The following is a 132,741-nucleotide window of genomic DNA, read 5'->3' on the forward strand; positions in this document are numbered from 1 at the left end:
CAAGACCCCACCCCACCCTCCGATGGTCACCCTCCACCCCACCCCCGCCCGGTCCCTTCCCGGACACCACTATCACCACGTGCAGGCCTGAAAAGGCAAAAGAGGTGCAGCAACCCTCGCCAGGGACTTTATTTTCTTTTTTGCTGGTTTCAGGCTTTTTTCTGCCTGAGTGAAAATGAAACAAACACCACCCCCTCCCCAGCAGGCAGCCTCACGCACTCGCCCTCGCGCACTGGCGGCCGGCCTCCAGCTGCTGGTGTCCGGGGCGGGGACTGGTCGGGCACCGCCAGCTGGGGCCGGCCGGGCGGGGAGCGCGCTCTCTGTCCAGCGCACGCCGGCTCCTCGCGCCCCTGCCCGCTGCCCGCGGCCCGCTGCCCGCCCGCCAGGAGGAGGCGCCCGGCCCGCCACCGGCCCACGCGGGAGGGCGGCGCGCACCCCGCCCTGGCACGCCCGGCCGCCTCCGGCCCAGGCGGCGCGGCGACAGTTCGGTCAGCGGAGGGCGCCGCCGGGGCCACCAGCCGAGGCGCGGTCCAGCCCCGAGCGCCCCCGGCCGCGCGCGGACCCTGGCGCCGGGGTTCCGAGGATCAGGTGGGTCCCGCGAGGCGCCGCCCCATCCCCGAAACTGCGAGCGGCGCGTGGGGAGCCGGCGCTGGGTGGCCTGGGCCCCGGCTCCGCGCGTGGGTGGCGGAGGTGGCGCGGGGAGCGGGGCGGCCACCGCTCCAGCCCTGGCCGGTGCCTGTCCTGCTTCTGGCCCTGCTTTTGTTCTGATGGTTTCCTCTGGTGTCCAGATCTGACCGAGGCTGTCGCCAGCCTGTGCCTGTCGCTGCCTCTGTCCAGCCTTGGAGATTCCGGCCTGCAAGACTGCGGACCCAGGGCTGCCGCTCCTGGTGTTCGCAAGGTAGGGATGGGCACGAGAGGAGGTTTTGGGATCACAGGTTATGACCAACCCACGAAGTCCTGAAAGGCAGGAGGTGTCTGTCTCGGCAGGACAGAGGAACGGCTCTGACCCATGACAAGATGGGAAGGGGGCGCCTCTGAGAAAGGGGAGCCCGGGTGGGTGAGCGGTGCCCGAATCCGGAGAATAGGAGGCTCGAAGAGCCAAGCGAGGGCCAAGCCAAAACCCAGGCTGGGGAAAGTTTCAGACACTGTAACTGGGGCGGCCAAAGTGCTTGCAGCGCGGGGGCGATGGGAGGCAAAGGGTCCCTTCAACTTTTCAAACTACCTCGTTCCCACTCAAGAGGGACACCACCCCGCGTTTGGAAATGTCAGGAAAACAGCTAAACAGAATGATTGCACAAACTCTTGAAAAGCATCCAAGAAACAGTAAAGGGGGAAAAAATGTTAGCGCGCAGAGAGAGAAAGCAGAGCAACTTGAGATTCCCCGATTTTCCCTCTGGCGGGTGGGGGCGGGGCGGAGGGCGTCAGTGCTGCTCCTCCCCCCAGGAAGGAACTGAGTGAGACCCAGGCTTTGTGACTTTGCTTGTTGTTTGCACCCACTCCTGGCTCCTGAGCAGGCCTGGCTGCCTCCTTCATTTACCTGGAAATAGGTGTGTCTCTGGAGACAGGAGGGAATAGGTGTGTCTCAGGAGGCAGGAGATGCAGGTTGGAGGCCTGGCCTTGCTGCTTTTGCTGGCAGACACTTCCCCGGGCAGGCCCCCAGGTTTCTCCACTGAGAAATAAAGATTCTGCTGGAGATCTCTAAGCAAATGCAAAGTGTATTGCCAAAGGCCAGGACCTGAAGGGGAGTGGAATAAAGGACATGATAAACTTTTCTGTTTTTCTGACTATACTGAGCACTTTTTCTACCTTCTCTGGGGGAAGTACTTTGCCTCCCCTGCCAGATGGGGCAGGATGCAGGTCTAACAGGTCTCTGTTACAGGTAACAGATGCTCCATGGCTGAATAAGGCAGTGCTGAAAGGGTCCCTAGGGATTTCTTGCTCCAGGAGATTTCAAATTGTGTCCCAGGAGGCCTAGCATCAGCATGGGGGAAGGGCACCTAGAGGGCAGGGCTCTGCACCCAACCCCACCATTCTTATTTCAGACAGAACCAGTTCAGGTCCACGTTTATCTCCTCTTTGTTTGGGGAAGTCCCAGAGGATGTTCAGGATGGTCCTCATATACCTTCTGGTCTGGTCATTTCCTGTGGAGTACCTGAAGTCAAGGGTCTGCAAAGCAATTAGGGGAAGGGCTTCCAGTGGGTGAACTTGTGGGAAACCTGTCCCCTGATTCCGAGGCCACTAGTGGCCTTTCCCTGGCCATGATGACCCAGAGCAGACGCTTCCCCAGCTTTTGGCACCAGCTCATCTAGATTCAAACCCCAGGACTCCGAGGGTTACCTTCTTAACCTTCTGGGAGAAGAAATGACTCTAAATCTCTGAGTACTTCCAGGCCTTTAGTGGGACTTTAAAATATGGGTTGGTGTCACAAGTTCCCCGTCCTAACAGGGTAGGTTAGGCATCACTAATAGAGGAGATGAAGGTTCAAGGGAAACCAAGTCACTCACTCACGGGCCCTCAGCTGTTAAATCGCAGCTGGGATTTGAATACATTTCCATCTGGCTGTAAAGCTTATGTTCTTCCGTGCATCTCTCACGGTGACTATGAAATGGTTAATGGACAGATGTCATCCAGGTCCGGGTAGGGGTGGGGGAGAATGGTGGGTGGGGAAATGTAACTAACTAGGCATTTAATATACAGGTGCTTTCATAGCAGAAATCGTATTTTGTTTGAAATGAATGTTTTCTGCCCTGTCCTGTTTATTTTAGTGCTTATTCATAGATGCTTATTTTTAAATTTTTAATTAAAGTATAATTCGCTCGCACTAAAATCCACCAAACTTATTTATTTATTTATTTATTTTTTATGGGATTGAACCCAGGGCCTTGTGCTTTCGAGGCAAGCACTCTACCAGCTGAGCTATATTCCCAGCCCTAAATCCACGGATCTGGAGTGTTTTGTTCCAAGAGTTTTGAAGTTGTTTCCATCTATGCAGCCACTGCACAAAATGAGACATAAAGTGTTTATTTGCATCAGCCTAGGAAATTCCTATTTCCAGTGAATTTTTCTTCTACCCTGCGCCGAGGCAACCATTTGCTGATTTTATTACTGATTAATTTTGCCTGTTGTTGGACTTATACTGTATGAACTCTTTCAGGTCTTCTTTCACTTGTCGTGATGTTTTGAGACTCATCCATGTTGTGTGTGAGATGAAATGCTCTTTGTTATGCCTGAGTTGTATTCCGAGGTGTGGCTATACCTCAGTGTATCTCTTCTGATAGTGAATACCTTGTTTATTTCCACTTCGAAGCTATTGTGTGATCATTCTTGTGCGAGTCTGGGAGTGAAGTTGCCGGGACACCACAATGTGTGAGAACTAGGAAGCCCTACATCCTTGACACTGTTTGTTGTTGATGGTCTTTTTGATTTTAACTATTTTGGTCTTTTTGATTTTAGCTATTTTGGTGGCTGGTTGGTGATACTTTCTGTTTTTCTAATCGAATTTTAATTTTTGGAGAAGACAGAATGAGCAGGGGCGAAATATGAAATAAGATGGTCGTGGGAGGGCCACTGTGCACCGTGATTTAGCAGGGAAGGAACCAGTGGTGGTTGCAGAGTGACCATAGGAATAGGGATTTCTGGGCTCAGGAGAGGTCTCTCTGCGTCAGTGGGGATTATTTACAGACTTGGTACTTATATTCTACAAACTGGGCAAGTTCAAGAATGCTCACAGTTTTAGATGTGACTTCCACAGCATTCATCTCACCTCACGTGTTGGGCTCCCAGTCGCCTGTTGAGCTGCCTGTTGGGTATTTCTTCTTGCATGTCTCAAGGCACTGCAACTCAACAAGACCAGGAAAGAATTCATTATCCTGTGATGACTTTCTATCATGGATCAAAGGATACATGGTGGCGCCAGACGCTGAGTGTTTAAGGTAGGAAGGACATTGGAGTGGGAGAGATAATGAATCGAGTTTATGTCAAATGTTGCACAGCAGTCCAGACAAATAAGGACTGGAAGTTGGATTGAGTAAGAAGGAGATTAGGAGCAGTTCTGGTTTAGTGGAGGACAAGCAAGCTAGATTGCAGATAGGTGGGAGGGGAAAATGTAGAGACAGCGCAGTTAGTTCTTTAAAGAAGTTTATTTGAGAAGGTCGGGGAGAGACTGAACTGTAGGGAGCTGTGGGGAGACAGGGTGAAGGAAAGGATTTTTAGGATGGAAAAGACTGGTCAAGTATAGGTTCAGGGGAAGGGTGCAGTCCAGGAAAGGGAAGGGCTATGAAACCAGGTGCTGGAGGAGCAGGAGGCAATGGGGAGAGATGATTTATGAAATAGGATGGATCATTTCCACCCGCGAAACCAGTCGTGAGTAAGATGTGAAGACTCACCAACAAGAACGTTCTTTGTTGATTCCCCACGGGCTCGCGATTCCTTATCATGGCACGTGTGGATTTTCACAATCTGCACTTCTCATTCATGTATGTGGCATGTATCAGTTAGCTTTTGATGTAGTCATGCTGCATAACAAAGCCCCAAGCTTAGCTTTTGAACTGTTTATTTTTTGTTCATAAGGTATTAGCTGCAGAAGAGTTGTGGTGTATGATTCTGTGACTCTGCTCCAGATGCTGGAGAAACAGAAGATTCGCTCCAAGTGGCTTCTCGTTGGAGCCCGAGCTCAGGGAGCGCTTCTGTTTGGTATATGTTGTTTTATGGTGAAAGCCGGAATAAGAAGGAGATGATCTGATGTCTCATAAGACCTCCATTCTACCATTTCCCACTTTCCATTGGTCATAGCCAGTCATATAACAAATCCAAAGTCAACTAGACAGAAATATACACTTTGCTTATTGGCAGGGAATGAATATTTGGAAACAGTAATCTGATTGACCATTTATGATTGTTAATATACTAGTGATCCCTTTTCTATGGTGGATAGAGTCCAAAACCCCAGTGGATGCCTGAAACCTTGGATAGTACCAAACCCTATGTAAACTGTCTTTTCCTCTAGCTGCTTAGTAACTAAAGACAGGTGGTGTACACAGTGGGGATACACTGGATGGAGGATGCGTCACATCCTGGGATGGACAGAGTGGGATGGCAGTAGATTTCATCCTGCAGTAGCATGCACATTTCAGTGGTGCAAAATTGAACACTTAGGACTTGTTTCTTTCTGGAATTTTCATGTTAGTGCTTTAGGACCATGGCTAATCATGAATAATTAAAACCCCCCAAAGCAAAACCACCATTAAGAGTTTACAGTTATAACTCAGTGATATAGGTCTTCATCTCTTTCTCTCCAACTTCATCCCCATGATGCAACCTACTGTCTGAGAGGATTGCTTAAATGTGGTGATGTGCTTTCAAGTCTCTATATCTTTGCAAATATAATCTCTCTGCCTAGGAGTAATCCCCCGTTACTTTCCCTTACTGTGTCAAAATAACTGAGAGGATCAACTTAAAAAGAGGAAAGGTTTATTTTGGCTCACAGTTTCAGAGGTTTCAGTTCATGGTCACCTGGTCCTGTGGTTTTGAACCTGTGGAGGCAGAGTACGTCATGGCAGGAGCACGTGACAGGGGAGGCCTGTTCACCTCAGGACAACTGGAAAGCATTGGGAGAGAGAAAGAGGAAGGACCAGGGTGCTATATCCCTCCCAAAAGCACACCCCCAGTGACCTAACCTCCACTAAGCGCCACCTCCTAAAGCTTCCAGCACTCCCAGTAGTGCCAGGAGCTGGGGATCAAGCCTTAACACATTGACTTCTGGAGGAAATTCATCCAAACTACCCCGCCCACCCGCCACCATCAAATCTCTGGCCTGGTTTAGTGACTCCTACGCCTCTGCCAGCTCTCCAAATAGTCCTAATCCCAGCCCCACTGCTCCCGCTTCGTTCAGGGGCACCCCCTTCCACCCGGACCCCAGCCGTTATACCGGCCGTCTCTGCTCCACCTTGTCTCTTCCAGTCAAAGCCTCTTGCCAGCCACCAAGTTCGCTGGGTGCTTTGCTCTTTCCAAGGCTGCCTCTGCCTTCAGGATAAAGCACATCGTCCTCTGTGTGGCATCCGAGATCCGGCACCAGTTGCACTCTGAACTTCCGGCCCTCGTCGCCCTGCTCCTCAGAACATCTTCTCCGGCCTCAGGAATTACTGCCATTTCTGGAACTCGCTCTGGCTTATGCCTACACCTTTCCCCCATGCCGTTGCTCCTGCTTGAAACGCTCTCGCGGCACCCTCCCCAGATCCTCCTACAGATTCCCGCTCATCTTCCAAGATCCCGCTGCATCACCACGTTCTCTGGGAAGCCCATGTCCTGCCCGCCCCTCTGTGGATGAAGCACGCCCTTCCCAGCTCCAGCACCTGGGCATCCTGCCCCACAGCCCCAGCCACAGCTTTGTCACATGTCATTCTTTCTTCCCTTCAGAGAGTACACTACTCACATGACCACAGAGCTCTTCACTTGACACACTCTGGTGGTCAGGTATGGCCTGGGGGCCTGCTGCCCAAGCTGCATCCTTAATGACTGTCAGACCTGGTACACCTCTCTGCCTGTGCCCAAAGTCTGCTGAGGGGAGCATTACCCTCACTCCTGAGAGGAAGGCCAATGGGGTTTATTTGGGGTGTCAGAGAGCAATGCAGATTTAGTGCATGGATTGCAGGTAAAATTTAACCCAGAATTATTTCTGTAAGTCCTTCCAGTTTTAGAAAAGAGGAAGTAAATAGTTTGTGTTAATCTCCAGTCAAAAAGCAGTATAGAGGCCCCAGAACCCAGTGACATGCAATCCAGACAGGCCATGGGAGTTTCCTGGACTTGGGGTTCAGCAACCTCTGTGTTAATTTTTATTGCCACATAGAGTCTTATAAAGCAGAGGCAGGGGTAGCAGCGGTGGAGCCAGTGCTGCACTCACAGTTTTGTGCCCTGGGGAAACCCCACAGCAGCTTTCAAAGGGACCTGGGCGGTAGGCTCGTGCTTCCTGTGGTTCCTTTATGGAGCTGTGTATGGTTGGCAGATGTGAATGGCAGCAAAGGGCACGATGGAACTGCCACTTGGAGCCAGGCCCAGCTCAGAGAGAGGGAGCCAAGACGCAGGGGAGCATTTGCAGTGAGCAAGTCAGAGAGCCCAAGGAGGACAGGGCTTCTGGAAGCGTGGCCAAGAGGACTGAGTGGTGTAGACAGAGTTGGTGGAGAGAAGGGCCCGGAGAGGCCCACTGACTTGAATGGCCGGCAGGACTCTGGGGAACACAGAGTGTTGACTATAGAATCACGATCACTACGCTGCCCGACAGTTTGAGAAGCAAGACCACATACTTACCTCACCTGGGCCTCACAGAAGAAGCCCATGAGGTGGAAAGAGCTGAAATTATTTCCTGATTTTACACATGAGGAAACTGAGGCTTCGAGTTTTAAGGTCTTGGACAAAGACTCTCAAGAATGAAATGGTAGAAGCTTGGCAAAGTGAAACGTGCCCATGATTCCAGAGACTTGGAGAGGCGGAGTGTCACGAGCACGTCGTAACACTTGCGGCCTGTACTGGATCGGGAACCGGGTAGGAATAAGATAACACTCACGTAGCCGGTCGTTGGTCCTCAGATGAGGTTTTATTGATGCTCGGTTCACAGCAAACGGCAATCAGTCATCGGAGTAACAGCATGCAGCGACCAGGGGCCTCGAGCTGGGGAGCACTATCTTGTCACTTGTCAGCGGGACATAGTGACAGACTCTGTCGGTGGAGTAGTGCCCGCTCGCTCCTGATCAGTCTGCAGTTTATATAGTCACATCAAAACAAGTTCACACATTACCTAATTTGTTTTTCAAGTCCCGGATTCTGCAAATTCATCTAGTAAATATTTTTACCAGTTTTACCATTAAAACTAATGTAAATTTGGTGTAAACAAACTGCCAAATGTTTTTCTCAGTGACTGCATAGTCACTGTGTGCGTCACTGCTCGTGACTTTACTTATCTTAACGCTACACACACATTTTGTTTTGATCTATCACAGCAAACAACATGTTTTTTTATAAGTTTCACAAAATGGGGTCAGAAAGCAAAATGGGAGTTGTTTGGTTCACTTCAGCAATGTTCCATACACGGAGGCAGAAGGATCACAAGTTCAAGGCCAGCCTGGGGAACTTAGCAAGACCCTGATTCAAATTAAGAACTAAGAAGGGCTGGAGATGTAGCCCAGGGGTGGAGGGCCCTGGGTCAAATAACACCCCACCCCCGCCACACACAGGCTTAAAACTGAGGCCTGACAACCAGATCTTGCCTTTAGGGTGGCTTGGAGCTCCTGGTGGCTCCAAGAAGGCAGAGGGATGCTGGGGGCAACTGTAGTGACCTTCCCTGGGGCCCAGGAGAGGATTCCTCTTAGTGCTGCTCAGATGGAAATCAGCCAGAGAGAAAGCTCTGGGGAAGAGGCTGGGGTTCCAGGCCAAGCTCTGCGATCAGTTTTGCCCAGTTTTTGCTCCATCTCACCTGGTGCTGCCATCCTTGGGAGTCACTCTTTAATGCCCTGGACAGAGCTGTCCCTAGGGTGAGATGCTGAAAAGCAAGGTGATCCTAGCCCACTCAGTGCTGGTGCTGCCTCGGTTTCCCTGTCAGCCAAATGGCACAAAGCACAAACTAGCAAACTTAAACTTCTCTCTGCAGTTCAACAAAAAGCAGGAAAAGGAAGTCCAGGCCCACAGGAAATGGATTCTTAAACTCAAACCTGAAAGGAAGAAGCAACTGTTGTCCTCAGAGGGATCCCAATTTTTCAGCTCTCTCTTGACAGTTTGGGCACCAGGAACTAAGGTTTTAGGAGATGCACCCGTTCTGGAAACTTGTGCTGTGAATCCGTTATTCAGCATCCACTGAGCTGCCTTTAATCCATTCCTTCACTTAAAATTCATCCATCCAGAATTTATTGAACTCCTATTAAGTGTTGGGCAAGAAACTTGAGATGTAGTGGTAAACAAAATACACAATCCCTGTCTGTGTGGAAGCTAGAATTCAGCTTGGGAGACAGTGGTAAAGAGCTAATCCTGTAGAGAGAGACACCAAGGAGAGGTGCGGAATGTGTCACAGTGGCCTGATCCTCTGTGGGGAGGTGGCTAAGGACACCTGCGGGTGCAGAGGGAATTGTGTATCAGGCAAAGGAAGAGGCAGAGAGAGCCAACCTTCCTGCTATCCTTCTGGCTCTTCCAGAACCCAGAGGGCCCTGGCGAGTGGAGGGCACAGAGGAACACAGGAAGAAGCAGGTCCAGGATGACTAACAGCTGCCCAGCGGAATGACGCTGGGGTTGGCAACGTCAGGAGGCAGCTGCCTGAATTCCTCCTGCCTGGGGACATCTCGAGTCCTCAGGTGGCAGCCCAGCTGTTCCTGGCATCTCTGGGGAAAGCCGAAACTCTTCCAAAATTAGGGGCAGGGTTCCTTTTAAGGTGGACTTGGGTCCTTGAGAACAGGAGTAGATTTGGGTTTGTTGATGACTGTCTAGATTTGTATCTTTGTAACACACTTGACCTTTGTATGTTAGCCAGAACCGTGCAAAGGAATGGAGACGTGCTCTTTCTAATGCAAATGTAATTGAGTGGTTAAGGAATTCATTCTGTGACTGGCAAGAAAATTCCATGAGGGGAAGTGTTCAGTGACTGAGACTAATAATACTTAGTAGCTCCTGAGAAGGTGGAGCTGTCAGAAATGATGGTTGTAAGCAACAGAAGGAGATTATAGCTCCCAGAGACAGAAAGGCATGCCTTGGAAAGATTTCCTGTTGCTCACAGCTCCCTGGAAAGGTTGGGAAACCAAGCCAGCCAGAACAAAGACTGGACAGTATAGTCAGAGTCTTGTGAAGGAGCTGATTCTAACTCTTGGTGCCACCGGGGCAGCTGCAAACAACATGTCACCAGCATCAGCCTCTGTGTACTTCCTTGGGGTGCAGAGCTGCTAACTGGTCAAGGCTTAGGTCCTGCTTCCGCATTCCAGGTACAGATGGATGGACAGGGGAGGCTTCGTCTTATTTTTCTCTGGTGGTGGATGGGGAGGTTCCTGACACTACTTGGGCAGCCACCAAGTCCATCAATGCCCCCAGAGATGGGAACATCATAGGGAACATCATAGTGCTACAGAATCCGACAGTTCTAAGGCGGTGCCACAGAGCCTCCAGGGGAGTTTTCAAAGGGGCAGCCTGACCTCACTCAAGTCACTGAACTTCTGAACCTCAGCATTCTCATGTATGAAATGGGTTGGGTCGATTTTAGAGCCATATGTCACTATTAAGTGGCAGCTGCTGTTGTCATTATTGGCCGTAGAAGTTATAGTGACCTCACTCAGCTGTTAGGAACGTAGCCATGTCCTCGAAGGAAGGAAACACAATGTATGGAATCCTAGAGCAATTCAGAAGCAGCTGTAGGCACAGGCGTTTCTACAAGGAGATTCTTTGTAGGGCTTCTCTAAATTTTTACCTCCCAGGACACTTAAAAGCAGGATTTAGTTTGTCAAAAATAAATAAACAAGACATTGTCTTGCAGGGCAGACAGATCCACTTAGCATCCACTGCTTCCTCAGTGCAGAGGCCTGAAGAGGGCGGGGGCACCCATCTTGTGCTCGGAGAGTTCAGCCCCGCTGCCCGAAGGGAAGTGCAGCCTCCCTCAGACTCAGAGGGTGGGGGTGGGGGCCAGAGTTGTGCCTGCCGATGTTTGGTGACCAGCTCTTCAAGACACAATGGCCTGATGTCTACCGATTGCCAGTTTCCATGGTGTAAATATGTCCACGGTGGCCCTTTTCCATTTGCTGCCTGAGGAGCCGAGAAGGCGCTCAGCTGTGCTCTGTGGTCTGGTATTTTCCACTCTGCCTAGATGTAATAGATAAGTAACCTCAATAGGATACAATGTAATAAGATGATTAGCAAGTGATGAGTTTTTATTTTTTTGTTCTCAGTGTAACTCATTTAATCGTAAATTTATCTAACTGAATTTTTAGTACCTGCTGTGTTTAACAACCGGCTTGCCAAATCCCTGAAAATTCTAACAATCGGATCATTAAATGTTGTAATATGTGAGTTGAAAAAAAAAAAAAATCACACACCGCATCTCCCGAACATGTATAAATTATTGTGTGTGAATTAAAAAACAACCGCTTTCACATCTGGCTCATGCAAGCCACTGTGAATCTGCTCTGTCACAGTCCTGGCTTGAGAGATTCTGAAGAGAAGCCAGCACAAAGAGGCTGTCCCTGAACACAGGGTCTTCCTGCATCCTGAGTCACTTTCTACCACGTCAGCATCTTTTATTATTTCCTTTGTAACCTTTTTTTTTTTTTTTTTTGTGGTGGGGGATGGAACCCAGGACCTCATGCATGCTAGGCAAGTGCTCCTCCACTGAGCCACATCACCGGAACAGCTTTGTGACCATTTTTGATGGCTGCAGTTTTTTCCTGTGTTTGTTTACTGCTGCAGTTTGGAGCCTTAGTTTCCCCAATGGCTCGCATGGTAAGGGCTTGGCCCCTGGGGGTTGCTGTCGGGAGGTAGTAGACGCTGTGAGAGGTGCGGCCTGTGGGAGACCTTCAGGTTATTGGGTGCCTATCCTGGGAGGGGATAATGGGAACCCAGCCCCATTCTCTTCCTCTCCTTTGCTTCCCAGGCTTGAGTTCAGTGACTTTACTCTGCCACACACTCTCTGATGGGATTTGCTGCTTTGCCACAGGCTCCCAAAAGCACCGGTGCCAACAAGCCATGGACTAAAGCTGTGCTAAAATAAACCTTTTCTCTTTATAAGTTGATCATCTCAGGTATTTGTTATAGAGATGGAAAACTGACTGGCACATTTAACAACTGGAATGTCTGCTTGCCTGTTTGGTTCACCGGAGAATTCCCAGGGCTGAGAACAGCACTGGCCTGCACGTAGTAGGCCCTCAATAAACATGAGTTGTTTGATGAATGGAGACAGGGCAAGGAGACTGCAAGGGTTCACACCCTGCCTCTCTGAACGGGGCATCTTACCTCCAGCCTCGGTTTCTTCATCTGTAAAAGACGGGGATTTGAATGGAGACCCCTAAGGTTGCCGTCAGCTGTAAAACATCTCTGTCCTGATGTCCTTCCACACAGCCTGACCCAATAGACGGCCTCGACTGAGCGATTTCAAGGTGGGAGCCGGGGCGCTGGTCTTGGGGCTGTTTTGTTCCTCTGCTCTGCAGGCAGCTATTTAACACTGAGTTCAAAATGGCTTCCCGTGGGCCTTGGGATTGGCCCAGCCCAGCCTTCTGGGCTTTGCTGAAAGGGGGCCAGACCTCTTAAGATGACAAAGTCCCCGTCCTCAGCAGAGTGGATACTGTGAGGCCCATTGCCTTTGCCCCTGAGCCGTTCCAGGGTCAGGGAGTTCAGTCTGCCTGGGCGAGCGGGTCGGGTGAGCTAGGGACCCGCAGATCCATCTTGAGCGCAGAGCCCAGCAGAGCCAAAAGGGCAGCAGCAGGAGGCCGGGGAGTCTGCTTTCCACCTTAGCACAGTTCTGCCTTTATTTCCAATATTTTGATAAAATACAGTAAGAATGAGTGACTCCGTTTCTGTCCGCGGGCCACACCTTGAGGGCCACCGCCCTGGGAGACACCAGCGGCCTCTGGCCTTCATTCTCCAGCCACTGGTGAGGCCAGTACAGATGCTTCTCGACTTACCATGGGGTTACATCCAGACAAACCCATTTCAAGTCAAAAATATCATGAATTGAAAATGCAGTTCATCCGCCTCACCTGCTGAAGATCCTAGCGCAGCAGCACCAGACACGTCAAGTGCCAGTGGTTTACCCTCGTGACCGCAGTGCTGGGTCTGCCCAGCATCACCGCCGGGTATCTTACCACGTGGCACTAGCCCGGGGAAAGGATCAAAATTCAATTTACGGTTTCTGTGCGCATCACTTTTGCGCCATCGTAAAGTCGAGAAATCCTTAAGTCGAACCATCACGGTCAGGAACATTTGTATTTGGGTCTCTGTGCTCGGCAGGTGAGAACGAGGAGGCGCAGGCAGGGTTCCAGGCGCTCCCCATTAGGAGCAGAGGGACAAGGACCACTCACCCCTTCTATGCCCCAGAAGTGAGAGCAGCCCACTTCAGCAGTCAGACATCAGTCCCTTCTCCATTCTTCTGGAAGCTGAGATAAAGGAGCCCACCCTCCTCGTGCACCCATGAGACCAGGGAAGAGGTAGGAGCAGAGACCAACCCAGAGCAACATCTTCTGCTGCCTCCAATTGCTCTGTTCTCTGGGGCGAACTGGGCTTGGGCCAGGGACTCTCCCTGTGCTACTGAGTCTGGGTGTAGCTGGAACCTTCTCAGGGGCCCAGCAACCCCGGGGCAATAGTCAGTCTCCAAATCCATCTGCTTTGAAGCAGCATTATAGGATTTCCTGCCTCAGCCCTACAGTTTCCTTCTGAAGTGCTCAGAGCCACCTGATCCCGTGTCTGCCTTCTCTGAGGGGTGAGGGGCTGTGGTCTGCAGGGTCAGCAGGCCTGTCCAAGCTCCGCTTGCCCCTTTTGTAGATGGACAAATGGGGAAGGAAAAATGATCCAGGAACCAATTAAAACAACGACAGCTCCTGCCTGCTGCGGGGTGGAGGGTGCGTTTTTCACTCTGCAGACACTATTTAGGAGCCCCACCTTCTTGTTCAGGAACCACGACGGTAGGGATTGTTATTGCTCCAGTTTGGGAAATAAGGAAACTGAGGCCCAGGAAGATTAAGAACCGTCCTAGGGTCATGACCCACACAGGACAAAAGATTTGGGATTAAGATGCACACAGGAATCTGGCACCATACCACCTGCAGAAAGAAAACCTCTCAGGTGGCAGGGAGCAAGGGAAACCCAGCCCAGAGAGGGCCAGGCTGGAGCCCAGGAGTCCTGCCCCATCTGCTTTGGTGGCTGTGTGGCACCCCAGCTGCTAATCTGCCCACTGCATGCTGAGAGGCCCTGAGGGGTGGCCGTGGCGAGGGAGGCCGAGCCCAAGGCGGGAAAGGTCCTGGGACCTGGCATCCAGGCGTTAGCTGGAGAGCTCAGAACCTCTTTGTTTCCCCTTCAGCTGGCCCGTGCGACAGAGTGAGAGCCGCTCATCCGCTGCTAGGGCACATTTCCTGTTTGTGCACAGGACCCAAGTGGAGTTTTAGGTGAAGGACCCGGAGGGCGGAGCTTCCTCACCAAAATCACAATGGTTGGAGGTGGAAAAAACCTACAGGATTGGGCCTAAACGTTTGCTTTGCAGATGGGGAAACTGAGGCTCAGAGAGTGTGAGGACCTGTCGTAATTCAAGTAGTGACTCTCACTGGTTTCTTTTTAAACTTATTTTGGTTAAATTTGAGATTACATAGCTGTGAATGTGGGAGCTGGCAGAAAACCCAGAAGTTCCCCAGGCCGTGTGCCTTAGATGAGCCTCTGAGCCGGGTGAGGAGGGACTTTCTGCAGCTCCCAGAGCTGGCTGCCGCCAGAGCCCAGAGGAAAACACGGTTTCCAATGAGCGCCTGGCTGCTGGCTGGGGCGGAGTGTGCCCAGTGCGGGGCGTACATACATCAAAAAGTCAAGCAAGTCATCCTGCTTGTCCAAAGGGTGGCCAGTGCCCTACGGGAGACGAGGGTGCGGTGAGGGGGAGAGACCTGAGAGGCCTCCCCTGGGAAGTGACCGTCCCTCCAGCACCAGAGTGGTGAGGAGGGCCAGTCCATCCATCAGGCCCCCACAGCCCACCTCACAGGTGAGGAAACTGAGTCTGCCTCTCCCTTTTTAATTTTTATTTATTTGTGTTTAAGAAAAGAGGCAGGAGCTAATGAGCTCAACAAAGGAGCTGGTGGCAGGACCCGAGTACTGGGACCCTGTTACTGTACCGAGTAAGCAAGCGTTTCCTGTCCCCCAGACCAAGGGAGCTTTAGAAAACCCTAAAACCAGCTGCCTCCTAACCGTGACCTTGAACGGGAACCTTAGTAATGTCCTTGTCTTCCTCTGGAGATTGGAGCCCGCTGGTCCTGCACAGCCCTGGTGGGGGCGTTTGCGCCCAGGTGTGCTGGTGCTGGGGTGGGGCCGGGCGCTGCGGGTGCCCCTCCTGGGCCGGGTCTGGGGGCTTTTGCCTCTACCCCGTTGTCTTGCTGTAATCCCTAGCCTGCCGCCCAGCGGCCCCACTAAGATGTAGATTTTAAAGGAACTCGAGACTCTGCATGCATGACAGCTCCTGCGCCCCCGGAAGGAGTAGCAACCTGGAGCTCTGAGGGACACTGCCTAGGGACCCCGTCACTGGTCAGGTGGGGCAGGGCGACTCAGAGGGTGCATTCCAGCTCCTTAAACCCTTCCTGGAAGCTAATTCTGCTGTCTGCTTAGGCTCAACCCTGAGCAGGAGGCCCAGGAGCCGGGCAAGGTGGACCCCTGAGGCAGGGACCAAGGGCACCCAGGCAGCTAGAGGCGCTGGCTGCCCTTCAAACCAGTATTCTTTAAATATTTGTTCACCATTTATCTGGAGTGGGGAGGGTTGGAAGAAATGGCTTTATAGTGAATACGAGCAATGGGCCTCTCCTGGATTCTGGAGTCTGCCCTACACAGGAACCTCTTGTCGAAGCAGAAGGGACAGAAACTCACTGACAAAGTCACTTTCCCAGCTGCAGTGAGTTAATGTCCTGAAAAAACACTCTCCGCTGCCCACTTTTCTGCACTTCTCCTTTTCGCTTCGGTTTGCGGTTGAACTTTTCCAAGCCAGACAGCTTCTGGGGGGAGGCTCATCACAGGATTTATTTTGGTTCTGTTTTTATTTCAAATTTATTTAAATATGGAAGAGAATGATGAGTCCTAGGAAAGACCACTCCGCATGTCACTGATGGCCTGAGCAGCTTGGGTGGATTTTACTTGGTGTCCCTGAACTTGACCCCTAGAATCAGTTAAATTACAGAAAGTGGAGCTGACATTCATATCAAAGCAGCAGTGCATTCTTGGAATACAGATATAATAGAGTTTGCCACTTTAACCCTTTCCGAGTGCACCATGTAGTGGCAGTGAGTACATTCGTAATGTTGTCTAACCATCACCGCTATCTGTTTTCCATCATCCCAAGCAGAAACTGTACCGAGTAAGCAAGCGTTTCCTGTCCCCTCTGCGCCCCTCCCCCCCCAGCTACTGGTAACCACCATTCTGCTTTCTGACTATGAATTTGACTACTCCAGCTGCGTCACATAGGTTGAATCACGCTGTTTTTCCTTTTGTATCTGGCTTGTCTCTCTCAGCCTAATGACGGCCCCAGCCTGTCAACTGCACCCATGTTGTAGCACGTGTGGGAATTTCATTGCTTCGGAAGGCTGAATAAAACACGCCATTGTGTGTGCCTCCATTTGTCCATCTGGATATCTGAGCTGGCTTTACCCTTTTGCTATTGTCAGCAGTGCTGCTTAAACATGGATATTCAACTATCTTTTTGAGTCCCTGCTTTCAATTTGGCTGGGGGGCTGCTATAACTAGAATAGGATTACGGAATCATCTGGTATTTCCATGTTTAATTTCTTGAGGTGCCGCCATATTTGTCCAGCATTTTGGATGTGTTGGTTCCATAGTGGAGATCTAGGTACGGTTTAATATTGGACTTTCTCACTCAGTTTTTCACTTGATTGGCTAGTCTCCAAAAGCATCGTACTCCACTGCGTTGCTAGATCACAGTTTTCCCTTCTACTCATTGATTTTCAGAACTACAGCAAAAGATTTTAAATGATGGTGGTAAGCAAGTTGCTCCTGGTCAATAGCCTAACAGTACATACTTGTTTGAGAACCAAGCAGGTTGCTGCCTTCAAGGACTTCTTTCCATTGCACCTAGACAATTCTCGGGATCATCGGACTCAGTGGTTTTAAAAGGTTTTTATTTTAGGCCAAGGAACCCCTACTCAAACCAGCCCACCCTCAGAGGCGTGATGCAGGGTAGCAGGCAGGTGAGCAGAGGGATGGCGTGAAGGAGGGTGAGGGGTGGGGGTTTGCTCCCTGGGACCCCGTCTCCTCTCCAGTCTCTGAGGGACTTCAGGGCTGTTTGGGGTTCTTTGGAATACAGTTTAAAACCCACCATGCTGGCCCAGCCCCTTCATTTAAAGAAGGGCTGGACACTTCAAGAGAGCAGGAGACTTGCCTGAGGTCAAGTTCATGTCTTCCTTCATTCATTCCTTTTCTTCTACACTTAGCACTGACTGCCTGCAGGTCAGAATCACTTAGGGAGTGCTTTAAAAATGGCTGTTCTCTGAGCTCTTCCCTCTGGGCCTCATAGCAGTGGGTGTGGGGGGAGACCAGGAAGGAGCTCCTACCTCTGCTGTCCTTCCTGGACTCAGGGTGGTGCTCCCCATCTTAGCTGCCTGCATTTGCAGATGCTTGTCCTTCAGCCTGGGGATGCCCTTCCCCATCTGTCGAATTCCTACTCAACCCTTAAAGCCCAGTTCAAAATTGCCTGGGGATGCCCTTCCCCATCTGTTGAACTCCTACTCAACCCTTAAAGCCCAGTTCAAAATTGTCCCAGTTCAAAAAGTGAGATGGCTTACTTCTTCCTCTGTGGCCCCAGAACATCTATCTTCACCCACTTTTCTTTCCCTCAGTCCTCTGTAACAGTTCATAATTTCCAGGCCTAGCTCCCCATTAGAACAAGGAGGAGAAATTAGGGGTCTGTCTTATCCTTATGTTTCCCACAATGCCAAGCACACAGTAGGTACCTTGTGATTGGAATTAGTATAATCCCCATATTTGGAGGATTCGAAAACCAAAGCCCAGATAGGGGCAGCATGGATATCACATAGCCCAGCAGACGCTGGAGAGTCTTGGGCCCAGTTCCCAGCTCTAACCTTCTCACAAGCGGGGCAGCTATCTGGTGTGGTCAGGGAACATTGTCCCCCAGAAACCTCATGCCTGAGTCCCCCAGCATCCCCCAGCTCAGGGGTTTCTGAACCGCAGTGAGTTCTGCATGGCTTGTGACTCGACATACCTGTTTTGACACCTGGGATTTACCTTCTAATACCTCAGCATACACAGTATGGAATAGTATGTGAGACCTGTGTGCAGAGACCAAGAAAGCAGGTCCCTGGGGGTGGTCCGCCAGCCTGCCCTCGAGGAGGCCCGTGTTACCTCCAGAGGCAGCTGCTGCAAGCCCCCCTGTTACCCTATCTGTGGATCAGCAAGTGGTGCTTTCCAGTTAGCACACTGGGGGCTAAAAATTGATTTTTTATTGGGGAAAAAAATGGAACTTGTTAATTATCATGATGAATGTTACAGACGTGTCAAATTGCGGAAATTCAAGGTCATTGTGATGTGTGGATGTCCTGGAGTAGTGATTAGTCACTCCCTGCCCTTGGGCAAACATGACAGAAGATTCTTCTACTCTGTCTCACCGGGGAACTCTGGGTTCCATTGGGATGGATGGAGGACAGAATCCTGCCCCTGGAATCCGGGTTTCTCAACCTGTCTTGTCTGGGACCCCGTCAGCTTCCTGGAAACCCTGCAAGAACTCTTTTGAGAATGTTTTTACATGTGAATTTGAAATAAATGGGGTGAGTGTGGAAATGAGTCATGTTAAACAGTAGTTGTTTTTGACACTAGGGGCCAAACCTCAGATCGGTCGAGCGGAGCTGTGTCCTCATCTGGAAATGGGGACGAGTCCAGTGCTGACCTCACAGAGTTAGTCAGCACGGAATGAAATAATGAGCGGAATGTGCTTGAACCTGGCTTGGTGTGGAGCCCTCGGTTAATAGCGGCATTTGCTCTTGCTCCTGCTGCTATTATTCCAGTTGTTGTCCTTATTAAGAGGATTAGATAAGATACAGATCCCTGTGTACAAGGAGTTTAAATCTAGAACGGGAGAGAAGACACACATAAGTGATAGTAATTAATGAACCAGGTAAAAGGTGCAAAAAAGAAGCCCAATAAAGGGCTGAGGGATTTCAGAAGGACTGAAGCTGGGAGCAGCCTGGCTTTGGCCCTTAGCTGTCTGAGCACGGGCAAGGAACCGCACCGCTTCGAGACTGCATTTCCTTCTCTGTAGAATGGAGATAATAGAATCTGCTTCCCAGGCCCACTGTGAGCTCCACCTCTCCCATGATCCACTGACTGGACCATGTGCCCATCGCAGCTTTTCGGCACCACCCGCTCCTCGCCCTCCTGGCGCATGACCAGCCAATCCCTAATTGTGGATGGATCCGTCAGTTAGCATCTCTGCCGCTGTCGCCTGGGCCAGTGGATGGACATGTGGCTGGTTCTGTTGTGACCCAGCAGGTTGCTGTGCTGTGGGCACCTACTCTTCCATTCCAGTTAGTGTCCTGCCCCAGGGCTTTTGACTGCGGCTCTCAACCTATCTGCTCTGATCAAATGACTGGCCTTCCTATGTCGTAGGAAAGGGAGGCCAGAGAGAGCATGCTGCACTTCCTCATAAGTCCTTTCCAATTCAGCCAGTGTTCCCCGCTCTTGGGGACGAAAGGAGGAGGGGTGTTCCACAGTGCACTGGAGAAATTTCTTGCTTCCACTTTGCTTTCCTTAATCACACAGGACTCTTTAAAAAGACAAGTTTTCTGGGGAAGAAAGTAACTATAATGGTTAATTTGAATTGTCAACTTGATTGGATTAATAGATACCGATGATTTAGAGGCCTCTGGGTGTGTCCATGAGGGCGTGTCCAGGAATGATTGGAATGTGGGGTAGTGAACTGAAGCAGAGCCCCTCCCTAAGCATGGGCAGCTCTGCCCAATAGGATGGAACAAAAACTGGAAGAACAAGGAAGCAGATGCAGATGCAAGCTCGGCCCTTCTTGAGGGGGTTCTTAATCGCTGCTTCCATCATCTGAGGATATCGGACTCTCGCTTCTTTCCTTCCAAAGCAGACTCTGCCAGTGATTCTCCAAGTAGCTTCCAGAACTCCAGTCTCCAACTAGGGTAGCTCTGTTGATCTTTCTTGTTTAGGGGCTTCTGTGTCTTGGACTGCACAGCTGCTGTTCCTCCAGCTCTCTAGCTGCAGACAGCCATTGTGGACTATCTCGTTTCTGGTCATGTAAGCCAATCTAACAAATCCCCTTTCTATAATCATACTTCCTGTTGATTCTGTTCCTCTAGAGAACCCTGACTAATACGGTAACTAATATCTAGATGCTCTCTTACTCTGAGGTGGGTAGTGTATCAGTCAGCGTGGAGCAGGTTAGACTGCAGTAACAAACACCCCTACATCTTCAGGCCCCAAACCACAAATGTTTGCTTCTATTTTGTGTGTGTGTGCATGGGATGCGGGGATTCTTTCTCCAGTAATATGAGCATCTTGGGCCAGCTGAGGCTACAGTCTTTGTCCAAGGAGCTAGGCTGATGGAACACCGATCTTCTTGGATATGTTCCGTGGCGCCAAGAGAGCCCTGGAAGATATTGCACAGACAATTAAATGCTTAGGCCCACTCCCATCTTTTCAGTCAGACTAGCTGCTTGGCATGCCCAACCAACCAAGCAGTCACGAAATGCAATCCCATGAAGGTGGGGAACTAGAAATATCTGGAGAACAGCACCAGAAAGTACCTGGGTTGGATGTCCCCCTTTGAGCCCAGCTTGCTGATGTCAGCTCAGTCAGCCAAGGTATCGGCCTGGGTCCCACAGACAGAGCAGCCCCTGGGCTTTCCATTGTGAGTGCGAGGAAACCACACCCAGACAAGAAAAACCCCAAAGTGGCTTGTCAGTCTGGAACACTAAGCAGAGGAACCAAAAGGTGCACGTGGCTGCCAATATCTCTGCAAAACAAAAGGCAGAAGCGCAGCGCGGAAGGAGGTAACCAACCAGTGGGCTCCAGGCTCCTTCCGGGGGTATGAGCCCTGGGGAGGGCGAAAGCCGCGAGGTGGAATCTGTTTCACAACTGGCCTCTGCAGAAGGGCCCACGTGCTGTCTGGGCAGTGGAGCGCCTCTGAGGTATCCTCGCTGTTTCTGCCTTGTGTTCGGCTTGAGGGAGGGTGTTCTTTCTCAGTGCCAGGCCTGCTTACCCCCAGCCACGCGACCTTCGCCCATGGCATCCTATGCCCTCAGAATGCCCAGCATGGCATCCCAGGACCAATTAAGAGCAGTGGAGAAGGACGGACAGCGGGGTGGCCATCTCTAGCAGAGGTTTCTGAGGCTTTCTAGAGCACAGATAAGGGAACTCAGGAAGAAGATGATTGACAGCAGCCCCCAGCCCCTTCCCTGGTCTTAACGGTTTCCTGTGCTGCGGTTAAGAGGCACCTTAGAGCAGAGTGATGTTGGATTCCCAGGTGCCATTCTCTTCCGCCTCCTCACTTCAAGGCTGCGCAGCCTTGGATAAGTCTCGTCCCCCCCGGGGGCCTCAGTTTTCTCATGTGTAAAATGAGGCAGCTCAGAAGGCTGGGGACATGCTCAGGAGGAGAACAACCCCGCATAGAGGCATGTGAGCTTGTCGGAGTCCTCCAGACGTCCATGGAGTTCAGAGTAAGGGGGCGACTGGATGTGGTGCTGGTGAGAGGACCTTTGCCATCACTGTCCCAGGGCGCTTCTCAGTGGAAGAAGGTATCTAGGAGCATGTTTGTCTGCTGGGCCCAGCTGCCCACTAGACAGTGAGACAGAGGCCATGTCATTGTAGACCCAACAGCCCAAACAGTACCTGGCACGTGGGGAGTGGTGCTAATATTGGTGCTAAATAAATATTTACTGAGTGAATAAATAGATGAACACATGGTCCTATGACGGAATCAGTGGCTTTCAGACTTCCTATTGGGTGAGAGGAGGTCAGGGAGTCCTTGGCTCTACCTAAATCCAGGCCCAGTCTCAACTGAGTTGCCTTGGGCAAGTCCCCAGGTTTATGGTGTCAGCCAACCTCCTGGCTGCAGGGTGCACAAAGCAGCATGGCCCTGTCCCTCCAGCTGTGCTGGAAGCCCCAGCAGGAAGGAGGATTAAACAATGTTCTGGATCTGCCCCGTCCCATGCCAAAGAAGGACTGGCTGTTTTGAGAACATAGGCACATGGTGGACTCCTTAGATACACAGAGCAGCTTGTGCCTGCCAGAGCCTGTGTGGCAGACTTCTGGAATATTCATCACCAGAAACTGAGTAGCCATTATTTACTGGGCACTCGCTAATACCAGACCCTACCCCAAGCACTTTATGGGCACCATCTCACCTGCGAGTAAGAGAGGCTTCCTTACTCACATTTTACAGATGAGAGAAACCAAGTCTCAGAAAACTCAAGTCACTGGCCCAAGGTCATGCATTTGGTCAACAGCCAGGGCTCTCGCTCAGATGCAGGCTCCATCTCCTGGTCCATGAAGCGATGCCCTTAGGCACCAGGCGTGGTAACCCAAGTTGCCTTATCTAACATCTTCTGGGTACCAGCAGCTTTACAGATATTATTATTGATCCTTTTGACAACTCAGAATAAGAAATTTTTGTTTTGTTTTATTTTGGGCCTCACTGAATTGCCCAGACTGGCCTCAAACTTGCCTTCTGCCTTAGCCTCCTAAGTAGCTGGGACTATAAGCATGAGCCACTTAAGACCCTACTTCTTTCTTCTCTTTCTTTCTTTCTCTTTCTTTCTTTCTTTCTTTCTCTTTCCTTCCTGCCTTCCTTCCTTCCTTTCTTTCTCTTTCTTTCTTTCTTTCTTTCTTTCTCCTTCCTTCCTTCCTTCCTTTCTTTTTTTCTTTCTTTCTTTCTTTCTTTCTTTCTTTCTTTCTTTCTTTCTTTCTTTCTTTCTTTCTTTCTTTCTTTCTTTCTTTTCTTTCTTTCTTTCTTTCTCCCTCCTCCCCCCTCAGTGCTGGAATTGCATGCTAGGCAAATACCCTACCACCAAGCTACACCAACAACCCAAGAGTAAGGAATTATCATCCCTATTTTATAGATGAGTAAACTGAGGCTCACAGAGGATGAAATGATTTAACTCAGGTTCACACAGCAAGAAATTAGTGTTGCTGGAATTTGAAGCCACGGCTGTCTCGTACCAAGAACAGGTAGGAAAAAATGTCATCTCCATGGTGGCCTGAAGAGTTGTTTATTTCATCTCTTGGTTTGGGGGATCGTTTTCATTTGCTTTTAGCTTCCTGCTAGGGTTCCTGCAGCTTCTTCACCAGAGATTAATTCTTGACCTGTCTTTTATGCTTGAGTCAGCTTCTTACAAGAGACTCAGGAAAATCTAATAAAAGGGGGAAAATATGTGAGAGAAAACCACCTGAGGGTTTGTAGTGAATCTTAGACTCTGAATACCCCTGGCCGTGCAGCAACTCCTGCAAGTTGGTCTCACTTGGGGAGGAACAGATCAGGCAGGGAACCACTTAGCAAGGCTGCGAACGTGCAGGAGCGAGTGGGAGCCCCAGAGGGTCTTTCGGAAGCAGCAGGGCCGAGCCCTCCTGGCTACGGGGACCCAGGTGGAGGAGAAGTGAGGGCAGGGAGGACCACTCAAGAACTGGGATGCGCCACCTCTGAGCAGCCACAGGAAGTACCCTGGGTCCTAAGGGTCCAGTAGGTATTAAAAACAAGCCCTGAATCCCAGAGGATCCAAGCTGGAAGGGTACTGGAGGAAGATGTCATTGAACTGTGACCCTGTGATTTATCCTCCAGACAGGTGCCCTTCTGAGAATAAAAGGGAGGACTAAAATTACCTGCCACCTGATCCAGAGCTGGAACAAACCAGAGCCTTCCCAGGGAAAGGAGCTCTGCGGTCACCCTGATTTTGCAGGGGTTTCCCCAAACCACACTTTCACATCCTTAAAGGGAGGAAAGAATGTGCCCGTGCCAGGAGCAGAGAGGCAAGTGCCAAAGGCAAAACCAGGACACTAACTAAGCCACAGAACCACAGGAGAGGCCTGTGGAGAGGAGCAGGGCTCCCAGCAGCTGGCACGGAGGAGCCCCACCGCGCACCAGCCAGGCCGGGCAGCGTGTCAGTGGGAGCCAGCGTCCACAGGCACCTGGGCGTCTTTGCACACACCTGTTCCTGTGTGTGCAAGGAGTGCCCTGCTCCCATGCACGTCCTCAGAATGAGGAACGCCCTCCAAACGTCTGGGTGAGACCAGAACTGGCGGGCAAGGCGTCCCTGGAGTTGCGGGGAAGGGGCTGTGCCGGGGAAGGAGCCCGGCCTCCCGGTCCCCCAGGGAGGTGATGCTCACAGAGGGTGTCCGCTCTGTGCTCTAGTCTGTGTTCCTGGACGGACGGTGAGCGTCAGTTTCCCTGTCTGGGAAGTAGAGAGGGGACTTGCTCCCTGCCTGCAGGAAGGATTAAAGGAAACCGTGGATGAGCGAACTAGCGTCGTTATCATTAATAACCCCCTGGGAGGTCCAGCTCAGCCCCACACTGCAAATCTGTTTTACCCTCAGAACAGCCTCGGGGTGCCACAGTGCCTGGCAGGGCGGTGGGTTCCCGTCACTCAGCCTTCAGGCGACAGGGTGAGCACCTCCGGGAGGGCGGCGGGCTCACAGGACACCGGGAGAGTTGGGAAATTACTTCTGGCCTAAGAACCTGCCCGACTTGAACCAGGCGGGCGGGAGTGACTTTCTTATCCCTCTAGGTCACCCCACAGACGGTGCTGTCAGCCAGCTGGGGGACAGCAGTGGAGCAACGAGGCTGGGGCTGGGAGTTGTCCCCTTGAGAAATGTGTCTGCCTCAGGGAGGGAGAGGAGACAGAGCCAGCCTGGAACTCCTCACCTCTCTCCCATGAAACGGCGTGGGCTGCTTCGGGGCCTTCCAGTTTGGCTGGGGAGGGAGAAGTCGTCCTCAGAACTTGGCTCTCAGCATCCCGAGGGCAGCCAGCGAGCCTGGGATGAGGCGCAGCTCCCCGCCTGTGCAGATGCCTTTCCTCCCCCGGAGCCCGGGTCCCAGCTCCAGGCTGGTCTCCAAGCTGCGTCAGGTGCTCTGAAAGACCTGGGCCTGGGCTCTGAGGCCCCAGGTCTTTGCCGAATATCTGACTGGCCATCAGGTGCGCTGACCATCAGGCGTGCTGCGACACAATTGCAGTTCGACCTGTCACCCACGGGGAGACAGGGCGGGTGAAGCCAACCGGGCACACACTGTTGGGGTCCCTCGCCTGCGGGCCTTCCCTGTCAGCCCAAGAGTCAGGACATTCCTCTGGTTCCCTCGGGTCCTCAGCAGCTGCCTGCCATCCTGCCACCCTCACACCCAGCTAGACAGCGGTCACCTGCCCAGGCACGTACCCATCGCTGCTTCTCTTTTCCAGAGGCAGGTAGGGCCCGTGGGGTCAGATGAGCAGGCCCAGGTGGGGCGCTGATCCCCTGGGGCCCCATGGCAGCTCCCCGTCCTCTGACTTGCAGCCCTCTGACTGGCGAGCACGTGGGCAGCGCCTGGGGTCCTCCCCTGGCCTTCGGGTGCCTTGTCCCTGGACCTCCTGCCTCTTTGCTGTGCCCCTGGAGTGCCAGGCAGTGCCCGTTAAGGACCCCCTTCTTCACTTAGCATTCCTCTGCCTGCTCCCGCCCACCTGGCTGCCCCCACTTTTTTTTTTTGGCACTGGGGATTGAACCCAGGGCACTTTACCATTGAGCCACATCCCCCACCCTTTTTGGTTTTTTATTTTGAGACAGGATCTCACTAAGTTGCTTAGGGCCTCATTAAGTGTCTGAGGCTGGCCTTGAACTTGTGATTCTCTCATCTCAAGAGGTCGTCCCACGCCGCTGGGATTCCGGGTATGCATCACTGCGCCCAGCTCAGCCTCTCCTTTGCCAGCACAGTGGAACTCCCAAATCCGGCTCCGGATGGCTCTCTCACTGCAGGGCTGTCTTCGGTCGGTTCCTCAAGCTCAGTGCATCTAAATGAACCCACTCCTTCCTCCACTCCGACTCCTTATTCTGTTTCTCAGCCAATGGCAACACCACCTACCACCTATTGCAACCAGAAGCCTGGGCAACAGCTCAGAGCAGAGCTTTGCAGACTGTAGTGGGAATTGGGGGTCATCTGAGGTCGTGTGAAACTGAAATGCAGATTCCCAGGCCCGGCTGAGACATTCAGATTCTGCGGCCCTTGTTGGGGCCTGGGGGCTGCGTTTCCATCAGGTTCCCAGGGGACGTGGATACTGCTGGGTGTCCGTGGTCCACACAGAGCAACGCTGGGCTCTTCCTTCCTGACTCCTTCCCTCCATCTCACTGTGTACTGTTATCATTATTATTATTGCCATCAATTATGAAAATAGCTAACATTTATGGAACGCTTGGATGCCAAGCCCTACAGGAGGCCTGGCTTTTAACCCACAATGCTTACTGGCTGCTGGGAGCTTCCACATCAGTGCAAACAATATCTGCCCCCAAACTTGACATTCTGCTAGAGGAAGAAAGAAATTTAAAAGACAATTAAGAGAACTACCTAATATTAGAAAGGAACTTTAAATCAGGGGGAATTTCTCACCAGGAAGGTGACATTTAAGCAAAATTTGAAAGAGAATTCATTTCATGTGCCAGAAGGTCACATGGTGCCACTTCCTTCATTTCTCTCAAACCACAGCTGCTTCCTATCTGCCAGCCGCTTCCACTGGTTTGGTCAGGTCTTTCCCCTGGACATTGACAGTGCCCCCTGGCTGGTCCTCTAGGCTGGAGACTTTCCTTCTCCCACCCACCCTCACCCTACAGCTAAGAAGGAAATCATGTCGCGTCCTCTGCCTCCTGCCCCTTGAGGGTCCCCCGTCTATCAGGATGAAATGCGGTTTCGTGGTAAGATTCTGTGGGGTCTGCCACCTCCTCTCAGCTCCCACATCCCTGGTGCCACCCACGTGTCCTCACAGCTCAGCTGCTCTGGACCAGAACCTCTCAACTTCCTGTTCCCCCATGTGTCCCCTGAACTTACCAGCAACCCACCTGTCCTTATCTCCTTCCCTTCTGCACCAGGGAGAAGCCCCTGCTGCCCTCTCTCTGTGCCTGGGACAACCCCGCCCGGCCCTGCGGCCATGCCTTCGACACTGTCCTCTCCCTCAGAGCCTTCCAGCTCCTTCTCTCCCTGGCTCTGCCTCCTCATGACTGCCACATCCGCTGTGTACTCTAGCAGTTCCCTTTTTCTCCATTTTCTTCTAGCTGACACCCTATCTCCAACCCTTCCCAGACAAGCATCTTGACACAGGTCCCGATAGTGACCTCACCTGACCTTCATTCCAGGGCCTACCAAAACCTAGCTTTGAGCTCCGTGCTTTCATTGAGTTTCTTGATGTCAGATTTTGACATAGCTATTTGGCAACTGTCTCTGGAGGCTACAATTGTCTCCCAAAATAAATACGTTCAAGTCCCAAATCCTGGTACCTGTGAACGTGACCCTTTTTGGAAAGAGGTCCTTTGCAGATGTCCACAAGATAAGATGGAATCACAGTGGATGTGGCGGGCGCCGCTCCACGGCTAGTATGCTCGTGAGAGAGGGAAATTAGAACACGAGACACACTTGGGGTGGGGTATCTGTGACCGCAGAGGCAGTTTGTAGGTTGGCAGCCACAAGGAACCCCGCAGATGGCCAGCATCTACCAGTAAGCCAGGGGCATGGCACAGATTCTCCCTCTGAGCCCCCCCAAAAAGCAGCTTTGCCAACATCTTCATTTTGGACCCATGACCTCCAGAACTGCGAAAGAACAGGTGCCTGTTGTGTTCAGCGGCCTCGGGTGGGTTCACTTGTCACTGCAGCTCCGGAGAGTCAGGCACTGTCTGGCCACCTGCCCACCATTCCTCACACCTCCTCTGTGCCAGGCCCTGTACAAGGAGCACCAGGACCTCAAGGTAGGTGGCACGTGGCTGCCGTCCTTGAGAACCTCGGAGGGGAAGATGGAAGCCAGCACGCTGCTGCAGGAACCTGGTAGGGGCAGCCGCGGGGATGCAGGGGAGTGTTTGCTCTGCAGGGAACAGAGCTCCGAGGAGATGGCGTTAGAGTTCTGGAGGCTGCACGCTCACCGGCCAGGTTTGCCAGCCCACGAGCCCCAACGGGCCCCTGCCAAGTTCTCTCACCTAAAAAGTGACAAATCAAAGAGTCACGAGGCGTCCTAGGGGTCCGGGGAATGCTGTTTCCACGTCAAGCGTGTCTGGAGGGGAACAGCAAGGGTCAATCGGGCAGGGGAAAGGACTTGCCCAAGGCCGTGTGACTTGGGACCGTGCCAGTGAACCTCTAAGTGTGCTATTGGACTCTCTTTTGCTAGTTGTATTATTAGGATTGACTTTAACTTTTTTTTTTTTTTTTTTTAACATTTTCTCATTGCAAACCATTTGGAGGCTGGGTGGCAGGGAGGCCCAGCAGGGCTGCGGGCCTCCAGTCTGTGTCCTCACCAGCCTTTGCTGTGACCAGGGTGGGAGGGAAGTCCCCCGTCCCCCGTCCCCCCGTCCCCCCAGGCCCTTCCAGACCTTAAGACCTGTGGCAGGAAGCTGGGTTTCTGGGCGATTTGCTTGGCTGGTGGCCCCTGTTTCTGTGTCAGAACCCGAGCCCTGGCTCCTGGCTCCTCTTTTCTCTCACTGGAACTTCCCTGGGGGGGATCAGGGAGCTCCTGAGTGGGTTGGCCATTCTGTGGCATTGGGTCCCCCATGGAGAGCGAACCCTGGCCAGCTCAGAAGGTGCCTGGAAGGACAGGGAAGTGAGCCTGAGTGGAGGAGGCCGTAAATCCTGCCCAGAAGGCCCGTGTCCTAGCTGGTGTCTGGGAGTGAGCCAGAAGGGAGAGAGGGCCGAGGGCCTGAGTTGCCCGAGTTCCTCTGGAAGGAGGGAGAAGGCTCTGGAAGCCCATGTGGAAAGGTCCAGCCAGGTCACCTCCTCCAGGGAGCCTCCTGAGATTCCCCAGCCAGGTTTCTGTGGGAGCCCGGATCGCAGCTGCACCAGGCAGGCCAGGTGGGGCCCCCACGCTTCACGGATGGAGGAGAAAGTCCCTGCAGAGGAGGGCGCCGTGCCTGGGTCACACAAGCATTCCTGATAGTTCTAGCCTCCGGCAAAGAAGGTTCTCCTGAAGGGAGAATCGTCCGTGGTGACTCCCACATTCAGCAGCCAGGGAAGTGCTATCCGGCAGAGCTGTTCTGTCTGTCTGTCCTTTTAAATCGGATTTCTTCATATTCATGAGTGAAGGTGGCCTGCGAGTCCCCTTTCTCATGCTGCCCTGGCCGGACACACCGGCTCCGGAAATGGGCCAGAGGACGCTTGTTCTTTCTGGAAGTCTGTCCGACACCTAATGGCACCGCGACCCTCTTTTCCGTCAGTGCATTCTGCTGTTCTTTCTCTGATAATGTAGGCTTTCTAGCTCGTTCGTTTTCAGATCTTTATCTTTTTTCCCCCGCCCCCTCTAGATCTTTATCTTAATAAATATTTGAAGTTCTAAAAGGGAAAAAAGAAAAATCTGCTTTGATGTGATTTTGGCAGAAGTTCCCTGGAGGACCCGCACCCTCTGCCCCATGCCGTCCACCCGGTCCGTTCGCACTTCCACGCCTGCCAGGCCCCTGCAGATGTTGCTCTGGCTCAAAAGGTGTTTGCTGAGCCTCTCGCAGGGGCCAGGGCTGCTGCAGGAACTTGAAATGCCAGCAGTGAACTAGAGGGCAAGGCGCGTCCCAGGCCGACAGGGTTTACATTCTAGTGACGTGGGCCACCCTCCTTGTGCCACGTCGGTTAGCATCCTGGACTGATCTGACTTCTGCACCAACAGGGGTAGAAAGGTAGAGGTGGGGTGGTCAGGTGGTCAAGGGAAGACCCCTGCAGACCACACAGCTGGGCAGGGTTCTGACAAGACCCTCGGTTTCCTTTTTCGTGACTCTGTCATAATCTTTGTCTTAGGCTTGTGTGAAAGTCAAAGGAGGCTTTGTTGACACAGGAGGCTCTAAACAGGACACGACTGTGACCTTGAGGGAAGCTGAGCTTCTCGCCTGTTAAAGATGCAGTTCTGCTCTCAGGCAGGGGGCTGGCCTGCATGGCTTGTCAAGACTCTCTCGAGCCAGGGGAGAGGTAATCCTCTCTAGAAGGGCATGGACAGCTTTCTGGACTAGGTCATAATCAGAGCCACCAGGGGCTCCTTTCCCACCTCCACCTAGGGCCATCTGCCCAAGGAAGTGTCAGGAGGATCCCAAGGAGGTGGGTTGAGGAAATCCTCCACGGGTTGAGGAAATCCTCCACGGGTTGTCCTCTGTGCCCTAAGTCTTGTCCTTGGGTGAGAGCTCCTCACACCGTGCAAGGTGTCAACAATGCCAACGTCTTCCTTATCTGGGAAGAGTCTAACCAACAGCATGAAGGAGCAGGGTTAACTCCAAGGAGGGACCGCCTTGTATGAGGGAGGCTGACTGCAGCTGGGGAGAGAGGTTTGGGGCCACCGAGGGAGTTCTCCAGCATGGCTGTGGTGTGGTTTGTTCCAGACTGGGTGGGACGGAGGTAGATCTCAAGACGACTGGCCGTGTCTTGCTCAGAGAGGGTGATGATGATTTAATTCCTCCGACCTGGATCGACTGTCCTCACAGAGACACAGTGTTATGGGCACGGACTCTTCTGACTGCAGTGATTTGTCATTTCAACCAGACCCACGAATCTGCAGTAGTCTGAAAGTATCATGCTAGAGGCCTCTCTTTTTCTCTTTTTTCTGCCTCTGCTGGAACCGATGTGATCAAAACGTATATTTATAACAAAATGTATAACTGAGTACGTGACACCATTAGGTTAATCGAATACCAGGGGCTGACGGTTCTTGAGCACCTTGAGAGCAGTGTGTCCTTCTTGAGGACTATCTCCTTTAATTCTTGCGCTGACGGGAATTATATACAGCACTTACCCCTCCAAATGCTATCATTCCCTGTTGACAGATGTCGAAGTGGAGGCACAGAGAAGTTAAGTAAGTTGCCCAGGAGGGCACAGCATAAGGGGCAGAGCCAGATTCACAGTCAGACGGCCAGGTCACAGAGTCTGTGCTCAGTACCAGCACATGTTACAGTGTCTCGGTCACCCTCAGAGGTGGGGGTGGTATGATTCCCATTATGCGGGGCAGGGAACCCATCAAATTGATGTATCGCTTGTAAGCAGCAGTAAGCATGACTTCTGTGACCGCCCTAAACATATTTAGGATGAAGCAAACAATGACAGCCTGCAAGCTTCATTTCTGTAGGTTTTTTGCCAAGAACACTGAACCCTCCCCCTGCCACAGAGGTAAGGAGGGTGGAAATCCGACTTCCCAGCAGGACGCCGTCGGACGCAAAACCAGGGCTCCCAGCACAGGGCTGCAGCCTCCTGCACCCGAGATGAGGCCTGGGATTCTCTGGGTGAGGCCTGACGGGGCTGCTGTCGGTCGGATCCGTGCGCTGCTAGGGGTGGCATGATGTGGTTCCTTGCTCCGATGGCGGCTGGGCAGCTGGACTTGGGGCAGCAGAGCAGGATGGTCCCCTGCCTCTCGGTTAAGGAATGACCCTAATCGTGCTCCTTTGTTTCGAGAGCTGGAGGATGAAAGTGGGTGGGGAGGGGTAAGTCTGGGTTCGAATCCTCCAGGAGTCTGCTCTGTGGCTGGCCAGCCTGGAGACTTAGCCTTCGGTTCCCGGGTCCCCCGGAGGCCCCTGGGAAGGAAGAGCAGCACAGCACCGGGGGTCCCTGCGGGCAACCTCGAACAAGCCTCCCAGAGCCTCATCCATGACGGTGGGGAAGGGCCCTCCCTACCTCTCCATGGTGATCGCGCGGGTCCGCAGGGGTGGAGGGAGCCAAGAGCTGGCCTGCTCGTCAAGGCCCCGCGCAGAGCTGGGCGTGGAGTTGGATGGGGGGCACCCGCCTGGCTTCCATCCCCAGCGCCGCAGGAGCAACGAACGAGGAACGAGGCTCCCATTACTTCCCCAGCTCCTTAGAACCCAGGCTTCTTTCTCCCTCCCCCACTGACCATTGGTCCACGTTCCTGGGTCACTGGACACAGCCCCATCCCTGGGCCCCTTCCCGGGGGGCATCCAAGACACGGAAAAGGCAAGGCCCGCCCGTGGTGCTGTGGCCCTTGACGTCCAGGCCGAGGAGGGAGTGCCCGAGAGAGCAGAGCTGCCCGCAGGACGGTTTCTGTGCTTCTGACTCCCGTTTTCACAGCGTGGACACACCTGTCTCCCCACGACCCAGATGAGAACCTGTCCAGCCCCCCAGGAACTCCCCAGGGCCCCTTTCCAGGCGCTACCACCCCCAGGGAAACCATCCAGACTTCTAACACCATCAGCTAATTGTACATGGTTTTGCACTTTAAATAAACAGAATGGGCCAGCCTGTGTCCTCTGGTGCTGGCTTCTTTCCATCCTTGCTTGCTGCTGCGGCCGAGCCCGCTGAGGAGCAACCCACCTGTTCTGCTGAGGGGCCTGGGGGGTCCAGTGTGGGGTGCGTTATGAACGTTCTAGCACATGTCTGTTGGTGTGGAGCTGGGAGCTGCGACGGGACCCCAGGGGTATGTTCCTGCACATTGAGGAGGCTCCAGCCGGCAGGATGGACTTGCAGACCCTAAAGGTCGCCATCGACTAGCTCATGCCCTCCAGGAGGAAGCAGTGACACTTCCTTCTGAGAACAGGAGGAAGAGGCTGGATTCCGCAGGGCTGAGTGACCCAGGACCAGTCCTTGACCCCCTCCTGTCTGTGCTTAGTCCCCTCGCTTAGTCTGGGCTCCCAAGCTGACTGCACTTCCCAGCAGCGTCGGGAGGGCAGCGGGAGGTCTCTTTGAGGGTCTCTGGGAGGTCGCTTTGAGGGTCTCCGCCTCGCCGGAGCCCAAGCCCTCTCTGCTCTCTGTTTAATGTAGTGGGGCTTCTGAGAACGACTTCATTTGCTTTTTAAAAAAAGTTGAGCTTGGAAAGCCACTGCTCTAAGGTCCCCTCCAGCTGGAGGGTTCTATTTTAGGAGTAGGGAGTGGGTGTGGGAAGGGCTGCGCATTGTTCAGCCCAGGGGCCGGGTGGGCCTCCGTGACCTTTCAAAGTTCTCCTGGTGCAGTTCCCGATACGGGGGCTCTCAGCATTCTCCAAAAAATAGTTTTCCAACCAATGGGAGCCAGCGACTTCCAGAGCCCCCGGGGCAGAGGAAGGACCTCACTTTGAGGAGCTCTGAGGGAGTTGCAGTGCGGGTCTTGCGGACACTCCAGGGTGCTTCACCCGCCTGCCTCTGGTTTAGGAGCGTTTTAAAAATTCTTCTCCACTGACTGTTACTGGGAGCCAGCCCTTGAGATTGCTTGGGTCCCAAATGGTTTCCACTTTCCCACAGGCGTGGGTGGCATGGGTGGCCTGTGCACTCCTCGGCAGGGTGGTGGCCTTCCCTCCCACAATGCTCGGCTCCGTGTGGTCCTGCAGTTTCACTGCGAGGGAGGCCAGCTGTGGAGAACCCAGAGAGGACCGACTCCGCCTTGGCGCGCAGCTCTGAGTCCACAGGCCCGATAAACAGCCCATTTCCCAGGGAACAAAGCCCGCGGAGGCTGCCCGGGACCTGTCTGCCGCCTCTTCCTGAAACAGCTGTTTATTCTTTTGACAGGAGCTGGAAAGCAGCACCTTCCCTTCCTCTGAGCCCTGCCTCCTTCTGCAGGACCGAGCTGCGCAGAACCTTGTTGTTCAGCCTTTTGCTCTGGAAGGAGAGAAGCAGAGGATGAGGTATATGAGACGCTGAAGTGACTTGCTTCTGCCAGGCCTGGGCCCCTGGGGCTGCCGCGTGGACCCACCTGGGGGAGGATCTTCGTCATCCCCTGGCCTCTCCCCGGTCCCTGCAGTCGTTTTGGAAGGGAACCAAGTCCCTCTCTCCCCAGGACTGGATCTGGAAGTGGCGGTTGGCGGGATGCTGGCTCAGGGTCTTTCGATATAAATTCTGCTTTTTTTGCTTCCTTTGGCAGGACCTCGTAGGGCTGCGGCTGGCCGTGGCTGTGGCCTGGACTTTTCTCTGAAGGATTCAAGGTGACAATGCAGGGGCAGGGGGTGAGTCTTGGGGCCCGGGGGTGGGATTGTGGGTGGGTACCGAGCCCCTCAGGACGGTACAGCACCTCCCATGTCTCTTGCTTCGGTTCTCTTTGGAAAAATCCTTGCACAGTGACTTCTGGCCCAGGCAGCAGGGGACAGCTACCACTGGAGCCAGGCTTTAGATTTCCCGAAGGGGATTCTGGAACAGCACTACACGACGTGACTGAGGGAACAGGTTGCTCCGCCGGATGGCTGTGCAGGGGTTAGCCAGGTGTCTAATCTGAGCCCTGTCGCTCAGGTTCCTGGGTCTATGTTTACTCCTCTGACCCTGTAGTGGAAAACAGACCTGGAAACAGGCTTCCCTGCACCACCACCCCCTGCAGTGCTTCCTCCAATGGAGAGGGTTTCCCTGCCCCGCAGCTGGGCGTGGCTTCAGGTTGATCAGCCCTGTCCCTCTTCCCGCTAGGCATCATCTTGGTGCCCAGAGCTGGGCCTGCAGGTAGAGGGTCCGCCTTTAAAATCCACCATTTCTGGGTGCGCCCAGTGATCTCAGGCCAGCTACTCCCCTTCCCTAAAGCTCAGTCCCCTCAGCCAAAAGGTGGAGCCAAGGTCACCAAGGAGAGGAAGAAACACGAGGACAGGTGAGGGGATGCCCCACACCAGACACCCGGGAGCTGAGACGGTCAGGGGCCCCAGCTGGTCAGGGAAAAGCCGGCTCTGCAGAGGGTCTGGCCAGTGTGTAGCTGGCTTTGGGTCATTTGCTAAGTAGTAATCATAAGAGGCGAGAAGAGAGGGGGCCCCGAGCAGATGTGAGTGGTGAGTCTGTGGCTAAGCCCCCATGATTTCGGCGCACCTGAGAGGTTAAGAGGACACAGAGGCCTGCTCCCTGGATTTGAATCCCAGTTTCACCATTGTGACCCGGGGCAAGTTACTTAACTTTCCTGAGCCTCCATTTTCACATCTGTAATGTGCTGGAAAGGGTTGAAGCCAGGGCCTGGCCTGGCCTGGCTCAGTCGAGAAAGATCCAGGCGTTGCAGGGCTTGCAGCTGATTCCATGGGGCAAACGCAGCATTAGGTCTGGGAGTGAATACTGAGACTGTGAGAGGGATATCACAACAAATAACAAACAGGGACAAACCCCCAGGCATGACAAAACGCAGAAGCTAACGCAGTAATAAAATGATGGAAAAACAAGACAAAGCTGATTCCTAGTCCTCGGCTGCCTGGTGCACCTGTCGTATTTCGGCTACATACTTTCTACCTCTTATCTTGACGTGGGTTTCCTAGTGTCATCTTCAATAGAGGCGTAAACACCAGATAAATCAGGGTTTCCTCTAGCACAGCTAATCCGGGGTTAGTTTTTATTCCTGAGAGTTTAGAAGAGTTTCTTCTGGCTTCACAGTTCGTTATTGGTGATGTACAGCTGTAAAGCTTTGGTCGGTTTCTTGCTCCGTTGGCTCCAGCCAGGTCTCCAGAGAACTCATCCCTTTGATCCTTGCTGGGCACAGTCAGCAGCTGGACCTCCTGGATGGGGCAGGCATGCGGTGGCCGCGGGGCCAGGACCACAGCCACCCCTGAGCAGGGAAAGCAGCATGCCCAGTTCAGCTCCCTGCCCTCGGGGCCCAAGGGGAGGATCCTGGGTGCTCCACAAGGGCAAGGTGGTTCCTGGGATCCGGGTAGGTGTACAAGCAGGGTCAGCCCCTCACCTCTGCCTGCAGAGGCAGAGGCCACAGAGCTGGGCAGTGATTCTTCCAGGCAGGGTCAGCACTCTCCACCTCTAGGAAGCATTTGGGACTTCCCCACCCCCACCCCAATAGAAATCAGGCTTGGTCTCGAAAGGGGACCCATTCAGCGAGGGACCCCATGCCCGAGCTTCATCAGCTCCAGATTAGCCAGCATCTGCCACCTGTAAGCACTGTTTGGGAAATCCTATTGTCTGTCCACCACACCAAGGCGTCCGCATGGATGTGAACCCCAGTGTCACCACTCTATGCTGTGCGACCCTGGCGAGTCACGTTTCCGAGCAGCAAGGGCACTGCAGCAAGAGGTGCTCCCTGTGGCTGAGGGACCTGTTCTTTTGAAAATGAGACTTCCAGTCCTGCAGCTGGTCTCTTGACAGGTCCTGAGTCGATCAGGAAAGCCTGGGAGGGGAATCTGGGTCCAAAGACTGGTTTCATGGACAAGGAGACTGAGGCCTGAGAACCCAGGACTCCACTTGAGAAGGGTGGCTTTGGCTTTGTGCTTGCGCTGACTGACCAGCTCGTCTCCTGCGCGAAGCAGCCCTGGCTTCCGCCCCTGCCACGTTAGCGCAAGCACCTGGCAAACAGGAGGAGCCACCGGTTGACCAGGCTGCGCCCTTCCCTGAGGGTGGCAGCGCTGACTTTATCACGACACTTAGTGGGCCGTGGTGTCCCCGGCTGTTCTGGAGGACCAAGAGTGCTCTCCCGGGCGAACCCACGGCTCTGCCTGTAGGACTCCACTCTCTCCCCTTAAAAAGCACCATCGCTGGGGAGGGGAAGGGGAAGAGAGGACAACAGGGGAGTGGTTGCATCCAAGTGCCTTAGATGCACGTGTGAAATTGCCATAATGAAGCCCATTATTTTGTACAATTAATAAGCTCTAATAATTACATATAATAATACACAAACACCCTCATTATTACAGCTTCCTTTTGTGGAGCATTTACTGACTGCTGGGCACGATGTGCTTCGTAGACACGGTCTATGTCTGTCCTTTCCAGAACTCTCTATGAGGAGGGTGTTTGCATCTCCATTTTGCTTGTTAGACAGAGGCTCAGAGAGTGCAAATGGCTTGTTCAAGGCGTCCATCAAGGACTCTGCTGATGGAAGTCTTAGCCCTAAGCCTAACTTTTACCTAGGATGCTGATCTAAACACCCTCGTTTACAATCAATGACATGGGGGACCAAACAGTGGCATCCTGGGCTGGGCTGGGGCTGGACCACGGGGAGGAGCTCACCTAGTGTGGGCAGCGCTCTTCCCAGCGCCACAACAAGGACAAAACAAAAGGGATGGAGTCTCCTCCGAGGCCACCACCCAGGCACACCTTGCTGTTCGTCTCCTTTGCAACACTCGTCACCACCTGACACTGTCTACCCTGTTGAGTCTCTGGCCTCCCTCAGGAACGGAAGCTCGGTGGTGGTCTTTACTGATGGGTCTCCAGCTCCAAGGACCACCCAGTGCACAGTACCCCGGTTCCGTGTCAGCTGATGGATCCGTGGTGGAGCAGGACGGAGGCTCCTCCGGTTCCTCCACACAAGGACTCGAGGGTACCTACCAGGGGCCAGGGCCTGGGCCTGGGCCCATCCCCAAAGCCCAAAATGCCTGAGGCACAAAGCAGGGGTAATTCCTCAGGGACAAGAGACAGGTTCCAAGACCCAGTGGAGGAATCATGGGCAGAGCAGAGAGCTCGTTAGGCTGTAGCAAGATGAAGGTTAGGTTTCTTCTGCCACCATTTCCTCCCTGCTCTGAGGAATTCTGTTTGGAAGGGATACTTGCACTTCACCCTGTTGGGGTGGACCTGTGGGGTTCTCTGAAGGAGTGTGTGCTGTTCTGAGTGAGACAGGTGGGGCGCGGGGGCCATGAGAAGGGTCTGTCTGACCCTTCAGGGAAAAACCAGCAGAAAAGGAGGAGGGGAAGACAGCTGGCTTTACAGTGAGACCCTGCCTTGCAAAATGCCCCACATCTTTAGCTCGATCCGCACACCTTCCAGGATGCGTGTGGTTCTATTTGGAAGCCGAGTACAGGAAACTGAGTCCTGGGTGGCTGAGTCCTGGGAGCAGCCCATGTGGGACTACAGGATGGACTTGGCGAGAAACCTGAGTTGTAAGTCAGAGGCTCTGAGGTGCCCGGAGGGCCCACGGCTTGTGCCCCCAGGGCTGGCTGAGTTCGCCAGCTGTGGGGCCAGAGGACTTCAGAGTTCCACTCTCCCACTTGAAACAGGGTGTTGATACCGGGCAGCTCTTAATTCTGAGGTCTGCCCTTTACATGAACGTAGAAGCAAATTGGTCTTTTTTCCCCCGTTAGGTGACAGTCCACCACCAGTCTTCAGAATTGTACAGTTTCGAAAATTCTGAGAGACAAACAGACGAAGGGCTTTTCGACCCCACTGGCTGTCCAATGCCTTGTGTTGTTCATGGAGAAAAAGTGTTTCAAAAGTCATACTGGCTGCCCTGCCAACCCTTCCTTCCCTGGAGACTTGGGTTCCAGATTCCAGGAAGCATGTCTACACCCATTCCTAGTGCTTTGCTACAGGATACAAAATTGGCTTATTTGGACAACTTTCAATTACCAGATTAAGGATTGGCCTTAGCAAAAGAGTAAATAGATTCAGGCCATCTATGAGGTCCAGAAAGAAATGAATGGACTCTCAGGTTTGCCTCTGATGCTAATTCCTGAAATTAAAATGGGCCTAAACACCTGCACATTTGGGGCGGGGATTAGGAAGTATGCCAGATTCGGGCGCTCCAGACAGACGCATCAGTGTTCTCTCCCGGAGAGTTCTCATGTGGCTCCGTTTAATGCTCCTTCCCCTTGGGAGACGATTTGCATCTGATCCTCAGCAGGTGGGGTGGTGAAGCTGGGCCTGCCCCACTCTTGCCTCTCAGCACGTTGTAGCAGAGTCTGGGGCTTGAGCAGGGGAAATCGAAGTTAGTCCCACTTCCGGATGGCTCTTAAGCAGGCTGAGACTCAGAACAGATGGGTAAGCCTTTCCAGCCCCTCATTTGCATCTATTTGCACCTCACTGTATAGCACGTTCTTATTCCAGAACACCCGCTCCATTCCTTCCAATATGCTTTGAGCACTTGTTAATACCAGGCACTCTGCTGTCTCACTGAATCCCCGCCGACAGCCTGTTTTATGAGCACCAGTAATAAGAACTGCCTTTTTCTTTTTAGCCAAGGCACAGTGCCGAGCATTTTAGGGGCATTATCTGTTGTACTCATCAATATTTTACCCCCACTTTAAAGACAAGGAATCAATTTAATGTGGTCCAGTAGAGAGCCACAATCCCTTATCAGAAACCCTGGGGTAGGCATGTTGGAATTCAGAATTCTTTGGCTGTGGCTTATAAACTGTCTATTATGTAGCATCTCCAGGGCAGCACACCGCATAATACATCAATATTTATGCATACAAATGTTTAAACAGTTTCATTCGGTGGGATAAAGATTGTAAATGTCCTCCTGTCGACTGGGGCCTTGATACCAATTCGATCATGAAAAGGTACCTGGTTTTCAGAGTGGTTGGTAGTTGTGGATGAAGGTGCCCAAGGAGATGTACAGTTTCTTGTGTCAAAAGTTGAGACTCAGACCCCCAGGTCCTGCCACAGTCTCGAATGGAGATCTGTTGCTCCCACATCCAGGACTTTCCCAGCACGCGATGCCAGTGCCATTGAGGCAGACTTCAGGTGGCTCTGTCAGCACTGGGGCTGAGTTCCTGGAGAGAAGAAGCCCGAGGCTGAGGTTCACTGTGGCTCAGCAGGCTCGCCTTTCCCGGGCGTGAGGACTGTCGCCCGTCTCAGTGGTGTTGAAAACTGGAGGTTGCCTCATGTCCCTGGATTCAGCTTCAGCTTTTCTGTTTCCAAACACATCTTTTTTTTTTTTTTTAAAGCAAAGGGGATTAGAGTGTTGTCATCAAAAACCCTACTCCTCCCTTCTTAAACTGGATTTGATGAAAAAGGTGATGTGAGAGAGACTGAGAGAAAGAGGAGGTGATGACATTTAAGAACTCACTTAGAAAAGAATTGGAAAATTACCTGTTCCCAGAGGGGACCGATCTCAGGGAAAATCTCATTTCATTCATTCACCCAACACTTCCTGAGGGTCCTCCTGCTCTGTGTGGCACTCTGGGGATCCAGGACCAGATAGATGAGACCCGGCCCTTGCCCTGCAGAAGCTCACAGACTGACAGCCACAGACAAGAGACAGGGCCGAGTGTGGATGTGCATCAGCACTGTGGAGAGGGACAGGCAGCGGAGGAGAGAGGGGGCTGGGCCGGGAGCCAGGCGGGGTGGCTGCACGAAGCTGGAGCACTTGGTGCACTGGCCACTGCTTCCTCTTAGCCTCCAGATGGCCACACTCCTGATTCCCTCAGACCTCTTGGGCCTCTCCTTCGCATCTCCTCCCTCGATTGCTGGCTTGGCAGGCTCCAGGCCAGGCCCACCTTCTCTCTGCTTCTCTCTTTACCCTCCCTCCCTGGGTAAGCATCACACACCTTCCACACCTGGGTACCTTCCCCACAGGTGGGCTGAACTCCAAACTTGAATGTCCACTTGCACTTGTCAAAATTAACACATTCAAGTGGGAAATCGGGACTCTCGTTCCCCAAACCAGTTCCTCTTCCGACCTGCCCCACGGCCTTAAGAAGTGCTGCAGTTGTCCACCCAGCTTCTCAAGCAGAATCCTTGCTTCTTCCCCCTTCCTTGGCCGCAGCGCCTACATTACCAGCCAAATCCTGTCAGTTCTTCCTCCAAAGTGTGCATGTGTGTATAAACTGATAGATAAGAACGTAGCATTGTGCATAGTAATTGGCTACCATGTAATGTCCTAATACACATATGCATTACATAATGTTAAACATCAGGTTGAACATCTCCTCAAGGGTTTATCATTTTTTTATGGTGAAAACTTTCAAGATCCTTTCTTCTAACTTTTTGAAATGTGTTCTGTGGTCACAATTGCACACCACAGCTGCTGCTGCTGCTGCTGCTGCTTTTCTCTTTTTTGTTTTTGTTTTGAGACGGGGTCTCACTACATTGTTTAGGGCCTCACTGAGTTGCTGAGGCCGGCCTCCGACTTGCCATCCTCCTGCTTCAGCCTACGGAGTTGCTGGATTACAGGCGTGCACCACCTGACGGTAACTTGGTACCCACTGACCAACCTCTCCTCAGGCCCCTCTCCATTTTCCCAGCCTCTGATAACCACCATTCTATAGTCAGTTTTGCAAGATCAACTGCTACTTCTTTTAGGTTCCACCCCAGAGTGAGATCATGTGATGTTCTTTCGGTGCCCAGCTCCAAAGTGCATTTTGGCTGACTCTCCCTCTGCCTATCTCTCTGCCTCCTTTTTTAGCCCAGGCCTGTGTTCTGTGTTCTTTTACCCTGTCCTCAGGTATGCTCCCCAAAGGAGACAGAACAGGCTCAAGAAAAAGAAAAATGTGTTTTACTCACAGGACCTAGGCAAGGAGACATGGCACACCACGCAGGGCACAGGGAAGGACACCAGGGTGGGCAGGAGTCGGGCGCAAGGCAAAGCATGAGGCCAGAGCCCTTGCGGGGTTTCTGTGGGAAAGGCAGTGTAGCGCGGGCTGAGCAGCTCAGGACTGGTTAGTCGCAATAATTTTGGCAGGCTCTAAGTTACAGGGGGTCTCTAATAGTCTGTCCCTGGCCTTGGGATGACAAAGGCCTATTCATATTGCCACCTGGCATAGCTCTAGATTGGCTAGTGCATGTGTGTTAGTCAGTTTTTCATTGCTGTGACCAAAATACCCAACAAGGACAACTTAGAGGAGGAAAGATTTATTTTGGCTCACAAGTTCAGAGGACTAAGTCTATGGTCAGCTGGCTGCAAGACAGAAACTTCATGGTTGAAGGGTGTGGCGGAGGAAATCCACACCGCTCATGGCGGCTGGAAAGCAGAGAGAGAGACTAGGGGCCCCCAGTGACCAGCTTCCTCCAACTAGGTCCCACCTCCCAGTAATCCACTCAACTGTCAAGGGATTAGTAATCTACTGGTGAGGTCAGAGCCTTCAGGATCCACCGCTGAAACTTGCTGCACTGGGGACCACGATTTCAGCACATGAGTTTCTGGGGGGCATTGCAGACCCAAACCACAGCAGTCTGTATATCCAACGCATGCTCCCTCCTGCGGAGCCCTGCTCTCCCTAAGAGCTGGGGAGCCCTGGGAGGGGAGCCTCTCCCTGGCCAGCACGGTTTTCTGTCAAAACATAAACAGACAATACAGCCACTCACTCTTTGGCAATTAGACTAATCTGTGCCTCCTCATCCCCTACCCCTGCCGTTCCCTGGCATCCATCCTCCACAGCCCAGCAGGCAGAAAGGTCCCTCTGAGTGAAGCTGGGTCTTGTCACTCTCTGCCTTCAAAAGCTCTGGGGGCTCCCAGTCCTCCTGCCCCACCTGCCCCCTTGAAAGGTTCTGCCTGCCCCTGCTCATCATCTTCTTGCCCCACCCCCTCTTTGTTCCAGTCACTCTGAGACTAGTATCTATTTCTTGTTCAGCTTCTATTGATTGTTTTGTTTTCATTTCTTAAACAGAAGCTTTTTCTCCTATGCACTGTTATTAGATTCTCTTCCCCGGCGTCTCATTGTTGTGGGGCGCAATTTAAGAACAGACAGATCACCACAGGGAAGTTCGAATTTGAGAGTCTTTATTAGCCTGCCGGCTGACTGTCTCACCCAGCCCCCAAAATGGTTGTTGGGAGAACAGCCCTGACCATAGGTTTGCATGGGTTTTATACCATAAGTCAGTATATCAATCATAAGTGTCTGTTGCTATGACCCAAAACTAACATCATGAGATCTAAAATCATAAGCAGAAGGGGAAGTGGGTCAAAATGACCTTAGTTGGGTACAAGTTAAAGAATGGTTGCTAACATCTGGACAATTGCTGTTGACATAGTATATTGTTTAAGAAATACAGGAATCAAAAAGGACAATTTTACATTATATAAGAATTGCCATTTTGTATTGCCAAACATGCTAAGCAACTGCTGATGGGTACAGAGGCAGGGTATTCCCACGGGAGAAGCATTTCCTACATAGTATGGAGTCTCCAGGTAAAATGGAGTCTGTTTGGTCATTGCCCATATAGCCTGGTCTATAACATTTCCATGGAATTAAATATGTCAACCTGTCACATTCCCCACTGGTTTTATGTACATAATCAAATCATTGATTTATCATTAGTGTAGAGGTGATTGTAGTGGGTGTATAACATCATTAGTTTAACAGACTGGAATTTTCTCTAACATATTTAGTTAAACAGTTTTATCATATATGGCCTGATTAAAAGCCCCAGTATAACTAGGATGAGAGGTCCCGCCATTGCAGTTACTAGAGTAGTTAACCAGGGGGACCAAGAGAACAGATCTTGGTACCAATTTTCCTGTTTTTTGATCTTTCTTCCTCTCCTTCAACCTTTTTCTAATTAAAGATAAATTGTCACAAATAACACCCGAGTGGTTAGTATAGAAACAACAGGTCTTCCTAAGGCCATATGTAATCTTCCTTGTTTTAAAAACAGCAAATTTAACCCTCTTCTATTTTGTAAAATTACCTCAGCAAGTGAGTCAAGGGAATTTTTTAAGTGGCTTACAGAGTTTTTAAATTTACTTAAATTTAGATCTATTTGTTGACTTAAGGTTTTTGAAATTTTGGTCTCTAGTAATGAGTGCAGTGGTCCCTACAGCAGTGAAGCCAGCCTAGTTCCACTAGGAGGGGAACTAAGACAGGGCCACTCGTTAAGATCAATGCATTAGCCCCAGATGTTCCCTTCCTCCCTCCCCACCATAATAGGACACCTGGGGAATGATGTGGACAGTAACATAGAATTTATTCTATTTGGCAATCTCAAAAAGTTGAAGGGCCAGGCATGGAGTTACCCCTGATGTACAAGCAAACCATGTTCCCTCAGGGGCCACAAGATGGTTGTCATATGGGCCTGAGGACGTCTGAAGTACTACAGAAGAGGTGCAAGAATCCTTGATTTATCTTTTAAATTAGATAAGGATTGTAATGGCCATGCATATACATTAATTTGACTGACAAAATACGTTGGTTTAGTAGCTTGGGTCTTATAACAGAGTCCAAGCAAGAGAAAAAGCATGATTAATCTTTTTCCAGTCTAACCTTTAGAGGGTGATTGGGGGTCTCTGAGGGCTGTCCACTTTTCTGTTGCCTTGACTCAGATGTGATGAGTCCATTCCAGTCGGGCATTAGTCCTTCTTTCTGGAACCATTTGACATAGACATAGTCTCCTGGCTGGAATGGGTGTTGGAAATCAGTGGTCTCTTGGGGCTGTCCAAGTCTGTTGGACAGACTTAGCAACAGGTTGGAGCAGGAGCAGGTTATCTTGGTAAGGGCGGAGGAAGGGGCTCTGGAAGCATTAACATTTTAATCTCCCAGAGGTGGTCTCCAACTTTCTGGGCCCCAAATTGGCCTCCATTCTGTGTTTTGACCCGATTACCTATCTGCACTGACTGTAATTTTTATTTCCCTTCTATTTTTAGGGACTTTTAACTGCTGTAGGGAAAAGGACTAAGACTGCTCTTGCTGTGTGGTGACATGGGGTGGGGCAGACAGTTTGAAGTCCCCTATTAGAAATTGGGTCCTTCAAGGGGTAAAAGTCTGCTTTTATGAAAGAAACAAAAAGACATCTGAACTGAAATGGGATTAGTACAAAATAAATGTTGTAGCATCTAGAACATGTCAATGAATATCATGAAGGTAATAGAAATTAATGTTCTCTTACCAGGAGGTGGAAGAGCTGAGATGTCCCCATATCAAGGCCTAACGAAGCCTAACAAGGCTGGAGAAGATGAGGGCTTTATTTGTAAATCTTTAACATTTTCAGAGTTATCAGGAATGTAAACACAACATTTACTTAAGTTACCTAATGTCATCTGATTTTTGTAAAATATTTTTTATTGGCATGACCTCTGTACTTAGTAGAGATCCCTTTCTCTTTGTTATTTAGGGCTAGAGAATCGTACTAGCAAACTAGCATACTAGCTGATTAAGCCTACCTGTATAGGAGGTTAGGAAGATCTGTAGGCCTTACACTGACTAAAAACTCGTAACTCTGGCAGGTTTTTTTTGATAGTTATCAGGAATTTTTGTCTAAGAACCCTTTGTCACCTCCACACTTACTTATTTTGGGGAGCTAACACAAGTGTAGCTCTTAAGTTACATTAAAATACTTATTGTTTTGTTTTTATGGTGTCCAGGAATGACTGTGTTTTGGTTCTAACTGTTCATGCTAGGTGTTTAAGATCAAGCTGGTCAAATTGTTCCTATCTGTTGTTGAGAGTCTGCAGAGTTCCCTTGGGGGTTACTCTTGGGGAACTTGTGAGCAGCCTCTTAGCTACACTAGCCCATCTGTGCTAGGACGGGTTGTGTGGCTTTCCTTCTCTTTTCAATGGCCTTCCTCTTTTGCAGGATGGCTTTCTTTTTAGGGTCTCAGTAATTTCAGTCACGTGACCCAGAAGTGCAAAGCTCTTCCCTTTCTTCCCTGGGTTCAAGCTAACTCAGAGGGCAAGAGCCAAATATTGGTTTTCTTGGCCCTTTTATCTTAATTTTAATCTTTAAGTCTTGGTCTTAAACATCCAGCAAGCTAGTCTATTAGTCTTAACGTAAGAGTATTGGGTTTTAACTTTAATGTTTACAATGTTATAGTTATTTTTACCCTTTTATTTATTATATGTCTATAGATGATGGGCTAATATACTTTTGTAAGGCACTAGCAGATAGCAGTTAAAGTACACATTATATTTTCTGTTTGAGATTACAGTAATCTTTACAGTAAAACTCAATTCTTTGAATACAGCTTTAAATGAGTACGAGTTGAAACCATTTTAACAGGTAACATTTAAATAGATCAGGCTTTTATTATCTTTTAAAAAATACCTTTAAATTTTTATATTCCAGTTTAAAGATACTGTTACCAAAAACTTTAGTTTGGAGAACACCATCTTGATAAAAATATTTCTTCAAACCTTTTACTTTAAGGACTTATATACCAGGAAGATAGGAGCATATTTAATATACAAAGAAGAGTAATAGAATCATAATTACATTGATGCTTTTCTATTAACCAAGTTTAGCTCTTAAAGAAAATTTAAACTTTGTAATGTAGTACAATATTCTAAAATAACAGTTACTGTTTAACCAGAGTTGTACAAACCCCAATTTTTAAGACTAGTTGTTCTAGAGAATAAAACTTAACAGACACAATGTTAAAAGTAAATTAATGTTTTAAGAAATATTTGTCATTTTAGCATATAGACTGAACTTTAGTTTATATTAGTACATTAATATTTGACCTTAGGAAAAACCTTAGATAGTTTTAACTATTGTGTTACTCATATGTACACATAAACCTTTTAAAATTTATCCTTAATTTATACTTTTTAAATCACTTAATTAGACCCTCTTGTTGTTTACTTAGATGTATTACAGCTTTATTTTATCACATAAAGACTTTTTAACCTAGAAACATTTTCCCCTTTTACTAAATATATTTTTATATCTAGAACTTTGTAATTTTTTAACCTGTTGATCCCCTTTTTAAAAATTTATACCCTGAGACAACCCTTGTAGATTTCTGAATTTAGATAAATTTCTCCATTTTAATAAGATGAAATACTTTGTAATTTATAGAACTCTATTTGAAATGTAACAGTTAGCATTTTAACTTTTTAAACCACTGAGATATCTCTAACAAACATATCTATGATCAGTCCCATACATGTCAAATCTAAATTACTTTAAAAAAAAAAGATATCAGACAAGTGTATTTAGCATCAACCATTTCTTCCCTGTTGAATAAAAATCTAGAAACAATGAATATCAGACATTTTATAGACATCAATGTTTTATCAGTGTGTGCCATCTAGAGAAACTTGTGAGTTAGTAACCTTTAAAACATTTTTACTTTTTTTTTTTGTTTGTTTACCCAATTTAAATTGAACCTTTTAAATCACATGAATTTAAGGTATTTGGATCCATCTCTTTAAAATTTTTAATTTATGAGCTCATATGTCAATTTTGGTACTAAACATATGTAGACATGACAATACACTGGTGTACGTACACATAAGACAGACAGACGAAGGTCTTGTAGCTTATTTTTTAAAACCCATTAGATTGAGAGCTAACCCTTGCACTGGCCTTTGAATGAAACAGAGCATTGAGAAAACTTTATAGTTGGATAAAATAGGTCTGATAAAAAATTAACCTAGGCACACCATATTAAAATTATGAACTAAAAAAAAAAAATAGAATTTTAAAAGTTTTTCTGGTCTCTCTGGTCTCCATCCTGATGTGGTCCCGCTCATCAGAGACGAAGAGAGTTAAGAGAATATAGACTTAGGTCATGCCCCATCCCTCCCTGGAGGAGTTGCCTGAAGAGACAGCAAGGGAGCCTGCTTCCATTGGCTCTTGGGAAGTGGGGAAGGCCTAGATTGTAAAGGACCAGGATCATTTTCCCCTCTGTGCAGGGGACATGTAGTCAGTACACCAAGGGCAGCAAGCGAGGGAATGGAAAGGCTCCCTGCAGTCACATGTCAGGGTGGGGTGATCTGAATTGGGAGGCAGCTAGAGTTCCTGGGAACCATCTTCCACCTTCCCTTCCTCTCCTACATGAATGGTGGATCAGGGTACTTTCCCTTGAGCCCCAGTGTGGTCCCACATGGCCTTGGCATCCTTTCCACACACGCAGCCTCCTTGTTAACTGAGCTGGCCTGATTTGCCTTTGCAGGCTCATGCAATTTAAGGGAGAACACCCTTCTCGGCTCTTGTTAATTATTCATGGATTTATCCTCTTAGGATGTGGGTTGAAGCGTTTCTTCAAAACCATGTCTGGCTCTGGTTTTCATTACATTTAATCTATTTTTTCTCCTCTTCTTCCCCTCCCCAGGAGAAAATAATGAATGACAAAGGAAAATTAATGTTGTCAATGCTGATTGTGTCAACTGTGATTGTTGTGTTTTGGGAATATATCAACAGGTAATTATGAAACATGATGAAATGATGTTGACGAAAGTATTGCTTTGATTCTGTTTTACTAGTAACAGCCAAGTTACCAAGTAAAATTATTATTGGGATTAACTGAAACCATAAATAAGGAGTTCAACCCTTCCTATCTTCTTGAGCCCTGGATTGTTGTTAAAAATCACCAGACTCCCAAGTAACTTCTGGCTCACTAATTATCTTCTTCCTATGTCCCATTATTTTGATTTTTGTACTGGTATTCTTGATCTCAGAGAGGGAGGTCAAATTAAGCCCTAAATGTGATCTGAAATGATTTATATGATCAGATAGAGAAATTACCTTTAAGAAATTTCAGACAGGAATTCCATGAGAAATTCACCCTGAATTTTACAATCCTAAGATATTTGTAGAATTTAACAGAACAATTTGAGTTATTGACTTTTGCTGCAAAAGTACACATTGAATTGCTGGTGATTCATTTGTGCCTGGCTGAAACTTTTGGGTCGCTCCCTCTCTCTATCTTTAACTTTGGAAAGCAGAATGAACAGAATGTTTTTGAGTTTTCAAACTCATCTGTGGACTACTCAAATATAAGAACTTCCTCTGTGCTTTTGAAACTACATTGCCTTGGAGATTCTAGCTGGAGAGGCTTCTGACCAAAAATCTCCACATACAGCTACAGAAATGTTTGATGGTTTTGACTTGAAATATAATGATAAAGCTCAGCCTTTGTGTTCCAATAAGTCCACTATGCAGAGCTGTTTCAGCACCATTATATTTTTCATGGTGAAATGTTTTAGTGACCCCCCAAATTCAAGATGGAGGACTGGATTAATATGAATATTCCTTTCAGCCATCAAATTCTAAGATTTAATGAGTCAGCAGTACTGTCTGCTACTAATAAAAGAACTGCAAGTTTGGGTGTATCAATAGCAGGAGGAATCTCCAAAATACAGAAACAAAGTCTTGAGATGTGGACAGATCTAACCACTTCTAGAATGTTCTTTTGTTTCATTCTGAATCACTAATTTTAAGGAAAACAGGACAAGCTAGAGTGTGGTCAAGTTAAAAGCATCTGGAAACTAGATCTTTTGAATTGAGGAAATGAGTCAAAGAAGAGATGACTCAGTTAGGTGTGGGGACCTCCTCTGTGGCCTTGGGAAAGTTACTTAACTACTCTGTTCTTTGGTTTCTCTACCTTTAAAAATGGGGACTATAATAGTACCTGCTTCATTGTGTTGTTGGAAGGATTAACTAAGTTACTGTGTACAGAGCACCAGGGGCAGTGGCTGGACTTCATAAGCATTCGGTAAATGCCAGGTGCCATCACCAGCATCCTCCTCATCAGTTCAGGCACTTATTTGCCATAGTTCTAGAAGCTGGGGAGCCCAGGGTCAAGGCACTGACTGGTGTAGTTCCCAGGTGAGGGCGCTCTTCCTGGTTTGTAGACAGTCACCTTTTTCCTACATCCACAGTGATGGACAGCAAGCAAGTCCTAGTCTCTCCCTCTTCTTATAAGGCCCTAATTCCATCATGGGCCCATCCTTATTTATCTAATTATCTCCCAAAGGTCCCACCTCCAAATGCCATCTGACTGGGGATAGGGCTTCGATATATAAATCTGGGGGAGACATGAACATTCACCCCATAACAGTCACTATCATCATCATTTGCTCCTGAGAGCAAAATAGGACAGGGGATTTGGGCAGAGAAAGACAACTCCAGCAGTCGCAGGCGCCCAGCAGCAGGCCACGGGCCCTCTGGGTGCTTGCAGGAATTCCCGTTTGGCTGTCAGTCTCTGACCAAACACCTGGTTGGATAATCTTGGTGTTCTCGATTGTAGCCAGAGTTGTTCTTCCATATTTGGGAACCCAAGGCTCAAATGTGTGTATTGACACTGGCCTCTCAGAAAGGGGGTCATGTTTCAGTTCTGGGCATGTTCTTTCAGCACAGTGACTACAGCAGGTTCTGGCTGCTCCTTCAGGCCATCTTCAGGCACCTGGACTTTGGTCGAATCTTTCTTTGATGTGCAGAATCCACTTGATTGTCTGCAAGAGGCTTCAAAGGGGGTGGATCTTTGCCATTTTAAGAACTGGTCATGAGATGGCTTGAGGTGAGCTGAGGACATTACCCTTAGAGGGGCGAGTGGCACTGAGCTCGAAAGGATCTTAAAACAACTAAATTGAACACATCCACCAAGGAGTTAATAGAAGCACTGTCAAGAAAGCACTCTGCCACCCAGGACAGCATTTGATTTGAGGCTGGATAGAAAAAAAAATCTTCGATGTAAGTTGTAGTGATGCTGATGGTGATTATGACAGCAAGGGCTAGTTACTAGTGTGTGTTTGCATGGTCTTACCTCCAATTCTTTAATTACCCCTGCACAGCGGGTACGATTCCAAGTTTCTAGATGAGGACACTGAGTCTCAAAAATGTTAAAAGTTAAGATTCAAGGTTACATTTTAGGAGGAGCTAGGTGTCGGGCTGTCTGCAGCTCATTCACTTACCCACTACACAGCCTTCCTTAGCTGAACCCCGTTTTTCAAGGGACAGAAGAGAAATCAAATAGGTGAAGTGTCTTTTTAGTGAACTTATGTCCATGTTGTAACCAGAACTCAGATCTCCCGACCCTTTGTCCCCAACTCCTTCCAGAGCTCCTAGCCTGTGCCGAGTGCTGAGGGATGACACGTGAGCCAAGCAGAACTCCTGCCTTCCAGGTGTTATGCTCTGGACAGGTCAAATTGTGTGGATAAATAACCAATGACACAAAGTAGGAGAGGGATGTCAGAGGTAGAAGACGGGGCTGAGAGTGCAAGGAGGCAGATTACATGATTTGGAGGGAGATCCATTTTTTTGCATTCTTTCACAGATATTTACTGAGTACCAACCATGTGCCAGGCACTGTGTTAGGATCATATCAAGGAAGGCAAGGAAGAGGTGGCATTTGAGCCCAGAAGGATGAATTTGCTTTAACATGCCACTGTAGTGTGAGTGTCGTGACCACAAGATGTTGAAGGGTTCTGGAAGGATAGAGTCGGAGGGTAAGAAGGTGGCGTTGTTAAAGAGATGTGACAGGTTGGTGAGCCTCAAACTACAAAGGGGTGCCTTGGGTGACAGGCAGGGTTCTGAGAGCTGGCTTGCAGCCAGCCCTGCCCCTTCTCCTTATCTGTCCCCTCAGCCTCCCTCTTTTGCAGGATGTGGAGTCAGATTCCCCAGCTTCAGTCAGGATTTGACTCCTCACTAGCAGATGACCTTGGGCAGATCACTTAATGCCCCTGTAGAACGAGGAGAAGAGAATAGAAGACTGTGAGCCTAGAACGGTGCTTGGCTGAGTACTTGTGGTCATGAGCATCATCCGAATCCGTAAACTGATTCAGGAACTAGGAACTTCAGAGCTTGGTCCATGAGCACTGGGCTCAGGGGGCCCTGGAGGCAGTGAGCAGGGATGTGTTCTCTTCCTGGAGGGAGATGTGGGCTCCCAGCAGCAGGAGGAGACAGGGAGAGAGGGGAAGCACCTAAGGGTCCATGGCAGAGTCTAAAGCAACTGTTAGTGCTTGAAAAATGTTTCAGAGATCGTAGTCTTTTCGCCTGGGGGAGAGGATATGAGCTCTGGGAGCTCCAGTCGCAGGCCCAGCATCTCTGCACAGGGCAGTGGAGTAACCCAGTGTGACGACGACAAGTCCTGTCACACAGTCTGTGGGTACCTCGTTCCTTCCTACCTCAGGGCCTCTGCATATGGTTTGCTCTGTCCAAAACACTCCACCTCCTCCTTGCCTGGTGAACTCCATTGTATCCTTCAGAACTCAGTGGAGACACCAGCTCTCCTCCAGGAAGCCTTGCTTACGCTCTTCTCCACGGCGCTCCTCTGAGCCCGAAGGCGTGTGGCCATGACTACGCCGACATGATACGTTCCACAGGATGAGGACTGTGCTGGTCTTGGCCAATGGCCTCTCCGCAGCCTCCTGCTTTCTCCCCGCCATTGGGGACTGCTCTGAGGAACTGCAACTGATCATCAGGCCTTGCAACTGATGCTCTGTTCTGTGGGGAAAGATGAATCCTCAGTTAGGAGTCACTGGGCCAAGGTGCTTCCACCTCCCAGGAGGCAGGCAACTGAATAGGTTGCAGGACGGGGCCTTCGTGGAGCCTCTGTGCTGAGTGAAGCCACCCCTGGGCAGTGGAGAACTGATTGTCCTTTTTAAACAAAAACAAAAAAACACAACTTGAGATTCTCCAGATGCCCTTTTCCCCTGGAAAGTTGGAAGCAACTACACATGGAAATTCCTATTTTCATAAATTGGAAATTCCAGTTTATCACTGGGTGTATCTCAGAAGAAGGTGGAAACTGGGAGGAGAGAAAACATGGGCTCTGCTCAGCCCAGTACCAGTGATAATGGTTACAAAGTAGCCTTTCTCGGAACTGAAAGTAACATGATGCTTTTATTTATGTTTGTTTTTAGCCCAGAAGGATCTTTCTTGTGGATTTATCACTCAAAGTAAGTGCTTTGAATTCTGGGTATCTATTGACCGTCTCCCACATCTGCTCTCTCACCCGCTGCAGTCGGTTCTTCACACACCAGCCAATGAGGTGCTCAGGCTAGAAACCTGGAGTGTCCTAGGAACCTGGGGACCGGGACTGTGTTCCTCCAGCCCCCCAGACTTGTCTTTGTAGATCCACAACTTGTTTTGCCTTTAGTTCTTATCAAGGTCTTCTTTAAGGAGTGTTACTTGGGGAATATTCCTGTTTCCCTGAGAAAAATAATCTGTGGAGATGATGTCCATTATTCTTCCCTATAAATGTTGAAGAAATTGCTGAGAATAAGAAAGAAAAAAAGTTTGGGTTTCTTGATGAACTAGTGTGTATCCTTTTTTTTCACTTTTTAAAAAAGAAAATGAGAGTTGTGTGTATAATTTTTTTTTTTTTTTTTTTTTTTGTTACTGGGGATTGAACCCAGAGATGTTTTACCACTGAGTCACATCCCCAGTCTTTTGCATTTATTTTAATTTTGAGACAAGATCTCACTAAGTTGCTTAGGGCCTCACTAAGTTGCTGAGGCTGGCCTCTAACTTGGGATCCTCTTGCGTCAGCCTCCCAAGTCACTGGGATTACAAGTGTGTACCACCACGACTGGCTAAATCTTTACTTTCCTCTCTTTGGCTTCGTTGCCAGGAAGCTCAGAGTGCACAGTTATTCTCAGCAGCTTGCACCTGGTATTACACCCTGGCTTCTATCCTTACATACCATGAGACCTTGGTGACTTGCTCAAACCCACTCAGCCAATATCTCAGTTGTAAATTGAAAATAAAGGTAACACTTATTGGGGATGACCAAGGTCATGTGAAAAAACATGCCTGGGTGACTAGGTCAAGGTTTCTCTTTCTTTTTCCCTCTGTGTTTTTAATTCCTGTGTTGTTTCCCAGTTTACTGCAACCACACCTTTGGATCATAAGCTAGCTCCAACACCTCCTGAAACTAGAGGAGCTTAAAAAAGGTTTCTTAATATTCATATGCCGGTTCAGTTACTTTGCCATGGAACATGTCCAACTGAAGAGCAGTCCCCTGGCTTCTCCTCCAGGAGGCCCCAAATCGAGGACTCCCACAGTGAGAGAGTGGGACTCCCCAAGTGTGGCTGAGGTGGCTTCTCAATAGTTTCCTGAGCTTCTTGCTCAGTGACCCTCAGATGTCCTGGGGCTGCTCACTGCTAACCTTTGCGATCACCTCAGTTCTCCCAGTTTAGTAAAACAGATGATTCTTGGAAACGTGCTTGGTTTTTCATTCTCACTACAACTCATTACAATCACTTTCAGCTTCTTGAGCTCTTATCTGTATGCTGTTCCTTCAGTGTTCAAAATTACCTTCATGGTAGGTTAATTATTATTATTAAAAACACTTTTCAGAGGAGAAAGTAAAAATTCAGAGGGGGAAATGTCCTACCACAGTCACAGTCCTACGGCTGGCCAGGGGCAGACCCGAAACTCAGGCTGGTGCATGTCGGGAGGCCCCCTTGCCCTCTCCCTCCTCGTCCTGCTGGGGCCACTGGATGAGTGGAGTGCAGGCCTGCCCTGGGGAGCGCAGGCTGAGGGACCTTCTCACCCATTCGGCTAAAGGATTTCACTTCTGTTTTGTGAGTTGGCAGCTTAAAATTAATTTTTAAAATAGTGATCTCTGCTACTAAAAAGTTTGGAACCCGTCCAGTTTGGGGACTGCCTCATTTTCTAAAAATGTTTATTTTCTTTTTCACTTAGAGACTCAACTGGTGACAGCAGCCCTCAGAAGGGCTGGTGGTTTCCGAGCTGGTTTAATAGGTAAGGCGATCAGACTGCCGCGTGTTTGCCCACCCACCCAGCTTTTGCAGAGAATTCAGCTGAAATGACTCCGTGTTCATGACTTAACAAAATCATACCAGGAATCCATTGTGCGGGCGGGCGAGGACATTGAATTTCCAGTTAACCAAGGATGAGGCTTGAGCTGAAGTTTAAATGGAAGGAAGGACAATCATACACATAATGTTCCTAGGAGGGGTATTTCATTTTAACAAGCCTCCCCTGCCCCCTGAAATAACCCAAGGAGTATTGGGTCATTAAAGTGCTAACTGCTAACTTGGAAGGGCGATGAGAAAGGCGGGCACTGCGTGTGTCCTCTCCAGTATGTTCTTATGAGTAGACGCTTAGCATCTCGAGCCTTCCTCCAGCTGGTGCACTCGGCACCTGCGTTCTCTGCCCCGGGACATGTTTCATGAGATTGTCCCCTGCTGTCCTGCCACCACAGACCACCCCCCTTGCCTTACCTTTCTTCCCCTTTGTACTCAGGACCCACAATTACCAGGGAGAAGAAGAAGAGGATATAGAAAAAGGAGGGGCAAAGAAACAAAGAAAGGAAGACGAGGATGAAGAGCTTCACCTGTGGGACTGGTTTAATCCAAAGTAAGAAGCGCGGCTGGGTGCGCAGTGATTCCAGAGCTCGACGGGAGGTGGGTGGGCAGGGCAGGCAGCCCAGAACGGGCCTGACCTGGGAGAAAGGGTCTTAGCATATATTTAGCAATATATATTTAGCAATGGCCTTGGGGTAAGAAACAGAGACCAGTGGACGGAGCAGCACAGTAATTCTGACAGTAATTGACCAAGGGTAGCCAAGAATCACAAAATATTAGTACTGGAAGCGAGGGGGGGCGGTCTTTCTTACAGGCCAAGGATTGGGAATTGGGGCAAGAATATTCTGGGATTCAGTTAACTCATTTGAAAAATGGAAACAATGATTTTTTTTAAATGTCATGGAACCATGAATTTATTCATTAAGCAATCATACAAAAAATGTTTATTGAAACTTATGATGTGCTGGGTGCAGTAGTGCACACCTTTAATTGGCTCAGGAGACTGAGGCAGGAGGATCACAAGTTTCAAAGCCAGGTCCAGCAACTTAACAGGTCCCTAAGCAACTTAGCAAGACCCTGTCTAAAAATAAAAAATAAAAACAGCTCAGTGGTTAAGTGCCCTAGGTTTGATCCCTGGTACCAAAAAACAAACAAAAACCTTATGATGCTGCTGAGCATGGTGGCTCATCCCTGTACTGGGGAGGCTGAGGCAGGAGGATTGCAAATTTGAGGCCAACTTCAGCTACTTAGCAAAACACCAAGCAACTTTGTGAGACCCTGTCTCAAAATGAAAAATAAAAGGGACCAGGGAGTAGTTCAGTGGTAAAGTGCCCTGGATTCAATCCCTAGTACTCACCCCCCCTACCAAAACTAAATAAAACTAAATCTTAATTGTCTTTGTTTTCCATTGGCTCTAACTGGAAATTTAGTTAACTATGTGTAATTTACTGTATGTAATTATATCATAAAGCCCTATGATCACTGCCCAACATACCTACCTGAGGGAAACTACAGCCTACGAAAGATGCAGACTACAGAGACTTCCTGTGGAATACGGGCTACAAGAAAGTTCTTGAACGAGCTAAAAACAAAACAAAACAAAAAAAATAAACAAACAAAAAAACCCTAAATCTTATGATATGCTTGTTGGTGCTTCTAAAATTGTCAGTAACTACCCATTTATGTATTCAGAAACTAGCTTATTAGGTCAAAACTAGCTTTTTAAAAAACTGAAATAGAAGACCAAAGGGTAAGTATTATTTAGTGGAATTTTTGTTCTTGTATATGAGTATGTGTATGCATTTGGTTATGATATAAAATATATTTCTCATGAATTATGGTAAAAAATACTGTGGCAGGCATTGTGTTAGGCACACGAGACAGATGAAATCTTGCAATATGGTTTTATTCAAGTTCATGGTCTTGGATTCAATTCCCATCACAAGAAAGAAAGAGTGGTGGGGAGAGGGAGAAGGAGAGAGAAAGGAAAGAAAGAAAGAGGGAAGAAGGAAGGAAGGAAAGAAGGAAGGAAGGAGGAAAGGGAAGGAAAGAAGGAGGGAGGGAAGAAAGGAAAGGAAAGAAAGGAAGGAAGGAAAGAAAAAGGGAGTGAGGAAGGGAGGAAGGAGGGAAGGAAGGAGAGAAAAGAAAGAAAGAGAGAGCGAGAGAGAGAAAGAAAGGGAAAGAGTTAGTTGTTCTGCCCTTGGGGTTTCATAGGTGTGGTAGATATGGAACTAATATTTGCCAAGATTGGTAAGGCAGTGTGATCAGTTGACTGGAAGGATGTGGTTTGGGGGCTGAGGGGACAGAAGCTTTCCAATGTGACTGTGAGACCTGAGAGACTGATGGGTGGTGATGTCATTGACCAGGAAAGGGAATTGAAGAAGAGATGTGGGCCTGTGATTATGGGAGGCGACCACTTCATGAGGGCTGTGCGTGGATTCAGGTGCTTATGGGGCATCTAGACAGAGTCCCAGGGTTCCCGGGAGCCAGCAGAAGGTAAGGACTGGAGGCATCATCAGACTACCTGGCAGAGGGATCTGTTGGCGTGGAGGAGGTCACCCAGGCAGAGGCCATCTGACATCAGCACCTAAGTAGCTGCAAGAGGAAGAGGAGTCCAAAAGGAGCAGGAAGAGCTGTAGGGGTAGGAAGAGGTTAGGAGGGACCAGTGTCTGTTCCTGTGAAGGAATGTGGGCTCTGGGGACTGAATATGTTGTTGCAAGTTTGTGTATTGTTTTGGAGTAGGAGATCCATTCCAGTTTGGAAGGATGGGAATTTGAACTTCCCATGTGTCTTTTGGTGAGTTGGACAACAGGGTGGCCACCTATGAGATGCTAAACCACTACCAGAAATGTAGGAAGATGCAAGCATTTTATTTGACAAACCCTTTAGATGAGGGGAAAGAGGGCCCTGAAGGGCAAGCAGACTGGATGAGACTGAGATGGTGATCAAGCACCCTTCTAAGGAGGATTGCACAGTTTTACTATGGCCTCATGCTTTGCTGAGTGAGACTGGGGAGGTGGGGGCCAGGGCTGAATTGCTAGGGGAAGAAAGGAGAGAGACCATGGCCACCAGCTGTCACTCTATCCACACTCTACCATGCATGGCTAGACCTCGCCTCCAAATGAATGGCAAGCAAATATTTAAAGAATATTGGTTTTGAAGCAGCACCAAATTAAAGCCTTCTTGGGGCACCTGTCTGTTTCTAGCATGAATGTATGACTGGATGGAAGAATTAGTGTATTTCACATCAGCACATCCTTTTCTGTAAAGCACCTCAGACATATCACAGTGTATTGTGCACATGCTTCCACAGCAGAACCCCTTAGCTTGCATGACAGTGCCTCCTCATTTTCTTCCTCTCCACCTCCTTTCTCAGCCTCCTTGCTAGAGGCATTGCCCTCTTCCCAACTATCAGGTGTTAGTCGTGGGCTAAGTGCACCCTCGGTGCCTTCCTTTGTACACCATGTTCCCCGTGTGCTCCCTTCCATCTCCCTGGCATCAGACTCCACCTCTGAGACTCTCACGTTTGTATCTTTAGCCCCGATATCTCCTCTGGGCCCTAACATGTGTCTACCTGCCCACCTGGCATCTCTGCATGTCTCACATGACCCAAGTGGATTTCTCAATTCCACCCCACCTTGTTCTTCTCCTCATTTCCCATCTCAGTAAATAGCTCAAGCCAGAGGCCTGCGTCCACCCCACAGTCTAACTCACTAGCAGGTTCTGTCAATTCTTGCACCCCAGTCCCTCCCACATCATTCCCTTCTCTGCACCCACAGCTGCTATGCTTGTTGTTGTTGCCGTCGGCTCTTTGCTGCCCTGCTGTTTACCAAGCTGCTGCTTAATAAGTGGTATGTGTTCCACATCCTTTTAAACCTACTGCATGGTTCACAGAATTTTAATATTTCCTCTAAGCAACCCTTGGGGACCACATATATGTACCCATCAATAAAGACAATTAAAAAGCTACCAAAAACTACCCGGGACATGTGTACTTTGGTTACAGAAGCCCTGTTATGTTTCAGGAAGCTTTTGGCCTATAATGGTGGAACTGCACATGCAGAGGTCACATGGTTGTTTAGAAGGAAGGCCTTTGGGCAGCTCTTCCCTGCCATCTTTCCCTCCTTTTAGAGCCCCATCTTCATGATCTTAGATGTCTCTGGCAATTGACTTTGTCAAAGACAAACTTCTGCACATGTGTGGGCTGCCTTAGTCACCTCGTTTTTGGGGGGCAGTGGGTTTTGGTGACTGAGATTCCTTGATGCAGAGGTTTGCCCAGGAAGCCGATCCCGACCTCATCCCCTCTCCCCACACCTCCTCTTCCCCACCGCCTGCCTCACCTGGCTGCTTAGTCAGGGTCACTGGCATGTGGGAATTGCCTGTGGAATTGAATAATTAACAGCGGGGAAATAGAACACCTTAATTCTGAATTAAACATTAATTTTTAATACTGCTACTTTTTCTTCCTGCTTGAAGCAATCCTTCCCATTCAAGTAACCAGTCTGGACACTGGATTTCTGACTTCTTCCTAGAAGATGTGGTCAGTGATCTTGCAGCTGAGGAGCATGCAGCAGGAGGACCACCCATGGGGACCGCCAAGATTAAAAAGAGGCAGGACTGGGTCTCATTTCTCTCATCCCAGTACTTGGTCCCAGTTTAGCCCTTTATATAAATTAAATGACCAAAAGCTTAGTCCCCGTCTCCTTCTTTCCTAGCCTCACTCCCTTTACTTATAAAATGGGTTGATGACAGGACCCAGGTAAGACGGTGGCCATGGAGAGTAAACGAGAGGGCAAAAGCTCAGTCCGTAGCCCCAGGGACACAGTTGTCCTTTCCCTTGTTTTGCTGTTGTATTACCTGATTACCAAATGTCTGGCTCATACACAACAAGCCTCAGCAAGAAGGCTGGGCTAGAAGTACCCAGAGATCCTCGACAAGCTAAAACAAACACTGCAGTGCGTGAGATGGATGCCGGGGAGAACGAGAGTGCAGGTTCAAAAGCGCTGGCAGGAGGGTAGTGAGTCCCGTGGGCAATGTTTACATTGTCTTTTTTCTTGTAATCTGGGGGTAGATTGAAATCTTGTCATTCAACCAAGCCGAGGGTTTTACAGGACGAAAAGTACCACTGGGGCGTAGTCCTGAGAGTCTTGGGTGGCTGCACTCACGTGACCCTGCTGAGGCTGCTGAGAGGGCCGTCACCCAGCCTGTGGAGGGCCACCTCGTCACACAATTGCTCTACCCTTCAGCAAAGTGGACTTTCCCATGGGGAGCAAGGCTGGGTCATGCAAGTTTCTAAAATCAACAATACAAGAGCTCATCAGTTCCCAGCCTTCACTGGTGAAAATATCAAAGCTACTGAGTGGGCCTAGTGTTACCTTAGACCAGAACAAAGCTGGGTTTGAGCCTTACCTTCATCAGCACAAGTAAATGTCTAGGTAAAGAGCAATAGCTCAGAGCACCCGACTCTAAGTCTGTTTTACCCCTTCATAGCTGTGTGACCTCAGGAAGTTACTAAACCTTTCTGTGCTATAAATTCTTCATTGGTAAGATGGAAATCAAAGTCACCCTGTCTCAGAAGGGTGACCCCTTTGCACAGTGCCTGGTCACACAGGAAGTACTCAATGTACACTAGTTTCCATCATCAGTGACTTAAGTTATGTGGCATTGCACAAGTTAATAAGCTTCACTGAGCCTTGGTCTCTTACCTGGATGTCAGCACAATATATCACAGGACTGTTGCAAGGGCTAAACGAAAACAGGCTGGTGCACAGTACACAGTAGTGCCTTTCACAATCGAAGGGAACCGAGAGAACTGAGTCCTCCGTGCAGCAGGCACATCTGAGTGTGTGGGCCCAGCCGAGCCTCAGGCTCCAGACAAGCTGAGCGGCCAGGAGGGCAGGCTAAGTCTCCCCATTCCACTATCTCTGCCACACGGAGCCATGCAGGAGGTGGCCCAGCTGTGCTGGGAACCAGGGACCCAGCCAGAGGCAGACAGAGGCAAGGGTGGGAAGACAATCAGAACCAGAGTTAGAAAGTGCAGAGCTTGTGACAGGGACAGGAGGCACAGGGGAGAACCTCCTGAGGCTCCATTGCCCGGGACTGGGCAAGGCAGGGGCCCCCCGCCTTGTCCATTAGGCCAGCTGTGGGAAAGCTGTCAGTACGGATGTGTGATCACGCTGCCTTCCGCTGGCTGTGTCAGGGAATGTTCATGATGGCCTCTCCCAACAGCCTCAGCAGGGCGGCCAGCTGGGACCAGCAGGACTTTGTCCCAGCTGCTTGCCACCTTTTCAGGTTCACCGAGATGCTCCCTGAGCAAAGCACAAGCAAACGCCAGGAAGGGGCTGGCGGGCACTGGGGTTTGAATCGAGGCAGCTGTGTGCCAGTCTCCTCCTCCTGAGCTAACAGGTGCCAGCCAGCAGAGCCTCCGCCACCCCTACTGCCTGGAGCACCTGCCCCGCCAGGCTGCCCCTCTCCTGCTCGCCCTTGCTGCATTTCCCTTCACAGTTTCATACTTTGTCATGTCCTGTGTTCGTGTTGGCTTTGCCAAGTCCCTTTCAGGCTTTCTGAGTCCAGAAAACACACCTCCCTGTGGCCCCCTGTGTTCCTGGTGAAGTTGTGCCCTGGCCTTGGCCTTGTTGGGCTGCTGTCAAGTCCTTTTCTTTCTGGGTGCCTCTGTCTCCTTGTCTGTAAAATAAACAGTAATAGAATTCCCTTAGTCTGGACCCTTTCTGGCCAGTAATCAGGTTCCTACCCAGAAATCCCTTTTTGGCCAAAGGCAAATAGAAAAACAACTTTTTCTCTCTCAGCTTTGACATTACTTTCTCATCCCACTGGATCAAGGGTCAGATTCTTCTTAGGCTCAGCTGGCACCGGCAGGGATACATAACAACCAAAGATGACCCTGACAGCTTAGCAGGTGGGGAAAAAGGGAAAGAGATTTAGAAGTAGGAGGAGAACAAAGAAAGCAGGGAAAGAGAAAAGAGGGTAGGAGATGCACAGGCAGGATCCTGTATGACCTCCAAGGACAGCCCTCGGAGCACCTGGGCCAAAGGCTGCTCCTGCAAATGTCACACCTCCCATTCAAGTGCTTGGGGTTAAACTACAGTCGGGATTCAGTGACAGTTGCTGAGGATCATGGTTGTCCCATTTTTTTCTCGGGCAATCTGTCCTGCCTTAGCGAAGCTGTCCCGACTCATGTGACTGTGTGTTTTATCACCAGGAAACGCCCAGAGGTTTTGACAGTGACAGAATGGAAGGCACCGGTTGTATGGGAAGGCACTTACAACAGAGCCATCCTGGAAAATTATTATGCCAAACAGAAAATCACTGTGGGGCTGACGGTTTTTGCTGTTGGAAGGTAAGTATTGCTGACAAAATTGTCCTTGACTTTCCTGTTCTACTGTCAAAATGGTTATGAGGGGATCCATGACTTCATGGAGGTTGTTTTATGATTTATCTGAATTACAGTAGGAAGGTTTATGTGGGACTGTTTCCATCTCCTTTCTGCTAAGGCCCCTAAAACTGAGGACACAACAATAGTAGGTGAGCCCTGTTCCTGCCTCAGGATGAAGGTCTCTGGTTACAGGAAAAAATGTCTGCAACATCCCAAACCCAGAGTCAACAGCACACCTGCGGCCACCTCCTCCCTGACCTCCATGGCTTCCTTTGGAAATTTTGCAAATGCCAACTGCTAAATGGCCCAAATCTGCATCTTTCTTCTCCTTCTGTAAGGGCCAGAACCAAGGACAGAGGACTTAAAGCAAGTTCTAGGTACACAGTGGTTTCCATGTGGGAGCATGGCTGACCACCCATGGGCTCCTCAGGTGCCTTCCGTCTGATCGTCCTGGAGGATTTGGCCCTGGGAGACCTGATTGGTCAGAACTTCCTGTTTCTAAGGTTAGATAGATTCTGGTTCCAGTTTCCATTTTCTTGTTCAAAACACTTGATGAGAAAAACTGCAGTCATTCTTACTTGAAATTTGTAGCTATAATATTAGTTTAAAAATATAATCTATTTTACCTTTTTTTTTTTTTTCTTTTGTAGCAGGGATTGAACTCAGGGGCACTCAATCACTGAGCCACATCCCCAGCCCTTTTTTGTATTTTATTTATAGACAGGCTCTCACTGAGTTGTTTAGGGCCTCGCTAAGTTGCTGAAGCTGGCTTTGAAATCATGATCCTCCTGCCTCAGCCTCCCAAGCCATTGGGATTATAGGCATGTGCCACCACACTGGGTCTCTTTTCCTTTTTTTGAGAATTAAAGTCTTTTTTCCTAAAATAAAACAGAATGTTCAATTTTCCTATTCTTTTTCTGCCCTCTGGGCCTTTCCATTTGTACCTTTCTGAAAAAGTCACATGGGAAATTGATCCTCCAGGCTTGTACAATGAGATTTGAAAGCTCAGCTGATCTGAGCTTAAGCACTGTCAAGGTAGGGCCTCAAAGAGGGCTCTGTGAAGACCTGACGGGTCTCCAAAAACAAACTTCCAGCCCAGAGCCCAGCAGTCATTGCGATCATTGTCACGAACAACACCACTCGAGTGCTAATGCTGCTGAATGTGCCAAACCCAGGGGCCTAAGGGTGTCTCTACCAGAGAAGGATGGCTATGGAATTTTGGCATTTTTACCAGAAAGATCTGTACTGTTTGGGGACAGAAGCCAATGCTTAACTCACCTAATTCTTTGGCACAAAAGAACAGAAGTCAGCCACACTGCAGATTGATTTGATCCTGGCGTTCCCCAAAAGAACAGAACACTGCCCCTCGCCCCACGGTGGCTTCAACCATCCAATTTCAATGCTGCAGAACAAAACTGTAAATCACACATTCTGGTAAAAGCTCTGTGCTCTCGGCTGCCAGGCAAGAGAGAGCTGTTCGTACTAGCTGCAATAAATCCTCACAATAAGCAGATCTGGACCTTTAGGAGGTGTGAGGTTTGGGTGACCAGTGAGATGGCTGTGGGACATTGAAGGAGATCCACGCCCATACCTCATTCTCTGCATCACAGAAGAAGCTGAGACAGTGCAGGTGGCTGGGCTTAGCCAAACACAGAGGTAGGCGAGACAGTGCCGAGACTGGCGTTAGGCATCCGCAGTGGACCTCGTACCACCTTTGCATCTGATCTGGCAGTAGTAATTCTGGGGTGTAGGTTGGGGTTTTTGAAGGAGGTTGAAGAACCAGCACCCTCTTGGACTGCCCAAAGTCTAAACCAACTGATAAACAAGACAAAGGGGTTCTGAAGAATTAGAAAGTTGGCACCTGCAGCATTAGAAACCACTGGCCTTGGCAGGTGCAGTGGCACATGCCTGTAATCCCAGCAGCTCAGGAGGCTGAGCAGGAGGATTGCGAATTCAAAGCCAGCTTCAGCAATTTAGTGAGGTGCTTAGCAACTCAGTGAGGCCCTGTCTCCAAATAAAAAATTTAAAAAGGGTTGGGGATTCAGTGGCTAAATGCCCCTGGGTTCAATCCCTGGTACCAAAAGAAAAAGAAAAAGAAAAAAGAAAACGAAACCACCAGCCTTGGGATCTTGGGATGTTTGACTAGGGCCCATACACTAAGCCTATCGCAAAGCAGAGCAGCTGAGAACACATGCTTTCTCAGACTGCCTAGCTTCCAAGAACAAGAAGACAAGGCTGTGCATGCCTAATTGCTCTTCCAAAATTGACAGTCAGATAAATCATTCCACTTCCCTCACAACTGAGTGACTGAATGGTGGAGAGTAGCCAGGAATGTTACACCACAGATGTCCCTCCACAATACACATCTGTGTAGGGACACATCATTCCCTTCTAAATGTAAAATACAGATCATTGGATTATAGTCGCTTGTGGTCTCCTGCAAGAATTCAAAGGTTAAATGCATTCCTTTCCTCTTTGTTTCAGATACATTGAGCGTTACTTGGAGGAGTTCATAATATCTGCTAATAAGTTCTTCATGGTTGGCCATAAGGTCATATTTTACATCATGATAGATGATGTCTCCAGGATGCCTTTGATAGAGCTGGGTCCTCTGCGTTCCTTCAAAGTGTTTGAGATCAAGCCTGAGAAGAGGTGGCAGGACATCAGCATGATGCGTATGAAGACTATTGGGGAGCACATCTCAACCCATATCCAGCATGAGGTCGATTACCTTTTCTGCATGGACGTGGACCAGGTCTTCCAAGATCATTTTGGTGTGGAGACTCTGGGCCAGTTAGTGGCTCAGCTACAGGCCTGGTGGTACAAAGCAGATCCTGATGAGTTTACCTATGAGAGGCGGAAAGAGTCGGCAGCATACATTCCATTTGGAGAGGGGGATTTTTATTACCATGCAGCCATTTTTGGAGGAACACCCATTCAGGTTCTTAACCTCACCCAAGAGTGCTTTAAGGGAATCCTCCAGGACAAGAAAAATCACATTGAAGCTGAGTGGCATGATGAAAGCCATCTAAACAAGTATTTCCTTCTCAACAAACCTACTAAAATCTTATCTCCAGAATTCTGCTGGGATTATCATATAGGCTTACCTTCAGATATTAAAGCTGTAAAGATATCTTGGCAGAAAAAAGAGTATAATTTGGTTAGGAATAATGTCTGATTTCAAATTGCGCCAATAGTTTTCTGAATTTGAGAGAGTATTATTCTGGCTAGTTCCTCAGAAAAGTAACACTTAATTTTAACTTAAAAAAAATACTAACAGAACACCAACATGGCAGACACATACTATTATTCCTCCTTGTACTTTTGAGCCTTGTAATATGGGAGAATTAATCTATGGTAATCAGATGTAAATTCCCAGTAATTTCTTATCTATTCTGGGTTTGGGGGAAACATTATTAGCTAAACCAAAAAGAATTTGCCATAGGCAAAGAAAAGCCAGAATACGCTGTGTGTCAGATAATGTACTGAAGAATAGTGTGCTAAGGGAAGTGTTTGGCAACAAGGTAAGTTGTGTGTGGAGGGGTGTCTGTCCCTTGGTTCCAGTGTCTTCCTGACTTTGATGTGTCTGAAGCAACATAGAGTTGATTTGTAGCAGAAAAACTCTAGAAAGGACACCATCTACCTTGGCAATCCTCAAAGGCTTCAAAGCTGATTGCCTCGGACCATTTGTAATCTATTTTTTTTCTCATCAGGATACTGTTTGGCTTCTATGCAAAAGATTGGTAGAGATTCCCAATGGATATCATGGTGGTGCATGTTCAGAGTTCCAGGGAATCTGATGAGCCAATGGGCTCAGCGTGACATGAAAACAAAGCCTCAACAATGAGTTTGCCATGAAATAGCAAAGAGAGGGGCTGACCACTGTGGGGCCATGCTGCTCTGGAGGGACACAGGCATGACGCTGGCACTTAAATTACTCTGCAGATGCAGGCACCAAACAGGAGGCAGTGTGGGTGATTATCAACCTCCTCAACACCAAAGAGCTAAGTGGAAGGTGCTTCTTGTGTTTCCCAAGTCATATTTGGCCTACTGGACTTGCGTCTTCGGCACCTTGGTGAGCTGAAGTGAATGGTGTCAGAGAAGGGAAAGACCCACAGTGGACTGAAGAGGCCTGTGGGGACCAGGGCTCATCAGAGAACAGTCTGCCATTAGCTGGTCCAAGCACATGTTCTAAACCTCAGGGTTCTTCAGCCTATCATGTCCTAACCTAAAGGGATGACATCAAGGAGTGGACTGGAGAAAAGTCTTCCTGTTGAGTGACCTCTCATTTTCCCCTGCTCCATCTGCACTATGAAAGTGTAACAACCAGATGTATTTGACAAAATGGTTAACTATTTTATAACAAAAGCACAAGGGGATAGCAATGGAAGACCCTGTCATGACTGAACAGCTGAGCATCAGTTCCCTCCTCTAGGAGAAGTGGCAACATCCTACATATTATAAGTTAAGCAAATCAATGTAAAGGAAGTTGGTAGGCCATATTTACATATGCACATATATTTATATTTTGCTTGTGTTCCAGTTTGGGTCATTTGTTCCATTTTTAAGCGATTTATTTGAAGAGCCATTGCACGGCTTGATGCACAGCACAAGGGGATTTGATGAAATGAAACCTACATTTGCTCTACTATTTCATTGTGCCTTCAATTGTTGCCAAAAAATCACATTCCAACAAATACCAAAAAATCCTGAATTAGTGGGCTTTGAAAAAGAAAATGGAGACCACACATCAGTTAAGAATCTTGCTTCTCTTTTATTCAAGGTGTGTTGGAACCAGTCTAGAGTAGGGAGACTTAATGGTTTAAGTCCTGAACCAAAGAAATTATCTATCCTAAAAGTTTAGAGAAAAGGGCTGAAAGAATTTTAAGGGAATTTTTTGATTTAAATTCGCCTAAATTTAAATCCTCAATGGACAAATTCAAGATCTCATTAATGATAATGCTTGAACACTTTTTAATAAAATTTCTGATTTATAATTGAATAAATTATTTTCTCAGTATATTCTGGTCTGGTTATGGATTATGCATTTTCTCCCAAAGATATTCAGAATGATCAAGTATAGAACTTGGTTCTTAGATGCAGAAAAGCCCTCACACCTTTCAGAAAATGTGTGTCGTATTACAAAGAGAGTACAAAGAACAAGCTGGAGATTCATTCCCAGCTTTTTAAAATAACAAGTGCTTATCCTGAGCTTTTCCAAAATGATGTACTGAAATAATTCATTGTCAGTGGGAAGATCATGGGGCAGAGACTTGCCCCTGAAGCCCAGGGTGGGGCTCCAGAGCAGAGGAAGAAAACCATCCTGGAACTGTATTTGGGAGTTATTAGTCCTGACCTTTGGGGGACACATCTGGCAAGGGGAAAGGATGGCTTTCTAGCAAGTGTGGGTAGATATGTTTGTAATATGAAAATTAAAGGTGGCTAGGCTGATATAGTGAGATGCATTATTTACAACAAGGCATGATTCCTTCGTTGTAGAGAATTAGTCTATTATATAAATGAAGAAAATCAGATTCAGAAAAGTTAAGCCACCCAGTTAGTAAGTGACTAAGCTGAGATTTCAACCAAGAAGCTCACAAGGTCATAGTGTGTTGACCCAGTATGTACACAGGGTCACATTTCAGATCAGGGTAAATACAACTTGTAAAGGAATCTCATAAAGGGTATTTTTTTGCCAAAGAATACCTTAAAAACTAGGTATCTTCCCAGGCTTGCACTCTATCTCACTTTTAATGCATTAAACCTGCTCCAGATGCATTAAATAGGTTAAATTGCATCATGTAAAAAAAGATTATGTTACATTCTTATCTATTGTGCATGAACAGCTATGTAAGCACCGTGTGCTGCACTGGGCTGTTACACTACGGCAGAGCCTTGGACTGCATGACCAGGAATCAGGGTGGGTGGATGAGACAACCAGACCTTCTTCCACTCCACCTTAACTGTGGAACCACATGCAGCTGGGAGGGCACAAAAGTCTTTTCTTTGTCCTTGGAATGACACCTTTGAATCTCTCCTAGCCAAAGTCACAATGTAGGAATATCAGCTCTGGCAATACTTTTAGATACAAGTATTTATTAAGTGTACTTTTTTTGTTTGTATCAAACATGCCCTATGTAAATGTATAACACAGGCATACTCACAGGCATGAAAAGTCATAGAAGGAATGTGTAACACACTTTGTATACACTTTCAGGAGAGATAATAGGGTTAAGTAGGGATCCATCGGTCAAAGGCTCAGATCTGAAAAGGTGCAGATTGCTGACTAAATCCTGTGCTCTTTTGACAGCTGCAGACTGCCTCTCTCACTGTCTCTTACACGCACACTTCAACCACCTTATTTTTGAAATTTGGGGACACCAAATGAATCACTATCAAAAATTCTCAGCTCTTTTGTTGGGCATTATAGAGAATTGAGCAGAAAACCTAAAAACTTTTCAAAGGCAGGATGTTAAGTCTATAGCTGGAAAAGTAGGAACATGAAAGCTGGGCAAGGTATGTGATATAAGTAAATAATGGACTTGGAGAATATGGAGGAAGGAAGGGTGTCAGGTGGGTATAGCCTCAGAGGCGCTGAGTCTTAACTGAGCTTTGAAAGAAGAGAAGGGATCACTGTGAAGAGTGGATGGAAAGAGGTTTCAGAGGGAGAAGCAGCAGGAGTGAAGCACAGAAGGTTGTCATAAGACTTTCATAGAAACCCACAGAAATGGTGCTAGGGGTTTTGGGACTGGATGAAATCACCTGGAAGAGGCTGTGTGAAAAGAAGCAAAGACCATAAACAGCTGGCTGTCTGGTGACACGTTCACCCAGGTGGCGTGGCTCATACTCCCTTCCCTGCAGTCTGGTTTCCTTCAGGGAATCTGTGCGATTTCTATGGAAACTGGTGGTGTGGTTGGAGAAAATGATCTAGGCTAAATCCATTGGCACTTTACATTCCCCCGGTGACAATGACTAATTCAGGGGTGGCCAGGTGACTTAAACAAGCCCAACAAAGTGAATTTAGATCTTTTGCTAGAAATGAGGAAGCATGTGATCCTGGGAACTGCCTGATGAGGGAGGTCAGTCTTAGGATGAAACTGACAACAGAGGAAGAACAGCAGGGAAACATGGGTACCCACTCTCCAGGACAACCATGGCTAGATTCAGCCTTACCTGTGGGCTTTTTCGAATGTGCAAGCCAATGAAGTCCCACTGTTGTTTAAGCCAGTTGGAACTGGCCTTTCTCTTACTTGTTACTGAAAATATTCCCATTGAATCCCTCTAGGATTGTTAGTTTCTTAAAGGCAGGACCAACATGTGCCTTTACATCAACTCCAGGACCATTTAGTTACCTGGCTCAGGGGCACTGCTTAAACAGTGAGGTCACTTAGTAAAGGAGTGGATAAAGGCATCATGCTTCATAAGAAATGCTTTTTCTTTAATTTACTATTTAATTTTGATTATCACTTGTTTTCTATGTGGCACCTGGAACTTTTCCTCCTTTGGTGTACATATGGGGAATCAGAAGTCGCAGGAGTTACTTTTGCTTCATCAGCATAGAACAGTGGTTCTGTTAGAAATCATACCCATCCTTGCTCCTTGGGACATTTGGCAATGGCAATGTCTGGAGGCATTTTTGGTTGTCACAATTGGTTGGGGTGGTGCTATAGGCTTCTAGTGGGTAGAAGCAAGGGACACTGCTGAATAATTTACAATGCAGAGGAGAGCCCCCCACAACGAAGAATTGTCTGGCTGAAATGTCATCAGTACCAAAGTCGAGACCCTGGCATTAAGTTCTCTTGGACTTCATTAAGAAACATTAGGGAGCCAATACATGTAATACTTGCCTCTATACCCTGGGAACACTTGTTCCCAGTAGGCACAGAGAGCCTCTAGCTCACCTCCTTTTCCTCCATTAAAATTCACAGCTAAAGTGAGGACATGGGGGGAAAAGGTACATTTATACATTTTTGGTGGGACTGCAAATTACCACAACCACTTTGGAAAGCAGTATGGGGATTTTTCAAAAGACTAAGATTGGAAGCATCATATGACCCAGCCATCCCATTCTTGGGCATTTATCCAAAAGAACTAAAATCAGCATTCTATAGTGATACATGCATACCAATGTTTATAGCAGCACAATTCACAACAGCCAAGTTATGGAACTAGCTTAAGAGTCAACAGACAAATGAATAAACAAAATGTGTGTGTGTGTGTGTGTGTGTGTGTATCATATATATATATATACATACACGTTTTACCCAATCATAAAGAATAATGAAATTAAGTCATTGGCTGGTAAATGGAAGGAACTGGAGAACATTATGCTAAGTGAAATGAGTTGGTCTCAGAAAGTCAAGAATCAAATGTTTCCTCCCACAGGGTAAAGGTAGAGAAAGAAAAATAAATGATTTTTAAAAAATGAATAAATAAAAGGATCTTGTGAAAACAGATGAGTGATCAATAGAGTAGGAGAAGGGGATTAAGAGGGAGGGAGAGAGAGAGGGTAAAGGGAAGTACTGGGAAACTAAACCTACAAAATTATGCTATGTCTATGTACAAATACACCACAATGAATACAGCTTTTATGAGTAAATATAATGCACTAATTAAAGTAATAGTAACAGAAGAAGAGGTATTAGTAGAGCAAGCAGATCAGGGGACAGGAGGAGAGGAGGGAAAGGGAAGGTACAGGAGACTGAGACTGATCAAATGATGTTATGTGCACATATATATATATGGCACAATAAATCCCACTACTGTGTGTAGTTATAATGTGAAATAAAATAAAATAAAACAGAACTCACAGCTAAGATAAAGTAGTTGCCTATATGGGACATCGAAGGGCAGCAATTTCCAAAGATGACCCTGTTAACCTAAGCAACTGCAGTGATTAAAAACATTCTTTTCCCATTTGAATCCAAATGCATTCTGCTATCATGTATAACTAAATAGAACAAACAATTTAAAAAAATCTTTTCTGCAGCCGGCAAAGACTGCATATTTGAGGAAATAGGTATTAGTTCTGCATATAAATGAAAATGGCTAAAAATATTTAAAGGATGTGCCCATAAAAACAGCCAAAGTTATAAACACTCCCAGTGAATTGATGGCAACTGTCTAGAATAAGAGGTGGTTAGGGGTTTTGGTTAAGATATTTTGGTTGTGAGGAACAGAAACACCTTTATTCTGTCTAAACCCCTAAACAGGCTTATTGGAAGGCTTTGGACAGTTCCACCAAAGACAAGGGATAGTTGACAAGCAGTCAGTGGTGTCCTGAAACCAGCTCATACTGATTTGTCAGAGCCAATTATATACATTATTTCCCAACTGACTGTTCAGTGATGTCATTGTGGTAGCTTGAAATAGGCATGGTGTTATGGTTTGGATATGCTTCTTTGTTAATGCAAAAATAAAATGATTAAATTATGAGTGCCATACCTAATCAGTCCCTCCTAGTTTGAATGGACTGCCTGAGTGGTAAGTATGTGTGTGCGTGGGGCATGGATGGAGGAGGTAGATCACTGGGGGCACGCTCCAGAAGGGTTCATCTTCCCTGTAGTCTCTTTCTCTTTCCCTTTCTCTGCTTCCTGGCCACCATGAGCAGAGTCGCACTCCTCCACCATGCCCTTCTGCCATGATATTTTGTCTCATCTTGGGCCCACAGCAACGTACTTGGTTGACCATGAACGGAACCTCTGAAACTGTGATCCCAAATAAACTTCCTCCTCTAAGTTGTTCTTGTCAGGTATTTTGGTCACAATGATGAAAAGCTGACTAACACATATGGTGAATGTATTTGCCCTACAGAAATCAGCAAACACTAGAAACCAGGGCTCTTTTCCCTTTACTTTCCTTATTCGTTTTTAGAGTCAGTTGTTAAAATTTTACAAGCACATCACTAAAACCAGGCCATGAGCAAGAACCAGGGAAGCTCAAGGGCCTCATCAGCCGGAAACTGTGAACTTCCCTAGAGGTCTGCCATAAATGTGACCCAACTTCAACTAGCTCCAATCTCAGGATTTCTTCCTTCAAAACTAAAATTATAGGAAAGAAAACCCCAATGGAACACAGCATCTGCTTCTGCTCCCAGCAGCTCTTTCCTGGAGTAGGTTCACTGGAGGGTGATCACACCGTGGGGGAGTTCTCACAAAAGGATCTATTGTTGTGAGCTAGATATCTATCCTCTTAAAATATCTATGCATTCCATTTATCTACCCCTTCTGGGTATAAGTTATTTCTTCCCACACATCTAAAGTACTCACTCCCTCTCACCATGGTCCAGAATGTTCTGCACTACTTCAGCTCACCTACTTCCTAAAGGCAAACTACTGAATCCACAGATACTGTCTTACTGTCTTTGATTTCTTTCATTTTTTTAAAAATCTTTTCTTATTTTTTAGAGACTGCATTTTGATTCATTATACACAAATGGGGTACATCATTTCGTTTCTATGGTTGTGCATGATGTAGATTCATACCATTCATGTAATCATACATGTACATAGGGTAATGATGTCTGTCTCATTCCACCATTTTTCATACCCCTCTCCCTCTCATTTCCTTGTACATAATCTAAAGTTCCTCCACTCTTTTCTCACTCCCCACCCCCACTCCCATTATATATCATCTTCCACTTATCAGGGAAAACATTTGGCCTTTGATTTTTTTGGGGTTTGGCTTATTTCACTTAGCATGATATTCTCCAATTGCATCCATTCATTTGCAAATGCCATTAAATTATTCTTCTTTCTGGTTGAATAATATTCCATTGTGTATATATACCACAGTTTCTTTATCCATTCATCTGTTGAAGGGCATCTAGGTTGGTTCCACAATCTAGCTATTGTGAATTGAGCTACTCTAAACATTGATGTGACTGTGTCACTGTAGTATGCTGATTTTAAGTCATTTGGGTATAAACTGAGGAGTGGAATAACTGGGTCAAAAGGTGGGTCCATTCCAAGTTTTCTGAGGATTCTCCACACTGCTTTCCAGAGTGGCTGCAATGCAACTCCACCAGCAATGTAAAAGTGTGTCTTTTTCCCCACATCCATGCCAACATCTATTATTGTTTGTCTTCTTGATAACAGCCATTCTAATTGAAGTAAGATGAAATCTTAAGAGTTGTTTTAATTTGCATTTCTCTAATTACTAGAGATGTTGAACACTTTTTCATATATTTATTAATCACCTGTATGTCTTCTTTTATAAAATGTCTGTCCAGTTCCTTGGCCCATTTTTTGATTGGGTTCTTTGTATCTTTGGTGTAAAGTTTTGTAAGTTCTTTATAAAGAACTTGGAAATAAGTGCTCTATCTGAAGTGCATGTGGAAAAGATTTTTCCCCCTCTGTGGGCACTCTTTCACATTATTGATTGTATCCTTTGCTGAGAAAAAGTTTTGTTCTTCAATTTGTAAACTACATGATAAATTAACTCACACTCAAACATATCAGTCAATAATAAGAGCGGTAAGGAAGAAAGAGGGGTAAATTATAATGACTTCTATTTAAAAAGGGAAATGATGGCTATCTGCTCAAGGGGTACTACGGTTTGAACCTGGCTTGTCACCACATGTTGAGGCTTGGGGTCTTTAAGAGGGATTAATGCTTTTCTCTCCGGAGAGAGTTCTTGTTCTCATGGGACTGGACTGGTTACTGTGAGAATGGGTTCTCATCAAGTGAGCTGGGCACCTTCCCTTGATTTCTCTCACACACATGCTCTTCTCCACGAGCTCATTTCCCCTTTGCAATTTTTCATCATGGATTGAGCAGCTATGATGCCCTCACTGGAAGCTGAGCAAACACTGATGCCATGCTGTTGGACTTCCAGAACTGGGATAAATAAACCTCTTCCCTTGATAAAGTACCCAGAGTCTGGTACTTTTGAGGGAGAGGTAAAAGGGCTTAGCAGCCTGGGCAAGATGGCAAGTGAGGAGGACCAGAAGAAAGGAGCATGGAGAGAATCTTCTAATGAGGTCAACTTCCTGCTTGACGGAAGTGCTTGTGGACACAAGCGGGGAACCCAATCAGACAGACACTTTCATACTCATGCTCCTAAGTGGGGGATCCAAAAGAAAAACTAAAACAGGCAGGAGGCACCAATCATTAATAGTGAGGAAAGCATGGACAGGGGAGGAGATCAGGAAAGGAGAAAATTCCCAGAGACCATAAAAAGAATAGGCCAAGACTCCCCCACTGGACTCCCAACTCTGGGGTCTCTTCTTTTTGGAGAAATCTACCCCCATTGCTTTTGCCATAAACCTACTTCTTGCTTGCTATCTGTGTGTTCGGTTCTTCAATTCTTTGCTCAACAGAAATAGCGAACCCAGCACCCCTAGACAGTAACATTTTGTTGTAGCAACACAGCACACACCAAGACAAGCGGCACTCCTGTGCTCTGGAGTTCAGTGGGTCTCTGCAACAAGTTTTCCATCAAGGCTCACTATGGTCTTCATCTGCCATTCCAGTCTACTTCAGACACATTGAATTATGTTAAGAGCTGATTGGTCATAAGGATCCAGTGGTAGAGTAACTTGCCTGCAATGTGGATCAATTGAAGAGTTTTCTCTTATCTAGGGCTCTACTTAGAAGCTCACTGTTTTTATTCTACCACACGAATGAGAGGCACCTGGTCATCCACACATGTGGGAAAACGCTCTGAAACCCAGTTCTGCCTCTCTCTTAGTGGCAGGAGGCATAAAGCATTGATTTTCAAACTTGGCTGTACCCTGGAATTTCCTGGAGCACTAATATTCATGCCTGGGTCTCATCCCAAAGATTCCTATTCAACAGGCACTGAATGCTGGCATATTTTAGTTTCCCATGTGATTCAAGTATGCAGTAAAATTTTAGAATGACTGGCACAAAATATAGTGATTTGCCCTGATTTCCTACATGTGGTTTTCTTTGCATTTTTATTATTTGGGACTTGTTAAACTTCCTGAATCTGTAAGTTTATATTTTCTGTAAAATAACTTGGAAAATTTTAGTCTATAGACTAAAATTATATTTCTTTACATTTTAATTCTGCTCCATTTTCTCTTTTCTGTATTTCTGCGAATCCAAATACTTGCATATTAGACTGCTTGATACTGTCTCATAGGTACTGAGGTTATATTTACTCATTTTATCAAAGCATTTCCTTTCTTGTTTACATGAGCTGATGAACATTGAATTATCTTTCCTTTCATTGACCTTTTACTCTTCAGGGTTCAATCTGTCAGTGAGCTCTCCAGCAGCATTTTTATTTCAAATAAATGTTTTGTAAAGTTCTAGAAGCCCATTGTTTTTGTAGCTTCCATTTCTTGGCTGTGAATACTCATGTGTTCAATCATTTTGACAAAGTTTTCCATTAAATCCTTAAATTTTTTCATCATAGCTGCCTTTAAGTTCTTGATAATCACTTCCAACATCTTCATTATACCAGCTTCCCAAGTAGGTGAGAGTTATTGACTGAAAGAGGCGGAAGGAAAGTAACTAGGGTCATGGAGATGGTCTACATCTCCATGTAATTGGTTGTTAGTCACGTTTACATATATAACAAACATAATGAAATGTAAACTTAAGTTACATGTTTTACTACTTTATGTAAATTTTACCCCAATTAAAATTTTGTTGTAATGCTTTTAAAAATCCCCTTAAAACAAAAGGAGCTTAAAGGATCTTTTATTTTTAAAAACAGGACAAAAATCTAATCCCCTGGTTATGAAAAAGAGGTTACTGGCATATGGATTGTCTTGATCATACATTCTTACGTCATCAAAAGAGAACCTGATGATGTCATCATTCACAGAAGACTAAATACTAAACACACCTGCTTGAGAGGTACATATAACCAGTACAGGGCATCTGATTCATGATTTTTCAGGGGGTTCGAAATGTCCTGCTTGAACTGTCTGCTCTCTTATAATTCTCCACATCTTATCGAACATATCTTATACCATAAATGTTGTCTCTGGTGAAGAATCTGTATAAATTCTTTCATGATCTGAGGAAAATAACAGGTAAGATATTGTTGTTAATTTAAACCAAACTAGCCACACCTAATTCCTTTTCTGTGCCTAGACAATTTCACATTGGGTGCTTTAGACACCCCAAAGGAGTTTTATAATCTTCATGACTAAAAGTCCAAGATCAATGCACTGATAACCTAAAAATTACTGTTGAGTCTCTAGCCAGTGCTCCCAATTTTATATTCAAGAACTTTTGCAAAGGGGTATATTCTTTATGCTGCCATCAGTCTCATCACCTTTTTGTAGGGATCGACACCGCAACGCCATGTAACTATAAGTAATTAACAACTTCCTTCATACAAATCTTCAGTGTCCAGGTGAGTATTTTCATAAATAGACTTTTTCACTGACACTCCACCCTAAAAGTTAGTCTAGAAAGAGGCATTTTTACATTTATTTTCTGTAGATAAAGCCCTTAAGTTTAGAAAAAGTAAGGTTACAAGATGTCTTGCACCAAGAACAACTAAGACCAGCTAATGTTCTAAGACTTCCTGCAGCTGGCTCAAAATAAAACCCAAGTGCATCCACTGGCTCAACTCCATTGTCATGTAGACAATGCCTGAGGAGCAGCAGTGCCTTAATTGTGGTCCACATCTAGTCATCTAGTTTAAATCACTGAGAGGCAGGCCTTCCCACAGCTTACTCTGTTCATCATTAATCTACTTTCATCTGTTTATTTTTCCTCCCAGGAAAAGAATGAAATACAAAAGAAAAATAATTACATCATTGATTTTATTGTCTCTATGGGCCTTGCATAGAGAGTATGATTTCAGGTAACTCTAAAAATGTAATGAATGTTTTATTCTGATACTTGGTAAGGATCTGGTATGTCAAAAGGTAACGAGCTCACCCCTTGAATAAATTGGCACCCAGATAGATCAGTCCAAAAGTATCTGAACTTATACAAAGATACCCAAATACATCAAAATAAACATAGCCTTCAGCATCTAAATCCTTTGTTTCTAGGGGGCCCAAAGCCCCATTACATGTGTAGGCCTACATGTGGGAGGAAAGGCAGTAAGAAGCTACCACTACCGTGGCAGTTTAAGGTTTGTAATGTCAGAGAAACATCTGGAGATAAGTAGCATCATTAAGAAAAAAACCCTGATGTTGGTGACTTCAGGTATAGATTGCATTTACCTTCCATAATTAGAGACAAATAGACTTATCAGCAATTAAATGCTCTAATGATATTAAGTAAGCTTCTCATTCATTTGTGTCTCAAAGAATCAGACTGAGGATGTATTATTTCTAAAGGTCCAGCATGTGAAAGTCTAATTGTAATGATTTTTATCAAATTCATGCTGCATCTTTACAACTACCATCTACTTGGCACAAAATAGATTTAGTAATTTTAGGCAATAAAATAAGTGAATTGAAGGAGTCTTCTAGTCACCTTATTTGCAGAAACCCTGTTTATACATTTTAAAATAACATCATGTATTTTTTGTCTTAAGCACAAAGAAACTACAGATGACGTATCAGTGCTGGTAAGCTGTTATTTATAAAAATGCTACTATTTCTTCTTTGAGGACAACCCCTGTTGAAGGGCAATGAGGATCTGTGAGTCCTTGGTTCCTGCAGGCATGGTTAACCAGTGCAATTTTACAAGCATATCTTGGAGATAAACTCAGAATATCAGTAACCAAAGGACAGACTGGCAGAGTGCCATGTGATAGGGGGATGGGAACTGGATACAGGAAACACATTTCCAGGAGCCAGGACTCAGCCCCCAGTAACCTTGAGTCTTTGAAATCTCTAGGAAAACACACAGGAGTAAAAGTTTGGCTAAATACTCTTAAGAGATGTCACTAACAACACACCACCTCTACAATCATGCCATCAAAGTAAGTGCAGAGAGGAAACTTTTCCCAAAGATTGTGCAAGATCTAATACTAGTATAGGTTCTTCAAATTATTCATATAGTCATGGGAACCCCACAGTAAAGTGAAGATTAACTTTCCTTGTCTCTCTGATGATTCTATGACTTACAAGATCCCTATTAAGACCATGACTAGATGATGTGTGCCATACATGAAAATAAGATATTAAGGCATGTTTCCTATATATACATAACATATCTTAATATGATATATATATATATACATATATATATATATATATATATAATTACCTTCTTAATATGATATATATATCTCCATCCACAACCAACAGGGAACAGTGACTAATGACCCCTAAGCAAACCCCTATGCATGGAAACCTTCAAGGGAAGTCTGCATCAGTAGAATCTGGGAAAAGGAATAGATTTAAAATATTTTCTGGCAAATGTATTTAATACAATACCATCTAACAACAAATCTCTCTGTTATTAATGTTAGTTCTCCTTAGCTTCAAAATTCTATGACCTTAACATACTAATATGCATCACCCAAAGGCAATGGTAGTGGGTGTTTGTGTAGAACTCCAGGTCTGCGTCACACTCTTGACATTGCAGTTACTCCTCTCTGTGCAGCTAGGCATAGAGTGTCTCATGACACATGACTCAGCTCCATAACTGCCTGATCACTTCCTTAACTCATCCCAGGATCAACTCTCCAGAGGTGCCCCAGCTATGTAGCCAGGGTGCCATTAGAATGTATGGGAAAGAGGAAAAAGAAGGAGTCAGGTAAAACTGCTTGTCTTTCCCTTGCTGTGTGACTCTGGGCAAGATAATAAAAGCTCTCTGTGTCTCAATTCCTAATCTGGTAAAATGGAGATAATAATAGTACCCATCTCATACGGGCTGCTGTGTGGGATAAATTAGATAATACTTAGGAAAGTATTCACTGAGTATTAGCTATTAATGAAGGGGCTCTAATCTCATATAGCAGATTAAGAAACACTTTTCTTAGGAAGGGTTATTTAAAAAGAGATCTGAAGGTTATGTGGGAATTAACTGGTTAAAGTCATATTATGTTTAAGCAAATTTTTAAAAGGCCAGAGAGCCAGGAAAATTATAAGGGTCTGGAAGGAGATGTGGCTGAAACAGTGTAAAGACTGGGTCATGCCAAACATTGTGGCCATGAACCTTAAGACTACGGAAAGCCATAAATGAGGAGGAGGTGCTTTGGGGGAGAGATTATGACTTTAACATTAAATATCTTCATTGTGTATGGTTTGAAAAATCTGAATAGAGAACTTCAGAACATGGCTGGATACACAGGTCTTTAGTTCATGGGAGAGATTTTAGTTGTAGGTAAAAATCCCAAACTACAGGAAAGTGCCAGAAGAGAGCATCATGTGATAAAATAGAGGGATTAGGAGAAACCCTCTGAGAATAATTGTCAAATCCAAAATCAAGGGTCCTGAGAATAACCTTGGATGGAAAGTGGGGATATATTTCCCCTGTTAAAGAAGGAAAATAGTTCAGGGCTGTGGATCAATCTGATGAGACGGTAGAAAGTTGAGGGAGCTTTAATCTGATGGATGGTATTTTCTCTGTGAATTAGATGAGTAAGGATGAGAAGTATGGAAGTACAAAAACTTCTGGGCAGCGCAGAATAAAGTTAAGCTGAGGATGGAAACCATGATTTTCCCATGCTACACCATCAAAGTTCATCGGTGTTTTTTTCCTACTTCACTCTTATTTTGCATTTTACTATAATACAGCCCATGATTTCATAGACACGCAATTATCTCAAGCTAGAGAATAGAGTATGACTCTCTGCATTGTTTTTCCTTTTAGGTCTCAGAAAAAACAAACAGAATTACAGCTATCTGATTGGTTTAGTCCCAGGTAAGAATCCAAATCTTACACAAGTGAGGTTAATTCATAAAAGTTAATAGATGACAACAATACCACTACTGGCATTCCAGATGTTGGAGAGTGGATGGATCTTTGATTACAATATTCTAAAAAATAAGCAGTGGCCAAGACTCACTGGAGCGAAGACATCTGGATCCACATATTCTCCTTAAGTGACAGTTTAAATTACACAAACTTCAAGGTCCCAGAACAGAGGTAGACCCAAAGTGTAAGAGTGTGCTTGAAACCTTGTGATTGATTCTCCTGATTTCATCAATGAGAGAAGCTGAGTCCCAGTGTGGGGGGCTCACTGAACTGGATTCAGTGGCTGCTCTGGGAAGAAATTGCTATTGTGGCAATAAAAGGATTGCTGGGATGGATCTTGTAGGAACAGGAAGCAGACAAGAAATCAGTAGAAAACAGGAAAGAGCAAGTTTCTTCTTCCTTCAGCTTTCTCATTTTCCGTGGGCCCCTATTAGTAGAGCTTAATGGCACCAGCTGACAAAGAAGAAACAGAATTTGCAGAGTTCCAGCCCCAGGAAAAGAAAGCAAAGTAGAGTATGGTGGATTTATTTATGAAAGACAACATCTTAATAAATGGTACAGCATCCCACCAACAAGACAAATTCTATATTAATTCAAGGTGAGGATCCATCAGAGCAATGGGAGAAAGTATATAATCATTTATATAGAGGTCAAATAGACTGGTGATAAAATTAAATTCCTATTGCATTTTTTCTTGATTGCATTAATTCTGAACACCTCCTCATATGAATTTGATCACTTGGATATTCACTTTTCTAAAGCTCCAGTTCAATCTCTCTCTCTCCAGTTCTTAAGATTTGAAGGAGTCCTCTATTTTAGATATAATCCTATTGTCAACCATGTTATGGATTTTTTTCTGTACCTATTTTTATTAAGGTAAAATTCACATAATGCAAAATTCACCACATTAACCATTTAAAAATGTATGATCCAGTGGATTTTAATACATTCACAATGCTGTATGACTAATGCCACCATTCAACTCCAAGACATTTTCAACACACCAGAAAGAAATCTTTTAGTAGTAGCTTCTCATTCCCCAACTACTCCAACCCCTGGAAAACACTAATTTGCTTTCTGTCTCTATGAATTTACTTATTCTGGACATTTCATATGAATGAAATATAATATGTGGCATTTTGTGTCTAGTTTCCTTTAGGAAGCATATTTTCAAGGTTTCCTCTATGCTATTGCAGGTATTCAGCGTTTCATTCCTTTTGACAGCTGAATAATAGTCCATCATAAGGACCCACCATACACCCACTAATCAGTCAATTGACACTGGGTTGTTTCCAGTTTTTAGCTGTTATGAATAATGCTTCTGTAAATATTCGTGTACAAGTTTTTATTTGAATGTATGCTTTTAATTCTTTTGGGTATACAGATGGGTTTACTATCAATGGAATTACTGGATCACATGGTAACTCTAGGTGGAACATTTTGAGGAAAACCAAAGTGTTTCCCACAGCAGCTGCACCTTTTCTCCATATCCTTGTCATATCTGTTATTTCTGGTGTATTTTGTTTTGGTTAGTTGTTTTTTGTTTGCTTATTTGTTTGTTTTTGAGATAGGGTGTCACTATGTTCCCAGGTTGGTCTTGAACTCTTGGACTCAAGTGATCCTCCTCACTTAGTCTCCTAAGTAGTTGTGACAACAGGTGTGACGCTGCACATGGCTTGTTTATTTTATATCATGGTCATTCAGGTGTTTGTGAAACTGTACTCCATTGTGTTTCGGTTTACATTTCTCTAATGACTAATAATTCTGAGCATCTTTTCATGCTTACCGGTCTCTTGTATAAAAAATGTCTGACCTTTAATTTCTTTCTTTAGTGTTCTGTAGTTCTCATTGTAGAGGTCTTTCACCTCTTTTGTGAGATTGATTCCCAAGTATTTTATTTTTTTTGAAGCTATTGTGAATGGGGTAGTTTTCCTAATTTCTCTTTCTGAAGACTCATCGCTTATGTATAAAAATGCCTTAGATTTATGTGCATTGATCTTATATCCCGCTACTTTACTGAATTCACTAATGAGATCTAAAAGTTTTCTGGTGGAATTTCCTGGTTCCTCTAAGTATACAATCATATCATCAGCAAATAGGGATAGTTTGAGTTCTTCTTTTCCTATTCGTATCCCTTTAATTTCTTTGGTCTGTCTAATTGCTCTGGCTAGAGTTTCAAGGACGATATTGAAAAGAAGTGGTGAAAGAGGGCATCCCTGCCTTGTTCCAGTTTTTAGGGGGAATGCTTTCAGTTTTTCACCATTTAGAATGATATTAGCCATGGGCTTAGCATAGATGGCCTTTACAATGTTAAGGAATGTTCCCACTATCTCTATTTTTTCTAGTGTTTTGAGCATGAAGGGGTGCTGTATTTTATCAAATGCTTTCTCTGCATCTATTGAAATAATCATGTGATTCTTGACTTTAAGTCTATTGATATGGTGAATGACATTTATTGATTTCCTGATGTTGAACCAACCTTGCATCCCTGGGATGAAACCCACTTGATCATGGTGCACTATCTTTTTGATATGTTTTTGTATGCGATTTGCTAAAATTTTGTTGAGAATTTTTGCGTCGATGTTCATTAAGGATATTGGTCTGAAATTTTCTTTCCTCGATGTGTCTCTGTCTGGTTTAGGTATCAGGGTGATATTGGCTTCATAGAACGAGTTTGGGAGGGTTCCCTCCTCTTCTATTTTATGGAATACTTTGAGAAGTATTGGAATGAGCTCTCCTTTAAAGGTTTTGTAGAACTCGGCTGAGAACCCATCTGGTCCTGGACTTTTCTTTGTTGGTAGGCTTTTGATGACTTCTTCTATTTCATTACTTGAAATTGGTCTATTTAAATTGTGTATGTCCTCCTCGTTCAGTTTAGGCAATTCATATGTCTCTAGAAACCTGTTGATGTCTTCGAAATTTTCTATTTTGTTGGAGTATAGATTTTCAAAATAGCTTCTAATTATGTTTTGTATTTCAGTCGTGTCTGTTGTGATATTTCCTTGTTCATTCCGAATTTTAGTGATTTGGGTTTTCTCTCGTCTTCTCTTTGTTAGTGTGGCTAAAGGTTTATCATGTATCCCATTTGTTTACAATAAAAAAAAATAAAAATAAATAAATAAATAAATAAACAGGAAAAAAAATGTCTGACCATTTTTTTTTCTCTGCCCATTTTAAAATTGGGTTATTTGTCTTTTTACTGTAATTCTTACAATACAATTGTAAGAATTTATAAGTTCTGGATACTAGAGTCATCAGATGTATAATTTGTAAGTACTCTCTCCCATACTATGAGTTGTCTTTTCCTTTCTTTATAGCATTCTTTAATGAAAAAAGTGATGCTTTTTTTGAACTCAGGGGCACATGGCCACTAAGCTACATCCCAGCCCTATTTTGTATTTTATTTAGAGACGAGGTCTCACTGATTTGCTTAGCGCCTAGTTTTTGCTGAGGCTGGCTTTGAACTCTCAATCCTCCTGCCTCAGCCACTGGGATTGCAGGCATGCGCCACCTTGCCTGTCAAAGTTTTGCTTTTTGATGAAGTTCAAATTTGTTTATTTTGTTGCTGTTGCCTGTGTTTTGGGTTTCACATATAAAAAAACCATTGCCAGATACAAGATGTGTTTTCATTTATATTTATCTCAACATGTTTTCTAATTTCCTTTGTCATTTCTTCTTTGACCCATTGGTTGTTTAAGAGTTTAATGTTTAATTTCCACATACTGTGAATTTTCCAGATTTTCTGTCACTTATTTCTCATTTCATTCTATTGCTGATGGAGAACATACTTTGTATGTTTCCAGTCTTTTAAATTTATTGGGATTTGTGTTAATCTAGCATATAATCTAGCCTAGACACTGTCCTTTGTGTACTTGAGAAGAATGTATACTCTCTTGCTGGGCAAAGTATTCTGTGCATGTTTTGATTTTTTCTGCCTGCTCAAATCTTCTCCTAAAACCCTATATAATGAGCTTTTCATTTCAATTATATTAGACTTCTCAGCTCCAGAATTTCTATTGTTACTTTTAATAATTTCTCATTATTACTATTCTCTATTTGCTCAGTCATCATTTTCCCAATTTCTTTTAGTTCTTTGTCTATAGTTCCCTTTAGTTCTTTAAGCATATATAAAATAGTTGATTTAGCATCTTTCTCCAGTACATATAATGTCTGGGTTCCTTCAAGACAATTTCTGTTATTTTTTTTTCCTTGTGAATGGGCCATATTTTCTTGTTTCTTTTAATGCTTCATAATTTTTTGTTATAAAGTGAACATTTTGATTATCATATTATGGTCTCTATAGAAGTCATATTCTTTACCCTCTCAGAGTTCTTTGGGTTATAGTTTTGTTTGGTTGTTTAGTACTTTTCTAAGTCACTTTTAAAGCCTAGAGTCTTTGTCATTTTTGGTCTCTGAGATCTGTTCCTTTAGCTATGGTCAGCCAATGGCTAACAGATTTCATTAAATACTTGGGGGTGCGGGGGTAGTAGAGAAAAAAGAGAAGGAAGAAAAGAAGAGTAAGAGAAGGAAGAGGGAGGAAGAAAGGAAAGGGAGAGGGAGGGAGCAGGGAAGGAGAAAAAGGAGAGAAGAAAAAAAGAGAGGAAGTGAAGGGAGGGGAGGGGACGGGAAGGAAGGAAAGGAGAGGAAAACATCTCTTAGACTACAGATTGCCCTGGGTTTGGGTACTGCTTCAGTGCTTAGCCCAGCTGTTTTCAATTCTGCCTTAGTCCTAACTTCCTGCTTACACTGGGCCTAAATATCAACTAGAGGTGAAAACAGCATTTTCAGGTCCTTCTGAGCATGTATCCTGCCCTTGGCATGTGCATGGATTTCTAAATCCCTGTTATATCCTGGAGGCTATCAGAGCCCTTACTTTCCAAAGTGACTCTCCCCAGGTAGTTCTCCCAGGGTTTACAGTTTGCCACAACTATAACTTTTTGCAGAGTGGCAGGAACATTTTTTTTTATTTTTATTTTGTTTTGTTTTCAAGAAACACCCTTCCTTTAGCCACCTTTCCACTCTGAGAGAGGTCTGAGTTTTGTGTCAGTTCTTCAGAGAGCCCTCAGCCAAGCCAGAATAGACACATCTCCTTGGGAACAAGGTCCACTCTGCTCTCTTCAGAATCAGAAACCCACACTGCCAACATCATCTTCCGTCTTTAATACCACTGCCACACTGCTGAGGGAGTTGGGGCTAGGTTAAATCAGAAGGCCACGAAGTCTTCTTATTCCTACCTTTCACTTGGTTGCTCTAAACTTTTGACTATTCTCCACAATTCTGATAAGGTTGATAACAACAATATTACAATGATATTAGCATTGGTAGCATTTCAGATTGCAAAAACTAAGACATTCATTTTTTAAAAACATGGCATTTCAAAATAGTGTCAAAAAGCAAAACAAAACACAGCTGTGACCAGGATATTTTAGCTAGATATAAAAGAAATCATTACTTGAGATTTACGGTGGTCACTCCAACTATATTCTCCAAAATCTTGGAATCACAGTGTAACTAATCTATGTGTGCTTTTGTAGTGATCTAGCCATTTCTGATATGCTATTTCTCCAGTTTATCAAAACTGTCAAGGCTTTGTGTTAGATGTAAGGAGATTCTGAGATCAAACACAAGGCTTTATGTGTCAGTACTATCTTCTGTTATTTTATTATATGTATCTTATTCAAAAATTCTGTCTTTCTTACAGACATAGACTGAACTTCACAAACAAGAACCTGAGTGTTACTGAATGGTCAGCTCCAGTGGTGTGGCATGGTACTTACAATGAGTCAGTCTTGAAAAATTATTATGCCAATCGTAAGATTACTGTGGGATTGACTGTGTTTGCTGTGGGAAGGTAGGCAATGATGTCAGATATCCCTTATGTTCAAGGTTTTTGTTGCATACAATGGGAAATAATCTACTGAGCACTTCATAATTTTAATAATTATTCTCTCTAGGGCAGTTCCTGCTGTAATTCTAAATATGATCATCCAATAGGTTCACTCAAAAGACATCCCAAATCTTTGGTTTCTTTTCTATTATTGATTTTACAATCTTCTCCCAATATTAATTTAATTTCCTTGGACTATTGCCATTCTTTTTTCGATGGGTTACTGGGAATTGAACTCAGTAGCACTTAACTACTGAGCCACTTCCTTTTTATATGTATTTTATTTAGAGACAGGGTCTCACTGAGTTGCTTAGGGTCCCATTCAGTTGCTGAGGCTAACCTTGAACTCATGATCCTCTTGTCTCAGCCTCCCAAGCAGCTAGGATTACAGGTGTGGGTCACCACACCTGGTGCCAATCATTTTAATACAAGTCGGTGCCTCTGTTATAACCATTTTCATTGTCTCTACACTGGATTAACCCAAAAATTTGTTCCCTCCTGGGCTTTTACCCAAGTCCTAAACTGCTTTCAGATAAACCTTCATTGCTGTGCTTACTGATCCCTCACAGAAACACTACAACAAAACAAGGTAACTGCAATTATCTGCACAATTTGTACATGCTACATTCTCTGACCACTAATCATAATGTAAAAAAATTTTAAAGGACCTGAAATAATCCAGTAATTTTAAAACAAAGCCTATTTTTTGCTTTTTTTTTTTTTTTTTTTTTTTTTTTGGTACCATAGATTGAACCCAAGGGTGCTTAACCACTGAGTCACATCCCCAGCCCTTTTTATATTTTATTTAGAGACAGGGTCTCACCAAGTTGTTTAGTACCTCAATAAGTTGCTAAGGCTGGCTTTGAACTTTCCATCCTCCTGCCTCAGACTCCCAAGCCGCTGGGATTATAGGCATGTGCCACCATGCCCAGTTCAATTTTCCTTAATTTCTAAGCAAACAGAAAATTAAAACCACTAAAAAATTACAATTAAAATTTAATATTTTCATTTAAAGATGGAAGAATGCAGCCATTGCATTGATTTCCTATCTTTTGAACCCCTAGGAGAACAACAAATATGAATAAAAAGAAAAAGAAGACTTTAAGATCAATGAAAATAGGTAAATTATTCCAAATCAAACATGTAACTTTGCCAAATGTAAAATTTGGACCAAATATAGGGAAAACATCAGATTGAATGTACACGTCTACAAACCTCATTGTGTGCACTGGTTGTTCAAAATAGAGTAAAGAGTCCTGAAAAAATGCAAGTGATGATTCCTTATCTGCAATAGTGAGATCTGGGGCATAAATAGACCATAATGGTACACACTTAGGTGTCCCAATCCACGTGGGTGGTGCTGTTAGCAGAGACAACCTATTTACAGATTCATCTTTGGCCAAGGCAACAAATTTTTCAATAAGGTCATAATTTAACAGCGCCATTCTCTTTTCCTTCACACGGCCTCTCTTCTGATGCATTTAATACTATAACACAAATGGTATGCCTCAACTTCATGTACAAATAGAGAAACAAGATGTATCCTATTTGTTTACAATAAAAATAAATTTTAAAAAATACTATAACAAACATGTAGTACAATCTACTCAACAAATATATGTTCTTCTCAAGTGCACATGGAGCATTCTCCAGTTAGATCATATTTAGACCACAAAAGTTGCAATACATTTTTAAAAACTAAAATTAACCCAAGTTTTTTCCATGACCACACTGGAATGAAATTAAAAACCGATTATGGAAGAAAATCTATAAAATTCACAAATACGTGGAAATAACACACTCTTGATTAGCCAATGGGTCATAAAGGAAAATTAGAAAATACTTTAGGATGATTGAACAAAAATACAAGACATCCAAATTTATGGTACATAGCAAAAACAGTACAAGAGGTCTATAAGTGCCTACATTAGAAAAGAATAAAGAGCTCCTATTAATGATCTAAACTTCTACTTTGAGGAACTAGATAAAAAAGAAAAGAGAAAACTAAGACAGAAATCTTACATGTTACATTTTCTGATCACAGTCGTAATGTAATAAATAAATAAATAAATAAGGCCCTAAAATCATCTAGTAATTTAAAAACAAAAAGTAATTCCTGCTAAATTCCTGATCCAATAGAAAATCAAAATCACTGTTTTATATACATTTGTTATAGCACTAAGTGCCCCACTAGAAAAGAGGCTATGGGAAGGAAAAGAGAGTAGTGCTAAAGCATGACATCACTATAAACTCCACTGTCCTTGATCACAGTAGAAAGAAATGAAGCAATGAATGTTAGAGTAGAGATAAATGAAGCAGAAAATTAAAAATAGAATAAATAAACCAATAATTGGTTCTTTGAAAAAGATCAGCAAAATTGACAAACCTTTGGAATGACCAAATTAAGAGAAATTCTATGAAATACCTGAACAGGCAGGATTCTTCAAAACTGCAAGGGTCATGAATAATAAGGAGAGAAAGCATCACTAAGGAGATATAATGAGTAAATGCAATGTGTGCTCTGGATTGAATCATGGAAATGAACAAGGCTATTAGGGACAAAACTGGTAAAATCAAAATAAAAACCATAGTTAATAATATATTACCACTCAAAATGTCTTAGTTTTATCAAATACAATGATTATATACGATATTAATGTTAGGAGAAGCTAGATGCAGTGTATGTGGGAGATGTCAATCGTAAGTTTGCAACTTTTATGTACATTTAATAGCATTCCAAAGTTGAAAGTTTTGTTTTCTAGAAAAACTTTAAATTTTCTCTATATCACCTCACATACAAAAATCAATTCAAATATTCAAATAGATAATAGACCAATGTGAAAGATAAAACAATAAAGTTACTACAAGAAAATGTAGACTATTTTCATTACCTAAGGAGGCAACAATATCTGAAATATGACACAAAAGATCTAACCATGAAAGAAACATGGATAAACTGGACTTCTTTGGATTCAGGTGCTAGTATCCAGCCAGGTGGAATATTTTAAGTGATATTTTTCATAGTTTGCCTAACAATTTTAGATGTGTTGAACTAGAAAGTTTTCTCCCAACCTGTAGTTCTCTATATTTTTAAAAATTTGGATCAATATCCAGAACTTATTTCTAAGGATTATATAAACTTTATTTGAGGTTGAGCTGCATATGATTACCTTTCCTCTTTTGAATTTACTTGAGAACTTTTATTACTCTGATAATCTTTTATTGACTTGCAAGACTGAAAATGAGAAAGTTTTGTTTTCCAGTTCTGCTGTTTTAGCACCATAGTAAGAGTTATAATACAAAATAAGAAAAACAATAGGGAGTATTTTTCTTTGCTGCTGACTATATCATCTCAGATCTTGTATGCATAACTGACTGTTCATAAAGCAAGCTGTGGACAGCAATAACTCCTCTTGCAGAGACCCAAGACCTTTACTGCCTGCAACCCACAAAATAAGTTTCATTGCTCCGATAATCCTGAAAACTCAGGCTTTTGTTTGGGGGACGGGTTTCTGCTCAATTTTTTTTTTTTTTTTAATCGCACTAAGTTTCATTCTTCTCATTCGTCTCTTCTATGGTCTGTAGAACCCCAACATCCAGAGAAAACGTGGATAATTTCCCTTCCTTCTATGCCACTAAAAAGTATATCTAATATTTGGTTGCTTAGTAGCATGATTGGATAAATTCAGTACATGTGATTTTGATTGTATGTGTTCCACTAAAATATAAGAAAGCAAACTTCACTTCTTATTTACTTTACAGATATCTTCAGTTCTATTTGCACAGTTTTTTGTCATCTGCTGATAAGTTTTTCATGGTCGACCAGAAAGTCATCTTTTATGTCATGGTAGATAACTTTTCCACTATTCCTTGGATGCCTCTGAGCCGCCTCCACACATTCAAAGTCTTTAAAATTAAACGAGAGGAGAGATGGCAAGATATCAGTATGATGCGCATGAAGATCATCAGTGAACATATTGTGGATCATATCCAAAATGAAGTTGACTTCCTCTTCTGCATGGATGTGGATCAAATCTTCAGAGGAAAATATGGTTTGGAGACTCTGGGAGAGTCAGTAGCTCAGTTACATACTTACTGGTATAAGGCAAATTCTACAATGTTGCCTTATGAGAGAAGTCAGTTATCAGAAGCTTATATACCTATGGGCGAGGGAGATTTTTATTACCATGCTGCTGTTTTTGGTGGTACTCCCATTCAGGTTCTCAATATTGCCAGGGAATGCTCCAAAGGAATCATGAATGACAAGAAAAATAATATTGAAGCAGTGTGGCATGATGAAAGCCATTTAAACAAGTATTTCTTTCTCCATAAACCCACTAAAATCTTATCACCAGAATACTGTTGGGATTTATATGAAAAAAGGAATCCTGATATTAAAAATGTTAAACTCTCTTGGGATGTTAAGAATTATGAAGTTCTTAGAGTGAATGAATAATTTTATAGCCCTTCCTTCACGTTTCTGAATTTAAGAGCATCATTTTGTCTTATTCTTCGAATATTAGCACTGGATGAATTTTAGCACTAAAAAATCACCACCAAAATGGCAGGCCCACTAACAAACAACATGCTTTTCCTCCAATTCATTTTGAGTCATATAACATGGAACATAATCATTGCAGAATGAACTTATTGAAATCAGATGGAGATGTAGTTTTTCAAAACTTGTGTGAATGTTGAGGAACTATTATTTGATAGATCACACAAGAACAGAATAGAAAATGAAACTTGAAACATTTTAATTGATCCAAGAAGATATAAATTTCTCATATTGCTTATGAAAAGGGTTGTTTACTGGTATGGGGAAAAGAAGATTCTTGCAACTATGCTAATACGACCTGTAGATAAAACCTTGAAGACATTAAAACTGCTATCAGATGGACTGACAGGTACTTAGGAAAATTTGAATCAGTCAAAAAATACATATATGCTTTAAAACTATAAAGTTGTTTGTTACAAGAACAAATGAAAATAAAATATAGAGAGAAAAAATTAAAAGGTACTATTTACTTTCCTTTTGAAAACCTATCCCTCCACCTTCCTTTTATATTTATTTATATACCCAAATCCAGAGTCTGTGAAATGCAGTCCCCTGACACACACTGAGCACAGAGTACAGGAAAAAATGCAAGACACACTGGCAAGTCAACAGCAAATGGTTACTACAGCCACCATTTTGAACCAAAGCACCCGTTCTCACCCTTCTATCCATGCCTAAGTATCTTTTCCATAAATGAACAATCATTTCTTCCCCAAACAGTGGAACACCAAATACCATGGTCCCACACCATTTCAGATGTCTAGGATCCCCAGATGATGGATTCCAGCTGTTGGTAGGTTGGATATTTAGCAGAGGAGATCTCTAGGCCATCATTCATAAAAGGAAGACTATCTTACTGAGCCCAGGCTCAGGCTCCATCCCTGCCACCAAGGCCACATAGGCCCATTGAGGGAGCACTATGGTATCTACTAAAAAAGGCTGGCTGACCTTGCAGAATTGATGATCTCCTTTGCTTGATTATTGAGAATTTACTGATACTGCTCTTTGGTGACCATTTTCATAGGACGCATATCCTCAGTCTCCATACCTATTTCCTAAGTGCATAAAGAACTTCAGACTTTTTTTCACTGATTTTCCAATCTGCCCAAGCTCAATCTCATATAAACTTCTATTTCAATGGATTGCAGATGCATACATTCACACTTTCAGTTTGTTGGATCAGAGAGCATTGAATTTTTATTGATGGGTAGGAGAAGAAATAGCTCAAGGACCTAGGGATCAAGCACCCATTCTCTACCTGGACCATGCAAAATGTTCCAACCAGTATCTGTATTTGCCACTTGCTAACTAGTACAGGCCTTGTATATAGAGCCTTCTCTTCAAAATGTGCAGGATTACCAGTTGCTCAATAAACAGGTCAGAGTGGCATACCCAAATGCATTAGATGTTGCCTACAATATCCAGAGCACTGTGCCCCTGATTTAGTCAAAAGTGGTGCAAGGTTCAGGATCTTGTCTAGAGCAGATATGCATACTTGCTATTCAGAAATGTCACTGATGTGTCAGGCTCCTAAGTTTTTATGGGCTATATTTATATTAGCATGACATCTGGGATTCTTACTATTTTCTACTCAAATGATCCAGCGATGATATTCTATGAGATGTCCAGATGAATTCGCGTAGCTCCGAGGTTTACTGATGTCTTCCAGGTGAAAGCAAACTGCTTTTGATAATCTTTACTAATTGCTATGGGGAAAACCACATTTGTCTGCTGGATACCAACTGCCAGGAACTGTGTTGATTTGCTCCAGCAAAAATGCTCCTGGAAAAGTAGCTATTACTGGAATCACCACTTAATTAACTTTACAGTGATTCACAGGCATTTTCCAAATCCATCTGGCTTCTACATGGTCAAGCAAGTAAGTTAAACAAGGATGTGATAGGAATTAACAGCCTGTAATTTCCAAGTCTTTAATGGCAACACTAATCTCAATTTCCACAGCGAAGTGTTATTACTTTTTATTTACTATCTTAGTAGGAGAGACTTTCCACTGGTTTTCATGTGACCCTTAGCACTTTAGCCCTTACTCCTTGGGTCAGGGACTGATGCAAATATTTTACAAGTTGCTAGGTATAATGTTCCATTCATAAATTCAGCAACTAGATTTCACTTTTATAAATACTGGGACCTCTCCAAAATAAATTCAGCACAAATTTTAATTTATCCTCTACTCTCCCTAAGTCTTAATTCTGTTCAGTGGAACACAATGGCATTTCCAGACTCTAGAAATAATGTTTCAACACAAAACTAGTATTCATTCTTTATTTTCCTCCAAGAACACAGTCATTCCAGTAAGTGACTTGATGTCCTCCCTCAAATTGACATCAACTCCCCTTTCATCAAAGTACTCATGGTCTATAAATTGACTTAGTTTTTGGAATATATCAAGAGACTTATTATTATTATTATTATTATTAGTAGTAGTAGTAGTAGTAGTAGTAGTATTTAGTTCTCGAGATTGGACCCAGGGTGCGCTCTACCACTGAGCTACATTCTCAACCCTTTTTATTTTCAATTTTGAGACAGGGTCTTTCTGAGTTGCCAAGGCTAATGTCAAACTTGCAATCCTTCTGTCTCAGTCTCCCCATAACTTCTTATTATGGCAACTCAAGTTAGATTTCTGCTTTCCAGGCCTAGAGTTTATTCAGTAATATAGTACCCATCATTTGTATTGAAATTAAAGGTTCATATCAGAATCTCCCCACGCTGATTCATTTCTCAATGACTTAGTGAAGGAAAATGTTCTCACAGGCTCACCCTCACTAGAAAGTACAGCAGGAAAGGAAACAGATTGAACATAGTAAATTCATTCCAACATTCCTGCCTTCTTAAACCTTTGGATTTCTTCTACATTATGCCAGTGAAATTATGACCTCAAAACTTCATTAATTGTAGGCTACCACAGAATTCAAATCTTAGTTTAATAATCAGGAAAATTCTTAGACCCTGTCACAGTTAACTATGATAACTTATTAAATCCAGAATCTCAATAGCTTTGTCTCAGTTCACAATCGTATTTTATTCGTGTTGGTATAATATCCTTGTAATCTATTCCCACATGTGTTTCCCTACTAATACATTAGCAAGAGCTTGAAGTTCTTTTATGGTAGTAGCTGTCTCCTACAGAACAAACCTTCATGTGTTGGGGGACACACTGTATTTGACTCCAGATGCTGGGTCTACGGGTAATGAGAACAGGAGCCCCTTGGAAACCCAATTATTTTGGATGGGAGTATCAAAGAATTTTTAAGCAGGAAAAGTCTTGTCTTCTCAGAAATATGTTTCCACTGACAAGGGACACTCCAGGTTCATCTGAATCCACCCAAATGCTCTCATCCTGCGGTAATCCCAGTCTTTCCCAGTTTTCTAATTTTAACACAAGATACTTTGAGAAGTTGTATCTTCAACTTACATTCTGATTATACACATCACACAATTCTATTTTTGGCCTCAACCTCAGTCATATATGCTTTATATATACACACAGACTCACACATACACGCACAGTGGCACCAAAAAGGCATCTGGCTCTGGTCTGTGACCTGAGCTGAGAGTGTAAATCTCTACAGACGTCCTGCTTTACTTCTACAACTCCTTTGGAACAATCAGAGAGCATTCCGTCCCACTTGTCCTGCACTCAGTAACCACGATGCGCTGCCGCAGCACAGCAGCAACTTAGTGTCCCAGTTTTCCCTTCAACTGTTCCTTCTTCCCAAGCTTCCACAGATGATAAGGTAATCTAAATAACTGATGCCACTGTATGCCCAAGGTTTGCAGCAACCTATCCTACTGGTAAGGAGGTTTTATGGTAGTCCAACTCAAATGGGTGAGCAACCCAATCCCAAAATTTCATTCCAAAAATCTGTTTCTAAGGGTCTTTGGTTAACAGTTGTATAAATTCCCTCTCTATATCCACCGCCAGAAAGGAGAATGGATTGAACATAAAAAATTCATTCCAACATGCTGCACTGCCCACATCTAACAGGCATGTGAATACAGGCCAGCAAGCCCCCAAGCAACCAACAGATGACTGTAGTTACAGGAGTGCTCCTTAGATGACAGCAAACCAGCCTGGCTCAGATCAACAGAAGCCACAAGTGGCCCAGGCTCATGAGAAAAAAATAAAGCATTGTTGCTTCAACCCATTAAGTTTTGGGGTGGTTTGTTTTGTAGTAAAAGCTGATTACCAGACCACTTCTGACACCAGGAATTGTACCAATAAGGGAGCAATCAGGAAATCTGAGTATTTCAAATGAGAGATTTTAGTGTCAGAATGGATTACACAGATGATGGAATTGCTAAGTAATTAAATGGAACAACAAGGAAACTGAAAAGGTGTGACAGTCTCAAGGGCCAGGAGGACACAGGAAGGCCAAAAGCCAGGGTCATCGGTGGGAACCCACCCTGTCATAAAGGCCAAGCTGTCTGATAGAAGCTAGAATCACAGGGAGACTTTTGACTTCAGCTTTGTGTTTTTTCATTAAGGTCTCTGATATTAATAGATGCAGCTGTATACTCTGCCTGTGAATCCTTGTTTTATGTCCTTTATTTCATTAAATAAACTTATATATAGGAGTCATGATTACCCCCAAAGTCTTTGGCTTCCATAAGTACCTCATTCATGTGAGTCCAGGGATCACTTAATTAGTCATTTACTCCTATATTCCACAGGTTTCTAGATACTTGAATACTAATACGATTTTTAATTGTCTAAGATACAAAGTCAACCAGCCAATTCTAGATTCCCTCCACCCATATATTGCCTATAACTCCCTTTCTGGCACTCATACTTGAGTTAATCATGACACTGAAACTGATTCTGATTCATTTAAACAGAAAAATAATTTACCGACTGCATACTGAATAGGAGAATTTACTTCTTGAATATTAATGGCCTAGTACACACAAGAAAATTTCCCACCCATCCTACACAGCCAGTGGGGGGAAGCAGGCAATCTGCTCCATATTGTCAGTTGGAATGCTACTGGTCACCATGTCAGAGAGAGACAATAGAGAATCATGCACGGGCTCCTCATGCCTCAGCCTGAACTTATTACATGCCCCTACCCGAGAGCAAGAGGGCAAGGAAGTGGGGGTCTACTATTTGCTAGGAAGAGAAGAACTGGATAGTGAAAAGTAGTAGTAATGTCTATTACATAAGGGTAGGAAGCAGCTCACATTACTTAGTAAATCACTGCCAAAAAAGAAATAGAATAGAAAGGAACTAAGGGAGGAAATGTAGAGACAAGATCCTGCCACAGGAATAAACTGGACACCAATTCTAACTCCCTCACCTCTGACCAACTCAATTTCTCTTGTCTCCATACCCTTAGAAACATCTGCCATAAAATAAATCCTTGAATTCACTCAAATAACTTCAAATTGAACCCCTATAAGGTTCAAAGTCCTTTGTAGGAGGATCTGATGAGCGTGCCAGTAGCTTAGGTCATGTACCTACCTGTGTTTTCTGTTCCAATAACCTCTTTGTCTATCTTAAAAACCATATGGTCTTTTGTTGTTGTTGTTCTTTCTAGGTATACATGACATTAGAGTGTATTTTGGCATATCAGACATACATGGAGTATAACTTACTCTAATAAGAATCCTGTTCTTGTGGTTGAACATGATGCAGAGTTACCCTGGTGATGTACTCAAATGCAATGATAGGCAAGTTTTGTCCAATTAATTCTACTGTCCTTCCTATTCCCCTCCTTCCCTTCATTCCCCGTTGTCTAATCCATTGGACTCCTTTTCTTGCCCACCCATCCTCCCTTGTTATGGGTGGGTTAGCATCCATAACAGAGAGGATATTTGGCCTTTGGTTTCTTGGGACTGTCTTATTTCACTTAGCATGATATTCCCCAGTTCCATCCATTTACTGGCAAATGTCATAACTTCATCCTTCTTTATGGCTGAGTAATATTCCATTGTGCATATATACCACATTTTCTTTGTCCATTCATCTGTTGATGGACACCTAGGTTGGTTCCATAGCTTGGCTATTATGTATTGAGCTGCTATAAACATTGATGTGACTGCATCACAGATTTAATGCAATTCTTATTAAAATTCCAATGAAGTTCTTCATTGAAATAGAAAAAGCAGTCATGAAATTCATTTGGAAAAATAAAAGGTCCAGAATAGCCAAAGCAATCCTTAATGAGAAAAGTGAAGCAGAAGGCATCACACTACCAGACTTTAAATTATACTACAGAACTATAGTACAAAAACGGTATGGCATTGGCACAAAAACAGATATAGAGAATAATGGAACAGAATAGAAGACACAGAGACATACCCACATAAATACAACTATCCCTCATGGTCTTTTTTAAAAAAATTCTTTTATTTGTTCTAACTGGTTATACATGATAGTAGAATGCATTTTTACACATTGTATACAAATGGAGCATAACTTCTCATTCCTCTGGCTGTATACGGTACTGAGTCACACCAGTAGGGTAATCATACATGTATACAGGGTAATAATGTCTATCTCATTCTACTGTCCTTACCATCCCCACTGTTCCACCCCTCCCCCTCTCCCCTCTGCATAATCCAAAGTTCCTTCATTCTTCCCTACCCCCCCCCCACTATGGATTAGCATTGCTTAGCAGAGAAAACATTCAGTCTTTGGTTTTTTGGGATTGGCTTATTTCACTTAGCATGATATTCTCTAGTTCCATCCATATACCTGCAAATGCCATAACTTCATTCTTCTTTAAGGCTGAGTAATATTCCATTATGTATATGTACCACATTTTATCTATTCATTAATCTGTTGAAGGTCCATAGTTTAGCCATTGTGAATTGAGTTGCTGTAAACATTGATGTGGCTGCATCACTGTAGTATACTGATTTTAAGTCCTTTGGGTATAAACCGAGGAGTGGGATAACTGGGTCAAATGGTGGTTCCATTCCAAGTTTTCTGAAGAATCTCCATACTGCTTTCTATAGGGGTTGTACCAATCTGTAGTTCCACCAGCAATGTATGAGTGTACTTTTCCCACATCCTCGCCAAGACTTATTATTGCTTGTAAACTTGATAATTCCTAGTCTTACTGGAGTGAGATGAAATCTTAGAGTAGTTTTGATTTGCATTTCTCTAATTTCAAGAGATGATGAACTTTTTTTTTCCATATGTGTGTTGATTGATTGTAGTTCTTTTGTGAAGTGTCTGTTCAGTTCCTTAGTCCATTTATTGGTTGGGTTAATTGTTCTTTTGATGTTAAATGTTTTGAGTTCTTTATATATCCTGGAGATTAGTGCTCTATCTGAGGTGCATGTGGTAAAGATTTCCTCCCAATCTGTAGGCTCTCTCCTCACATTATTGTTTACTTTGCTGAGAAGAAGCTTTTTAGTTTGAATTCATCCCACTTATTGATTCTTAATTTACTTCTTGTACTTTAGGAATCTTGTTAAGGAAGTCAGGTCCTAAGCTGACATGATGAAGATTTGGGCATACTTTTTCTTCTATTAGGTGCAGAGTCTCTGTTCTAGTGCCTAAGCCTTTGATTCACTTTGAGCTGAGTTTTGTGCAGAGTGAGAGATAGAGGTTTAATTTCATTTTGTTACAGCACCATTTATTGAATAGACTATCTTTTCTCCAATGTATGTTTTTGGCACCTTTGTCTAGTATGAGATAACTGCATTTATGTGGGTTTGTCTCTATGTCTTCTATTTTGTACCATTGGTTTAGATGTCTATTTTGGTACTAATACCATGCTGTTTTTATTACTATTGCTCTGTAATATAGTTTAAGGTCTGGTATTATGATGCCTCCTGCTTCACTCTTCTTGCTAAGGATTGCCTTAGCTATTCTGGGTCTCTTAGTTTTCCAAATGAATTTCATGATTGCTTTTTCTGGTTCCATGAAAAATGTCATTGGGATTTTAATAGGAATTGCATCAAATATGTATAACACTTTTGGCAGTATAGCCATTTTGACAATATTAATTCTGCCTATCCAAGGACAAGGGAGATCTTTCCATCTTCTAAGGTATTCTTTGATTTCTTAAGTATTCTGTAGTTTTCATTATAGAGGTCTTTCACCTCTTTTGTTAGATTGATTCCCAATTTTTTTTTTGAGGCTATTATGAATGGGGTAGTTTTCCTAATTTCTCTTGCATCACCACTTATGAATAGAAATAAATTTGATTTGTGGGTATTGATTTTATATCCTACTATTTGCTGAGTTCATTTGTGAGTTCTAGAAGTTTTGTGGTGGAATTTTTTGGATCTTCTAAATATAGAATCATGTCATTGGCAAATAATGATAGCTTGAGTTCTTCTTTTCCTATTTGTATCCTTTTAATTTCTTTCACCTGTCTGATTGCTCTGATTAGAGTTTCAAGGACTATGTTGAATAGAAGTGGTGAAAGAAAGCATCCCTCTCTTGTTCCAGTTTTTAGAGGGAATGCTTTCAATTTTTCTCCATTTAGAATGATGTTGGCCTTGGGCTTAGCATAGATAGCTTTTGCAATGTTGAAGTATGTTCCTACTATCCCTAGTTTTTCTAGTGTTTTGAATGTGAAGAAGTACTGTATTTTGTCAAATGCTTTTTCTGTGTCTATCGAGATATGATTCTTGTCTTTAAGTCTATTGATGTGATGTATTATGTTTATTGCATTTCTGTATGTTGAACCAACCTTGCATCACAGAAATGAACCCTACTTGACTGTGGTGCACTATCTTTTTAATATGTTTTTGTATGCAATTTGCCAGAATTCTATTGACAATTTTTGTGACTATGCTCATCAGGGATATTGGTCTGAAGTTTTCTTTCTCTGATGTGCCTCTGTCTGTTTTTGGTATCAGGGTGATACTGGCCTCATAGAATAGGTTTGGAAGGGTTCCCTCCTTTTCTATTTCATGGAATAATTTAAGGAGTATTAATTCTTCTTTGAAGGTCTTGTAGAACTAGGCTGAGAATCCATCTTGTTTGGGGCTTTTTTTTGATTCATAGACTTTTGATTGGCGTCTTCTATTTCATTGCTTGAAACTGATCTGTTTAAATTGTGAATGTCCTCCTGCTTCAGTTTGGGTAGATCATATGTTTCTAGAAATTTGTCTATGTCTTCAAGATTTTTTATTTTATTTGAGTATAAATTTTCAAAATAGTTTCTTATTTTCTGTATTTCAGTAGTGTCCATTGTGATATTTCATTTTTCATCACAAATTTTAGTAATTTGGGTTTTCTCTCTCTCTTTGTTAGTGTAGCTAAGGTTTTTATCAATTTTATTTATTTTTTTGAAGAACCAGCTTTTTGTTTTGTTAATTTTCTGAACTGCTTCTTTTGTTTCAATTTCAAGGATTTCAGCCATGATTTTAATAAATTTCCTCTCTTCTGTTGCTTTTGGTGTTGATTTGTTCTTCTTTTTCTAGGGCTTTGAGATGTAATGTTAAGTTATTTGTATGTTGACTTTTTATTCTTTTAATGTATGAGTTCAGTGCAATGAACTTTCCTCTTAGCACGGCCTTCATGGTGTCTCAGAGATTTTGATATGTTATGGTATCGAAACACAACAGTGTTCTCATTTACCTCTAAGTATTTTTTATTTCCTCCCTGATTTCTTTTTATCCATTCATCATTCAATAGCATGCTATTTAGTCTCCAGGTGTTGGAGTAGCTTCTTTTTTTTATTTTATCATTGATTTCTAATTTCATTCCATTATGAACTGATAGAATGCAGGGAAGTATTTCTATTTTTTTTTTTTTGTATTTGCTGAGAGTTGCTTTGTGGCATAACATATGGTCTATTTTAGAGAAGGATCCATGTGCTGCTGAGAAGAAAGCATATTCACTAAATGATGGATGAAATACTCTACATGTCCAATGAATCTAAATCATTGATTGTATTATTTAATTCTATAGTTTGTTTAGTGTTTGTTTGAAAGATCTATCCAGTGGTGAGAGAGGTGTGTTAAAGTCACCAAGTATTATTGTGTCATTGGTGTATTTGATTCTTAAAATTGAGAAGGGTTTGTTTGATGTATATAGATGTTCCATTGTTTGGGGCATATATATTTATGATTGTTAAGTCTTATTGGTGTGTGACTCCCTCAAGCAGTATAAAATGTCCTTCTTTGTCCCTTCTGACTAACTTTGATTTGAAGTCCACTTTGTCTGATATGAGAATGGAAATCCCTGCTTGTTTACACAGTCCATGTGAGTGACATGTTTTTTCCCAACCTTTCACCTTCAGTTTGTGGGTGTCTTTTCCTAAGAGGTGAATCTTCTGAAGACAACACATTTAAAAAATCCTTCTGCCAGTCTATTCTTTTGATTGATGAGTTTAGGCCATTAACATTCATGGTTATTATTGAGATATGATTTGTATTCCTGGTCATTTTGGTTTATTTTTTTTGTTTTTAATCTGACTGGGTTTCTCCTTTGATTGAATTTTCCTTTAATGTAGTTCCCCCCTTTCCTGGTTTTCTTTTTCTTTTTCCATTTCCTCCTCATGGAATATTTTGCTAAGAATGTTCTGTAGTACAGGTTTTCTAGTTGCGAATTCTTTTAACTTTTGTTTATCATGGAAGGTTTTTATTTCATCTTCAAATCTGAAGCTTAATTTTGCTGGGTATAAAATTCTCAATTGTCATCCATTTTCTTTCAGAGCTTAATAAATGTTATTGTAGGACTTCCTAGCATTGAGGGTCTGGGTTGAGAAATCAGCTGAGATCTGAATTGGTTTCCCCCTATGTGTGATTTGATTTTTTTCTTTTGCAGCCTTTAAAATTCTATCCTTATTCTATATGTTAGTCATTCTCATTATAATGTGCCTTGGTGGGGGTCTGCTGTAATTTTGTACATTTGGGGTCCTGTAAGCCTCTTGTAGTTGATTGTCATTTCATTTCATTCTTTAGATTTGGGAAGTTTTCTGATATTTTTTTTTGATATTTTTTGATATTTTTCATTGAAAAGATTGTGCATTCCTTTGGTTTGTATCTCCATGCCTTTGTCTATTCTGATAAATCTTAAATTTGGTCTTTCCATGCTATCCCATATTTCCTAGATGTTCATGGTTTCTTGTCATCTTCTCTGTGCAGTTGACTTTATTTTCAAGAGTATATATTTTGTCTTCATTGTCTGAGGTCCTATCTTCCAAGTGGTCTAGTTTGTTGGTGATACTTTCCATTGAATTTTTAATTTGGTTTATTGTTTCCTTCATTTGGAGGATTTCTGCTTGATTCCTTTTCATGATCTCTGGCTCTTTATTAAGTGATCTTTAACTTCCTGTATTTTCTATCTGATACCATCTTTTATTTCAAAGATCAATCTAACTATGTATTTTCTAAACTCCATCTCTGACATTTGTTCTACTGGGTTGTCTGTGGATTCTATTGTTGGAACATCTTGGTTTGTTTGAGGTGCTTTGTTCCCTTGTTTTTTCATGTTGTTTGTGTGTCTTCTCATCTAGCAATATGATCTGAGGCAATACAGATTCTACCCTGTAGTCTTATAGTGTCCCTGAAGGCTTCCAGTCCCTCACCTTTAAGGGGAAGATCAATATTAATAGCACCCAATGCAAACAATATATCGCCTTAAACCAAATGGCTCCTATTAAGGTGTTTACAGTTTTGTCGCAATAAACAGAAATGAAGTATTCAATTATTATCTACACTATAGACAAGTTTGCTAAAAGGGTTTACTGTTTCAAACGATGGACAATGAGGGAACAGAAGTAGTGTATAATGTGATGTTTATGAGTGAGGAAAGAAGATAGAGGTAAAAATTATAGTAAGAGTAAAGGAGGAATTAATAGAGGTTAGCTGTTAGTATGAGAGAAGTGAGAAAGAGAATCCAGGGAGACAGATAAATAAGAGAAAAATATATACCCATTTTTTTAAAAAGTAAAAATATAGCAATACACAACAAAACTGTAATATACTATTCAGACACTCCATTCCTCAATAAATTAATGCATGAAAAATATTTGGATTCAAAGATGAAACAGGTGGGAGAGAGAGGGTGAAAAAAAAGGAAAGTCTCAATGGAAAATCAAATGATTGCCTCTGTTGGCTTTCAAAATTCTCTCAGCTTCCCTTCTCCACCAATAGGCGGGGTTGTCTGAAGTTTGATGTTAGCTCCAGTCAGGTGGGTGCCAGACTGGTTGGGTGGGTGAGCCCATAGCAAGATGCCGTCACACCCTCTTCCAGTCTTCCCACCTGTTGTAGCTGGCCCCTTCTGTCCCTGTGCACTTCAGGACTCACTGAGATGGAGAGAGCCCAGTTTTCTACAGTTTCTTCAACCTGTGCTCCCCCCAGGGAACTGCCCTTAGTATCTGGCTTCCAGAGGCTTAGGAGACCCAGACTGGCCCACACAAACCCAGCTGAAATCTGAAGGACCTTGGCTTCATCTTCCCCAGGCCCTGCCTCACTGCAGTCCCAATCTCAATGTCCTTTCAACTTGCAGAGAGACCATCAGGGATGCACTCACACAAAGGAGCCACCCTGCAAAAGGCAGCCAGATGGCAGCCGCTACCACACCAAGCAGAAAGACCTCACGTGCAACCAGACCTGCAGATACCCCACTACATCTCCAGGCCCTGGCTTGTGTCCCCAGACCAAGGTGGCTGTGCCCCAAGATGGCAGTGGTGGCAGCAGCAAACCTGCAAGTCCTGGCCAGTGTCCCAAGTTGGCAGTGGTCGTGAATAACCAAACCTGCACGTACCGTGACAATGGACTTCCAGGCAACAGCAGGCAGCAGGCAATCAAATAGCAGTCTGTAGGCAGTCTGCAGATAACGGCAGACAACTGGCTGGTGGTCGTCAGCTGTGGGTGATGGCTGGGTCCCATATGGTCTTGATAACTATATCGTCAAATCTAAAATCATGTCAAAATTAAAATAACTTTAAAAAATGTAAACAAAGATCAAACAGATAATTAACAAGTTATACATTTTGCAGAGAATATAATGACTCTTAAACAAGTGAGAAGATGCCCAATAAAAATAGTAATAAAATAAGTTAATACACTCATGATGAAAGCTCATTAGTACAACCGCTATAGAAAGCAGTGCAATGATACTAAATTTTAAATGAGTGTAAGTTTTGACCAAGGAATTTCATTTCTAGGAATTTATCTTGCAGCATAAATACTAGGAACTTGTCCTTCAATACTGTTCAACATGTGCCTATAAAGAATATTCAAGCACTTCACTGTGGCATTTCTTATAAGAGCAAAGACAGTAAACAGTCAAAATGTCTAGCAATAGAAAACTGCTTAAATAAATGATACATCCATGTAACTAAAAACAGTTCACCTGCAGAAAGAGAATGAGCCACATCTGTATGAAGTATAATGAAATGATCTTCAAAATATTCTTTTGAGTAAGATATTGAAAGTACTAAGAATATATTTAGTATGCTGTCATTTGCATTAAAAAGGGAACTATGTAATTAAAATATACATGCCTCTATAGGCACAGAATAATTATAGAATAAACCCCAAGAAATTGTGAAGAGTGGTCGATACTGGGGATGGGGCAATTCAAGAGGAGTCAGGTGCTGGGGTAGGAGATGACTCAATGTACACTATATCACCTTTTTTCCTTTTAGAATCTTTTATTGTGGGCACACACATGCACATCTTTTTCAATAAGAAAAACATTTAGTTTTAAATGTGAAGGGAGAATAAAGGTGCATATTATAATATCAAATTAAGCATGACTATCTTAGACTAATGTGATTAAAAGTGATTCTTTTTCCTTTGTGTTTTTATGTACTTGTATTTTATAACAGGAACATGTTATTTCTATAATCATAAAAATAAGTACTTTCAAAACTCTCTAAGACGTAATTAAAGAAGAATTACTTGCCTAGAATAGACAATGTCTAAAAGAGGATAAAAAGGAAAGGCTGCTGCACTTTATCCCAGTCAAACATACACATATACACATAACACACCATTTGAAATATGTTTCTGTGAGTAAAGATCAGTCATAAAGAAAGCAAAGGAAGTACAACAAAGGAAACTGAAGGTAGAACATTTTAGAATCCTTTAAGTTTTCAAAAATGAGACTAGGTTCTGTTGTTTGGTAGCAATGACAGCAACTTACCACCAGATGAATCATTATGACAGTGCCTTTCTAATACTTTCATCATCAAAAGAATCTGGTGACATCACCAGTAACAGAAGACTCAAACAGTAGGAGAATGGTATACAACATCCGATTTGATTTTCTGTTCTTCTATACACTTAAAAATACAATGCTTGGGAAACAATCTATCCTAGCATTCCTCTTTACATCACCAAAACTAAAGGTAAAGTAGCTCTTAGGAAGGCACTACGTAAAATTTGGGGTGATCATGACAAAATCATAGGTAGGGCTCATCTCCAAAACTTGGCCTTAAAAGTGTACTGTATAGAATAATAGGTGACATATAAACAAATTACTGGATTTTGAAAATAATTTCACTGAGGTCATACTGGCAGAAAATAATCTGGCTAGATGGGCCACAGTCTTATATTTCAAATTATCTTTAGTGTCATTTTAGTGAGACACTAAAATTATACCCAACCAAAGCCTGCCCAATATGGTATTATCTGTAGGAGAACTTTTCAAAAGACATATAAAGCACATTTGTCTCTTTAAATATTCTGGAGCTATACTTAAAAATGGTAAGAAGAAACATTAAATTGCTTTTAATATTTTATTTTACTCACTATATCCAAAATTTTATTTCAGCAAGTAGTCAATATAAAATGAGGCATCATCTTAAATTCTTTGTCTCCTACTAAATCTTCAAACTTCATTGTTTGGACTAGCAACATTTTACATGCTCACCAGCCATATGTGGCTAATGGCCATTGTATTAGAAAGTACAGATTTAAAACATCTTGCTCACTAAATGTGTTCAAAAATTAAATAACAGAAGCCTCTATTTTACTCCAATACTTAATACAAAGGCAAAACCTGCTCTTGGTGGATGCTTACCAAAAATCAGCTTATGCTTGCAGACATATAACACCTCCAGTATAAACAAGCTCAATGCAGCAACTGGAGCCAAAGATTCCACTCTAGAGTTAATATTTTTAATTTAGATTTTTAATTACTGTTTATAAGGATACAGCTTTGTGAGAACTCATATATTTTTAGGTTACTACTCTTTTAGTCATTAAATAAATTATTGGTCTTTCTGTCTTTGTTAGGAAAACTTATAAAATCAACTTTGGGACAGAATAGATCCCAGGGCATAAGATGTCTTCATGATTAACTTTTTATTCTCAGAAAAGCACAAGTGAAATAGGAGGGTTTTATCGAACCTTGTTATGCAATCAGGGTGAACTTCGATAAAGGAAAGCAAAGGAAACTTCATAGACACTTCATCTCTAATCTGAAAAGCATCCGTTGGCATCCTAAGGGAGAGTTTTCAGGCACTTCAAAGAGAACAGGTGGTTTCCCCGACTTAAGTGTGCATTCTTTCTGAGGCTGAGCTCTCTAGAATCAGAGATTGGTGGTCGAATTTCCATACATTAATTTGTAAGAAGAGGGTGAAGAAGCAGTTTTCACTTTCCAAAAAACTTTTTTTTCTCTTCTTTTTTTAGAACAGAATGAATTCTAAAAGAAAAATACTGCTATTGATTTTATTTACTTTATTGTTGACATGGATTGAGCATCATTTCAGGTAAATATAAAATACGGATGAATCTCTTTAATGACTGGCACAACTGATATAAAATGATAAGCTCTAGTCAAAAGATAAACTGAACAGAATTATCTCTTCTTTGGGGAACCAAATGCATATTTTAACACTGGATACATATTTATTGGCCCCCTTCTTGGAGCTAGGCCCTGTTTTAGGTGATGAAAACCAGAAATGATCCAAAGTAACTTCTCTTATGGAACTTTACACTCTAGGTGAAAAAAGGAAAATAAGCAAAGAAGTATATCATATAATGTCAGGGATGTTATTTTTTATATAATAATTCCATGCAGAAATAAATAAGGCAAGGGAAGGGGATAGTTTCAGACTGCTGTTTTGGGTAAATTTTAAACTTAAAGTCCCATCCAATGTGAACAGAACTAAAAGCAACTTGCTATAGAAACCTGGCTATACCAGAGAGAAAATTTGTTAACCTACTAAAATTCTCTCACATAGAAAAATTCAAATTCAAATTCTGACCTTCTCCATGCACTCCTTCTATGATTTTTTTCATATGCAATGCAATATTACTGAATGCTGTTTTGAACAGTAGCTATATTATAAGAGCTAATGACTTTTAAATAAACCCTATTGCTTTGATAACTTATTCTACATGTTATATGCTCTTCAGGGGTATTGCATCTTAATGAAAAGGAGTTGCTGGCCAGTTGTATAGTATTAATGTCATCTTTTGAGGGTAATAAAAGGCTTAGTAAAATAGAAATAACAGACCATAAGCTAATTGCAGGCCTGGATTTTGTCACTTAAGCCATAAATGTAACATTATGCTTAGCATATAGAAAGTGTTTAGTTTGTTATGGCTAACAAATGAGTGAATGGATTAAATCGAAATCTAGATTTTGTAATGTTATTCCAATAATAATAGGCCTTTGTTTAAATTTAAAACTAAAATTTTTTTTCATTTATCCAAAGAATAAAGAATCACCTACAGAGGATGTATATCTGCTGGTAAGAATCTGTCCTATAACTCTATCAACTATTGAGAGCAAAGTGGTTGCAATTTGATGGGTTCTAATAATGATGGTGGACAATACAGAAAACTAGGCTGAATTCCGTAGAAGCAACCACTGATAAATTTACTGGCTATCAGTCCAGAAATATTCTATGCTTGTGCATATGCTCCTTTCTACAAATTTGCATGAACCTGTGTATGTATATGCTTCCAAATTTTGTTCACTTAACACACTCCACTTACACTGGACATTTGTTGTAGTTTAGGTGTCTCTATCCAGTAAATATAACATCTTTCTTTAGACTATGATAGCCTCTCTTTAATCAACTGTTTTCTACCATTGATCATGAACCCAAAATTAGTAAAATCAACCTTCAAAAGAATGAACTTTTAAAAAGTCCTGTATTTGCCACTGTATAGTTTGGATTTTGAAAGATCATCTTCCTGAAGAATCCCATGACAAAATATTTTAGCTAAAGATACCTCTGAAGATATCATAAAGAAAGGCATTTTTTAAGGTTTTTTCCTAATCTTATTTCAAAATAATGACAGATTCATGCACAGTTTCAAAGATCCTGTATACCTTTCACCCAGTTTTCCCCAATGTTGCATCTCAAATCATCAAAATCAGGAAATTGACACTGAGGCAAGGTGCATATATAGCTATAAATCTTATCACATGTGTAGATTCATGTAACTATAATGGCAATCAAGATACAGAAGTATCCCATTACCACAAAAATGTCCCATTTAAACTCATGTGCAACTCCCTCCTGCAGACCCTCCGTGCCCTCTGGTATTACAACTAGTTTATTTTCCAATGCTGAAATTTGGCATTTGGAGAACACTTTATAAATGGGATCATATAGTATTTGACCTATTGAGATGAGCTTTTTTCAGTCAGCATAAGGCCCTTGAGATTCAAAGCAGATTGTTGTGTTTAACAATAATTCACTCCTTTTTATTGCTGGTTGGGATTCCATGAATAGATGCATCAAAGTTTGTTTCACCAGGGACATTTTGGTTGACAGTTACTTTCTTACAGCACCTGAAAAAATACTGTAATTCCTTTTGGCCTCCATAGTTTCTGATGATAATCCACCACCTGGGTATTATAGAGATGGGGCCACAGTTTCTCTGTGGTATTTGGCTGGAGCTGAATAGTCTCTAAAAGTTTTCTGTCTTGCTAGTTGCCCTTTTTCTGGTCCTTTATCCCAACCCCATTATTCCCACACATAACAGGGTACCTATCACATAGTAAGATAATAAAGATTTAAATGAATTAATTAAATCTCTACTTTTATTTGAATATATATCTTTCTATCTGCTCTGTAAATTTTAAAAATATGTCTCTGCCCCCACCCCACCTCCATGGACCATGCTCCTCCTCACCTTCCTGCAAGTCTCGACCTCTACCATGCATCTCTTTCTTGGATTAGCCCTTATCCCACCAGGCTCACTTTATCTACATCTTCTCTAAAGGTTTTCCCTTAATTCCAAATTTATGTTGGATGCTCCACTCATATGCTTCCAACAAACTCTGCTTTTCCCTGTTAGCACTTTCCACTCTGGCCTATAACTATCTATCTAGTATTCTTTCCTGCTATCGTCTATGCTTCCTGGGCATAGTTGTGGAACCAGCACCAGACTGTGCTTGTCATATTACAGAAGCTCAACAAATATTTATTGAGGGAAAGGATTACTCAAATTGACTTTTCTCTTTGCACCTAGGAACGATCAAATAGAAGAACCTCAGCTCTCAAACTGGTTTAATTCTAAGTAAGAACAAAAAATTCTGCTCACAAAATTGTAATTCAATTTGAAGAAGGGGATTTTTCTTCTGTCAACAAATTGTATGTACTGGAGGTACCTAAGACTGGAAGGTTTCTAGGACTTAGAATTCCTGCTTTTAAAGATTTTACATGTAAATCTAGGGTCCATTTACCAAGAATCAGGCAGTTAAGGGTTGTAATGAGAAAGCTGTCACACTTTATCTTGTTTAACATTCCTGGTATTATTAGAGGAAAGAAGTATCTTTAAAAACAGCCTGAAAATGCCATTAGTAGCTAATCTTGATTTTAACACTCAAGGGAAAACCTTAATATTATTATTATTTTTTAAACCTTATTATTTTTAATGGTTATGTAATATTCCAATTTATGGCCATGTATCAATTTATTTCACCAATTCCCTGTTTACTTTGTACTGTTTACAATTTGGGGGCTATTGTAAGCAATATTCCAATAAATATCCTTGTATATATATATATATATATTTATTATATCATTGTGTGAATTTTTCTGTAGGATAAATTCCTAGGGTGGAGTCATCGGTTAAAAGAATATAAATTTGAAAGTTGATTCAGGTTGTTCAACTACTCTTTAATAATTGTGCCATTTATTTTCTAATCTGCAGCGGATAAATGTTAGTAATATTTTATTTGTTATATTTATTTACTTGGTACTAGTCTGGTAATATCAAATGTTATTAGCAAAACTGTTAAGATATCTCAATTTTATTCTCATTTCTCCAACTAAGTTTGAGCATCTTTTTATGTTTATTATGTATTTGTATTGCATCTTCTGTAAATTTTTTTAATAGACTGCAGGTACACAAAATTAGATAAATAATAATCCCTGGTTCATGACTTAAGTTGTCACTGGTTCAAGAGAAGCCCATATACTATTAATTTATTTGTTTTCCTGCTTATTTATTTATTTATTATTTATTTAGGCAGTGTTAGGAATTGAACTCAGGGCTTCCTGCATGCTAGGCAAATGCTGTACCACTGACTCACATCCCTAGCCCCATCTTGCCTATTTACTTTTAATGAAACAAAAATTATGAACTTTAGTAACTTCAATATCTGCCTTTGTATCTTTTCCTATATTCCTCACTTGACCCTCTAAAATAGTCACCATCCTGAACTTGGTTCATCATCTACTTGTATTTGTTTGTTGTTATTTATTGCAGTGCTGGGGATTGAACTCAGAGTTCTCACATGCTAGGCAAACACTCTACCACTGAGTTACATCCCCAGCCCTTTAAGTTTTTTTGTTTGTTTGTTTGTTTGTTTTTTTGAGAGAGGGTTTCACTAAGTTGCCCAGACTGGCCTTGAACTTCTGATCCTCCTGCCTCAGCCTCCAGAGTTGCTGGAGTTAAAGGCATGTACCACCATGCCCAACTTCTTTTCTTAAAATATAAATTTATATCCTGTATATGTATTCTGGGAGAAAAATCCATTTTAAAATTTTAATTGTTTATAACCATAAAGAGGTTATCATGCTTTGTGTAGTTTTCAGGGACTTATTTTTCCCCTTAATATTAGATTTCCAAGATTATTATCACTAAAAATTCATTTTGATGGCTGCATAATAATTTATTGTACAACTATCACAATTTATTTATTTGCTGTCCTGTTAATGGGCACTTGAATAATTTCTAGGTTTTTACTATTAAGATCAGTGTTGCTATAAATGTTTATATACAGGTCTCCTTGTGTTGAAGTGCAACCCCTGAATGTGCATGTTCAACCTATGAGTGAGTGCCAATATTATTGTCCAAAGTGGGTATACCAACTTAAATTCCCACCAGCAATGAACAGTAGATAGTGTGGATGTGTATCCTGACTGATACTCAGTATTGCCAAAAGAATGGGCATAATTTGTCTTTCTTTGTGGTCTTCTGCATTTCTCTGATCAATAAAGCAGTGGAATATGTCTTCATGTGCTTCATCTTTAGTGAATGTGTTCACATTTTCACCCATTTCTGTCAAATTATTTGCACTTCTTCTGTTTATTTATAGGACATATTCTTGATACTAATTCTTCATCAGTGGTGTGCATCACAAGTGTTTTCCCTCACTTATGTGGAGATGCAATAGCTGCCCAACATCTATCTCTGGCCTTCTTACCTTCTGTCTCCCTCAGTCGCTCCATGCCAGCACTCTGTCCTCTGTGATAATCCCTCACTTAAGTGAAGCATGCTCTCAACCCAGGACTTGCCCTCTTCTGTTCCTTCTGCATGAGTCACTCATCCTTTAAATAACCAAATGGCTCATTCTTGCACTTCTATCAAGATTCCTCCCAAATTTTACTTCATCAGCGAAGGCTTCTCAACCACCCAGTAGAAAATGACACACAACCCATTGTTTCTCCCTTACCAGGCTTTCTTATTTTCATTGTATTCATGGACATATAACATACTATGTATTTGCTTGCTTGTTCATTTATTATCTGTGTCTCCTCATTAGAATGTACCTAGACATAGTAGAGGCTTGATATTTGTAGAATAATGAAGTGTATAAAACCTTTTGTCTAGTTGCAATGACTAACTTCCTGAAAATGTGATAATGATGGAGTCCACATTCTTTAATTTGAAGGCTGGGTTTTTTAAAATTAAGTATTATATTGGCTTTTATTTGAAGATGCATATTCAGAAAAGGAAAGAAATGAAATTACTTCTTTAATATGTGAGGTATCAGGGAAGACACACATTATCAGATCTTAAAAAAAAAAACTAAAAGCTTTAAGTAAAAATGAAAAAAAAAGAACAGATGTCTCAGAATGCCCAAGGAAAGCATGAAAAACAACAAAGTTAAGAGAATTTCGCATTAACAAATCAGAACATACTTCAACACCAATTTAATCAAATCAACAAGAAATAGGTCAGAGGAATAGTGAATCTGGAATTAGATCACAATATATGTGAAAGTATAACAAAGATAGTGTTTTAAAAATCAGTGAAAAAAGGACAAATCATTAATGCTTGCACTACTAGTAATCCAAATGGGGAAAAAAGTGGACCCCCATCTTATACCATATATAAAAATAAGTTCCTGGTGAATTTATTGAAGTTTACTAAATTAATATATTTTATGTACTTAATTAATAAAATAAATTTGCTTATTTTAAGATGAATAAAAAAAACAATAAAAATTTTTCTTAGAAAATCTACAAGTTGCTGGGCACTGTGGCACACATCAGTAATCCCAATAATTCAGGAGGCTGAGTCTGGAGGATCTCAAGTTCAAGGTCAGCCTTAATAAGTTACTAAGACCCTGTCTCAAAGTAAACAATAAAAGGGCTGGGGATGTACCCCTGGGTTCAATCCCCCATATCAGAAAGAAAAACCAAAGTCTATAAGACAACACAAAAAAATCTAGGCAAGAAAGAGATCTTAATTAATGCTGGAAGACTAGTAGCTCTTTTAAAAAAATACATTTGATCATAAAATGTTTTTGACTAAAGACCCACAAAATTAAATAGATAAGAAAACCACTGGAGAGGCTGGGGTGGTAGCTCAGTGGTAAAGTGCTTGCCTTGCATGTGTAAGGCACTGGGTTCAATTCTCAGCACTGCATATAAGTAAATATCCATCCATAACTAAAAAATTATTTTTTAAAAGGAAAACTACTGGGGGAAAATTATTTGTAATACAAATGACAGTGCAATTATCTAAATACAAGGAACTCTTATGAATCACTGAGAAAAAAATTAAAATAGAGAAATGTGAAACTCATAGCTGAGCAAATTGAGATAGTCAATAAGCTTATGGAAAAAATGCTCATATTCACTAGAAATCAGAGAAATCTAAAGAAATGTGAGAATGAGGTATTATTTGTAGCCATCAAAGTAGAAGTTTTAAAATCTAGAACTTAATTATGTAGGAAAAATACTGTTGGAGATGTGAAAAATTAGTCTTGAAGAAGTAATTGGAGGGCTGGATTGTGGTTCAGTGGTAAAGAGCTTGCCTAGCAGGTGTGAGGCACTGGGTTTGATTCTCAGCACCATACAAACATAAATAAATAAAATGGAGGTATTATGTCTATGTACAATTGAAAAATAATTTTTTAAGAAGTAATTGGAATGACTGGGGATATAGCTCAGTGGCACAGTGTTTACCTAGAATGTGTGAGACCCTGGGTTCAATCCATAGTACCACAAAAACAAAACAACAAAAATAAAACAAAACAGTAACTGGGTGAGAACTATTTCAGATTACTTGGAGGGAATTCCACAAGGTGGTATTGAATGAGAAAAGCAAGATGCAGAAAAGTATGCATTATTTCTATTGTAAAATAAACAAGAGTTTAAAAGCCTGGATGGATATATGTATCTCTGTATATGTACACATTGTTATTTGTAATATTGTACACATTGTTATTTGTAAAATATGAGGAAATGAAAGGGCACAAAGGAGGCTACTAACATGGCAATCCAGCCAGCCAGAAAGATAGGAAGCAGAGAAACTATACTGATGAGACAAGAAGCAGACTGGATAACATACGCCCTGGAAATGTTCTATCAGTTTATAGTATATTTCAACTGCGTCACTTTTGTTTCTCTCTCCTTTTAAGTTGCAGTTTCCTGTTTCTTAAATATAGGTCCATATAATCTTGACTGACAAGAGGAATCTCTACTATTTCTGCTCAGATACACTTTTTGAAAAAATTATACTCTCCCATATTATTATCATGTATCACATCTTATCAAATTTTACTGATACCTTCTAGCATTGAAATTTCAAGTTCATTTAAATACTTATTCTCTACTAGTAACGTGTCTGCTATCTTACGCCATAATATAAAGCATACCTCCTTACTGCTATGCCTTTTCTTCATCACACCTATGATACTCCATAGTACTAGAAAAAAACGTTTTATCTGTATACCTTCTTTTTGAAAATTTTCATTGCAAATATTATACTTTGTGATCAGGTCACCTTGTACCCGATGTGACCTGATACAAGATATCCTGTCACCTTGTATCTGCTTTGGCCTTATTCAGTGCATTAAAACTGTCTAAGATACTAAATCTGTCAGGGTATAAATAAACTGAGACACAGTAACTTTAATGATGGGACTGTAGAGATTTGAGCAGATTTAGAGAACAAAAAAGGACATAAGAAGCACCCAAGGCAGGAAGCTGTGACCGCCCCTAGACCTAAGGGGGCAAGAGCAGGAATGGTGCTAACGCAAACAGGGACTGGGGACTGCTGGACCCATGAGAGAGCAGCACCCAGCGCAAGCTGCAGGCAGAAGGGCACAGCCGTTTTCAGTCTCAACGAACCTGGAGGCAGAGGAAGAAAGCGGATAGCCCAGCTTCTCTTCTTGCCCTCTAACCTTATACTGGTGCTTCTCGTTATCAGAACCTATTTGGAAACCATAGATGAAGGGACCTTGGTTGACAAAGATGCTCCCAGAACACACAGCCAGGCAGAGAAGGGTGAGAATGGATAAGGAGAAGGTGAATGCAGAATGACTAGCACAATCCAGGCCTTCTGCCACTCAGCAGCACTTCTCCACTTTCATTTAGATGAAGAAGCTTAGGTCCCCCAAATAAGAGAAAAACAAAGTCCATCACCTACTCTGTCACAGGAGGTGATGACAATTCAGTCACATTCCCATCTGGAATTAAAATTGTAACATTAGCCACCTCTAGGACTCTTTATACATGGTAACCAGGAAAAGGGAGAAAATAATGAACATAAATCACTACTTCTGTAACTGTTCAGGAGGTTGATAACAGAAGGAGGTAGATAATAATCAGCTTCATGGTTTCCTTAACCTGCTAACACCTTTGATGGCCATGGTTCTCTCTGATAGGATGACCCAAACCTCCATTCCTGAAGACTCGGCCCCCTTAGGAATCCCAACTATCCAGATGCCACAACTTCACTTTATTAATACTTCTTTATTACTGGAAATGGAAGTACTAAGGGGCACCCCAGGCAATTCTTTGGGTTCAATATGCAGCCCTCCTTGACATCACCATGTAAAAGCAACTCAGTATCTCCTTGGTGATGAGAGTCAGTTGCCACAGCCAGCACAATAATGCTATGGCTGCCTATTAGCTTAGTACCATGAGAAACCTCAAATGACCTGTTATTAGCTTTATGGAACCATGACTTCATTCCCTAAAGGAGTTCTTCCTCCCTTGGGAACTAGGAACTCTGAACCTACACAACCCAAGGTCATAACAATGGTAACCAAACATTCCATAGTGAGTTATTAGATATAACTATAAGCAAAGACCCTGCTTTATAGACTATGCATTTTAACTTTGGAAGAAAAAGCATTTCATATCAGTTGTTGATTCAAAGTATGGTACAGCCTTTCAGAGCATTATCTCTCAACTAACACTGAAATTAAGATTTCTGCTGACCAGTCAGATTTCTGCTGACTTTTTACCAGGCCAGCTTCTTCTGAACAGGAATGCATGTAGTAAGACCAAAGAATGTGATGGAAGTGAGCCAGCTGCCACACTGTTCTCACCATAAAATGTGTGGGTGAGGCAATTGTGTGATACCATGACAATGAATAAGACATTCTTCAAGTCAACAAAGCTGGCAGATCTATAGACAAAGAAAGCAAATCCATACCAGAAAATGGAAGTATTTTTCCAGAGAAAAAGGCGATATCCCTTTCATGATGCAGACTAATGTAGTCAAGCAGCTGTCAGGTGACTAGGTGGTTCCCCTGGGAAATAGTATCCTACTATGGGCTCTGAGTTGCCCCTTGCTGTGGCACACTGGGCGCTCAGCACTGGTTACAGCTCAGCCTTAGTAAGAGGATGTCCATGTTTTTAAGCCCATGTGTAATCTCCATTCCTATGGTTGAGGTAAGCTTATACAGAGGTTCATTAAGCCAGCAATGAGGCCATCTAGGGAAGATGCTGACAGGTCCAGAGGATAGGCCACCAGAACACTGAGAGTCTTTTTTGTACAGGATGTCCTCTGGCCAGCATTTACCTCCCAGGTGAAAAGCTTCATATCTAAATTATAAATATAATGACTAAGTTTCTTCTACTTCCTCATATGTTTTATCCATCAATTAAACTACTTCTTAACACAAGTTTTTAATTGCTTTCTGCTTTTAGAGATATTTTTCATTCTGGTAGCAAACCTTTAATCTGACTTAATTAGAAAAGAGGAATAAGCCTCAAAGCATTTTATCCTCTCAAATAGATATTGTTTACATGTGTAGCATGATAGCATGACTAATTTATAACTGCCATCACTACGACAAGGATACAGCTGGATGGTTTTAAGGTAAAATTTTAGATTTGTGGTTTAAGGAAAAGTGTATGCCTATAAGCTGTAAGTATGGAGAGGATTTTTTAAATAACTGTATAAGCTGGGCGTGATGGTGCATACCTATAATCCCAGTGACTTAGACAGCTGAGGCAGAAGAATCACAGATTCAAGGCCAGCCTGGGCAATTGAGACCCTGTCTCAAATTAAAAAACAAAAAAGTCTGGAGATGTAGTTCAGAGTTAGACCAACCCTGGGTCCAATGCCCAGTACTGAAAAATAAATAAATAAATAAATGTATAAAAATAAATGTATAAATTAAAGAATCCCTAAAAGAGTAAGAGGGGGAACTTTGAAGGATTTGTTATTATATTATTATCTTATTATTATAACCATTATTAATAACTAGTAAGGGTTGCCAAATCCTACCCTGTCTAAATCTAGATTTGTAATTAAAGCTTGCAATCACCAATATCAAAATGACTGTGTATTCAATTCCTTCCACAATGTATGTCTCAATTTACTTTAATAGTTTAATACCCTTCCTTCAGTCAAATTATTTATTAGTACTGCTCTTTCTTCCATCATTTTGTTATCACTAGAAGTAAACCTCATGTTTTTCTCCTGTTTTGGACTAATCTCATTTTCTTCCAGGTTGTATCTATGGGCCAAAAGCATTAGGGAAAAGTTGAAAAGGGAGTATTCTAGATCTTCCAAGAAAAGAGGAGAGAGAAGGAAGAAAAAAACCAAGAACACATAAGGAGAATTGGTACTATTTGCTTGAGGAAATAATCACAGAAATGTTCAGACTTTGGGCTACCTAAATTTAAGATGTAGCCAGATCTCAAAGAAAATAACCCTTGAGCTCAAAAGGCAGTATGGTATAACAACTAAAGCACAGACTCTGAAGCTAAACTGGCTGGATCTTGAATACTGAACCTGGCGTTTATTAGCTGTTTGGTACTAAGCAAATTATTCAATTAATCTGCACCCATGTTTCCTCATATGAAAAATAAGGATAATAACAGCATTTACTTTATAGGACATTGCAAGGTTATATAAGCACTTAAACATGGTGCCTGGTATTCAATAAGTACTCCATAACCACTAGCTATTACCACTGGGACAACTTCTACTCTCATAAAAAAGTGACATCCGCTTGATTTGTTTTTTTCTCTGCTTCACAGTAAACGTCCTGATGTTATAACAATAACTGATTGGCATGCTCCAGTCATATGGCAAGGAACTTACAATAGACAGGTCCTGGAAAAATACTACAAAAGTCTGAACATTACCATAGGCTTGGCTACAGTTGCTACTGGAAAGTAGGTGATACTAATATTTGTCCTTTTTATTTTGGAAAAATATGGATGAGCACCCATGGTCTTTCCACATGCAAAGAAGTACTCATGATTAACCCCAATCACTATTTCTGACTGTATAACTCTGTATAGTGGTTATTTTCTCAAACCTTAATGAGTCCTTTGGAATCTTTTCATTAATATCAACTTAACTCTCTTTCTTCACAACAAACTTTATGACTTTTCTTCTGTTTCCATTCTTTTTCACTAGCAATATAGTTGAAGCTGTAGACCCAGCCTCTCTACCCTTACCTTCGTTACCGTCCTTGACACATACATTAGCATGCTAAATGACATATATTCTGCTGATGAATTTTAGAAAAATAATTTCTTTCTTTTTTTCATGTTTCAAAGATTTATAAATCTATACCTGGAACAGTTCATAGAATCTGCTGATAAGCACTTTATGGTTGGCTACAATGTTATCTTTTACATCTTGATTGATGACACCAGAAGGATACCCCATGTGGAGTTAAGTACTTTCAGAACATATAAAATGTTGCCTCTACGTAAAGATGAATCAGTGGAAGACAGTGATTTCGTATACATGAAGAACTTGAATGCACATCTCATAGATTACATCCAGCATGAAGTCAACTTTTTCTTTGTTATGGCTATAAACCAGATCTTCAAGAGTGATTTTGGAGTAGAAACCCTGGGCGAATCAGTAGCTCAGCTCCATGCATGGTGGTATTTTAAAAATACTAGAGAGTACCCTTATGAGAGAAGAACTAAATCAACAGCTTTCATTCCCTTTGGACAAGGAGATTTCTATTACCATCGTGCTATTTTTGGTGGCACACCCCATACGATTACAACCTTCATTAGACAATATCTAAAAGGATTTATGCAGGACACCACAAAAGAACTTAACAGCATATATGAAAGCTATCTAAATAAATATTTTTTTGTCAATAAACCCACTAAGCTGTTATCACCAGAATACAATTGGGATCCAAGTTTTAAAACTCCTCCACAAATAAAACATGTTAAAATAGCATGGCAGTCAGAAATGACTTGATAGTTGCACCATTAGGCTTCTGGATTAATAAAAGGAATCACAAAAATTCCACAAATATATAACTTGTGAAACTTTTGAGTTTTTCAGAAACTTACAAAAATGTACAATCTTCCAAAATAAACTACTTTTCAATTTTGTACTGTTTAATTCTACCTAGGCTGGATAAAGAATAAATAGATGATAATTTCATGTGAAATGATTATTTATATAATGTTATTATATGTGTATTACAAATAATGTAGAAATAACTTTGGAGGTATACAATGATTTTTATGAACAAACATACAGAGATGCTAGTTAGTTCAGGAGGAAATTATACATATATATATACATACATACAACATAAAAGGGATATATGTAAGGAAAAAAATTAATATTCATAAACTTGTACATCAGATATTTACTATGGGATATTTACATCAGCATTGGGATATAGATCGCTTGTGATTAATTTCCTCAATCAGTATTCAATCAATCTAGCATCTGACCAAAATTAGGCTAATTAAAGATATTTTTCTAAGCTGGGCGTGTTGGCAAACAACTATAATCCCTGCTACTTGGGAGGATTAGGTAGGAAGATTGCAATTTCAAGGCCATCCTGGACAACTTAGCAAGATTCTGTCTCAAAATTAAAAAAATAAAAATAAAAAGGACCAGGACTGCAGCACAGTGTTAGAGCACCCCTGGATTCGATCCCCAGTACCAGAAAAAGGAAAAAACAAAGAAACAAAAAAACCTTCCACATATATATCTTACTTTTATTGCTATAGAGATATTGAGTTCATATTTCTTAATTCTATAGGAGTGTTATTGTTTAAATAGACATTTACTGAACTCTAGGGTAAAAGTACTCTTCTGAGTGCAGTCAAGGATAGATAGGAAAATGTTTAAAAAAAATTGTCCTCAGGGAGATAAGACAATTCATTAGTATTTCTTTTGCAACTATAAAAGTGCTAAAAAATCACAGGAAGCTATAGATAAAATGCTATAGTGGTTTAAGAAAGGAAGCAATCACCTCTGTCAGAATATATAGTCATCACAATTATGTCATAAATAATTTCATAAGTTTAGTGAGACAGGATAGAAGAACTAGAGACTCTAAACCCACAGTAATTCATTCTTTTGGTCCCTTTTATGGGAGAAAAACTGAAGCTTAGTAAGTATACTTTAAATGATAAGTATTATTAGCTATCAAACATTAAAATTATAAAGAATATTGATGATGACGGTGGCAGGCAGATCTAAGATGACCCCAAATGATCTACTTCTGGCATTCATGTTCTTGCATAATGTCTGCCTTGCTTCCTTACTTCTGAGTGTGAGCTGAACATGATGACTTGCTTCTACCCAACAAATTATGAGATGTCACTTTCATGACTAGGTTACATAAGACTGTGACTTCCATCTTACTAGCAGACTTTCTTGCTGCCCTTGAGGTAGCAAGTTTCCATGATGAAAAGGCCCTCATAGCAAGGAACTGAGGGTACCCTCCAGCCAACTGCCAGAAAGAAACTGAGGTCCTCAGTCCAACAGCCCTCAAGAAACTACTACTAACAACCACATAAGTGAGCTTGAAAGCAAATTCTTCCCCAGTCAAGTCTTCAGATAAGACCTCATTGCCATCCAACACCTTGATTTCTGCCTTGTGAGAGAAGACTCAGTTAAGCCTTGTCCAGGTTCCTGACCTACACAGTGACCCTTGCACAATGTTTCTTAACCCTCCTCTCCACCATTGGCAGCCCAGGTAGATGCTTCACTTTCTGCGTAGCACTGGTAGAAATTGAGAAAAAAGCCATCAGTACCAGGTGACCTGGAGAGCAGGCCGTGGGAAACACTGCTGTATAGGTCCAGCAGCACCTTCTACACCTCAAGCAACACGAGCAGAAAACAAGCAGGAGGTCCCTAGCACTGGCTAGTCCAGAGGGCAGACCAAGGAAAGCACTCACCGTCCCATGGCCCAGCATTCTCTCACACTCCAGCTAGCAGGACCAGGCATGAAAAATTGTACCCTACCCCTGAAAGTTGGATCAGCAGGGTCAAGCAAGAGTCTCAGCAGTACCAGGTGAACAAAGCAAGCCAGAATAGCTCTGAATAGGCTCTGAACCTATATTTCCATTGGAAACACAGTCCAAAAAAGTAAGCCAGGAGCTAATTACCATATTAGTCAGTGTTCTCCAACGAAACAGAGCCAATACAATGGGAAAAAATGTATATAAACAGACATACACGTGTGTGCATGTGTATGTGTGTATAACCACACTGATGAGGACAGTTCTTCTTTATTCAGTCTACTAGTTAAAATGCTAATTTTCTCCAGAAACACCCTCACAGACATACCCCATACTGATGTTTTAGCAGCTATCTGGGCATCATTTAACCCACTCAGTTGACACAGAATTAACCATCACAGTTACATAATATGTGATTCCATTTATATGACATTTAGAAAAGGCAAAACTGTAGAGAACAGACAGATCAGTGATTGCCAGGGGTTTGAGGAAGGGAAGTTTAAATAAGTGAAGCACAAGAGATTTTCAGGGGTGGTGAAACTATTCTGTGTGATGCTATAATGATGGATACACGGCACTGTGCATGCATTAAAACCCATAGAATTTCACAGCGCAGAATAGACCTTTATGCATGCAATTTTCTTTGAAATCATCAGAGGTCAGAAAAGCCCAGGATGGCATATAGACAATGATAAAAGAATCTAACCATATTACAAATGTAGAAAATAACCTACTGAAGAGGTTGAGGAGAAAACATGCTAACCTAACTTTGAACTTTGGAAAGTAACTTTGGAAATAAGTGGAAACTGTCTCACTGTCAAAATGTGAAGTTACAGACAAGCAAGAGGAGACCAGAATGATCCCCATGATCACCATGAAGACCGAGGACCTCATATGAACTCATGGTTAGTTTAATACAGATACAAACGAGTCACGCAGAAATACTTATAAATAAGTGTTTGTACAGAGATTAGTAGAAACACACATATTTCCTTGTTCTGTCAGCTGAGAGGGACTAAGAAACAATGACACTCCAGCAGCAACAAGTAGACCTAGCACCTAGATCTTGGTGTCTAATATTTTAATAAAAAGAACCAGGGGTTCCTTGGAGAAATGACTGATTCCAGAGAATTAGTGGAGAATATACGAGATGATCCTAAAATATCTTCTAGTGCCAGAAAGTCAGGATGTGTTCAAAAAGAACGCAATGATGTGAGCTGGGATGTGCCTCAATGGTAAAGCATTTACTAGCACGCGTGAGGCTCTGGGTTCAATCTCCAGGAAAGGAAGGAAGGAAAGAAGAAAGGAAAAAGAAAGGAAAAGCGAAAGGGAAAGGAACCACAATGATAGGAACATGTTCTTGGGACACAGAAGTCAGTTGAAAGAGCTTCCAATGGGGTAATTTGAATAACAAAATAAATAATGTAGTATTGGATTCTAATCCAAAGTCTTAAATAAATATACATGAGTTCTGAAAAAGTGAATGATTGCAAAAGAATTCCAAGTAATTTATAAAGATAATCTGTCTTCAAGGAAGTGGAGAATACTGCCCACTGATTAATTGTGGGTGGCACATAGTGATTTCCTTCCAAAGATTAAAACAATATGAAGTGGGGAGAAGAAGAGTAATTTTTCAGAGGAGAAACTTGATTAAAAAAAAAAAAAAAAAAAAAAAGCTGACTTGGAAGGGCTGGGGAGATAGCTCAGTTGGTAGAGTGCTTGCCTCAAAAGCACAAGGCCCTGAGTTCGATCCCCAGTACCGCAAACAAAACAAAACAAAAACCTAGCTTGGAGGAATGATCAAGATTAGTGTCAATAGTGATAAACCATGTTGATAGCATGCATCCTTCATATGCTATAATGATGATGGTACTTTCAGAGTTTAATTATGCCTCAAAAAAAGATGTATTCAGATCCTACACCTCAGTCATCTAATTGTGTCCTTATTTGAAAATAGGGTCTTCACAGGTATTATTAGTTAAGACAAGGTTATTAGGTTGGCCTTAATTCAATATAGCTTATATCCTCAAAAGAAGAGGCCAGTTTTGACACGGACACACAGAGAAGATGGCCATATGCATACCGGGGCAGAGAGTAGAGTGATGTGACTACAAACCAAGGATTACTGACAATCCCCAGAAGCTGGGGGACAGGTATGGAATAGAGTCTTCTTCTCGGACTTCTTCTTCTCGGAACTGATCCTGCTTACACCTTGATTTTGAACTTCTGTCTCCAGAACTGTGAAAAAGAGTAAGTTCCTGTTGTTTCAAGTCACCCAGTTTGTAGTACTTTGTTGTGTACCACAGGCAACTTACCTCTGGGGTCTTCCTCCCCAAAACCCATAACGTTGGTCTCGTTTTGATGAGCACATCAGACAAGTCCCAACTGAGGGACATCTACAGGCAAGCAAAACTGTGCAGTAATTGATATTCCTCAAAACTGTCAAAGTCATAATGTGGAAAGTCTGAGAAACACAGCTAAGAGGAGCCTCAAGAGATAATAAATGTAATGTGATATACCAGAACAGAAAAGACATTACATAAAAGCTAAGGAAAGCTAATTAGAGACATTAGCTAATAATGTATCAATGTTGGCTCATTAATTGTGAAAAATATAGCATACTAATGCAGATGTTAATAATACAGGAAATGGGGGTAAGTAAATGGGAATTCTCTATACTATTTCTACAATTATTTTATAAATCTACAACTATCTGAAAACAAGAAGTTTAAGACTTTTTAAAATTTACTAGTTCATGGGCCATGCAAAAAATGCATAGGCAATAATTTTCCAGTCTCTATGTTGAGCAATAAGATACAATTGTTATCAATTGGGGACATAACAGAGTGAAAAAGATAATGTAGAATTAATTCCCAGCCCAGGATCCAAGAAGATGTAATCTAAGGGAATGAGCCTGTGCCATCCTTATATCCTTAACCTGTGGTCCTTCCCCAAATTTCATTAAATGACAGGAAAAAAAGTTAAGTATCTACAAGAACAGAGGAGACATTAGATAATTTGGGAAATTTGCACTAGGCAACATGTAAGGCTGAGGACAATTACAAAGCTGAGGAAAGTGTGTACTTTTAATTTTCATAAGAGATCTATTAAGAATTCCCAGCCAGGAGAACCCAGAAAGACAGAGGCTCAGGAAGGCGAGCCTGGAACTTGAGATGGCTGTTCAGCAGTCATTTCCTACTCAAAACAAGCCCATTAAGGGAATGAGTGGTGCTTCCGAAAACCTAGATCAAAGTTCAGGGGACAGGAGTGGAATCCAGGACCCACCGATTACTAGTATTATATGTTAGGGTTTAGATCTAATATTTTATTTTGTTTGTCCCGTTTTTTGTTGCTTCTGTTTCTTTTTTCTTGTTTTCCTGTGGATAACTTGAACATACATTCAGAATTCTATACTGATTTACTGAGTGTTTTGAATAAATCTCTTTGCACAGGTTTTTAAAGAGGCTATTCTGGGTACTACATTGTACTACCCATTATTATATTAAGGGATTAAAATTTTTCTTTTTAAAATATTTTTTAGTTGTCAATGGACCTTTATTTTATTTATTTATATGTGGTGCTGAGAACTGAACCCAGTGCCTCATGCATGTTAGTCAAGCACTTTACCACTGAGCCACAACTCCGGTCCTGAAATTTTTCTTTTTTTCTTTCTTTCTGTTTGTTTCTTTGCTTTTCAGTGCTGAAAAACACTGAACCCAGGACCTCAAGCATGCTAAGTGTGTGCTCTACCACCAAGCTATATCCCCAAGCCTGAATTATATTTTTATTCTACCTTACTGAAATTTTTTATCATGAATATTTGATAAATTTCATCAATTTTGTGTGTCCATAGAGATGATCAAGTAATTTTCTCCACTATTTGTTAAAGAGGTGATTATGATGATTGATTTCTAACCCAAATTAATCTTTCATTTCTGAAAGAAATTCAAATTAGTCAAGTTCTGTTAGAAAAGCTATAATAAGAATTTTTAATAATACCATGTGCTGGCAGGACACAGATAATACCTCTCTACTGGTTGTAAAACTGTACAACCACTCTGAAAAATATTTTTGACAGTTTCTTTTAAAAACTAAAATGTACCACATGCACCTGTAGGTACTTATCCCAGAGAAATCTATGTCCACACCAAAACCTATATACCAATGTTCATGGCAGCTTTACTGGTAAGTGCTGGAAACTGGAAACAACCAAAATGTTCTTCAGTGAGTGAATGGTTAAACTGTGGTATATCTACATCATAGAACACTACTCAGCAATAAAAAGGAATAAAATGCTGGGCACAGTGGTGCATGCCCATAATCCCAGCAGCTTTGGAAGCTGAGGCAGGAGGATCACAAGTTCAAGTCCAGCCTCAGCAATTTAGTGAGGCCCTAAGCAACTTAGTGAGACCCTGTTTCAAAATAATAAAAAATAAAAGGGTTGGGATGTAGTTCAGTGGTAAAACATCCCTGTGTTAAATCCCTGGTACCCAAAAGATAAAAAGGAACAAATTACTGATGGGTATAACAACTCAGATGAACCGTAAAAGCATTACACTGAGTGGAAATAAAAAAGATAATTTCAAAAGGTTACACTCTGTATGATTCCACCCATATAACATTTGTTAACATTATAACAAAATTGTAAAGATGGATAACAAATTCATTATTGCCAGATGTTAGGATGGGGGAGATGAGGGGAATGAATGACTGAAAAGATATTCTCCTGTTAGGAAACACAGGTATATCTCTGTGATGATGGACTAGTTCTGTATCTTGGTTGTGGTATTGGTTACAGGAATTTGTACACATGATAAAATGGCATGGTACTGTACACATGCTATGTACCATTGACATTCTCTTGGTTTTGATACTGTACTATAATTACACAAGTTACAACTATTGGGAGGAACTGGGTGAAGACTAGTTGTAACTCTCTGAACTATCTTTGTAAATTCTTGCAAGTATATAATTATTTCAAAATAAAAAGTTTTAAAACATGAGGTCTTTCATGCCTAGCATTTAAAAATTGCAATCCAACCTATTTCCTTCCTATCCCTTTCTCTAATTGTTTTCTTCAAAGTATTTATCACCTTTTAAGGTACTAAAATTTTATTATTTATTTTTTATTTATTTTCCCTCACTAGAATGTAAGCTCTGGGGACAAGGCAAGGAGGACAGGACAAAGGCTGTGGCTGTTTGGGGGACATGAGTGCCCAGGGGTTCCTTAACTAAACAGAAAGGTCTCTGACTTCATTCTTCTATTTCCAAGATTGTACAGGCTCTTCTTGATCCTTTCAGTTCTATAGCCTAGAAGGTATTTATATTTAATCAAATATGTCAGACAAGCTAGTGAGTGAATAAATGAATGAACAAACAAATGACAACTTTGGAAACAGTTCTCAGATTCTTAATTTATTTGCCTTCTTTAAATCCTCTAACTAGGACACAAGAAGTACATGAGAATTGACACTAGATGGCAGAACATAACAAAGAAAGTAACCTAATCAACGTGCCTCCTGAATGAAATTGCTTCAAGCCAGTTAACCTTGCCTTTGTTGTAACAACTCAGTTTTCACTGATTAGTGCCCTTCTGCATGACTGTTATTCTGCTCTTCTAAGTATTTCCATTCTCCCATGTGCCCGTACAAGTTTCCAAGTTCCTCCTTTTCCCTCTTCCCAATTTTCCCCATCCCCTGCAACTCTCCCAACATATAGTCAACTACACTCACCAGTGTTCTAAAGCCCTCAAGCTCCAGAGCTGTAGGTGGTCCATGTGGAGAAAGAATCTATCCCCTCTGGGTTACAATCTTAGAGTGGGTCACAGATTAGTGAAACAACTCTTAGGCTGATAATTATTCTTCTTTAGAGAAGGAACTCATAGCTTACCACTATGCCCTGGTAGGAACTGAATGTTAAACATGGAATTCAAAATTATTGTATGACCTACACTGCCTATTATGAACAAGAGTTATCTGGGCAAGACATTAAATAGTGCCAAGGCTGGGCATCTGCAGCAGCAATCTATCATCAAATGGAAACTATATATGTAAGTTCAGGCTCAAGCAAGTTCAAAAGACACTAGTTACATGAACAAGTATGTAGCTCAGGCCCCCACAACCTAGTCCTGCAGCCTTGTGTTCCCTTCACCACCCCAAATTTATGGTTTCATAGGACCTAATTCACAAAAGGGCGTCCACATTATGCCGTCACCAGCATACTCGCTCAGGGATACCATTGAAGGGGAACAGTGAAGGAACATCCTCTCAGAGCACAGAACTTTTGGCAGTTCATCTTGCAGATCTCTTGGCTAAGAAAGAGAAGTGACCTATGATACAGGTGTTTACTCATTCATGGATAATAATGCTCCAGTTAATCAGGAACTTGAAAAACTAAGCCTAAAAGACTGATAACAAGGAAGACTAAAGCAGAGATATATACATGATCTTTCAGAAATGAGCACAAAATATGAACACTTACCAATAGACAGCCACTGTAGAGGAGGTGTCAATAACAGAGGTGAGCAAGATGGCTTGTCCTGTGGCTGTCAGTCAGGCCAGTGTACAAAGTATCTATAGTGGCAGGGATGGAAACAGACCTAAAAACACAGACTTTCCTGCATTGACCTAATCTGGTTATTGGCACTGCTGAGTGCCCAAATTACCAAGAGCAGAATTAAACTGCTAGTACCCAATACAGCACCAATTTCTCAAGGGGATAAGTCAACCATCTGTTGGTAGGTTCATTATGATGTACTTTTCCATCATGGAAGGGAAAGTCATTTGTACTGAACAGATGCCTACTCTGGGTATGGATTTGCCCTGCCTGCTCATTGTGTTTCTGCCAGTACCATCACATGATCCCTTACTCACTGTCATAATATTCCACTCAGCATAGCTTCCGACCAAGGAACCATCTCACAAGAGAAGTGTGGCTATGTTTTACAAACTACAGAAATAATTATTTTTACCACATACCCCATCACCCAAAGACAGCTGTCCTGATACAACAATGGAGTGGCCTACTGAAGACTCAGAGCTTTAGCCAAGAGACATTTTGTAAAGTTGAGATTCTATCTTAAAAGAACAATATATGTGGCCTGGGGCCATAAGGGGTAGACAGCTTGCCTAGCATGTATGAGGCCCTGGGTTTGATCCCCAGCCCTGAAAAAAATGACCAACAGAAGCTTTGAACCATCAACCAATATATGGGGCTGTTTCTCCCACAGCCAGAACACACAGGTCCATTTTCTGGGAATGGAAGAGAAAGTAGCTTCTCTCATTATTACACTTATTCACAGAATTTCTGTTTCTCATAACTTTGTAACTTAAATTCTGCTAGTTTATGAGTTCCAGTTTTCAAAGGAGGAATGAGTTCCTTGAATTTCTAACAGTTCCCTGGCCATTTTGGACTCCTTATTCAAAAAGATGACTGATTTTGATCACTAAAGAAAAACTGGATTGCTGCTACACAGTGAGGCCAAGGAAATCTTGGGATGCTTTGGAGACCTTTTTAAGTTCCCATTGCTAATAGTAAAAGTTGATGGGAAATTACGGTAAACAAGAAAAGACAGGACTCTTCAGGAATGACACATTGAACCACATCACCTGGTAGGTGCTGGCTTCTAGCCATGGCTTCTCTGTTGCTACTAGTCTCTGAGTCACTTTCTCAATTATATGCTCAGTTCCTCCACCACTTGGTAACCACTTCCTGTATTAAATTTTCTCTATTAAAAAAAATAAAAATTTTGAAAATAAAAAGTAAAGAACAAAAAGTTTTGAATTTAAAACAAGAAAACATTCAATAAAGTTTTCTGTATTGTAAGTGCTTGATATGATTGCTATTTTCCTGGTTGCCTCTATTAAAACAGATTAGAGCTAATTCACTCTAGATACACCATAATACTAAATTAATATTCTGCAACTCTCCCACATCTGGAATTTTTTTACAAATATACTTACACATCTAAAAATGAGGTTTGTGTGAGGTTATTTGTTGCAGTATTGTTTGTAAAGAAAAAAATGGGAAGCAAATGCAAGTCACTTGCTACAGGGAACTATACTGATATACCATCAAGTTGTAAAAAAGAATAAGAAAACTCACTATGTACTAATTCATATTATTCAATAAGGAAAACAGAGTACAGAACAGTATAAATAGCTCTGTAATTTTTGTGTAAGAAGGGGGAGAATAAAAATACTTTTGCATTTGGATCAAAAAATATAAAAAACGCACAGAAGAGACTAATAAATATGTTTACAAGGGGCAGAACAAGGATGTAAAGAGGCAACTAGGGACAACAAGAATTCTCAATACCTACTCTTTCACATTTTTCTGGTTCAAACTACACTAGGTTCTTTTTCAATAGGTAGGTTCAAAAACTACCTATTGAGAAACCAATGGTCCAGGCCTATGGTAGCACAACCTGTAAGCCCAGATGCTTGCAACACCGAGGCAGGATGGTCCCAAGTTCAAAGCCAGCCTGGATAACTTAGCAAGACCCTGTCTTAAAGTAAAAATAAGGGCTGGGTTGTGGCTCAGTTGTACAGCGCTCACCTAGCATGTGTGTTCTAGGTTATATCCTCAGCACCACATAATAATAAAGGTATTGTGTCCACCAACAACTAAAAAAACCATAATATTTAAAAATTAAAAATAAAAATAAAAAGAACTAGATGTTTAGTTCACTGGTAGAGTACCTCTGGGTTCAATCCCCAGTAGAGAAAGAGGAAGAAAGAAAAGAGAGACAGTTTATAAAAATGCATAAAGAATAAAATAAAAGCAACCTATTCACTAAATGATAAAAACAACCAATATCAAAAAGCCTATGTAGGACTGGGGTTGTGGCTCAGTGGTAAAGTGCTTGCCTAGCATGTGTGAGGCACTGGGTTTGATTCTCAGCACTGCATATAAATAAATGAGTAAAATAAAGGTCCATCAACAACTTAAAATATATTTTTAAAAAAGCCTGTGTAAAACTGTTGAAAAATAAAAGGTGAAAGAGAGAGGAGGAAGAACGGAAGAGCAAACATACAGAGGACCACAGTCCTCATTCCTGTAGCTCGACAACACGCCACAGCAGATACTGAACTCTCCTCCCACACCCATTCAAGTTTTGATGGCCTTTAGCTAGCTCAAGCCTGTTGAGGTTCTTGCCTGTCAATCTGATCCTAACCTTGATTCCTGAGGTGTCCAAGCCTGCTTTCTTTTTGTTAACTTGAAAAACTGGGTGTGGTAGTATAAGGAAAACCCCTAAACTCCTTGCAAATCCCACTTCATCACAGTAACCCTGATTCACCTTCAAAAATCAGGCCAGTCACATCAAACAGCACTCCACAACTTACTTTCTTAGCTGTAAACTGAGTTTCTGACTGATCTCAATGCTTCATAGACTGCAATGATAGTACAAAACAAAAAGTTTTCAGTGATTCCATGGATTATGTAGATGGCACAATTATGACAAACAAAAATGACAAATACAGACACAGATTAAATATCAGTTTTGGTGATTAAAAAATGTTTTCCCCAAAGCTTCCAGGTAAAGATGGCAGATTAAACATAATAATCCAATTTCACTCCTTCTGAAATCCCACTAGAACTATAGTAAAGGTATTTCTAAGAGCCCATAAACTTGTAAATACAGATAGAAGAGACAATAGGAACATATTTTGGAAGCTGAACTACAGAAAAAAGGCTTAGGATATAGTGGGGAAAGCCAAGAATTAAACTGACATATACCATAGAATCTTATAAAGACTCAAGAACTTTTGGAAGGGGAGGTGAAGAAGGGTATCAAATAAGAACTGGTAGAATGCAGGTTTCAAATACATCCCCCACTCCTTGCAGGTGAGTGAAACTTAGTGACTTGCTTCTAAAGAATAGACTATGAAAAGATAAAACAGTAACTAGAGAAACCTTGGAGAGACCACTTTAAACAAGTGATCAAGATTAAGAGCACATCATAGCCACGTAGATATCAAGTTCTCTGCTATGATACAATAGAAAGAGAAGTTCACCTCTGTGGTATTCTTCCCCAAAACCTATATTCCCAACTTAATCATAGCGAATCCACATACCAAACAAACCTAAATTAGGAACATCCTTCAAAATACCTGACCAGTACTGTTCAAAACTGCAAGATGAGGAAAGACCAAAAAGCTATCACAGATTGGAGATAAGGAGACAAGATAATCAAAGGCAAAATGAGATTCTGAAACACAAAAAAGGATCAGTGGGAAAGCGGTGGTTTAGTTAATAGCAAGGTACTCAAGTTAATTCTTAGTTGTTGCTTTTTTTTTTCTTTTTGGAGAATTGCCATACATAACTTTCTTTCATTTGTTCTTTTAGATATACATGACAATAGAGTGTATTTTGACACATCGTAAGTGTACCATCATTATATGAGATATGGACCTTAGGAGAGGTTTAATGAAGAGTCTATAGGAATTCTCTGTTCCATTTTTGAGACTCTCGTAAATCTAAAGTTGTTTTAAAAATGCAAATTTTGAAAAGGAGATAGCGTTCAAGTTCATCTCTCTCATTCAGGGCATTGAGCGACAACCCCTACGGAAGATTAGAATTGGTAATCTCTGGGATCCAAAATGACAGAAACTGTTGCGGGAAGACTGTGCTACTGGGAAGAAACCTGAGCTGAACATGTGCACGTGGAGCCCTGAGACTCAGGGCCAACTTTGGGACAGGGTGCCTGGGCTCCACATTTCATAGGGCCCTACATATAAACAAAATATCAATTTATGAAAGTACACATTGCTCTCTTTATCACTCCCAATTCAGAACTCAAGGTTAGCACCGTGAATCTGTAACTTTATTCCATTTTGTGTCCTGAACGTCACTGAGGTACTTCACAACTCTTGCTCACAATAAAAGGTGACTACCCTGAAATGGTATGGGGTGTACAGTTTGCACCTCTGATGGCAGACACAGACTACACTTTGGACTATGGAAAAATTTGAACAGTAGAAGCACTTTGGTAAGGGAAAATACAAGTGAATTAGTTTGACAAATCCCTCTTCTCTGAGAGCAAAATAAAATATGCACTGTATACCAAATACTTAAGAGTGTGAAATGTTATTTTTTTCTTGCTTCTCTTCAGGTTTCAGGTGGTTCCAGGGCAGTCTCCAGTGATAATTACTACTTGGTATACTGTTCAACACTGTTATGCAAGGCAGATGGGAAACTTTGTAATATTAGACAATTCATATCACTCTTAAATCTGTGTGTGTATATCTAGATGCAGTATGTATAAAGGAAACTACTGGTATTTTGCACTGACCAATGGACACTGCTTATAAAATTATAATTATTTTATTTTTGTATAATCTTTAGTATTACTTAAGTAAATTTTAAATGATAAGTTCCAATTTAAAATATTTAAATTTTTATATTCATTAATTAAAATTTGTACATGTGTTTTGACTTTAACAAACATTTAAAATGTTTTAAAAGAAAAATAAGCAAAGTCTATAATGATCTAAGAAGGGTCTAATTTGGCATTATTGTCAAAATGTATGTAAAGTCTGTGATATTTTGCTAAAATTATGAAAAATCAATTTTTTAAATCTATTCGTTTTTAAGCCTTCACTCCTCATTCAAACATTGACTCAGACATTTCCAATAAAAATTAAACTCAATTGTCTGATAATTCCACAGACTTTCAGTCATATAAAAACTACAGTTTAACTAGACATAGTGGTGCACACCTGTACTCTCAGCAGCTCCGAAGACTGAGGCAGGAGGATGGAGAGTTCAAATTCATCCTCAGAAAAAGGGAGGTGCTAAACAAAACACGAAATAGGGCTGGGGATGTGGCTCAGTGGCCAAATGCCTGAGTTAAATCCCCAGTACCAAAAAAAAAAAACCCACCACTGTTTGACATAAATTTTTCAATTTTGTTGTGAAGGTCTATATGGTAAGACAAAAGAAAAGAGATTTTATTTAGTAGTTTGCTCTATAACTTTTAAATATTACATAGGTAGTATATCATTATCATTTAAATCTGAGGTACCCCTGAAAAGCTCATATGTTAAGCAATGCAGGAAGGTCTGGAGGCGAAATGATTAAATTATGAGAGCTTAATCTCACCAGTGGATTAATCCGCTTGATAGACTAATAATTTGAAAAGATTACTGGATGGGGTGTGGCTGGAGGAGGTGGGCCACAAAGGGTTAAATTTCATCCCTGGATCCTCCTCTCTCTGCTTCCCAGCTGAGCTGAGCACCTTTCCTCTACCACGCCCTTCTACCTTGATGTTCTGCCTCCCCTCAGGCCCAGAGCAATAGGAGTCAGCCAACTATGGGCTGAATTTCTGAAACCATGAGTCAAAAATAAACTTTTCCTCCTTTAAGTTGTTCTTGTCAGGTATTTTGGTCACAGAAATGGAAAGTTAACTAGTACATGTGTGGACCCCCATTTGCATTTGTCCCATGCCACATGAAATTGTACTGAAAGGCTATTTGAATCAACAAGTACAAAGTAAATTTAGCAATTTTTTTACATAAGCAATTTTTTTAAAATTTATTTTTATTGTAAACAAATGGGATACATGTTGTTTCTGTTTGTACATGGAAGAACAGCATACCATTTGCGTAATCATACATTTACATAGGGTAATGATGTTTGATTCATTCCGTTATTTTTTCCTTCGCCCCCACCCCTCCCACCTCTCTTTTCCCTCTATACAGTCCCTCCTTCCTCCCTTCTTGCCCCCCTCCCATCCCCCATTATGTGTCATCATCCGCTTATCAATGAGATCATTTGTCTTTTGGATTTTTGAGATTGGCTTATCTCACTTAGCATGATATTCTCCAATTTCATCCATTTGCCTGTAAATGCCATAATTTTATTATTCTTTATAGCTGAGTAATATTCCATTGTATATATATACCACAGTTTCTTTATCCACTCATCACTTGAAGGACATCTAGGTTGGTTTCACAGTCTGGCTATTGTGAATTGAGCAGCTATGAACATTGATGTGGTTGTATCTCTGTAGTATGCTGATTTTAAGACCTTTGGGTATAGACCGAGGAGTGGGATAGCTGGGTCAAATGGTGGGTCCATTCCAAGTGTTCTAAGGAATCTCCACACTGCTTTCCAGAGTCGCTGCACTAATTTGCAGCCCCACCAGCAATGTATGAGTGTA

At 43.1% G+C, this 132,741-nt stretch overlaps 3 protein-coding genes across 6 annotated transcripts; all 3 read left to right on the forward strand.

Moving 5' to 3' along the window:
- Positions 1–263: 263 nt before the first annotated feature.
- Positions 264–66,279, forward strand: Ggta1 (glycoprotein alpha-galactosyltransferase 1 (inactive)). 4 transcript variants are annotated; one of them, XM_047525292.1, is made up of 10 exons: positions 264–588; positions 33,337–33,452; positions 33,689–33,770; positions 47,425–47,513; positions 51,956–51,991; positions 53,742–53,801; positions 54,306–54,419; positions 58,343–58,477; positions 61,086–61,223; positions 63,744–66,279. In XM_047525292.1, the coding sequence occupies exons 3-10, from the start codon at positions 33,756–33,758 to the stop codon at positions 64,435–64,437; spliced, it is 1,281 nt and encodes a 426-aa protein (XP_047381248.1). In that variant the 5' UTR covers positions 264–588; positions 33,337–33,452; positions 33,689–33,755; the 3' UTR covers positions 64,438–66,279. The 4 variants fall into 4 exon arrangements, with proteins under 4 accessions (XP_047381248.1, XP_047381250.1, XP_047381251.1 ...); XM_047525294.1 differs by having other exon boundaries at positions 33,689–33,749; XM_047525293.1 differs by lacking the exon at positions 264–588 and adding an exon at positions 601–898.
- Positions 66,280–75,972: 9,693 nt separating this feature from the next.
- Positions 75,973–89,409, forward strand: LOC124964838 (N-acetyllactosaminide alpha-1,3-galactosyltransferase-like). Its single transcript, XM_047525509.1, has 5 exons — positions 75,973–76,049; positions 76,734–76,766; positions 78,962–79,012; positions 84,774–84,917; positions 88,716–89,409. Exons 1-5 carry the CDS (start codon positions 75,973–75,975, stop codon positions 89,407–89,409), a joined length of 999 nt encoding a protein of 332 aa, XP_047381465.1.
- A 4,701-nt stretch (positions 89,410–94,110) lies between these two features.
- Positions 94,111–117,570, forward strand: LOC124964841 (N-acetyllactosaminide alpha-1,3-galactosyltransferase-like 1). Its single transcript, XM_047525520.1, has 5 exons — positions 94,111–94,155; positions 102,101–102,204; positions 107,887–107,934; positions 116,376–116,513; positions 116,904–117,570. The coding sequence occupies exons 1-5, from the start codon at positions 94,111–94,113 to the stop codon at positions 117,568–117,570; spliced, it is 1,002 nt and encodes a 333-aa protein (XP_047381476.1).
- Positions 117,571–132,741: the final 15,171 nt, after the last annotated feature.

Source organism: Sciurus carolinensis, chromosome 14 (genome assembly GCF_902686445.1).
Source record: "Sciurus carolinensis chromosome 14, mSciCar1.2, whole genome shotgun sequence".
NCBI classification, from domain to species: Eukaryota; Metazoa; Chordata; class Mammalia; order Rodentia; family Sciuridae; genus Sciurus; species Sciurus carolinensis.

Excerpts from the sequence above, each read along its gene's own strand:
- Ggta1 (XM_047525292.1), top strand. Across the intron at positions 47,514-51,955 it reads TTTTGGGAATATATCAACAG|CCCAGAAGGATCTTTCTTGT; the intron begins GTAATTATGAAA and ends GTTTGTTTTTAG. Across the intron at positions 54,420-58,342 it reads TGGGACTGGTTTAATCCAAA|CAATCCTTCCCATTCAAGTA; the intron begins GTAAGAAGCGCG and ends TCCTGCTTGAAG.
- LOC124964838 (XM_047525509.1), top strand. The coding sequence starts at position 75,973 with ATGAAATACAAAAGAAAAATAATTACATCATTGATTTTATTGTCTCTA. Across the intron at positions 76,767-78,961 it reads CAGATGACGTATCAGTGCTG|GTCTCAGAAAAAACAAACAG; the intron begins GTAAGCTGTTAT and ends TTTTCCTTTTAG. Across the intron at positions 84,918-88,715 it reads ACTGTGTTTGCTGTGGGAAG|ATATCTTCAGTTCTATTTGC; the intron begins GTAGGCAATGAT and ends TTTACTTTACAG.
- LOC124964841 (XM_047525520.1), top strand. The coding sequence starts at position 94,111 with ATGATTACCCCCAAAGTCTTTGGCTTCCATAAGTACCTCATTCAT. Across the intron at positions 94,156-102,100 it reads TCCATAAGTACCTCATTCAT|ACCAAGGTGGCTGTGCCCCA; the intron begins GTGAGTCCAGGG and ends TTGTGTCCCCAG. Across the intron at positions 107,935-116,375 it reads TCAAACTGGTTTAATTCTAA|TAAACGTCCTGATGTTATAA; the intron begins GTAAGAACAAAA and ends TCTGCTTCACAG.